A 144,179-nucleotide genomic window follows, 5' to 3' on the forward strand; every position below is an offset into this window, starting at 1 on the left:
ATTAAAAACCTTCTGCTCTGATCATCATCTATGGGATGTACACATGGCAGAATTCACATCTGCTTTGAACTAGAGTTGTCACAATGCTCTCCGAGTGGAGCCTGCTTTCCCTAAGTCTCGGATGTTGCTGTTGTATTGAATTTATCTGAGAAAATGTGCACCAGCAAAAACATTGTCAATGAATCAACTAATGCACAAAGTTGTTGTGCTTATTTCAATTCAGCATGCACAAGCTTTGCACAAACTTTGAGTGGACAAGTGTGCCAAGGATCAAAGCAGGCTAGGAAACAGAGGATTTAAACTGAAATACCCAGTATATCCTCCTTGAAGAAGATTGTGCTTCGTTATGTATCTCAAAAGATTCATAGAAATGACTCAGCCATTGAGAGAACAGGAAAAAGCTCTCCAATTAACCTACAAGAAGCCATATATTGAGGTGACCACACTAATCATAATCGAGATGGATAAAACTTATCCTCCATTCTGTGGATGTGGACACAGCTTTATCTCAGGCAAAAAAAAAAAAAATTGTTGTATTGGCGTAACCCGCCCGACCCTAAAAATCTGCCCGACCCCAAACTTTTCAACAAAAAAAATTAAGGAAATAACATCACTTTTACCGAGAGAGGGCGCAATACGAGTGTGTTTGTACAAGATGGCCGCTGCGCAATACACCGTGTCGGCGACCGGAAAATCAGGGACAAAGACTCTGTTCAACATTGTACGGAGAATCGATTTTTCTCTTCCACTCGGCGATATAGCCCAAGAGTTTGTTGATTCACTTAATTCTAATGTTAAGTACGTCGTTACATCGGTAAAAGTTGGGAAGGACGAGAGTGGTCCATTCAAGGATGTCCTCCTCTCCACGCAGAGCTCGGTCCTCGCAGACTTGAGGTACCGATACGTCACAAGCTGCTATGACGAAGTCACCGAGGAAGAGCCAGTTGCGGTCGCGCCTCCTCAAAACGCATTTGCCATCCTGATGGCTTCGCCAGCACGATCGGAGAAGCCCAGTCTTCCAAGCAAGAAAACCCGGAGTGCTGGTTTTGCCGGTGGACTGTCTGCGTACGACTGTCTGTACAATCAACTTCTAGATTTGTTTGAGAGCCAGAACTTGGCCTTCTCCACGCCAAACGAGGGAGAATATGTTGTGAAGGTAGGCTTTTGAGATTCTTTTTTTTTTTTCAGATTCAAGTTAAACCTGGACCTCTAGAATTCTGTCTACTCACAGAATGTTTTTAAATTTTTGTAAAAAAAAGAAAAACCAAAAAAAAAAAGCGCAAGCGGATTTGTGGCAGCTAGCCCATTGTTGATTCTAGATCCTTAAAGCCTCACTCTACATGGGCAGCAGCCTCTCCAGCAGTTCTCACAATGCAAGTGCCTGTGGACCAAATCGTTAGTGTTGCCGGCTAGTCAAATGGGACTTACATTTAGACAGTTCTACAATAAGTCTCTTCACTGGACTTGAGTGTTGGTAAGTACAGTCCTGGATACTGTGAAGCAGGAGGACGACAGAATGGAAGGTAAACCCTTTCAAAGGAGTTTACTGGTGATCTACCTTGGACAAACCATATTTGAAGATTTCATCCTGGAGAATAAAGTGAGGAACACTCTGTCTACATGACAGATCACAAAAGAAAAGAGGACAATTTTCTCTTCCTCAGAAGTTTGTCAGGGGAATATCATGGATCAATTATGAGTGTGTGTGATAGATTGATTGTGAGGAGTTAGGGATCATTTGGAAACGACAATTGAAAGTGGAGACGGAGAAATGTCCCTGGTTTGGTACCCCTCATTCCTGTCCATCATCCTTCAAAACCTTACAAGCTACTTCATTGCAGTTTCTAATTATGCTGTGTCAGATTTCCCCTGTAAAGATGACTTGCTTATGACTGCAAGAGTGGCCACTCCAAAGAAGAGGCTTGAAATGGCCTTTGCTTCAGTAAAATACCTTGTTCAATGATTCCACTTAATGGAAGATGGCCTGGAGCAGCTGGAGTTGGAGTTTGCAAACTACCAGAGTGATTCTATGATTGACATTGTACCAGAAGAAAGAGTAGACCTGAAGTCGTCAACAATCTCACAAAGGAAGGACCTATCTTCTGGTGAACTGAAGTACTGTTACCTGGCAAAAGTGATGCATCTTATTCTGCCCATTGCACAAAATAATGCTGCAGACGAGCGACTTTTCAGTATGATCAGAAACAATATGACTGAATGTAGACCCAGTCTATGGACCCCAACTCTTTCCGATCTCCTAACCCAGAAAATGGCAAGCCACACCAAAGGAGAGGCCTGCTTTCAAGTAAAGTTCAGTGACAAGGTTTTGGAAATGTGCAAAGCTGCAACCATGTCATTTGTCAAGTAGACAGCAAAATGGTGGAAAGACATACAAATTGAACATAAGATGTTGAGGAAGAGCAGACTGAGATGGTGTGGGCATGTGGCTAGGGCAGAAAAGACCCATTGACTTCAAGGAATAATAAATTTCCCCATTGATGGGATAAACCCACATGGGAGACCCCACAAGACCTGGGAAGTAACCATCACAGGAGAAAGAAAGGCATCTAATATCAGCCACATTGACAGACAGGATATCATTGAAGAGAGCTATTGAGGAAATGACCTATCCAACCCCACTAAGTGGAAAACAAATGGAAAAATGGAGTATTCCTAGTGGACATCTGCCTTGGTTTTCCTTTATGCCTACATATTACATGAACAGCATGACCTCAACAGATTACAGATCTTGTGAGGATAGAGACAGACTTTATATGGACGGATCATGGAATGCATTTCTGCATCTAAAGACTATGAAGAGGGTAAGATAAATTTTGCCACAACTTTCGTTTTTTCAGCAACTTGTATAGTCACTCTGTCCAGCAAATGTATCCACATAACACCTGTTTTGCTGTAGTTTCACTGGCTTACTGTTAACGATAGCATTGTCTTTAAAATTTTGTTGCTTGCTTTTCTATGTGTTCATTGCTCTTCCTCATAGGAAAACAGATTAACATGAAAATCTTTCAATCTGACATTTCCATCAACGACAGCGATGACGACGACAAGAAAGGCCGCATCTTATAAGCATAGTAAATCTCAGCTACTGGATAGCCCTACATACGACATGAAGGTTGTGATGAGCGACATGAATGTGTAAGATGTGGATAAATCGTGAATGGATAAGATCGATTGACAATGAGTGAAGAATCGAGAAGAAACAGCAGTTCAAGCGGGAAAGTAACGAGGGCAAATGTAATAGTTGTGTGTTGGGTCAGCCAAAATTAAAGTAAGAAATTGCTGGTTCAGTGTCACAAGGATGACATGGAAACTACTTCCCTGAGGAGATTGGCGACGTTTTGTGAAAGGAACCAGATGACATAGCTTTACATTTAACCCCAAAGGGCAAAAGGAAGAGAACATCTGGAAGTGGACAGATGAGCCAGAGCCGAGGAGTCTGGAGCACACTTGGGCGACTACAAGTGGCTAGCCCAGAACAGAACTGAGTGGAAGATCTTAATTGCTACCCTACATGCTACCCTATAAGTCAGGAGGCACATAATGCACAGTAGGTAAGTCTTTTTATACCAGTACATCATAAATGCCATGTGGTATGGGACAAATCTGACTGTATCATGCAAACATCATGTTCATGCAGTGTTGTAGCAACATTTTTTGAGATTCATAGTGCTGCATATGAAATTACTGATTTCTTTCATAACTTACGGATTTTGAGCCCTGAAATCACTGATTTCCTATTCTGCAAAGTTGGCAACTGTGGTTTAATACGAACCACAAGAGAAAAGTAGGAAAAGTAACACTTTATGGAATGAGTTTACTGTCAGCTTAAAGCTGCACTGCATGAGATGCAGGGGAATGGTCAAGTTGCTGCACACCTTGTAAAAGAGCTGCATCGAAAACTAGAAAATGAATGTTTGGCCAGTGACAAGTTCATCTCTTCTGAGAACGAGGTCTGCGGTCAGTTGACACGCCTTGTCCGTCTTTTCCATCTCTAGTGGCCCATTGACGGTCTGTAGGGGGAAGAGAAGGATCTGAGATGAGGATACAGGCAATTAAGACTACGACAGTCGACATCTTGTCACAAAACATACACAAAATGCAGCCAAGAGATATCAAATGAGCAGATTCAGTTTAGGTGTTAACCTGGATACTGTACACCTGTAAAAAGTGACTCTCAACTCTAACACTAGCATAGAATCACAATTGGTATATATTTGCTGTGTTTTTCTACTTTTTTGGTACATTTTGCATATATAAACTTTAAAAAACAGTATCTTGATGATGATGATGAAGATTTGGGCATGGAAGTGCAGATAGGTCAGTTAGGAGCTGTCGCATATAAATGCATACGGAAAGGGTTCCAAAGAGACTTTGCTATCAGTACAAAGTACTGTAAAACGAGGAACGTTCGCGTGCATTTTAATTTCGAGAATTTCGCAAGCCAAGATTCGCGAAATTAAAATGCACACGAAAGTTCTTGTCTACACTATATGCATTGAATGTTAGAGGCAACTCGCGAAAATTTCATACCATAAAAACAGCTGTCGGCTTCAATTCATGAAAATTTCATGCCACAAAAATATTATGTTTTATAGTATGAGTAAATTCGAGAAGACATCACAAAGTGACACTGCCAAGCATCATACACACCTTGCTTTCAATGACACAGTGCAGACAGACATCCTTTGCGCCTTCCTCTGCACCAAACTCCCTGACGCCTGTCATTATGCTGCTTGCTCCTGCCATGGGTTCATCCGTTACCATGGCAACATACAGCACGACGCATCCTCTGATGGGTGCAGAAGTCCTCCTCACCCTTTGTAGAGCTTCCCGGAGTTCTCCTGCACATTCCGCAAAGAAGGCATCAGTTACTTGATGCTGAAAGGAAGATGAAAAACTTACTTTTCAAGCAACAATTTCACTTAAAACTCCTGTTCTCTCAAACATTCTTTCTAAAATATTCTGATTCGAAAGTTTTATATAAAAAAATGTTTTTGACACGAAAAACTTTTAGTCAACATTGGATATTCCTGTCAGCTGTTTAAATGCAGTAGACAATTATGAATGCAACTACCATGGTAGTAACTACACATTTTGAATGATAACTGGCTTTTGCCATATAGCTGTCATTGTTGTGATTTATTAAGATTGGATCCCATCGAGATTATTGCGAACAGTTTATGAAAACTTAAGGTCCACTCTTACTGAGCACCGACTGAATTCTGCAAAGATATTTATTTGCAGTCAGTCTTTGCTGCACAGTAAATATGGGCAGTACTGTGTGCTAGTTGCTAGCTATGAGTTCTATGAGAGCTCTGTGTATTCCGCAGCACACAGTACACATGTACAGTATTAAAGGGATGGTATAGAACTAGTTGAGATGGTGATTCAGCTTTTAACTTTTTGTGAGATACACGTGTACTTAGAAACCACTTTATGAAATGTGAAAAGAGCATACCATTTGAACAGGAATTGAAAGTTTATTTGAGGAAAATCGGTTTTAAAATGGCTGAGATATCCAAAAACGAAGTAAACCAACTCACCTTGATGATAATGATGGCATTGGTATCATCTGGAAGGTTGGACAATGAGGGACATTTTAGCTTGAAATTTAGCCTCTTCCTTCTCAGCTTCTGCTCCAAGACGTCACTTATGCCCTTGGTACAAGAATCAGCCACCACCCCAACTTGAGACAGTCTTTCTGTAACATTATAGGATAAAAAAATTAATAAAATTGAAAAGGAATCAATGAATGCATGACTAAATCTTTCAACAAGTGAAACATCGGTCCAACACATCAATGGGAAGGATATTGGTAATTGCTAGGTTCAGGTACAAGTTGAAATGCTCTGCCCTGCTCCTGAAAATCTAACCTGAAGTGTTGGAAATTGATATCATGATGTCAATTTATTTTATATCAGAAAAGTCAAAGTACTTCAACACATTATAATCCACCTTATCCGCCTTAAATGAGATGACTTTAATCTGGTTCTGGTTCTATTTTTAAACACACAGTTGCTAAGTGAACCTTCTGCTGATAAATCAATTACTGGACATATGAATTCAGCACAACTTCTATTATTATCACTCATTTTATAAAGCTATCATACATTGGGTACAGAAAATCTTTTACATTAGTGTCAGTCAAATTCCATTCTATCAAACTGACCTTTACTTCACTTGTGCAAGGTTTCATTCACCCTTTCCCAAGTCAGCCTGTGAGAGGCAATCTGGTTGCTAATCTTGAGCTACCATATCTTTAAACTGTGAAACAATTCCACTCACCCCTAGCAAACTGTTCCGCTGCGTAAAAGTCCCTCCGGTAAGTAACCTGAAAAAACAGTAATGATGATTCTCATTTTATGCTTGAATATGCTTGAAAAGACACATTGCATACATTCCTTTTGTACTCATTATGCAAGGACTGAAATTAAAAAAGAAGACTAAGAAAGAATTTCAATGTCAGTAATAACAGGTTGTCCTCTTGGTACTGACATGTTCTACTACACCACTGAAATTTTATAGCACTTGTGAGATAACAATGCAACGAAACTTAACCAAAGGTATTGTGTATTATACCCAGAAAATGACATTTAAACATCACATCATTCTATTTTCTTGGGTCATCATTTTTCTACATTGAAACTGGCTAAATGAAACAAGTGCATGAAATCATTAAAAGTATGTTGACATACAACATTATCTACACTTAAAGGATACTGCTTCAATTCTGGGGATATAACTATTTGTAAATGTTGAGGAAGACAAGCCTATCTATCCGGTGGTCTAGTATCTGTGGTGATGTCACTAACCTTCCACACTTCATCTTCTGTTTCTAGCAACATGGCTCTGGTTCCTGCATACTCTTGGGCTAAATGGAGAACTTCTGTGCCATACTGAAGGTCATGATCACTTATCTAGCAATGGTAAAGTTTAAATTGTTACAATAATAAGGTGAGACAGATGAACAACAACAACAACAAAACCACATACACGCATAGAGATGGGAAACATACTATAATCACATATAGAGGTGTAGAAAAAGCACGAGAGGGTATGCCATGAAGAGAAGAAAGTAGAAAAGAAACTAAAAGACAAAACACATGAAAAAATAGGAATAAAATACAAGACAGGAACAACAATAACAAGCAGATGATAATACCTGAATTAAAAATCAGTAAAGTCACAAGTCATTTCCCCTTTTCTTTTCACCCATGGTTGACTAAAGTGATTTGATGTGATCAAGTATGTTCATGCTGTGATCATATATTAATGAATATAAGCAAAACTATATCTCATGTGTACAGTCACTGATCTTAAAAAATTAAAAATGAAAAGAAATTCCTTCTTGTTAGCTTGCCATTTTTCTGGAACTCAGCATGCTCTTTTCAATAAAAAAAATCTTACCCAAAGCTTTGAATTCTGTCACTGGCATCATAGATGATTTAGAAGAAAGCAATTTCAGGAACCCGTCAGAAAACAAACAGAACTATTTGTTTTTAATTACCTTTTCATAAGCTGTGACAAGGTTTGAAAAAGAAAATGCCTGTGGAGTGTGGCTGTTCCTGTGCTTGGACCTGACGAGGGAATAATCAAGAATGCCATCGGGTCTGGTGGCTAGCGTTGTCGACACCAATGGGCACACCACCCCAGAAGCCTGTAAAAGTATAGGAGATACACAGAGAATATTAGCTTTGATTTCATGTACAACCATTCATTTCCACCATTACACTTTGATTGCTTGCACAGAACACAGTAGAAATGTCACACTTCCTATGTGCTTTGACTGGATCAAAGTAGCAGGAGGACATGCTACAAATAGTGAGAAATCACAAAGCAAACTGAACCATTATAAATCATGCTTGAACAAGACACATCTTGCCTGCATAGAAGAGTTTTCAAAGCAAGAGATGAACATATCATAAAATGGAAACTGGTTTTACTATGTTCTGATATCAGCTACATTAGTACGCACATATCAAGGGTACTCCAATACCCACTTATCTGCTTGACTAAATATGAAGCAAATGCTTATATGACAACAACAATCAATCAATCAATCATGAATTCATGAAGGAAAGGCAGGTTTTGGCAGTTCTTGACATTCAAATAAAATGATTTCATATCTTGTCACACTGAATTCCTGACTGCAATCATAACAATTGCCTCTTCATATATTTTCCTTGAAAGAAAAGTTTCCAAAAAGTATCCTTGTTATGGGCTACAGAAGAAAAAAAAAGTGAAAAGAAAACAAACCAAAAGCAAACAATGAAACAGTTTCTCCAAATGTCCCCTGTAAGCTAAAGTTCATTTTACTGTAAATGATGAGACTTGCACAATGGTAAAACATGGTGCTCTGATTGCACATCAGAATGCAATATGCATACAAACCCCTTGCTTGTGAGCTGCTGCTGCTACATCTTTTAAAGTCTCCTCAGCGACAAATGGGCGGACAGCATCATGGACAATGACCGTCACGTCACTCTGATCAAATCCTCCACTGACCACTTTGTCTTGGACATACTCCACACAGTTCTTGATTGACAGGTGACGTGTATCGCCTCCAAGCACCAGACGAACATTGCTCAGGCAGTGATTATCTACAAGGTCTTGCACGTAGGCCAACCAGTCGCTGGACACTGCCACAACCACTGTGTCAATCCATGACCTAATACGACATGAAATTTTAAAAAGAAATAGGCACAAATAGTCTGTGAACACTAGTGCAAATGATGAGAATCAAGAAGCTTTATTCTCTCATGCTCACAATTTGAAAGACAAAATAGATATTCTGTCAAACCACTGTTTAAATGCACAACCTGGTACAGAATTAAAAGAATTTAAACTAAATGGAAACTAAATATTCTGTGACAAACAAGTTGTGTAGGTATTTGAAATTGAAGAAATTTCCTCATAATGAGACATTGTAAACTACACATCTGTTAAACTCAGAACAAAACTGACAGCTATGAAAGTTACTGAAAATGTCATACATATTATGAACATAATGTTTTATGAATTGGGACTTGTAAGACAATTTCATGAGTAGTCGAGTCTGTGATGGAGGACCACACTGATAGCTGATGGAATGAGAACTAACCTAGGAACCACTACCCTCCCCCCCCCCCCCCCCCCCCCCCCCCCGGAAATATTATGTATACAGAGCATTTGTGTTACACAGAAGCACTATATTTGTGAGCTGCACATTCTGCAAACATTACATGACTCATAAAATTCAAACAAAAACAAAAACAAAAACCTGCAAAAATATACAGTATGTATGTATGCAGTTCTCCTCACTATGCAAATCTTTAGGAATGCGTTTTCAAATAAAAATAAAAGTTGTCTTGGATATGGATGTGACATTTGATAACTCCCCAAGCAAGAGGAATCTGAGAAGCTATACCCATCAAGCAAATTACTTATTTTTGATCTTCTCTTGTGATCACTACAAGTGAAGAATTTTACACAAAAAGATGAAATGGTTATTTCACTTGGATTGTTCATTTCTACAGCCCTAAGGAATGCACTGTAATTGAGGTTTTTGTCCATTTCATGGATTTTATTGATAAAAGACCTCTTTACAGTAAAAAAAACAACAAACAAACAACTAATTCCCTCCCCATTACATGCAGCTTGATAACTGAAAATAGTCTTTCACTGGCAGTTATACTGTTGACACTATATTGCAATTTGCTCTGAGCTGATAATTTGATAATATTCATTTGGAAGAATTTTAATGCACTACAATGTACTGTGAATTCTTAGACTGCTGTGATGCTATGTGATTACAAACCTTTGGAAGCACTGCAATGTATGAAGAATAAGGGGATGACCTGCAATATGGCAAAACTGTTTAGGGATCTCCAATCCTGTCCGCTCCCCAGTGCCAGCAGCAGGAATGATGGCGAATACCAACCCCGTCATGTATAGCGTGAAGTTTTACCTGCAACAGCAATATCAACAAACGTCTTTGTTAGCTAAGAAGACTGTAAATACTGAATGACTTTCTTGAAAGTCTCATAATATGTCATTGTGGGATCAAAGTAAAGTATAGAGTCCTTCAATGATCTCTCAAGCTGCGATTCTCAGAATGCGAGTCCTGAAGTGATAGTGCAATCACATTAGTCTCACAGATGATACAAACTGTGGCGCTAGTGTACTTTCGCATCCATGCTGTAAATAATTCAGATATCTCGAATTATACTGAACTGAATTGCACAAAAATCACAGGATATACTTCATAGCTCATTTCCGATCACTCACATAAATTTGAACCAAAATTGGTTATAAGAAAATGTTAATATTGATGTCGACTTTCATGTCATTGCTCAAAACAAACTCGCTCTTTGTGAGAGATCGCAATGTTACGTATGCAGCCTGCGCCTGCACAATCTGAAACTGAAGTTAGCAATCTATGTAACGTATCTTTCAAGTAAAGTCATAACCAGGACTAAATATGGGAACAAAATATCAATGTGCAATGATTGTGGCAAGTTGAGAGAAATTGGTTGAGAAATGCATGTTTGTTTTTGTGTATGTGTCTGTCTGTCTGCACGTGGTCATCTGCAGACTACATTGTAGGAACTGCGTTTCTCACACAACTTCATTCGACTTGCCATAAATCATTTGTACATTGATTTTTTTTGCTCCCTGGTTACATGAAGAATTTGTTGCATATTAGACAGCTAAATTAAGCTTCAGATTGTGCAGGCAGCATATGCTGCATAGCCAGTGAAGAGTGAGTTGTTTTGAGCGACGACATGAAAGCAGACATCGAAACTCAACTGTAATGCATGAGGGACTGCATGTCTATAGCCCAGCAGCGGTGGTTGGTGCAGTACAAACAAGACACAATGCTATCATTCATCAAGTATATCCTGTAATTGTGTGCAATTGGGTTCTCAATATTTGAGATATTGACATGGATACGAAAAGTACTTTAGTGGCAAAACTATTTAGTGTTATTGTAAGACGATACCAACATTAGCTGAGGTGAGCCATGAAGCTTAAACTCGGTGACCAACATTAATATAATATGGACTGGCCTTGAGGGGATAAGACATTTATTGCCCGAACTAGAAATATATTGCCCGAGTCGAAGACGAGGGCAATACAATTCTACTAGTGAGGGCAATAAATGTTGTATCCCCCAAAAGTAGACAGTCCATATTATTATTATTACCCATATCTTCGAGCAGTTACTTAAATCAACACAATGTAAACTTCCCAATTTACGGTAACAAAATCCACTCGGCGCCAGGTTGAACCCTACACCACTGTGCACAATTCAGGTACTCATAGTTGCAGCGATCGTCCCCTTTTTTCATGCTAACGTATGGGAATTTGCCCTCTGTCGCGAAACTCGGGTATGCTGTGCGAGTAACAGCCAGCACACACAGTCAGACACACGCCTACTTTATAGGGTGTAGCGATTGTCTTCTAAATTAACGAGTTTGCCCTTCATCGCGAAAACCTCTCCGCGAGAAACTCTCACAACAGTAAATTTTTCATCACCGGGAGTTCAAGTGCCCGGATGCTAGCATTTTCGATATTTTCTCTTGGTGATTGACCGGAGTGTTTACGTGTTAAGTTAATGGCCAAACCCGGAAGAAGGAAAATATCCACTAATATTGCCCGCTGTGCCTGACGACCAACCAAAATAACAACTACAATTGCCCGGCAAAACTACCTCGGCATACTCGTGAAATAGGCCCCACCACTGCGTGTCCGTACTAATACTACGGCGGCTCGCCTGTTTATACTCGTGAATTCGGCCCCACCATGTGGCGTTCATCGGTAGATAAGCATGGCGGTGGGGCTTTCTTCCACAGTATAAAGCTCGTGAATGCGGCCCCACCAAACGGCGTTTACGCGAGATCGATACAGCGGTGTGGCCGATTTCCACAGCGTAGCATTTTTCGTCAACTTTTTAATCTCGGAAGAACTCCCTAACGTCCCTCGACTAATTCAATGGCCAATTTAACCATAAATACAACCTTACCTATCCTAAACCCTAACCCAACCTCACCCTAACCCTAACCCTAGGACCTACCCACCCTTGCTTGCTAACGCACGGGTGCACGCGCACTGCGTTGGGGCCTATTTAGTATTTCACGATTTTGCCACTACCTCATCATATGGGTAATAATTAACAATATTTCCCAATTGTAATTCGATCCTTCACTCGCTATTTCTCCAGTGGCAGTGACACATAACTGTTTTGTTGATCAGCATTTTCAGTGGTACGTTTGGTACTACTACAAAGTAGCAGTGCTAGTTCAGTACTTGAAGTAAAATTTTAGTGTGTAATTGATGGACTGCCTGACAGATCCCACAATTACAATTTTGCCAATTTTTCTACCACTACAGCAGTTGATATATTATAAGGATGTCGGTGTATAAGTTGCCCCATCGTATTCATGGTATTGATGTTATGATAAAGTTGTTGCCAGTTGCCACCTTGGAAAAAAAAAAAAAAAAAAAAAAAAAGAGTTTCTATGACATAGACAGTAAAATAAGTGAGACTCACTGAGAGTCAAGTGAAAGTTCAGCTAAAACCTACTTGACCAGTGGACTGCAAGCTGCACAGATGTCTTAATACTTTACGAGGCTGTCAACATTTATACACGTCGTAAAGCAGGCTAAACGAGCCCGAAGTTACAACAAGGTCTGATTCCGCTTGAACGCGTTGGATCCGATCTCCAGGACCTCCGGATCCTGCCCGTGCCGATGCCCTGTAGCTATACTGTGGCTGTTGTGTGTGTCGCTGTCGGGCGGGCCTTCTTGACATGAGACGGGACTCCCCCAATTCCCCCAAGCTCCGGCTCGCTGAGCTGCACGCACACGACAGAGCAAGACGTGCCTATGCATGCCGTGCTTATTAGTATTTTTCATAGCACATGAGAACATCACGCGAACGAGCCTGAATGATATATCGAAAATGGCGCCTTTCATGGCTGTTCTTTGAAGTGTCTCTTTCGACGAAAGGAGCTGGTAAATTTATTTTTTCTCGTCATATATCTGGTTTTTGTGATGGAATGTGTGTGTAATGTATCGATGAATAAGATATTGTGTAAGAACTTTAGCAGAATTTACCACTTTTCAATTATTCGTGGATAACTAGGTGTTTTTCCATCGTAAGAAGGTAGAGCTAGCTCGAGATAGCGAGTCTGTGATTTTGATATGATGGTGCACTGGGTAGTGCGTGTGCCTTTCCCCCGTGAAGGGCCGTGTGCGCGGTGCGTGTGTCGTTTTTCCTCCCATGTGTGTGTGTTGTGTGTGTGAATATGTGCCTTTTTTTGGGCCCTTGCCATGTAAACTATGTAACATGTTATGGTTGGACCTACTTCTCATCGACCGCCTAATGTTTATTTGCTTGATAAGAAGGCATTTAGCCATTATCGTGATATAGTCCCCACCTAGATCCCCACCAAAGTGCGCGTGCACCCGTGCGTTTTTAGGGTAGGTTTCTATAGGGTTAGGGTTTTATTTATTTTAGTACGGACACGCAGCGGTGGGGACTATATCACGATTATGCCGATAAGAATATTTAACACTGAAATTCACGTAAAAAAACTTGACCTATGTGATTGAGAAAATCCAGCACTATCAAATGCCGTTGTTCCCTTTTCGATTCGATTCAAGGTTTCAGTGCAAAAATATCGGCGTCGAACTTGCGTGGCCTCGTTTCAGCTCCCCACGGTAACGCTCCTCATTGAGATGGACCGCTGTTTTTGCATTGACAATGCACGCAAACCAAGTTGTATTGAACACCGTGTTGTACGGAGCTTTTTAGAAACTTCCATAGACATTACATTACGATTCGGTGAAAATATTCATTCGAAATTTTGTCCTTGATTAAAACCATTAATGAACCGTGAATTTTCGCGTCTTCCCACACCATCCTCATCAATCAACAGTCAAAGCCAATCCATTTTTATGTGCTTTGCGCGCAGTGAAGTACGTACTAAGCGTTCTGTGCGCCAATTAATACGCGGTCGGTTTAAAAAAGGGTGGTCGATAAATAGTGGGCTACCATATACCTAACTTAGTTAGGATCTACATGTACTTCCTAAAAGGAACCTAATGTCCCTCGACTGATTTAATCATAGAATTCTAAATACAACCCTAACCTAACCCTTAACCTAACCTCCTTGGCTTGGCCTTGCTTAGTCAAATTATTGTTTAATATTACGATTGTCTATGTTAACACTTTGAATAGTCGGATGCACGCGCACTACTATTTATAGGGCCAATTTTATGATTTTGCCGATCGTTACATTTCATTTGTCATTTTCGTTTGTGGGCATTTCTAATTCTACATCTGATTTGGCACTCCGTACCCCATGGTACCATTTGTAGCTTGGGATAGGCCTACGCCGTTGCGTATCACCGTCTCGTCTGGATCTGGATCTGGATCTGTTACTCTGAAAAGCTCAGGTTGAGCATAACTACAATAGATCTAACTAGACTCTATGTAGAATCTAACATTAGTTGTGCAATTGCTGTTGTCATGGCGGCTATTTTCTCATCATTAGCGCTGGCATAAATCGGTGTGGCAAAAATGTCCACACACGTGATCATTCATTCACTCAATGCAAGCACATTGACTGTTACTGAAAGAAACTGACACTGTCTTAGAATGGATAATAAATCAAATTTAATTTCCAATCTCATTCAAAGTCAACATAATAAAATCAGCACTTTAATACAATAACATGTAGACATATTAATTGTGAAGATTTACAACTGAGCATGTAAATGAGAAAAAAGTTATTATTACATGCACTACCGGGTAATTGTTGCATAATCACAAACAGAAAAATATTTTTGATCATAATAATACTAAAAATTATTTTTACACATTCTAAGGTAACCCAGGGTATAGCGCTGAAAAAAAAGTAATAATTCAACAAAATACAACGTAGTGAATTTTCATTTGGTACCCCAGGGTACCATTAAATTGCATCATTTGTGGGTTTAACACTTAGCACTCTTTTTTAGATGAAGCTTGCAAAAAGGGACTTGTTTTGAGCGAGGACATGAAATTTGACGTCAATATCAATGCTTCTTAATATCCGACTTGGTTATAGATTTATATGAGTTTTGGGAATGAGCTAGTAAGTATCCGACTTCCTGTGGTTTTAGTGCAATCTGAGTTCTCAGAGTTCAAGATATCAACATGGATATTAAAGTACACCAAGCATGTACATACCAATAAGCACTGAATTGCCTACCAGTACTGAAGTAGACCATCTAGATTACAATACTTTAAAACTCCTTTAGATAACTATGTCAGTTACTACCAATACATTTCAGTTCGGGAAACCCACTCACAAGGGGGGCCCCTCCTTATAAGTAACCCGTCCCCCTTATAAGTAACCCCGTCCCCCTTATAAGTAACCCCCGGGGCACCCCTTATAAGGAGTCTCCACGCTTTTTTGCAATGCAACGCGAAAATGAAAGGACTGCGGCAATTCGCTTGATTATGTCCATAAAGCTTCACAAGTTTCCTAGTTACTCACGAAATTTGAGCAAAATCGGTTTGAGGCATCATATCTAAAATCATGGATTTAAATGCAATGTCAAACGACCCATGCGAATGCTGAAATGCGAGCGATTACTGGCGTGAGTGTCGCCAGGCGCGGCGGCGCGGCAATGCTTGAGTGCAGACGTGGCGACTGAGTACATGTACTGAGTCGCCACGTCTGCACTCAAGCATTGCCGCGCCGCCGCGCCTGGCGACACTCGCGCCAGTAATCGCTCGCATTTCAGCATCCGCATGGGTCGTTTGACATCGCATTTAAATCCATGATTTTAGATATGATGCCTCAAACCGATTTTGCTCAAATTTCGTGAGTAACTAGGAAACTTGTGAAGCTTTATGGACATAATCAAGCGAATTGCCGCAGTCCTTTCATTTTCGCGTTGCATTGCGAAAAAGCGTGGAGACTCCTTATAAGGGGTGCCCCGGGGGTTACTTATAAGGGGGACGGGGTTACTTATAAGGGGGACGGGTTACTTATAAGGAGGGGCCCCCCTTGTGAGTGGGTTTCCCGAACTGATTTTGCCCATACATTGTACTTCTATAGTAGAAGTCTTACAACCTGAGTCTAGTTGTTACCATTCATTAAATGTCAGCCAAATAGTAATGAACTTTGGAAGAATCCATCAGACATTATGCTACAGTCTAGATTTTTATGGATTGTTTGAAAAACCCTCTCAAAAACCCAGGGAAATGCTGCTATGCTGCAATAAGTCATTTAGCTGCCAAGATCTCTTCTAGTTTAATACAGTATATCCCCCTGAGTGAATTGATTTAAAATATCTTATGTCAATCAACCAGGTGACTGTGAACTTTGTATGGAAGAAGGCATTACTCCCATTACAAGTGAAACTACAGTCTAGATTTTATAGATTATTCTACATCCTTTCACAAAAACCAGGGATGTGCTATACCTGGTTATAATTATGGCTATATACCTGCCAAAAGATCTATACTTTGGAAGAATATAGAAATGATGCTACGGTCCAGATTTTTCAAGGTTTTTTTTTTCCCCCTACATTCTTTCACAACCAGAGCTGTGATGTGATTCAAGCTGCCAAAATATCTTGCAGTTGTACATATCCCCCCGCAATTAGTTGATTTAATGTGGAGTATATTAGTACTTTAACAAGATTCGGCAAAATGTTTTTAGTTTGTCACCACTCCACAGTGTTATTTTGTAAACTTGGCTCATGATACTTTTGATAAAGTAGTGTCAAAGTTATTACTGTGAGTACTCTATTGGACCAATAACATCATGAAGATCATTCAAACCTTCCAAGATCTATCTTTTTTAATCATTGTCTTCTGATATCATATAACGTTCTGACTTACATGTATTATTTTTTACTTCGACCTCAGCCTGTGGGAAGTGTGGTCTCAAGGGGAAAAAAAATCACCATGTCACGCCCAAAGCAGTACGAACCAGGAGATAAAGTCTTTGCGAAGATGAAAGGATGGCCATTTTGGCCAGCAAGGGTAAGGAAATCAATATTTCTTTTTGCTATACTAAATGATACTGTTTAATCGATCAGGAAAGTACTTCACTTAACTCTTTCCGTAATTGTAAAAAGTAAAAAGTTACTTCACTGAGTATTCTATCATTTGACGATGCAAATCACTGTTACTTTTACAATATATTCTTCTTTTGTTTGCAGTTTTAATGTTCTTAAATGAATCTTTGTCGTATTTTATGATGGACACGTTTGATATTGAATATTAATGAATATGGATGATTAGGTTTAGAGACAAAGCAAAGAACATCATGTTCAAATATAGCTTTGCACATGGTGAGGCTGTCTTACACTAACTCAGGGACTCAGTACCATGTATAGTTAGTACTTGTGTTTATCTGTCTTTCTAATGCTACCTCATGTCTTTCTCTCTCACTCTCTCTGCATGTTAGGTGGATGATGTTCCTGAAGGAGGGGTGAAGCCACCTCCAAATAAATATCCCATCTTCTTCTTTGGCACACATGAAACGTAAGCATGGCTTATGTGTCCTTTCTTTCTGTTGTCGCCATTTGCGCTACCATGTACAATATGTTGCCAGTACAGTAATCATGTTTGTTCAAATGAGAAAAAGGCTGGAAAAAAGAATGAAAAAGATGTGTTTAATGTTGTACATGACTTCTAATATCTCAAAGAGTTCTCATGTATTTTTGTTTTTGTTTGTTTTTTTCTCTTCTTTTCTAGTGAGTCTTAACCATTAATATGTAAATAAGTTTCAGACTGCTAATCTGAAGTAAGAATTAAATATAAAAGTCATGTATCTTGTGATTGAACCACAGAATGCAATATGTTCATGAAGGTGTAGTGATACAGAGTAATTTGATTCAGCATTGAATGTGATGCGCCTTTTTTGTAAATTGAATGCCATACGGTGATGATAATGTCTATGTGATGATATACAGCTTAATTTGTCTTGTCTCATTTAAATTGTGCAGTGGCAGTGCAAGATAACTCAATAAAGTATTGTGCTGTTCTTTGATACAATATTTCAGGGCATTTATGGGTGTGAAAGACTTGTACCCATATGCACAATTCAAGGAGAAATATGGAAAAGCACACAGAAGATATGAGGCCTTCAACATTGGCTTGTGGGAGATCGAAAACAACCCCAATGTCAAGTTTCATGGAGTGGTAAGTATTAAAAGCTCAAAGGGAATTCTTACTTTGTTAAAATGAAAGAAAAATAGACAAAGTAATATCGTGATTATATTTCTATTAAGTAGTATGATTCCAAATTTTAAAAGAATCTGAGAGAAGATACAAATATCTCTTTATGTGTATGTGTGTGTATCCTGCTCAATAGAATGTTGCTAAAAGTAGCTAGAAACATTGATGATTTACTGTTGACATGAAACCACTCTCGGATACTAACAGCTGTTTCAGAGCAGATGGTGTGTTCATTACCAATGACAGTCTTGTCATATATCCTACAAAGGAGTGTCATGGGCTAGCATTTATATCTCAGTTTATGAGAAGAACAGTGTTCAGTTGATGAGAAAAAACAAGTGATAGTCTAAAGCCATAAATGAAACAAATTTGTTCACAGATGTGCCTGCTCCTCTGGAGTTAAATGAGCACACATGAAAATGTTTGGGTGCCAAGTAGTTGCTGTGCTAAAGATGGTTTTATGTGTTGATCATCCAGTATGGGGTTGCCTTTCTTCCACCAGCATCCCGGTTCTTCCACTGATGAGGAAACTGGAGGAAGTGCTGTGAAGACAGAAGAAGAGGTGGAGGAGGAGGAGGATGAAGGAGCTGAGATAGCTGAAAAGGAGCCAGACTCTGATGACTCGGACGGCGGGTTGGTGATCGATGAAGGAGGCAAGAAGCCGAAGAGCAAGGTGATTACAGACAAGACTGGCAGAACTTGTGGATTTTGTCATTCTTGATGGAATTTGCGAATTTCTGAACGTACATTTCTATTTGTTTAATTTGGTTTCTTTGTTTGGTCATTTGGGTGTCCGTAAAAGGATCTGAATGTTAGTTACTCCATTTCTTAGCTGTCATGTATTGAAATGAACGAAATATCCTCAGTGAAGTGAAATGCAGTCACAATAGCAATAAAAGCATTAACATATATTTTTGAGCTTGAAAAAAAACCACCAAGTCATAAACACTAAAAGTAAATAAATAAAATCTTTCTCTCTTTTTTTTTTGGGGGGGGAGGGGTTAAATGATGTTATTTGTCAACAAAATACCACAAGGAGATGGGTGTTCAGGGATAGTTTGCTAGGTGTTGTACTGTCTTTATTCTTTAGTAAGTCGGCACTCATCGTTTTATTTTATAATTATTACAGGAAAAGAAACCACCAAAGCCAAGAAAGAGGAAAGCCAGTGCAGAAAGTAGTAAGGTAAGTGCCAAATTATGTCAATTTATTGTCCGTGTGAAAAGTTGAATTTTGTAATGCCTGTTGCAACATTTTCTCTGCATCTGTTTTCAAATGCTTAGAAAAAAAAAAGTCAATATGGGCAGTAATTTCAGTTGTCTCTGGAACTTTCCTATTTTCGCAAGATTCCATTATACATTCATTTGTAAACATATTTGAAAAGTCTTATTTTTTTCACTAAATAAAACGAGCTTCGTAGATGTAAACCAAACCCTACAGTGTGATAACCACACACATTTTATCAGGTCAGTCCAGGATTTATTTTGATTTTGACTTGTGTAGAGTTGACTTTGCATTGTAACCATAGATTGAATTAAGAACGCATGCTCTACGTTGATGCAGTCAGTCAAAGCTGGAGGCTTTGATTTCTGCAGTATCTTATCAACAGTTATGGAAATTCTTGATTCGTGTGGTAATTTTGAATTGTATGAAGTGGATATCTAGCCAAGTGTAAAAATGTAGCACTTGATTGTGTATACCTCATTTCTTCTCACTTTTAGAACTACACTCAGCTTCTTCTTTTTTTTTCCTTCTAACCCTTTTGAAGTCCTCTTTAACATTGTTTTAGAGATGATGGTAAAGAAATACTGTGAACTCTATTTTCACACTGTTGTCCAGTTGTGTAACACATAGTTATTTCTTTCTGCCCAGCCCAAGTCAAAGCAGGGGAGACGTTCTTCAGGGGGGCCCCAGGTTCGAGGATCTGACGATGATGAGACCGACTATGATGCAACTCCAAGTGCTACAGAAAGCAGTGGGGAGGTATGGAAGCAGTGATGCCTACAGCCATGCAGGCAAATTCGGGAGACATTGTCGATACTTCCAGACCTAGTGTTCATGAAATATTTCATACTGTGATATGGCGAACCAGTCAGTTTCTGGTTTCTCTTTCCCAGAAATAACCACTTTCTCATGCAAAAAACCTACTATGAGTTTTTTTTTTTTAAATGAAAATGTGCTTAATGTTTTGCATCATACCCTTAAATCACAGCACTATATTTGTAGGAAAGTGGACTCCCATTATAATCAAGTCCTCGGGACTGACAGTTTTCTTTCGTTATATCAAAATTTCGTTGTGACTGAACAAATAAACAACTAGAAAAGCACTCTGAGAGCGCAGACCTCCGCCAAGAAGCTACTTTCCACCGATGATCTTGTTCTTCCATAGAGATCAGTGATTTCCACCCACTGAAAAATCGCCCGATTTCCCAATATAGAAGCCTTTGTTACGTCATAAACCCTCAGCTGCGCGGCGCACCTAACCCTAGCAGAAACTAGAGCATGCACTTAAGTGCGCGTATGAAAACCTCAAAAATGTGCAGCTTGAACTCCCAAGTTCATTGACCCTACCTGGCAAAATATTGAAAATCCTTCATAAAATCCATAACAATTTCTGGATCACTACCAAGATTTAGTCATCTGTTCCTTGTGTCATTCTCAACCTTTCCTGCAAGTTTCATACGAATCCGTGCACAACTTTTTGAGTTATTTTGCACACGGACAAACAAACAAACAAACAAACCAATGGTAATGAAAACATAACCTCCTCCCTTGGCGGAGGTAATAAAAATACATAGAGTGGATAATGTTGCGGCCTAAATTTTTACTTCATTGTAACCGGAATTTCATTATAACCGTGTTCGTTATAATGGGAGTGCACTGTAGCAGTATGTTCACTGCATTGCATTCAGACATAAATAATGGATTACTTTGCAGGAGTTTGCACCAGCGAAGAAAAAGGCTCGGCAGGGCAAAGGGAGCGGCTCTTCAAGCAAGGCCAGGCGCAAGTCCAAAGTCAGTGCCGATTCTGACGAGGAGATGGATGATGAGGATGATGACGATGCAAAGCCGGCCGTGGACTCGGAGGATGAGGAAGAAAAAGTTGTCAAGCCCAAGAAGACGAAGAAGACCCCGCCAAAAAAGCAAACACCGAAGGGTGAGTGACTCAAATGTATTTATATATCAAATTTCTCCTTCCTCTTGCTGTCTTATGAATGCAAAAAGTGTGGCAAGAAACTGAGTCTCGCATAGTCTCGCATATGTAAGATGAAAACTGCTGGAAAGGAAACTGAAGAGAGAGAAAAACTTACATGTTATCTTGCTATTAGTAATCCCCATATTTTATGCCTGAACACCAACATTGCTGATAACATTATGATTTTGTAGTTGCAAGTGTCTGTTGTTCCATCTAGTGTGTGCAATGAGATGAAGTAAGACAGCGGCAATCACGGAGATTAGAGTGTGTGTGTGTGTGTGTGTGTTGATGGTAGGGATCGAACAAATGACAGGAGTTACAATTGAATTTAAAATTGTATTTTTCATGCAACAACTGAAGAAATAATGAATGCTACTTGTAATGATGCATCATTACTGTATGACTGCACTGAATTGACAAGTGAAGTCTGGTAGAGCTAGGGGGTTGATGGTCCAAGTCAAGAATTTTTGTCTAAATGCTGATCTAAAAGATTCAAGCAAAATTTGGAATTGATACTGGAATTTGTTGTAATCACAATTATAATGTCATCGTTTTGTTTGCCTTTGCAGAGAAGAAAGCAAAACAGACACCCCGGTCCAGCACAAAGAAAGCAAAGGCTCAGAAACCCGTGGTGACTACACCCCTGTCTAGTGACAGTATATCAAGGTACGTCCATTCTTTTAATGTTATGCAACACCGAGGAGCATTCATTGTCATGAATACAGGTGTCTTACTCGTTTGTAAACTGTAAAAGCAGAAGTGAATTCCTTCAGTTGACTCTGCTCAGATGTAATGGCATCTGGCAGTCAGTGAAGTATGCTTTTACTTTTAGTAATGGCCAAACCAGTAATTTAGAGTAATTGAGTTTGTGTTTTTCCCTTACTATAAATAGAATGAATTGCAGCTCATTTCAGCAGAAAGGTTACAAAAGATGAATTACTGATTAGAGCTTCAGCTGAGATTCAGCTCACAGGCTAGGAGATTTGAAGGTTTAGGTTAAGGTTAGAAGGAAGGTCACACCCAACTAGAAATAACTCATGACGTACTTGCCACAGTTGGACCAAATACAACACAAGTATCACACTCAAAACCACTAGCCACTGGACAAGAAGTATAAATTCAGCATATGTACAGAGTGAAATGAGGGAAACATTATCTCACCAAGGGACGGGTAGGGATATTTGTGATGACAGTTCCAGTAAAAAAACAAAGCAAAAACAAAAACGAATAAACAAACAAACATTACCTTTTTAGTTTTTTTCTTTTCTTTAATGGCTGCTGCACTGTCATTTCTTCTAAAATAAAATGTTGATATTAAATTATTCAAATGATATAACACATGATTCTTACTGGCTTCTGGTGATTGCAGTGATGATGACTCTGATGTCCACATGTCCTGGAAGGAGAGAGATCAGGAGAAGAAGCGCAAAATGGAAGAGGCCCGCAGGAAACAGGAAGAGGAGCAAATCAAGCAGATGAGGGAGCGGGAGAGGGAAGAGGAGAAGAAGGAAAAGTTAGAAAAGGCCAAAAAGAAGAATGAGAAGAAGAGGAAAAAGAGGGAGTCTTCTGAACAGGAGGAGGCCAAGGCAGAGAAGCAGGAAGCTGAAGTAGGAGAGACAGAAGAACAGAATCAGGTGAAAGTGAAAGATGAGCATGTATCAAGTGATGAGGATGCAGCCAGAGAAGAGACACCAGAGAAAACTTCAAAACGAGAGAGGAGGAAGAGCGAGGTGAAGGAAGAAGACTCTGATGCCGCCGTCGACGACGACGACGACAAACAGGCCGTCGCCGAAGACGAGAAGGAGGACTCTAAGGCCGACAAGGCAAAGAGGAAGGAGGAGAAGGAGAAGGAGAAGGAACGAAAACGTCTCGAGAAGGAGAAGAGGAAACAGGAAGAGAAGGAGAAAAAGAAAGAGGAAAAGTTGAAGAAGAAGCAAGAGGAGAGGAGGAAGGAGTTAGAGATGAAAAAGAAACAGGAGGAGGAGGCAAGAAAGAAGAAGGAGGAAGCCAAGAGAAAGGCAGAAGAACGACAGAAACTTGAGGCCAAGAAAAAGCAAGAGGAAGAAAAAAGGAAAGAGGAAGAAGTGAGTAAAAAAAGTGATCACAGTTATGATTTGCAATTGATTTTATTTCACTTGTCAAATGTAGTGAAAATGTCTCTAAATTATGTTTAAAGTGTATGCTTGTTTAATGTTTTCAAAATAGGTGACAAACCTAAGTTGACCGTGCTGCCTAAATTCATGCATATTTTGTCATCAAAATTTGACCAATATGCAAGCTTTTTGATTTCCTGTTTAGCCAATACTCAATACTTGATTATGCAGTGTTTGTAATCAATTACAGAACATTTCTATCAAAAGTCAGTGTCATGAACGAGTATTATGGGAAGGTGTTTGAATGAATGCTTTATTACTGAGATTTCGAAAGAGGGACAGCTAAGTTGAATTCCTGTCTTGACTACTGAACACCCCCCCCCCCAATAAAAAACAACAAGTGAAATACAAATTTGCATATTGAATTCAAGAATATGGATCTTGAATGTTTGTCTCTGCAGAGGAGGAAAAAAGAGCTTGCTGCCCTTAAAGCGAAGGAACTGGCCAAGAAGAAAGCCAGAGAAGGGTAAGTGTGACATAAAATATGGTAATGTGATCATCTTACTGACTTGCCTAATCAAGCATTAGGCTAACTGGTAAATATGAATTTAGTAATCTGACCTGAAGGTCAATTGGGAGCTTGTGAATCTAGCAACAATCTTTTCCTTGTGAATACAGACTGTTTGCAATTTTATGAGGAAATATCTCTGTGTATAGCGACATGTTGGTAAATATCTCGTGTGTCCAACCATATTTAACATGCTTTCTTGCCCAAATGCGTAGAGCCTTCATCATTTTATTGACCAAGTGGTGCCAGTGTTGTGGGAAAAATATAAATGAAGTGTCAGATATCATTTGCATGTGACAATTTTTATAATGTGGAGATTTGTGTGATTCAGACTCGAGTGTAACTTTAACCCGTTGAGGACGAGTTGATTTTGCTATAACACACATTTCCCATAGACACCTGCTTGGGTATACTTGAGACTAGTCTTCAACGGGTTAACCCACTGTGACATGGTAAAGCTGGACTTAATGTTGATCTATGAGACTGAACTAGATACATATAGATGAGATCTTAGGTCAGTCAACATTCAGAACAATGGTCAGTGCTTACAGAATACTGCATGTTGTGTCAGTCTTGGCTCAGGTTGATTTAAAAAAAAAAGGAGTTTTGTGAGAAGCATTGTCAATATTAAAGTCTTACATCATCCAAAACTGGTGACATGAAACATATTCAGTAATCAGTCGTATTTGTCTTTTTCTTGTATTTCTAGAATGATGAAGGACAAAAGCAAAGGTGAGTCTCTTCTCATTCTGTCAGTTCTGTCTAGTACATATCTATTCTTTATCAATCTTCTTACTGACAGGATGATAAAGGCAAGATGTTTGCGTATATGTCCGATTGCCCTCAAACTGTTAAATGCCCGTACATTTGCTCTCATTATGTGATGGCTGAGAAACCTCTGAAATAGTTTGTATTAAGATGTTTGCAGTGATGGTTGAAGGTCTGATCTTTGTTGATTGCATGCAAACTCTGGAATTTTACTGTACTGTGATGGGTCATTTAAACTTAAAGATCTGTAAGTGGTGATTGCATGCCTACTGTTACTTCAATCAAATTTTGTAAAAGGAAGTGAACCTTCCCTTAGAATTACATTCTGTCTGCGCTTCAATAGTTTACTATGATAATGGAAATTTGCGCGCAAGCATTTTTTGGAGCTTGACTTTGGAAAGATGAATTTCGCAAACTGTTTATAATAATTGCGTAAGCACTTCAAACAGCTCACCACTGCCACAGTGGCTAATGCTTTTGGTAGCACAAACTACGTGACAATGTAACTTGTCTGCATTACGACAGCAATTTCACCCACGTTTCAGGACTAGCAAACATGAAGAAAATTACAGAGAACATGCAGTCATGCCCTTACAATATACCTCCTGTGAAATTAAAGTTATAGAATAACATTGTTTATAACAAGCAAAACATTTGAGCACTTTTATTTTCGCACTGAGATTTCTTCTTTTACAGTATATGAAACATTTAGTGGCATGTCAAACAAACATGTGGCCTGATTTTCTTTAACCTCATATCATTATCTAAATGAGAAACTAAAGTATAATTGAGTAAAGTAATTGAGAAACTGATAAAAGAGAAAGCAAGACTGTAGGAGTTTGTGTTCTTACGCTCCCAAATTTTGGTGGACATGAGTGAGCAAGCTGTCTCGTGACCTTTGATCCCTAACAGAAATTGCTGAGCAGATTGAGCGTCTCCATGTGGGCCTCAAGCAGTCACTTGCCTTGGATAACCCTGTGAGTTCATCGCCATAGATTATTTCTAATGTGAACGATGAAATGTAAGCAACATTTTGTTGTTGATAAAGTTACTGACTCTTCATGGCAAGAGAAATGTAAGAAATTCGAAAAAAAAGTAAAGCACAGCATTTGCTTATTTTGATTGAAGAATTATGAGGAATACATTCGTGTTATTGCTGGAGAAGTTGAAACTTGTTTGTCATGCAGTGTGAACATATTATTGGTATTTCTTTTCTTTTTTTTTTCATGTTGCTGATATGAGCATGAGAGAGGTAAAGTGATTGTGAAATCTGTTGTCAGCATGAACTGTTGTTATCTTGATTTTGAAAAAAAAAAAGTATTGTAACTCTATAATTGACCTTCAGTTTTATGCTAGTGGGAGACATGCAGGAGATGGTATGTGTGAATGTGATGGGTCATCTTTGTTTACTTGACAGGAGCCGGTCAAAAGCTTACAGATCATGACCAGCATAGATCAGATGATTGACAGCCTGACCCCAAGCTTCCTCAAGAAACATGTGGACTTTGTCCAGACCATCAAGAAGGTACTGAGTCTTCCACAGTAATAGTGACATGCATGTGTGAAGAGATTTATCTAATATCTTGTTGATCTCCATTAGTTCTGTATCTGACCTTACTCAAACAAATGGACATGTGTTAATCTCACTTTATTTTTTGTGGTGTTGTTTCAACAGTACCATCTATGGTGCTGAAGGGGGGTCGGTAGGCCTCTTTTGACCCTCAAATTGATCGTTGTGAGCAGAATTTTGATTGTACACTTGTGCTTTGACCCCCTCAAAAGGGAGTTGTGATCTGTCTGGGCTTTCACCAAGGAGATGTAGGATTCAGGCCCTGCTACGTAAGGTGTCCTTGAGTTTATTAAGACACTCATCCTCCCTACCCAGCTGTACAAATTTGAGTTACCAAGAGGAAACTAAACCATAATTGTGAATGAATATAGCACTTTTGTGCCATGAAGTGGCAGCCCAGCTGGAATGGTCCCTAGATGGGTGCAAGTTTGAATCCAGTGACAGGTGGTATGTTGTGAGCCGTATTAGCACAACAATGTTGTGAAAACTGAGAAATCAGCATGTTATTACTGCTGTTAGTATTGTGATCATTATAAGTTGTAATTTTATCATTGTTATTATTGTTACTACTGCTGTTGTTGTTATTGTTGTTACTCCCTGCCAAAGGTGCGAAAATACAAGTCCAATGACACAGTGCGGAAGAAGGCGGAGTACTTGTACAACAAACTCAAGCTGGTCTTCCTTATGCAAGATTCAGAGAGTGCTGCTCAGCTCAAGATGGAGATGGAAGCAGAGGACAAGAAGGCTGCGGAGCAACCTAAAATGGGTAAAAGGGACATTCTCACTGCTCATACAGGCCCCTGGTTTTGAGTAACAGTGATAGAACAAAGCCCAGTAGTGTTGTCTTTCTCTTCTCCCCACCCCCACTAAGTTAATCATTTTCCCTGTGGAGTACTGTTATAAAGATTTAAGTAGCCGCAAGTTTTACAAAGACTTAATAACACTGTCTTGCATTGTAAGGGATTTCATTGCTCCAACTGAACTTTATCAGAGAAGACTTCACTTATGTATGGTTCAAGATGACAGAGGAAACACACAAATAGACATTTTCTCTCACATTTAAAAGATTTATATGCCCTGTGTATGGACCATAGCTGTCACTGGGTGTGGTTCCTCTCTTCTCCACTTGAATTTTGTTTCTTCCCTTTCATTCCGGTAGAGGAAGTTGCATTGTGGGCTGAAGTATGAACCAAGAACGAGCTGTACGATTAAAGTAGCACTTGCTTGATATATAGAGACTAAGCCCTCATTATTTGCGAATGCAGAGACTCAGGCATTTTAGGTAATACTCATTAAAGCTTGTGTTCTCATGTTTCCTGCTCACATGCAGAAGACAAGGAGAACCGAGTGGATGAAAGTGCCAGTGTCGGGGTGACAACCGAGAAAGATGAGAAAGATCCATCACAGAAAGAGCAGGTGGATGGTCCTGCAGAACAAATTGTTGAGAAACAGGCGGAGAAGCCGGTAGAAAATGGTGAGAGGGACAGTCAAAAGGAAGCTGCTAAACAGGAGGATGAAGTGGGGAATCTCCTGGAAGCTGTTCAGAACTCGTTATCAGATACTGCTCTCACAGACAATAAAACTAATTCTGTTGATGTTGCCAAACAAGACAACCTGCAATCAGTAAAAGAGAATGTGCCAAGATTACAGGAGGATGTCCCACAAACTGATGATGGTGTTATTAAAGAGGATCAAGACATTCCAGATAAAGAGAATGTAGTCACTGAGAGAAGCCAGACACCGGAAGAGGGGAGCGGGTCACCGGAGGGCGGGCTCATGGGAGCGGACCTCTTTGCTGGGTCCAGTGTCACCAAGGATCTACTGAAACGAGCTGCAGAGGAAGGACTGATGAGGCTAGATGATGAGCCTAAAAGTGAGGAGCAGGAGGAGGAAGAGGAAGAAGACCAAGGGGAAGCAGATATGGCACTAGCCACTCCAGACAGTGATGGTGATAGTGTGGTGCTCAATAATCCTGAAGACGTCCACAAAAAGGAAGAACAATCTAAGGAGGAGGTGAAAGAAACAAAAGCAGCAACGCCAGAACCTGAAGAAGAAGAGGAGGAGGAGGAGGAAGAGGAGGAATCCAGGTTGGGTGAGGATTGGTTTGAACGGGCAAGGTCACTTCTACAGTCACGTCAAGGTTTTGAGGGAATTAAACAGAGTAGGCACAGGAAGGGTCCTCGCACCCCTCCCCCACCGCCAGAATCCTCATCCAGCAGCAGGCACAGCAGGCAGCCTCAGAGCTCAAGATGGGGTGGCTCACAATCGGAGTCCTCGTCGGCATCGTCCGGGCACAGAGTCTCCCAGTCTCACGCTCCAGTTCCCCAAGAGTATGGCCGAGCTCACAGGAGGGAGGCCAAGGATGCTTCAGTGGAGTATGGAAGGGCAGCTTGGAGGCCAAGGGAGAGCAGAGAAGTTCCCACAGAGTATGGACAGGCTTACAGAGGTGGCTTCAATATCATTCCACCTGAGTATGGGACAGCCACAGGACAAGGCCCCGAGGAGGATGAGGATGATGGCATCGATGATGATGATATACCTCCAGAGTACGGAAAGGCGTACCGTCAGCAGTCGTCAAGCCAGCCCAACCCTGCTCCTCCGGTCGGCCAGCGCATCCCCACATTGGGCTCCAGTGCCAATCTCCCCGCAGACATTCAGAGGATTCCGGTGCTGGGGTCCTCCTACCAACCTATGGGACAGCAGCAGCAGCCTCCAGGACCACCAGGAATGGCTCGGCCCATTGATGACATGGATATATCAGATGGAGAACAGGGAACTCACAGGTGAGTCTCAGATTTCATTTGGACTGTTCAGAAATTTCTCCGATGTGCTCTTTGCAGTTATCATGGATAGACTTCTTTCTCAGAAAAGTGTCAATACCTGTATTGTCTGCAGAAATATATAATCAGCTCTTAGCTAAGAAGGTACACATCTGCATAATAGTAAGATGTGCACTATGCTTCTAAATGATTAAATTGCTTTGCTTTTGTAACTTTCCAAGTATGTGTTCAGCTTTGTAGTTAGCAATTTGATTTTTTTTTCACATTTTATGGAATGAGCTCAAGTTTTTTATGTACGTGTAGTTGTAAACATACAGTCAACCTCGCTAACCTCGATGTCGGATAAGCCAAATATCACTTACCAGATTTTTCGTTTGGAGTTTCTGTGTGTTACGACTCGCATAGCTCGAAAAACTTATACAAAGTTTCGTTACCTCGGAGGGAAGTCTAATGTCCCAATCTTAATTAACTTATTGTTTTTCCCAGCGTGTTGCTCGAAGCGAAATGCAAACATCACTCAGCATCTCCCCCCAATTAAGCGCGCGTAGACAGCGAAGACATGTCATAAATCTTTCCACACTTGATTGTAAATATTTAGAGACCAGAACGATCGTGGGCCCAAAGCAATACACAGCTGGCAAGAAAAATCCCCCACACCTACCTACACACGTGCACGGTATGCACATAGCACCCATGCCAATGGAGTGCTTACAGAAGCACTGCGCTCTGCCCCATCAACTTCTTTTCTTTAACCACTGTGTTCTGATTTGTGATTGTTATAGTCATGCCATGGGCAGAGATTTCTCAACCGTCGTGGTGCACCTGCTTAGTTGTTGACAGTTATGCTGTCCAAACATCAATCTCCTGCATAGTGCTTTTTTAACTTTTTTGTTTCATGAGGTTTGTTTCATTATTATTCTCCGCCGAGAACATAAGCACTGAATACTCTTTTTGTGGTACATGATCTGGAAGTAGGCCAAGCATAACAAAGAATAGATATGATTTAACAACAGTTTATTCAGATAAATTTCGATGTTACAGAAGGATACGCTGTAAGATTTTTCAGGCAAATATCTGGAGTAACTTCTTCGCTGAGAAAGCCATCAAATTCCAGTTAGCATGATGATATTCTATATGCCATATTTAACTTGTAATAATGCAAAATTCAATGTATACTAAGAGCACTCAAGGAGGTACTACAGTAGTCAAGCTCGCTCAGTACCTCTTGGAACAATTGATACAAAGTTGCCCATCGACCCCACATGCCCCTAAATGAAAATAGACGTCCGCCGCGAATAGCAAGAATGTGAATTGCATAACTTCAATGTCCAAATTGTGAAGAAAACTGGGTACAAACTCCTGGCAATAGACCTCTCTGCCATTATCCTTCTGTAGGTCGAAGAGAGCAGCACGTCTATCACTTTCAAGCATGGCAACGAAGCGAAAATTGAACGTAAAATCGTATCAGGAAAAATACTCAATCCTCACTTTCATGGATGAAAATCCAACATGGAAGAAAAAAGATGTTGCGGCAAAGTTTAATGTGAAGACCAATACACTGTCGGGCGTGATAAAAAACCGCCACAAAATTGTGCAAGCAGTTGAAAATCCATGTGATGCACGGAAGGGCATCAAGAGAATGAGGCAGATGGCATTCGACAATGTGGATGCGGCTTTGATCACGTGGTTTCGGCAAAAGGAATCTCTGCCTGATCTCCGGCTAGATGGGGAGATGCTGCTTGAAAAAGCCAAATACTTTGCCAAAGAATTTGGTCACGAGACAGCTCCTTCACTGAGCTGGGTAAGTCGTTTCAAGAAACGATATGGAATAGGCTACATCAAAGAGGCTGGAGAATCTGCTGGGGTGGATGAAGAGCTTATCCAAGGCTGGAAAGATGGAAAGCTGACAGATATTCTGAGGCGTTATGACCCGAAGGATATCTACATTGCTGATGAAACTGGTTTATTTTGGCAGATGTTACCAGAGAAGTCGCTCCGTTTTCTTGGCACTACCTTCCATGGAGGTAAACAGCAGAATACACGTGTCACTGTTCTAGTGTGCGCTAATATGGATGGCAGCAACAAACTCCCCCTCTTTGTCGTCGGGAAGAGCAAGCGACCACCCGCATTTAAGAACGTGAAAAATCTGCCAGTTGCCTACAAAGCCAACAAGAAAGCCTGGATGACAGGGGCATTGTTTGAGGAATGGCTGAGGAAACTTGATGGCAAAATGGAAGGGAGAAAGATTGCTATGGTCATCAATAACTGTCCGGCTCATCCTCATATTAAGCTGGAGAACATTAAACTTGTGTTTCTGCCACCAAATACTACCAGCTTGACCCAGCCAGTGGATGGTGGTGTCATCAGAAATTTGAAACAACACTATCGGCACATCCTGGCATTCAGACGACTTGCAGCGGCAGATGGGGGAGTTCCCTTCAAATGGGACCTTCTTGACGCTATCATCGCTTTGAAGACGGCATGGAACAGGGTGTCCCAACAGACAATAGCTCATGTATACAGGAATGTGGGACTTGCTCTTCTGTGTGAGCAAGTAGAGGAAGATGGAGATCGCGGTGAAGAGGGAGGTGTTGATGATGCACAACAATTTCGCGGCATCTGGGAGAGGTTGGCCGACCTCTTCCCGCTACCTGCCATGGACGAATATGTAGACGTGGATGCAACTGACACAGGTGTCAATCTCTTAACGGATGACCAGATTGTTGAAATCACAGGAGTCAAAGAAGACGGCGAGAGCGATGACGAGAACAGTAATGGTGAAACCAGTAGCCAACAGGGGGAGGATTGTGTGCGCACACCACCTTCGATCAGTGAAGTGTGTCAAGCTCTCAACGTGATCAGGCAGTTTGACATCTTTCAGCAAACACCAGCTGAGCTGCAATTGCTTGTGGAGAATTATGAGTTGTATCTCATGAGTAATTATAAAAACCATCAGTGACACTTCGCTGTTAAGCATGTTTCCAACGAACTTCTAAATGTTTCATTCCTATTACTGAAGTTATCTAGGTACTGATCGTGCAAAACCTGTTCTGTTCTTAAAATCAAACAACTTTTTTTATGACTTCCCTTCCATTACTATACACTTTTCAGTGTTCTGACATATCAATTAAATACGACAGAAAAATATAAATCTGTAATGTTGGAGTTGAAAGTTTGTTTTCATTGTACAATCTGCTGTCTCATACTTAAAGTAAGGCATGGCTTTAGTGGTGACTTCATGAAAGAACAGACCATGCAAATGCCCAAACTTGTTTGAACGTACAACTCAATCTTTGGGTTTCATTGATTTCAGTTCTTGCCTGATAAGTGATCAATGATTATTGTCTCATACTTAAAGAAAGACATGGCTCTATATGTATGATAATTTGTAGTGGTGACTTTGTGAAACAACAGACCTATTAAGAATGTATGCAGATACCCAAAGTTGTTTGAACATACAACTCAACCTTTGGGTTTCATTGATTTCAGTTCTTACCTGATAAGTGATCAATGATTATTGTCTCATACTTAAAGTAAGGCATGGCTTCGCATGTGGTAATTTTAAGTGGTTATTCATGAAACAACAGACCTATGAAGAATATATGCAGATAACCAAAGTTGTTTGAACGTACAATTCAACCTTTGGGTTTCATTGATTTCAGTTCTTGCCTGACAAGTGATCAATGACTATTTGTCATAATACTGTACATTTATGATACAAAATTCTTCAACCTCACCCTACTTGTATGAACTTGAGAGCTAGGTATATGAATAGGCAGAGTACTGATTCTAATTAATGATGACCTCAAAACTATCAACCATTTTCAGTCCCGACTAATTTGAGGTATGCGAGGTTGACTGTATATTGCAATGATATGTCTTCCATGAATGCAACTGTGATGGAAATGGGACAGTGATATGTCTGGGTGTTGCTACACTCTTAAAGTAAACATGCCTTGAGGTGCATTTTCGATCACAATACATGTATATTACATTTTTGCTCTTTTGGAAATCAAGCATTAAGAAATTCAACAGTCCCTAGTACTTGATATTTGTTGGTTGAAAGTTGAGCTGTTCTTCATGTGTGCATGTGATATCTCAGGAGAACTAAGTCCATTGATAGAAAGTAGTAAAAACATGAGCACTGTATTTCAGCAAAATGAACGAATTGTCCCCCCTCCCCCCCCCCCAAAAAAAAAAAATGCATCTGGAATTGCTTTAAGTCATCAAATTTGCCAGCCTGTTCACCATTTCAGATATTTGATGGTGATATTGCTTGTATGTTACTCCTCATTTTCAGGTTTCAGAAATGATATTAACCTCAAATTGTCAGAACAAAATTCTGACAAACCTCATTCTCTCGTACAGTGGCACATCTTTCCTGAGAACATTCTGTGAGGCTCAATTCACAACTACATGAATTGTAGACTAGTGCCTTTGTGATTTTGCTCTTGTGAACATATATTTCCTTGTCTATAATGCATTTACGCAAAAATTTGACAGATGTTGGCATATTTTCTAAAATGACTGTCATCTACTGTAAAAGTGGAAATTTTCGCGGTGTTGAAATTTTCGCGCATTTCGCGCAATCAGAAACTAGCGCGAAAATAAAAGCATGCGAATATTTTTGCTTGCCATATGTTCCTGTGCGTGATGTCTTGATTCCGCGGAATTAAAAACACGCGAAACTCTTCTCACCCGGCCAAGCGCGAAAAATTAGTCGCGCGAAAATATTCACTTTTACAGTATGCCAGACATGTGCTATATTTGGGTTTGATTCTTCTACACACACAGAGCTAAAACCGATCAAGGTGACCAGGCCTTTAGTGACGACTGCATGGACCTCGACTCAGACTGAAGGAGGGTAGTCAGCCTCCCACAGACCATGATGGGATACTGTGTTTGTTGGAGCCCACTAACCGTCTTGGCTTTGTCAAGATTTGTGTCATCCGTAACCACATCATCTCAGTCTCAGTCACTTCTCTACTTCTCTCTAGCTCTCTAAGTCTCTCACGCTCCCAACTTTATTTTTCTGTGCCATTTCCTCCCCTTGCTGTCAGTACAGTTTGTGAGTACCTTACCAAAAGTATCCAAAGCTCAAGTAACGGACTAGTAACTACTCAGTAGTTATGCTGCAGATAATTTGGAATTGAATGGAATTGAATTTGCCACTTGCTCAATTTCCAGTGGAGATATTGCATTGAGTTGCAATGGGATTGTGTGATATTCACATTGTGTTCTTTGCCATGTTCAGTGATGGGTTCAAAATTTTATTGTGTCTCTCTGATTCTTGTTAATCACAAATTTCTTTCTAAAACAAACCTGGCATATCTTGAATAGTTAGTATGTCAATGCCCTGTAGAGGGGTCCATAAAGTTTCGAACTCTTTGTTTCAAAATCAAAGGTCTTGTTAGTCCATGCCTGTGATGGGGTTTCAACATATCAGGAACTTGCACACTGTTTACTGCAATATAATGTGGAGAATGTGTTGTGAGATTTAACCAGATTGCTTCAAGATGCCAAGTGAGCATTTTTTTTTTCTGTTTTAAACATTGTAGAGGGCTGTCATGAAGGAACATTGTGCTTTATGTTTATAATGCAATGATGTTAATGTACATGTTGCTTGGCTCCAAATGCGCTTCCAGAATTTGAGGGGGAAAATCACTGTGATTTGGTAGTGACAGGATTTCAGCTGTAAGTGGGTTTTTTGCAGAAAGCACAGAGACTTTAGAATGTTTATGTAGGCTATTCAGAGTGAATATATGGGAATGATATAGTGAACTGTTCTCACAAACACCCTATAAACCTTAGGACTATTTTTACAATATTTAAAAAAAGTTGAAAAATCTGAAAATTTGACGATATTATGAGATGGAAATTGCATTGTCATTGTAATACTTTGTAATATTGCTATCTTTGCTGTGTGGGAATGTATTCGCTGTATTCCTAAGTGACAAGACTGTACACAAAGCATTCAGAATTCTTTGTGCAGGAGGCTTGTGTGATTGGCACAGAATAAACGATACAAATTGAATTTATTTGGAGCAAATTTGCTAGAAAACTGTCTTGATTACTGAAATGTCTTGTGACAGGTAAGGTTCTGAAAAGCAAGTGTGTTGCCATTTGGCCTCAAAATGAGCAACTCTGCACGATACATTTCTTGTGGAGTATCAACTTGTCAAAACATCAGCCATTGTTAGATGTTGTTTCCGATATCATGACATGTCAGCATTTTTCAACAAACTGACTTCATGTCAAATAGTAGCCCAGCAAAGGCTTTGTAAAAGATTAGTATGTGTACAGCTATCTGTAATATGACATTTGTAGTGCCTAAACCAGCTGCATTTTCCTTATTGGGAATTGCATTTTGTTTTGTTTTTTTGCATCAACCCAACTGCCTAACCAGGAGATTGTTCTTGCATGGAGTTCATCTAATTGCAGCTCTACTAGAATTACATGTACATGTACAAACATCTACCTATTATGACACAAAATTGCCTATTCTTTTGATACATTTGCTTCTGATTCAAATGTCTTGCCTTTTAATGGAAAGAAGGTCCATGTCTTGTAGTAAACAGTCATAAATTGAGACTTCGTTTCTTGTTTTCTGTACAAACCAAGTGCACCATAACTACTAGATGGCAAAAATCTTATATGAAATTGGATTATCAGTGCTCACTTTTAAAATGTTAAAGTTAGGGAGCACTCCTGTGCAAATAAATCTAAAGCCTGATCAGATGTTGTTCAAACTACGGAGGAAAAAAAAAGTAAACAACATTCAAGCATCACTTTCTTGGCTCCATAGCAAAAGAGAAGACATGTAGCTTTTCACATCACGCATCTCACGCTGAAAGGGCAAAACAAGATCTCTTTAGAACCAAACTTTGATTGTTGAATTATGGATGCACGACAGAGGCACCTAACATATTGTATTTCACATATTTTGAAGGACGTGTCTGTAGTGACAATTCATCGTACACAGTAATTGATATATGGTCATTTTTCGTCACCATTACAAGATGATTTGACTTGGCACAACAGTCAAGGGTACATGGGGAAGCTTTTATGTAAGGCCAGTTCCTTTCAGATTGGAGCCGTTTTCTGGAACCTCTCCAGAGCTCAAGCCAGTCAAATGAAGCCCCCAAATTAATCAATTCTAGCAGTAAAAGGACAATTTGCACCCCTCCCCATCTCCTAATAATAATAATAATGATAATAATGTCTTCTTTATCTAGGGTAACCTCTTCAGTGTTGCCACTGAACTACATGAGCAGAATGACTGTTAAATGAAGAGATTGCAGTATAATGTATTAATAAGATCTGGCAAGATAGGACTAATTCCATTAATGAGTTACAGCCCAGTATCAACTCCAGACTCATGTGTCATGTACATTTGTACCAGGTATTATGTAACTCTTTCTTTTTACTTGTACTTCCAATACTCTGAATTCTCTGCTTGTTCATTTTGCACCCCATGTATATTTTCCTGGCAAAGATGCATCACATCATTTGTACAGAATACGATGTACCGTACCTTGACAGTGTAACGAAATACAAATGAATGTACATGAAACCAATCTACCTCGAGTGAAGTGGAGTGTTTGCACCTAGCAATCTTTTGTTTGCTGAGACAGGGCGCGAGAGAGTGAGGGAGATGAGAAAAAGTAGAGTACGGTTAGAATGACAGAAAACAAAATTGAAGATGATACAATGTAATGCAGGTCAGGAGACAATGTGGGAGACAGTGTACACATGTACTATGGAGAAATGTGTATGAGCGTTGTCAGCAGTAAAGCATGGTATGAATGGGATATAATGTACAGTAGTTTAAAACATTGAAACACAAATTGGTCTCCGTAGTGTCTAGTGTCTCTATATTGTAGTACTATAAGCATATATATATATATATATATACAATGTATATATATATATATATATATAAAATATGCATGTATATCATATACAGGGCTCGACGGCCCGATGGCCCAGGGCCACCAAAAATGAAAGTCGGGCTACCAAATTTCCCAAAAGGGCAAATTTGGTGGCCCGCCTCGGGCCACCAAAATTTTTTGAAAAGTATGTCAATAAATTCGTAACTTTTTTGCGCCGGAAATTAGCAGTTAAATTTGTTAAAAGGATGGATGAAAAGGACTGAATGAGTGCCTGAGAGTGAGTGTTGCAAGTTTGTTGAAGTTTATTTATGAGTAGATATGTCCAACTTCTAACTCTTACTATCATAAAACTTAAATATTTGACTCATTAAAAAAAAAGGACTTTTAATGTTTTTTATTGGTTTTTTATGGGACACCAAATTTTTCTCTCGGGCCACCAAAAATGTGAAATTCTGGATTTTGGTGGCCCCATCTGGCCTTCAAACATAAAAGTTAGTGTCGAGCCATGTCATATATAATATATAATATATAATACATTACATGTATATATATATATATATATATATTTGTGTGTGTGTGTGTATGCGTGTGTACAAAAGCATACAGGAGCACACTGGACATCCTTTGGAATACTGACATTTTTATTACATGTCAAGGAATTTATACACACTGTACATAAAAAGTTTGGACTTCGTTACTTTACAAACGATGCTTTTTCATAGAGCTGTTGCCCTCTTTCCTTGAGGGCAGGGGAAATTAAGCAAAACAATGGCCAATATTTGTAGCACAGATACAGCCTGTACTAAAAAGAAAATTATCCGTAGGAAGTCGGAAGTCAAGGTTACAAATTACATATTTATCTTTTTGTCTTTTTGAATATTCAGTTTGCTGTCAAGTAGTCACTCGTTTTACTTTATGAAGTCACTAAAGAAGAACCAATGGCAGTCTACTTTGTCTTATAATTTGACTCTATTGACAATTTCATACTCAAAATTCAAAAGCACATAAATCATGGCAAGAAACATTTTCAGAGAAGAAACCATAATCTAACGATGTTAAAGAATTCAAGATCTATTGCGAGTTACACAGGTAAGGAGATCAAGTCATTTATTACACACAGATTTAGCCTCCATAATACCAGAGCACTTTTCTGCACAATACATCATTCACACCCAGATTTTGATGAACAAGGACAATTTGACTGATCTATGTACATGATGGTTACATTGGGCCATTCTACAAACAAAAAATAATTGGTGGAAACTGATGCATGAGATGATATCAACACATTGCACACAGAGTAAGGTAGCAACATTATCCATTTCACTCACTTTGACTTTACATCAGCTAGAAAGGTGGCTGGGGACGGATTTTCTGCTTTAATCTCTAAAATGTCCATGACGGGATAGAAGGGTGGCAAAAGAGTTCACACCCTTTTTCATCTTTTGATGCATTTTCAACATGGCATATTAAAGTACTTGTATTTACACAAAACTGGCAAGGGTTTAACCGTTCTTTCGCATATTCCTAATCCCTGATTTCAGTATTTCCTTTATGGTTTATGTATCTCAAATTCTTTTTCTCAACAATAGTATATCAATAGTACAATAAATTTATTTGCCCTAATCACAAGTGTGATATTCCATATGGTGAAAAATCCATAAATGGTACAAAATGTACTAAATTAATGCAATGTAATGGGAGATTCTGTCTATTGGAAGAGCTTGCTCTACTCTTCATGTTGCAGAATGTGAATAAAAAAAACAACAACAACACACAAATTAAGTTAAACTAATTTATGACTTGTTCAGAAAACATATCTCATACTGAAAAAAAAAAACAAGAAAAAGAAATGGAATACTCAGTACCCTGTAATCTTACAAAATCATGTCAAATAACTTTACTGTTGCTCTAAGCGAAAAGAGCAGAATGAAGTGAAGAAGTATCAAATTTAGCAAATTCAGGTCTGATCAAGGCACATGTACATCAAAGTTTTCCAACCAGTGTATTGATATCTCGTGTAGTATTTCAGATAACCAAATGACAGAAGAAGAGAAAGTAAATATATAGTGCCTCTTTCATTATTTCTATTCCTTTGGATGCTAAGCCTGCATAGGTGGAAGAGGTATTGATGTAATTATTTTTACCAAGTGAAACATCAGGCAGACACAGGCAATTTGAATGCAAGAATCAGTGACGTCTTCCTGAAATGACTTCTCATACCATGTCAAGTACTGCTACACACTACCTTCATGCATTTTGCGGTGTTACACAGTTGGGCTCACCCAGCGCAAACTACAAATCATGGGCCCGTTGCATAAAACCTACCATTGAATTTCAATGGTAACTACCGTCAAAATTTGGCATCACAGCCAATCAGCATCAAGGATTGTACAATTTACCGCTAATTTGAAGACTTACAGCTAGAAGGGAGCGGTAAGTCCTGCGGTAAGGGTTTTATGCAACAGGGCCCATGTTTCAAACAATCACAAACTTTGAGTCTGCTCCCACTAGCTTGGTTCACTCTGGACCTGACTATTTGTCCTGCACATTTTGGGAATTTTGAGGTTGTATGGGGGATGACATCACAATATACAGACCTCCCAACTATTCTCAATTTGGAAGAAAGAATGTGAATTTTTTACATTTCCCAATTCTTGTTTCAATAAAAGTTTCCTATTTTTCTTAGTATGTTTACTACACACTCCTAGGGAACTGCTCTTTCTTTCCTACTTTTGAGCCAAATCATCCCTATTTTTTCAGTCAGAAAGGTTGAGAGGTCTGAATAGAGCAGAGGACAATTAGTATGATAACATGCACAATTGTTTGTTCTGTTCTTACAAGGAACCTTTTGGATCTATTAAACACAGCTATTTGAGACATAAAGATCCCCCCCCCCCCCCCCCCCCACCGGACCAAAAAAAAAAAGGTGATCACGACAAAATAGAAATTCGAATGTTTACCATCATTCAGAGACAAAATAAAAGCAAAGTGGAAGAAACAGAGCCTGCAAATAAAATTGTTGACACAGATTTTCAAATGAATGAATTATATTGGAAGCGTATTATATCCATATTGCATAATCAAAGCATTCAAAAACTGTAAATTAATACAAAAAGGAGAGAGCATTTTAAGCCATTTACATAATTGCTCTTGAGGTCATGCATTTCTGCTAGTTACATGAGTTGTGTACATGGTCACAAAACACTTTATGTGCTAGAGGGTATATAAAATACATATACATGACAATATACAGAAATACCCTTCTACATTAAATATCTACATTCACTTTTTCATGATTGCAATAATTGATGGATATATACATATATCATTTTTGGTAAATTAAGAAAAACATGAAAGTAATTATCATACATACAGCTGTTTCATTTTTTAAACCTGTATTTACATACATTTGCAATTACATATTAAAAAATCATGTCATCAGCCACTACAATGTGACTACAGATGCGACGACCTCTACCAACTATATCTCATGCTCCTCTTCTTCCATTATTACCTTCAGCTCATAAATGCCACTTCATCATTTAATAAGCTGACAAAAATGCATAAATAAAGTGAATGGCATACTTCTGTTGGACCAGCAGAGTGATCAGGTATTAATATGGCAGGCATAGACAATAGGGAGTGGCTTGGCAAGTATACAGGCTGATGAAGAAAAAAAGAAAGAAGATTGCATGAACACTGACTGCAAAAGAGTTATTTGGATAGAGAGCTTCCATCATATTTGATACATGAAATAAAGCTTGACATGTAGGCTAACCCTGCTTGATAACTCTACACTAAAGTCTGCGAACATAGCCGCCATGCTATGAATAATTTATATATTTAAAAATGTAGCTTTCTCATCTTCCACTATCAACTTTGACTCTTCAATTATTTCTTTTTCTCTCATGGAATTTCCTTGGACATCATTCCATTGTCAACTAGTCGTTGGTATTAAAAGAGTTTCGTAGAAATTCTATGACATCAGTAATCGCTGGACAACACTTTGGTTGAACATATTTCAATTTATTTCACGGAGCTTCCCTCATGTCGTACCAGGACTTGTGCACCTTTACAACTGGAAGAAAATTACACAGACACCCACTGAATTGATTTGCAATACTGCTTAACCCCCTGAGGAAGAGTCCCGAGTATACTCAGGCAGGTGTCTATGGGAAATGCGTGTTATATCAAAATCAGTCCATCTTCAACGGGTTAAAGGGCAGTCTAGATACCTCACAGCATTTACTTTCATGAATTTCCTCTCTGTTTTATAGTTTATGTGATCCTATTTCTTTTGTCTTGGTACTTGGCAAACTCTTCAAACAACAAACACAGAGCCTTGCTCATACAAATTCCATATCTGCATGATTATTATCTTTATCTCCAGTCCTGCCTTTACCTCATGTGATTGAGTGAAATTCTGCACTAGAAAGCCAGTTGACAGGTCAGAAAAACTACAGATGGCACACTCAGTCCCATTCATATGAAAATGTGTAAGCTGTACACCACATGTGACAAACTCTAGAATGCTGAGGTACTTGTATTGCAAAGTAAAGCAAGTATGGAAGACGGATATAATGATGTATGGGTAGATCATGGTGATCCCTAAAATGGTTTGCATGAATGCTCAAAGTTGATCACTGCATATTGTGTAGACTTGTGTCGTCAAAAGTTTACCATATGAAATCTCAAAGCTGTCAAGTGTAATCAATGCAATTCAAGTCTGAGTGAGTTTCTGCAGCACTTTGGTGCACTATCAAAAAAAACAAAAACAAAGATTATTAAAGCCTCTTCTATTGTGCTACTTACAGTCAACTCTTTTAACGACAGAGAAAAACTGAAGAAGCAACCTGTATGAGCTTCATCTCTCTGGAGTCAATCAAGTTTAATACCTTCTACTTCTCCACTCTAATGATGTGGGTATTTATAGCTAGAAAGCTACTGTAAAAGCTGTTACTTTCACGAGGGCTTGATTTTCACAAATTTCACGGTCACTATTGGGCCACACGAAAATATCACCACTTGCATGATCTTGATCGCATTAAATTTATGGACAGGCATTAGTTCACTTACAATAGTCTCGGTGTCAAATCGTGAAACCGACATCTTGTGAAAATGTCGGTCACCTCCTCATTCGCGAAAATATCTGCATGCAAAAACAACAGCTTTTGCAGCAGTAACAATTAGAACATGATCAAATTTCAGGCTAGCTCCTACAAAATATAGAATTGCAGTCACTTTATTTCTACCTAACAAAACTTCAGATTGCTAAAAGTGTAAACTTGTGAACAGAAAGAAGACCTTTGTTGGAATGTATTAAATTCCACTCCTGGAATGGCAGTAAATGAAAGAAATCATACAGGCATTTTTTTTTCCTTTTTAAATGAAAGAAATATTCACTTAACTAGCTCTACAATGATGGAGAATAGATGATAGATGCATGGAAGAAAAATTTCAAGCATCAACCATCCAAACCTATAGCATCACTGGTCTGTAAGAAAATAAATTCTTCAACCTACTTCACCAGATCCAAATAGGTCTATGTAAACTTTTCATGTGAAATTTAACACATGACTCGAGGTACGATGCTGTGAAGGATGCGCATCATCAATGCCTTGATTACATACAACTTGCATGATTTTAGTAACCAATGCTAACCCATGATGGGACTGGTGTATCCTTACGCCGGCCGAATCACGCCACAAACAGTGAACCGAGTGCTGGCAATCAGATATGCAGAATTGTTGTTCGATCTGCTCTGCTCCCTACAAATTCTGCAACATGAGACAAGGGTGTTCACCAACTTGCCAACAAAGAGTGGGGGCTTGTGTCGGGCATGATCCTCCGAGAAGCCGAGCTGGCAGATTCATTCTACTTCTACATCCATCTGCCTAACAGCTTTCCTGTGGAGTGCAGCGTCGATGCATTTGTGACCCTTGATCCCTTGACTCCACATCAGTAACTTCTCTGAATTATCAAAGTCCATTTGACTTTGTAGCTACAAAATATCAACTCTAGATCTCATGACTATTCTTTGTCTCTTCAATCAAGTGCTATTTTGAAAGAGCCGTCTTCAATGTTTTGTCCCAGCCTCAGATGTCTAAAAAAGATAACATTACGAGTCATTCCTTGTCCCTCGAAGGAGGAAACATCGCTCTCATGCTTTGACTGACACTTTAGCACGTTTACTGATCTCCACAAACTCATCTTCCTCTATTTGAGGACCATTCGGTAACGACCCCGAAAGACTGGCGGATGGTGTGGTGGCCATCGGCTGGGTGTGGTTAGCCAAGGGGCGAAGCTTACCCCTGGGTGCGTTGTCATATGTGTGCATGGTATCAGGTGATGTGGTCGAAATGGGCCGGGATTTGCTGATCCCATTGGCAGTGTCTGGCAAAGGTATTAACAAGGGTTCTGCAGAATATAGATCAGAAGCACAAACATACCATGTTATATTGGCATACTCACAGACTCAAGGATTTTTCAATTTGATCTGAAGGATTTGATGAATTAGATTCCATTTTCTTTCGTTGATCTCTCTTGCAGCAAAGGTTAATATGAGATTGTATGTAACAAACTGCCTGCTCCAGACTGATAAAAGTATAATTATGTTAGAAAGTGATTTATAATACACGTATATGTGGACTAAACAATGCAGTGTTGATAGCTGCAGACTGTTTTCCATCAATATCACTGCATGCCTGACAACATACAATTATCTTGACAACTGGTAATTAAACACTTCAAATAGCATACCTTGATACTTCCCCTCTGTGGGGCACAACACCAGTTACATACTTGAGCTTATTTTACTGTACATTCTTACCTTGAGGGGAGAATGCAGGAGTGTTTCTTGGTATACTGGAGTAGTTGTCAGGCGTCGGTGGGAGTGGTTCTGATGCCTTCCTGGCTTGGGCAAGCATTTCATCGATATCTGCATAGATGTTCTCTGATGATCCGCTCACACCTGAGTGCCTACTCAGGCTGGGGCTGCTGTTCTTGCCTTGCTTGAACACTGAACATGGAACAAAAAGCATGTCTGTTGTAACCATCACTGGCTTTTCAAGTGTGTATTCAAAGAAGGCAATGAGCTTGTTGAGGTGTGGAAGACACACAATATCTAACTTTCTTCTTTTTTGGGGGGTGGGGGGATAGCATGGACATAAAAGGAACTTATGTGTCATTTCTTGAGTATTAGGAAGATTCACTCTAGAATCTGTGCACATTTTTTTTAGTATTTAGTTTTTTTATTATCATATTTGAAATCTGTGTATTGTTTACAGAGAACAACTTTAATACACTAACCACCAGGAAAAAAAAAATTCAACATTAAAAATAATTTAGGTGGTCCAATCTGACAAATTATATCCAATAAAAACTAGACAGTCAAGAATCATGCAATAAAAATGGTTATTGATATAACATCAGTGTGTTGAGATACACAGCAGTAACCATGACAACAGGAAGTATAATGACACTGATAAAGCAGGACATTTTGCTAGAATATGTGAGACAAACAGAAGCTCAAGAACATAATCATTTGTTGTTTTTTTGTTCATCCCTACACAAAGATCCAGCCACATCATTATATATGCACATTCACTACACTGAAATAACTTTTTCCTTTTTTTGAAAGTATTGAAGATTTTATCAAAGATGGGAAGATTGAAGTGGAGAGAGAGAGAGATTAAATACCAGTATGTCCATTGGAAAACCTGCATTTCTTTCAAGATGGATATTTTAATTTGCAAAGAAGGGAAATGTTGGCTTGGTGTGGCCTGCTTGTGCTGCTATTTAACATTCTTATCTCTGTTTGGAAGCACTAATTCTACATCAGTTGACATCATTTAGTGTTCAAACTGCATACTATCAAAACACAATACCTGGTTAACAAAGGTATAAGTGCAAATTCATATCATTATCCGTGCATTGGCATTTATGACCACATAACACCGCACAATATTTTCCTTACACACAGGGTATAGAGGAAAAAAGTGCTTCAAGAGGGATCCAGCTGGAAAACACACATACTCACTTTTGGATTTACCCTGCTGCAGTTTATTGGGTTCTTTGCCGTCAAACTTGTTGACGTTAGTTCGCAGTGGAGGGATTGCCGGTGGTATACACTCGTAGGAGTTAGTGGCTTTTTCACTGTGCACATCTACTGGGGCAAGGGTTAAAAAAACAACATAGGGGCATTGGACGAAACATTTGCATATTTGGTTACATCTGGCAGAGGCTAGGTGTAATTGCATAAAACAAGATATATATATGGGATGCAGCACTGCACCACACAGAAACAATCCACAAGATGGATTTGGAGAGGGGACAACACAATGTCTACAAAACTAGCTTTACTGTGGGTAACCCCGTATAAGTCTTCGAGGTATCATGGGACTGCTACAAAGCCTACATATAATCTTCTCCCAAACAAGTGACTGTCACTTCTGATCTAATAGCTAATGTGTCACTAAGTGCAGCTGTTCAATTTCAGTTGACCTTTTCAAAGTGCTTGAGCTGCAAAAGGCAAAGTTTCTCTCTTCTGTTGGCGTCTACAATGTCATATTAAATGGGCTGTTATCATATGATGCATTCATGTTTGCTTCTTCAGTGAGTCAGAGACTCCAACCCAAAGCACCTTCTGATCTGGAGATCTGGAGATCTGGAGATTCTCCCGCCTGAAACCCCTAGCAAACGGGAGACTCCAAGTTGATATGTGCGAAGCGCGAAGTTCCTAGGTTTCTAGATGTTCTCTGGTGCTATCTAAGGCTTATTTTTTCAACATACGATAGCAATAAGTAAGAAATCCTTTCCATAACGGGAGACACAGAGCCAGGGCGGGAGAAATTAAATCATAAGCGGGAGAACGGGGGATTTTGCAAAAATGGGTTTTCGGCGGGAGATCCCCCGTCGAAAACGGGAGAGTTGGAGTCTCTGGTGAGTGAAATAGTATTCATCTGACAGCAATGATTCATTGCTTTGCAGTGTAATACTCTAAACCCACCCTTTAATTCAAAGGTGACCAGTGTCTTTGATATGCATTTTGCAATATGCTCTCATGTTTCTTCAAGTCTTCTATTGTCGCAAATGGCAATCAGGGATGAAATACAAATGAAAATGGTGCAAAAATTGTAACATTTTTGACAGATTTGGCTGCCACTGAACAACACAAAAATGAGCATCGTGGAAATGAGTGACAAGCTTTAAGTCTGAGTGAGAATTTGCATGTTTTGACAAAGAGTATAAATTGGTTTGCTCAGCATTACCCATGTTTAAAACAAACAAACAAATGAACAAAACTTTAAAAACCAGTGGTATGAGGGAAGCAGTATAGTAGCAATGTGAATACAACAGTTTGAATCTCTTGAATCAATCCTGTTATGACCCTACAAACATAGGCTCTACGGGTTAGCAAGAATGCCGAGATAGCCTCCAAAGTTGTCTGGCTTTTGATAATTGTGCGGTCGATTTCAATGGGAATAGAGGGAGAAAAAGAGACCACTGTACATCAAAAATGATTTCTTGAGAGAAACACTCCGGCCTCAAGCATATAATAATATGAACAAATGGAACTCAGTGGCTATATATTAAAATCCTTACTGGAAGTGCATGGTGTTTGCCCTGTGAAATCATTTCATGCAAAAGCTTGGACTGTGTATGTGTTGTGGGCAGTATCTGGATGATTCTACCGAACAGGATGAGGATGGTGATGTGTTCAAGCAAAAACAAAGAGCTGAATTTCGCTCAGAGAGATGTGGATGTATTGTATTTATGCACGACTATACAACACAAAGAGCATAATTTATACAAACACTGACAAGACAAGAGAATATTGTCAGAAAATCAGTTTAACTATTTTATGACATTCTGGATTAATGGCACATATTACATTCATCATATTATACCACCTTTTGAGATTATAAACTTTGTTTCACATTTCCCCCTTTTGTTAATATCCACTAAAGAGAACACACATCTTTCCTGTTAAGCAAAGCCAACTATTGTAAGAGCCCGTAAGGAGCACGGCGATACTTGTTACGGGACTCCTATCATAAATGTATCAGTACCTTTTTTCCTGATGCTGAGACCACTGTGATTCTTTCTTCTTCTTCTTTTTTTTTTCCAAGCATCAAGAGAAATATGTCATGAAATATTGCTGTAACTATGCGGATCAGAGTTTGTCAGACGGACAATTATCAATACAATGAGACCAGGATTTTATGATTACAAGAATGATTGATTATGAACCTACAGATATGATTTCTTGTAAGACACACATCAATGATATCAGTAATGACTTTAGACAACTAGTGAGAGTCCACGTTTGTCTCGTCTTGAGAAATTTTGTCCAAAGAGTGATCCCAAAATTGACCATGCTATTCAGATACCAGTCTATTTCTCCTATTTCACACACTACAGCTTTCCAGCACTACTAGTCATCAGTTTAAACTTTTGTTAGGCTTCACTATGCACTATGAACATGACAACAGGTTTGCAATCTGCTCACACGCTGTATGGTATTGCAGGTGAGTATATATATGCAAGTATGAGTGGGATCAAACCTGCGTGAAATGAAACATGAGCTGCAGGGTGAGGCAAGCTTTTTGGTTTTTGCAATCTGCTCAGCACATTTCTAAACTTGTATTTTTTTTTTTTTTACCATATACGGTTTCATCCCTCCCCGGGGGGAGGGACAGTGGAATTCTTGTTTCGTAATCGTTATCTGCAACCTCTGCTCCGCCTACAGTCATACAATCACAGGCATAAACAAATGAATATGTTCATGCATAAAGTATACAGTATGATTTGGAAACTGACACTGAAGCTTAAAGGGACTGTACAGTACTGGTTGAGGTGGGGATTCATGTTTTGAACATTCTTAAGTGAGATAATGAGAAACCGCTTATGAAATATGAAAGAGCTTGTAATTTTAAGAAGGATTCGACGTTTATTTGATGAAAATTGGTTTTCAAATGGCTGAGATATCCAAAAAAGTGATAATAATAAAAGGCGACATGCCACAACTTTATTAGGATCTCTTTGTTTTACCTTGTTTTTGGATATCTCAGCCATTTCAAAACCGATTTTCATCAAATAAACTTTTGATACCCCTTAGAATTGCATGCTCTTTGGCATCTCATAGAGTGGTTTCTGAATATCTCGCAAAACGTTAAAAGCTAAATCCTCACCTCGACCAGAACTGTACACACCCTTTAAATGTCATATCACTTTTACATCTATATGGTCACATCACAAAAATAATGAGAGCAACTGAAATTTTCTACTGCTATAACTATATAGAATATTTCTTCAAGATTAACAAGCTTCAAGTGACATGACAAGCAAGACACTATAATACGTCTTTGCTGAAAGATTAATGAGACAGAATTACTGACAGACTGACAGAGACGGACACTGCAGTCTTAAGATTAAACAAACTCTTGCAACATTCTTTGGAGAAACTAAACAGAAAGCATGTTGATAAAAAAGAATGTAGATTGGTGAGGGGAGAAACATATTGAGAAGGACCTATGGGACGGCTGAAGGAAAAGACATATAACTGGAAAAACAGACATCCAAGGATTTATGGCAAAAGAAAAATATAAAGATGTCAAGTTGGTGGAATGAAGGAGGGAAGACGGTCAAAGTAAAAAATCCACTCATTCAATGTTCACGATGATGTATGGAATATAATCAAACAGAACACGGAAAATTGCATTGAAATGTGACTGGCACCATTGCCGTGTCTAATTTGCATATGCAATTTTGACAGAAATTACTCTTAATGTCAAATTTGAATGACATTTTTTTTAAACTGTTGTTTGTTTGACATTACTGTTCTTGTTAAAGTCAACATGAACATTAGAAAGGACCTACATGAATGTGCATTTCTGTCTATATGAGAGGGGTAAGAAAGATAGAAAATGAAAGACACATAGATTGTGAGAGAAGCACTTACCCGTCATTTTACCCCCGACAGCTCCTCCCCCACACACCCCATCATCTTCAATGTTCTTGACTGGGGCCATGAAGAGCGGGTTGACGTTCTGCAGCTTGAGGTTGTTGGGGCTGCTAGACTTGGCCTTGGCTCCCCCCTTTGGCTTGGCCGCACCCAGGGGGGAATCCCTGGCTGGAGGCAGGTGGTGTGTATTGCTGTTTGATACCACAGTGGGTCCACCGTTCAGCATGTCGCCCCTTGAATACCTGATGATTGATGTTCAATAGATACTTCTTTTCAAGAATTGAAACTGTACTGCCAAGCTACATCACTTCTGTTTTAAGCGCATGCACAATAACTTATGAAAAATGTTACACTAAAGAGTTTATTAATGAGAAAGATATCTTCAGACCACTTTCCAATATGTTTGGTGTACATGACATGAGTATAAGACAAGACTGTATTGCTTACGATATTAATCACACTGGTTGAAGGGCTGTAGCTCATGTGGTACACCTCATAACTGAGATGCATAAAAAAATGCATAATTAAGTTGTATAAAAATAGAAATCATAACAGATAACAGAAAGAGGCAGACATTACACATGCCCTACATTCCAGCCCATTATCACACTACAGGTGGAAGTGCATATCATTCAACCAACACCAACCGCTCCTTGCACTGCATCCACTGTACACAAACACAGAGCAAGTCACTGGACCCCCCCCCCCCCCCACACACACACACACACACAAATGCATCCCTAATACTCACGAGACAGCGAAGCCGTAGTCGGGCTTGCCCTGGTATCTACGCCTCCAGAGGAAGACCAACATGAGGAGGATGACAAGGACGAAGATGATGATACCCATGATGATACCGATCATGGGGCCACCTGTCATCAAACTGGTCTGCTTGTTTTGGACACCAACTAGTAAAAAATGACAAAACATTCAAAAATATCAGTGGACTCTACACTTCATGAAAATACATCATCCCTAAACCACCCATCTATCTACCTATCTATATCACCATCTATGTATCTAAACATATACACATATATTTTCTACCTTCCATCTATCTTTACATATGTTTCTACCTACGTACCTACCTATTCATTTATTTTTTCATTTGTCTTTTTATTTATTTATTCATTCATTCATTTATTCATTTATTCATTTATGTATTCATTCATTCATTCATTCATTTATTTATTTATTTATCTATTTATTCATCTATTTATTTATTTATTTATTTCTCTTTCTATCTACCATTCATTCCTTATCTCTTGCTCTTTCTCTCTTACAGACACCTCACAATCACACAACACACATATCCTCTGCAATGCACAGCTATTTGCAATGTCACTTTACCATGCCATATTTTTGTATCATATTTATCTATTTATCTATAGCATCTCTGATAGGGCTTGCCTCTGATATTCAAATTCTTTGATATTGTTGGCCTTCTCATATATCCAAACTATGCTTAACTACGAAACATACACATGTTTTCTGTGTTATTACACTGCTTGCTACATCAGTTTCTATATATTGCAAATATCAATCGATCAATCAAATTGATCGATCAGGCCGACAGTGGGTTGGTCAGTCAAGTTTATGGGACTCACCAATTTTGCAGTTTCCGTTCAGGGTCCTGTCTGCACAAATACAGCCAAGCACCGAGTCACAGATGTAGTGGTCTGGGCATTCACATCTTTCCTTGCAGTTAATTCCATAGAAGCCAGGACCACAAACTGACAGGATAGAGAGAGAAATCACGATATTTAGTGTGTGAGAAAGGAGTGAATAGTTCTGAAATAAACCCACTTACCACCATGATGTTTGTCAACCAACAACCTAAGAGATTTGTTGGTTGTTACACTGATGTCAGTGCTATCTATGATTAAACACTATACCACATTATCATAGTTTTTCACTCTTCAATTTAAGGTGAAAGACAATGGAAGAATGGAAGAAAATAAACTACAGAATTCAATAAAAGACACTTTCTGATCTTCTACGACTCCCACTAATAAACTGACCCAAGTAAACATAACCAAATTAAAAAATGAGTGGGCAAACATTGTAAGGGTGAATGCATAAGGAAGACAATTTATACAGAGAACACTGACATACTGTACATGATCCTTATAATATCCACCTTTCCTATGAAATGACTTCTATTCAATAACTATATAATCATATCACCAAATTCAATGCCCACATAACTAAATCATCTTTTCCTTTTTCATCTTTATGGCATTGTGCACATTGTTTTTATTTTCTTCTTCTTTTTTATCTGAGCTATAAAAAAAAGCTACGAGAAAACGGAGGTCAAAGATCAGGAAGTCCAACCTTGAGCGCATGAGGGCCCATGAAATCCTGCCGGACAGAGACAATCACCCCTCACATGGTCACAAGAAGCTGTCCAGGGACAGGAGCAGGAGCTGTTACAGTAGTGACCATATCGACCATCTGGACATCCTGTTACAGTGGTCAAAGTGGACATGATAATATCATTGGATTTTTTATTTCAATATTTGAAAAGAATGATCATAATGTACATCTCTTGTTATATATAAATGTGTTGTTTTTTTTATAATAAATTCTAAAAAAGTGTAAAAAAATTGTTGATCTGCACTACATTTTGTCCTATTCAGCACCGGTGCTAACCCCAAAGGTCAACATAATATAGTATACAATTTTCATACACTTTAATAATATAGGCATCTTCTTAATTACTATGAAAAAGACATATTGACTATTTCAAAGGTTCTTTTTAAATAAAAGTTATTAGTATGTTTACTTCAAAACTGACACAAGTTGGTAGTGGGAGTTATATTTTGAGTTACACTTGATATATCTGCAGTTGAGAAGACTCGATATGTTTCCTTTGTAATGACTTCTACATTTGACAACAACTGATGTTACAGAAAGGTAAGTGAGGAGGGATTATGAAGTAGATAGGAGCTGGCTTCTTACTCGTCTCACACAGCTCCCCCATCCATCCAGGCTTACACCGACAATCTCCAGTCACTGGGTCACAGGTGGCTTCATTCTGACACTTGCAGTCAAACTGGCAGTTCATACCGTATGTCCCTGTAACACACACTTGGGTAGTGTGACAAAAATACACAAAACTTATCAAAACAGAACATATTCAAGGGTACATAAAGCATGACTGCATCTTGAACATGACAAACAAATGCCAAAATTCACAAAGGTAGTTTACATAAAATCCAGAGCTGAAGTTTAGTCCACAGACTTGCACAAGTCACAAATATGGATATCTTGCATGTACATTTAGCCTGTGTCACTTCATTGTTGGACCCCTACTTGCATAGACTAAGAGTCAAGACATTTACACAATCAAAATTTGTGTTTACAATCCAAGGACCGTATATAAGCTTCCTTCAAGAATTCCTGCCAATGTAATGTTCTGCTCACATCTGTTGAACATCATAATCTTTTTCGACACATGAAACCAAGAGTACTATACCACACACAGCCATTTTCTCTATATATAAACAGACAATTCTTACACGACAATGCACAGCTGATAAACTTACTTTTCTCACACTGGAGACCGCGGTATCCGGTGGCGCAATCGCATCTACCGGTCAGTGGATGACAGGATGCAGTGCCGTCTTCTGAGCATTTACACATCAGTCCACATCCCTCACCATACTGACCCTTTGGACAACCTGCAGAGCATCGAAAGTGGACACAACACAGCTTATCTTACAAGGGTTCATCAACTATAAACATGTGCACACTGATTAACACTGTAAGATTACTTTTGAAACATCTACTAATCTTCATTCTCCATCAATAACACAGCTACTGACCTGTCCAAGTTAGAATTCAGCGACATTGTCGAAAATTAACATTGTAAAAAATTAACACGGTCAAAAATTCAAAGTAGTACCATATTTCACATTTTTTCCCGCATTAAACGCAGGAATCAGACATCTGTAACAAGAATTGACAAAGCTTCTGACTCAAGAATTCAAAAGGTTTGGGGATTTGCAATTATAGAAAAAAGAGGTTACAGGAGAAGGTTCACACGCATTCAAACATGAAAATTGTCAAGTTGAGCAGAAGCTTTGGTTTAAAAAAAAAAAAAAAAAAGACGACTCATGCCATCTCTCTCTCTCTCGAGGGGGGAATATCTTGGATTCTTTAGGTTAAACATATATCATTGAAACATATCCAATATATCCAAGGCCTCATTGTACAGACAAAAAATGCCACATATTTCTTCTTCTTTTCTTCTAAAGTGGAAGATGAAGACAGAGCTCATGACCTTGCACTAATCAAACTTATTGTATTCCCTGATGATCTCGGTAGGTCACAAAATTTGGTATAGAGCTATGCTTACTCTCTGTGCACCTCGGCCCCCACCTTCCGATGGGACAGATACACTCTCCATCATACGGCTCACACTGGATGCCCTCCCCACAGTCACAGGTGAAGGCGCAGCCATAGCCATAGGTGCCGGCAGGACAGACTGGTGAGGGAAACAGGAATGGTACATCATATAATAGAGATGTTGAATATACCTACAGCTCATAGATACAGAACTGACACTTTTAGTACCATTGCCTTCACATGCCACTCTTTAAGTACATGATAGTCTTGTCTTTATCTGTGATTAGATTACATTGCATCACTTTGTTGTAAAATACATTAAGATTCTAAGACTGAGCAGACAGGAGTGGGGCCATTCAAAAGAAGTGAACCTTGCATACATCTAGGCTCACGAAAATATCAAGGGAAAACAAAGAAACTAATGTACATCAAACTGAAATGGCATTTCAGAAACAGCAACATCCATGTCTTCCTTAAAGAACATATCATCCCCTCCCTACATACAGTAAATGCCTCTCTAGCGATGAAATCAATCTCATAGAGCCATTGATGATAACTCTCATTTCTTGATGAAAACAAGATTAACACTCTTGGTACCACTGTCTCCAAGTACCATCATGCTTGTACATGATAATTCTGCCTACAGATGTGATGAGATTTGATGGGTTAACTGCGATGAAGTCATTCACACAGGAGTTGACAGTGGGCAAACTTACCCTGGCTGCAGTCACTACCCATCCAGCCAGCAAGGCATTCACACTGTCCAGTGACTGGATCACATGTTGAGTTCTTGCTACAGGAACAGCTCTGTAGGCAACCTGGTCCATAAGTACCTCTTGGACACACTGTAATGACACGATAAACATGACCACTATCCGCTAGAATAGATGTTTCAACACACACACACAAATGGCCACTATTACTTGGAATGGTCATCATAAGATAAATGACCATTACCAAATGGAATAGATTTTACAACACAAATGACAACTTTTTACTGAATGGTCATTATTAAAACACAAAACCACCATGGAACGGTGTCAATTCCCCCCCCCCCCAAGTTTTTGAAGCACCCGCATCATTCACATAAAAACTTCCTCCATGCTGATAAGAATGAAAGAATAATGCTTAAGTACTGAAAAACAAGACTGACACAAACTAGTAATATCTATCACAATATATCTATCTATCTACTTTTATCACAAAGAATCAATCAACTGCAGAGATAATATCAAGGCTCAATTTGCTTATTATATGTGTTCATTGGAAGTATACAAGAAACCATTAAGTTATGAACCAACCAAAACAGTAGGGTGAAACATAATGTTTAGTGGACCTCTCAATCCTTTTTTTTTTAATCAACTGAAGTATAACTTTGTATTTTTTGTGCCAGTATGTATGCATGTATCTTTATCTGTATCATTTATCCTTTGCAAAGTCGAATGTATACGCTTATGATATAATTCCTGATTTATTCTGTGTTATGTTTTGTTGGAAAAAGAAGAATGAAAAATAAGTGAATTGAATTGAATAGATGTCTGCATGAGGTTTCTAATCACTTCCATTACCTGTATCACAGTTAGCCCCTTGGTATCCAGGTGAACAGGTGCAGCTTCCATCTCTCGGATGACATGAACCGTTGCCAAGGTGACAGGAGTCGGGGCAGGTGAACTGGCAGAACTGGCCATAGGTACCCGCAGGACAAACTGATGTGGATGAGAACAAGACACAGAAGCTTGATATACTGTAAAAGTAAACATTTTCACGGTGTTGAAATTTTTGCACATTTCGCACAACCAGAAGCTAGTGTGAAAATAAAAGCACGCAAATATTTTTGCTTGCCATATGTCCAATAAGTTGCAATTTTGATTCCGCAGAATTAAAAGCACGCGAAACTCTTCTTATCCCGCCGAGCGCGAAAAATTAGTCGTGCGAAAATATCCACTATTTACAGCAGTTTGATCAGGTACACAGTGATGATCCCTGGCTTTTCAGAGTGATAAAATATTGCAATAGAAGATTTGAGCATTATGCAGGACAGAAACAAAAAAAGAAGTTAGGCACATGAGTACTAGCAAATCTGTAGCTCAATACTCATCATTATTACCAAGGAAGCTTTGCTGGAAATTGAATTTCATCAATTGAATGTTTTGTTTGTTTGTATTTTTGTTCATTTTTTTCCCTTTGTTTTGTTTTTTAATGTTTTGCTTTTTATCATCTTAAATCAGGGATATACATGATATTTGAGATTACAACTACAACTATAGATTGGTACTATTTTATCAAGACATAGGGCATCTCTGAATTCATAAGGATTTGGTAAATGTGAACTCTTTTGTATATCCAAGATTTGTTTCAAACAAACTGATCATCCACCTTAACAAGTGGAAACCACACTCTCAAGAACTTTGTGATGACATACCAGAAGTTTCATACACATAACTACTGATATTCTTTTTAATAATCAATTTCCTGTGAAAAGTTCAACTCATATCACAGAATATATCAAAGATGCAATAGTCCCAGTCATTTGAGCTGATGCTAATACCTACCTCCACACCAGCACACAGGAATTGGATTTCGCACTAATTAATGACACGCAGATTTCAAACCATTACCATACAAGAGTAATGTGGGCACCCAGTCATACCTTCTTGAATGTGTGGTAGTCGAGTTTACGACCACAACCTAATCCCATCCACCCTGCGTCCATGGTTTCACGCTCATTTTCAAGGGAGAACACATCATGAGAAAAAGGCACACAAGTAATCCCCACAATGATGTGTTCATACATGGCTGGTGTGTCACTGCTATAATTCCATTCATTATCAATGATTAAGGAATCCTATCCCTTGCCCCTAACTCAACCCCCCCCCCCTCCCACCCCAATTTGAAACTTCAGCAATTGGCTACATGTTGAAAATCTTTAAGAAAACATTCATATGATAAAATAGTTTGTACCACTCTAATTCAGTTACCTAGGCATCCATGCTATCATCGTATTTGGCATGGGGGTGGGGAGGGGACTGAATTCCACAAATAACTTAAGAGAGACACTAACTAAATATTCTACAAATATGTCACGTTTTGTTTTGAAGTTAGTATACATACCACATAGAGAATAATTATCACTGAACTCTTAGCACTGATGAGTAATTTGCAAATGAATCTTTCCCCGTGATCGTCTGAGTGTGAATCTTAAAGTGGCACAGTGGTCAATAAAATGGTAGATTGATACTTGATACTGCAACAAATCACAGTAGGTATTAAGTATCTACTTAGACTAGGAAAACACAAATCATGATAAGTATTAGATATCTACTTACAACAGGAACAAAATCCTAGCAACAGCAAATGTACATGACTAGAAAAATATATAAATATTTGGCACATGATGTCACACATATCACACTTTTATGGCTTGGGGCTGCTTCTTTTTTTCATTATAATAATAACTAGTTGTTGTTAGTTCTTTTTTTTGTAAGAAAGAGAAAACAAATTCATTTGGTCCTTTTTTTTCAACACTTTGTGCAACTTTAATGGCATTACCTAGTTTCACCTAATCTTTCCTCAATATGAGATATGAATTGATAAACAGAGGTGCCAATTTAATGCTGAAAACGATAATATAGGCAGAAAAAAAACCCTTCCCCCCCCAAAAAAAAAAAAAACAAACAAACAAACACTTGATGGTTTAACACAAATATCCAAAATGAACATTAGAGTGATGACAACCATAGGCAGATTTTACAGTGAGGAAAGATTGAAGTCACACCTAATTCACAGAATTCTCCAATGAAACCAGGTGGGCAGAGGCAGGAGCCATCGGTCGGGTGGCAGGTGCCTTCATTCTCACAGGTACAGGTCAAGGAGCAGTTAGCTGACCAGTAGCCGTCCGGACACAGGCTGGAGCACAGGACACCTGATGGACACAAGAAGGAACAAATGAATCATTGCATGAATGAATGAATGTCTACAGAAAGTGAATGCAACACATACTGACAGACTAACTACAGTGTACTTGAAAAAGCTGTTGAATGAAGTAAGGAAATAGACGAAGAAATGGATGAATGTATTATAAAATCAGACAAATGAATAATGAAAAAATTCATAACCTTTACATAAGTCAGAAAAAAGAAATAAAGTGCAGTAACTAACTACACCTGCATAATACATCACTTCTTCTAGCACTGACTGACTGTACAGCCCTGCTAATAGACTGATATATTATCAATGATTTTCACTCCTCACTACAGGGCACATGGGACAACACTCTCACCTGTATAGTTTCCTGTGCACTGACAGCTACCATCCACATTGGAGCACGTCGTCGAGTGCTCGCAGTAGTCACATCGATTCAGACAACCAGTGCCGAATTGCTTGGGCTGAAATGATAGAGACAAACAAATTTTCAGTGCAAAGAAGACTCCTCACACTGTATTACTTCACAATACTTCAAAAGCTGTTATTTTCATGTACAGATAATTTTGCAAATGAGGAGGTCACAGACATTTGTGCAAGATTTTGATTTCGCTATTTGAAACTGAGGCTATCATAAGTGCACTATTACCCTAGTGTATGATGACATTTTCATGTGTTGTTAAATTCGCGGTTCAACATTGATTTGTGAAATTCACTTTAATTCACTTCAATTCAAACCCTAACTAAAACAGCCTAGAATTGTATATAATACAGGTACATTATTTTTAGGAAAGCTCCAATACACACAGCAAACTACAGTGTATTTCTTTATGAAGAAGCAGGTAAACACAAGCATATTTGCTACAAGAAATACTAAAATGAGGGCATGTGTGAATACTTTCTTTTCTACAATTCAGAAAGTAGTGGCAATGAACAGATTTATTGCTACCACACCATTCAAAGAAAAAAAAAATCATTTAAGAAGTGAAATTCAATATCTTTGTCCGTTAAAAAAAAATGAATCAGTGAAGATGATGTGAAAGCACACAGGAAATACGTGTTTAGAAGTGCAGTGCATTAATTGACCAATTTCATCGCCAACTTCTCAAGGCTATATTTACTGCCTTCCTGTTTCATCCGTAGAGAGAGAGAGTCAGCTACCTTCTCTACAGGATCCAGCGTATTTCCTCTTGCATAACCAGTGAAAAAAAATCAGCATTTCCAATTCATTCCTGCCAGTTTCAGTCCCTGGCACAATGCCAAGAAGAGAAACCACAACCTTCATTCAGAAGTCCCTGCGGCAGGCCGGACACCAGCAATGCTAGAACAAACACAGATGGTTGTAGTGGCAGTCGTCTAGAACTTACTGCCTGTTTGTTTTGGTTGGCCATGTATGAAATATCAATAAATGCACACCTTGCTCAAAAGCCTCCCCCACGGCAGCATATTTCCCTATTCTTTAGGCTCCATCATAACACAAAATGCTCATCCCTAGATACACAAAGCTTTTTGCCCTTTCTGAACAGAGTTGTGACAGTGTGGATTATCTGACAGAGAAGGACTCTAGCAAGCAAGGAATGGATGAAGCCATTTCATGATTACCGGTAAAGAGTACTAATCCAAATGTTGGGGGAGCTGTGGCTTGATTATTCACTGATCTTTTTGACTTTCAGCAGTTCCCACTAAATCACGAACAGATCTCTTTTGTAGATTTTGGTAAGGAAACACCTGACCTACTTCTAGCACTTAAAAATTTTGGCATCATCAAACTTTGGGGAAAAACCACCTAAAATATGTGGACTATGTAAAAAAAAAAGTGCATCCCTTTCAAAATACTCTTGCCCTTTGTTTCTCCAGATTATTGAATTTCAGACTAGTCACCACAAGTTTGACACGACTGGCTAAAATCACTAACTGTGGCTGATATCATCAAAAACAATGTTCCTCAAGAGCAGTCATAACTTGACAGGCATTGAAAATATGACTTTACAAAATGATTCACATCCAAATCCTCAATATCAGTCCACTTCACATATTTGGAATTACACTTCAGGATGAAGACGCAAACTCTCAGGCATGAATATTCCCAACTGAATTAGTAAAAGGAAAAAATGAAGGTCATGCAATAGAGACAAATATTTCCCCCACCGGTGCCAGTGGGAGCAGTCTCTTGTTCAGCGAGGGTTCCTCTTTGCTAAGGTTGAGGGATATTTTAATGTTTTTGAGGCTGTGGGGGGAAGACTTCTGGAGGTTCTCCCGATCGCAAAATTAGTCCCATGTGTGATGTGCAGACATGTGAGCAGTGCTCATTGCCAGTACCTGGGGCCAGGGCCAGGGAAGTCCCAGGTACCTGGGAGAAATCTCCGGCTAATTCTCACTCACAGTGTGGCACACCACCACTACAGGATCACGGCATACTCCTGAGCCTCTATCAAACAGCGTTTCACACCGGCGATGCGATATTTCTAGCAGAAACAACCTTGATAACCCATCACAAAACTTTCTGCTACACTTCCAATTTGTTACTGGCACACTGCACTGGCTCAGGGCAAATCTTGGCTCGAATGTCACATTATGATTTCTTAATTTGCTTTCTTTTATCTGCTGCACGAATGAAACTGATCATTAGCCCCCAAATCTGAATTAAAATAGCTTGATGCCGATCTATTTTCAGGTACAAACCTTGATGATGTGAAAGGGGAATGTCTCCAAGGTACTCATCGGTAAGTAAATAATCTAACATCTAAACAAAACTTCCTAGCGCTTGACAAGTAGAATATGTATTCGCCCTTGTGAAGATATACCGGTGCATGTTAATGTGTAGAAGGTTGAATCATGTGAGCAAAACTACCTTAACATGAGAAGAGAATCCTTGTATCACTAACACATTAGAGAAAAAGAGACACTCTAATTCCAGGCTACTACAAACTGCAATCTTTGGGATCATATTTTGTTCTACCAAAGCAAACTGAAAAACTATGAAAATTTAATTTTTTATCCACTCTTCTGTTAACAATGATACCAGAGTACTTGAAGCCCTCTTTGGCTTTTAAACGCAGTTCATCATGTAAATCAAACGAGGTTGATAGCATGTACTTTTAGGTTGCCAAAGGGTGACTTAACTGCACAATAGTTTCAGTACATTATGGCACAGTTTTTAACATCATCTGCTTTCTGTTTTACTGAATATAAAAGTCAGATATAACTGCTCCATGACCTAAATCTTTCTTTATCAGTTGAATATATGAATTGGCATGGTACTCACATCACAAGCTATGAGACAGGAAGGCCGGAGCCAGCCAGGGGTGCATTCACACACCCCTGTCACAGGGTCACATGTTGCCCCATTGCCACACTCACAGGTGTTGCTGCACCCCTCGCCATAGGTCCCAGACTCACAGGGGTGGCTACACTGCACCCCTTGCCAACCTGGAAGAAGAAAAAGAGAACAAATCAAACTTAAACAACCAAAAAATCTATCGCACATTACCCATAGCAGGTCAGAAGGGCACTAGCTCCAGACCAAATACAGCATGAATGTCTTTCTACAGCTCTAAGGTGATGATACAATGCATACCTTGATTGTCCTGTCCTTTTCAGGATAGGGGAAACTGAGGAAGTTCTTATATTTGGCATGTCAAACTAACAAGGGATGCTAACATGCAGATTGTAGAAATGAGGATTGGTCATATCTACTAAGACAGAGGATAAATTTACTGTGATACATGAATAAACATCAATACAAAGTCTGTAGGAGAATGACCATTTAAAACCGTGACCCATTGAAGAGTAGTTCCGAGTATACTCGAGCAGGTGTCTATTGGAAATGCGTGTTACAACAAAATCAGTTTGTCCTCAACGGGTTAAGTGGAAACCCTCCAATTTCGAAACATAATGAAGGAAATACGCAAGTACTAAAAGAAACAAATACAATTTTCATCGCTCTTTCAAAACTGAAATCTTACATTGCATAAAAGTCCTTTACCCCTTTCATTTTCACTTTTATGAGGATACAGATCTTCAGATTAGTAGGACAGCTTTCATTCAAAGCTATGAAAGGCTCCTCCTAGTGTAACCTGATACTTTTCGGGGCCCTGAAGGCTAACAATACCATTCACTCTGTCATCTAAGCATCAAATTGATATAAATCTTGGCAAGCACATGACCATGGACAGTATACCATCTCATTCTCAGTGAATACTGAGGAAGTCTGACCTGAAATGTGATACCTGTGTTCCTGTCACTGAATGCCAGTTAAAACAGAAATTTCATGGCATTCATGAAGGGCTTGCCGAATAGAGCTAGACTAGTTTCATGATTGTGCAATGCAAGTCATAGATGGGGAAGAAGATTGTTAGAACCGGAATCATTTCAGATGCATCTCTCATCTTGGGAACAGGTGGATGTCATAACACCTTTGAGAGTTTCCTTTCTGAAATATCCTTTCTAACAAGATTCCCCGCATCTTCTGTTGAATGATTATTTCTCAAATGTGGATACACCGCAATCAATTTCATACAGTCTCCCAAATTGACGACAAGTTAAAGAAGCGCCCGCAAACATCGACGATAAAATGAATCGTCGCATAACTAGTCAATACCAAGCCTAAGGAGCAATCGGTGTGAAACACGGCAAACAGTTCAACCTTTTCAAGCTGACAGCGCATGTTGCCAATTTCATGCGCAAGTTTACGGGATTAAGGCATAAGCAGTGATATCCTCTAGTGATCGACCCTTCCCACTTCTTGCAGCAAACGATTCCCCAGTGTAAGGTTTCTGGCATGACAAAAAAAAAAAAGGAGGAGAACTGGGTAAATTTCCCCCTCCCCCAATCAGACATGTGACTCTTTATCCCGATATGTTGGGTGCTGATGAGCCTGAGAGATTGGCTTCATGCCCCCTCTTTACCCTTTACCCTTCTCATGCCACTGCTGGCGCTGAGGTGGACACTGATTCTCAAATGAGTCATGTTTGAATCAACACTCCCACTCGCTTCAAATAACTACCATTAGAATTGAGCCTCCTTCAACACTCAGGCAAGCCTGTCAAATGTTGATCCCTTCTAATCTGCCCTATCTTGATGTCCTCTCCCCCTTCACTCTTCTTCTTCTTTTCTCTCTACATTTATGTCAAATCTTTAAAAAACGCACACTTTGATTGCTTACTTCTTGTTGTTTTTTTCTTGCAAAAGGGAAACATCTTAATGGGATTCTTCCTCACACTGTCTTTTCTACATCTTGTACATTTGCATGTTGCATTACGTCAATGATGTAACATGCCTAAACTAGATTATTAGATAAGGGATTGACTAAAGCTGAAAAAAAAAAAAAAAACCAAAACAAAACATACGTGCCTGATTATGGGGTGATAGTACAGTGTTAGAAAAGTTTTTAAAGAGCACTGAAATTTCAATATTTGTCTCATATCTTATGTAAAACTGAATTATCTCAGGTAGCAAGTGATCACTGTGGTGGCCAGACCAAAACATGTGGAAATACAAATACACATGCACATATATCCACATGAAAATTGTATGACCCCCTATTTGATTCTGTTTTTGCTTTCTTTCTCTCATCAAGTTTATAAGTATCAACACAATGTTTAAGAAACAGGGACCCAATTTGTACAAAACTGTCCAAATGCTTTTGTTTGTTTCGGAATTTCTGGGACTTGCACAGTTTACTTTTCATGTACAAAAATGAATGCAAGATGCTTGACATGTTGGTTTTTGCAAGAGGTTTTCCCAAGACTAATGCCGACTTTAAATTTGACGTCACCATCATTCTAATCTTGCATAGTTTGCTCCTAATTCTTGCTTCCAGTGACAACACAGCTCAAGTATCTTTCTACTAGCAGGTGTTACAGCATGATACCGGTTTTAGCACTCGTGACAGACAGAAGCCTGGAGCTATGGCAGGTAGCACAATTAAATGTTCCTGAGGTCGTCGGGCTTGATCGCTAACCCCGCGAGTCTCGCGCCGATCTACCCCCCCAGACTGATCAATTACCAGCTGTCATCACCTGCAGCCCTCTCGGCAACCAGGGGAGGAGAGGGGGAGGGGTCACGGGGGAAGGGGAGGGGCTATGGCATCCTGGCAGACTGCATGTTAAACATGGCTTCAGGTATGGAGCTACTGTCAGAGGAACAAACATGGACCCAAGACGACACTACCCTTAGCGGCACACTTAGCGGAAGAGTGGGGCTGATTGGCGGGATTAATGACAGGAGTGTAACCGCAGGCACTTAAGAATTAATAGACACTCAGTGAAGTCCTCTGCAGGTCAGTGGAAGAACCTGTTACATATGACCGTGAGCGGACTGCTATATATCACTTCAGCAGCTAACGTGGTTGTACACAGAGCCACAGAGAACTCGGACAGGTCTGCCCAATTAGGGAAGGACTTGAGACTTGTTACTAAAGCTTCCTTCATTTGTTAATTGATGATCTAAAGCGATATTCCACACCACGTCCAAGTAGGCTTTAATAACCACAATAAAACCAGATGATCAGAATGCTACAGGTTATCAAAACAGCTAGACCTACATAACCAGAATGCTACAGAATACTACAGTTTCATATGTTTTGAATAAAGCCTGATATTAGCCAAAAAATGGATTGTACCTTGAATCTTCATTAAATATTCCCTCGTTGACATGAAACCAGTAAGATTTTGATTTGATTAGATTTGATTTGATTTATTCTCTGACTGGCATTTCTTTAATAGTACATCAATTCTCAGCAATGTCATTAGCACTACATGGTAATTTCCACACAGATTAAGTTGCATGGATCCTCTTGCGTTAAATCATTAATCGTGTGATAACCTTCCAACATTGACTACTAGGACAGAGATATAGTTATCAGCATGTGTCAAAATCGGATGGAAAAACAATAAATTTTAAAATGCATTAACTTTCTTTACCTTATGTCTGATTGTCATAAATTGTCTTCAATTCTCTTCATGTTAGTTTACTCTATTTATACAGCGTGGAATTGCACTTTAAATAATGAAATTGGCAACCTTTAAATATCCGTTTGGGACAACAGGAACAGATTCTTTGTCAAGAACACACTACTTGCCTATGGCAATCTGCCATGATAAATTAGTTGGTATTGTTTGGGGGAATTTTTTTAATTTGATGCTATTTTAATCTATTTGAGTCCGTAACATACATGAAGACAGATAACCTGGCACTCAACCGCTGAGGGGTCAAACAAAACACAGGAAATAGCTGGGAAAGTAAGTAGGATGAGCTCGGTTCAATGTTTGCTGGTGAGGAAATGGTGGGAATACAAACCAAAAATATCACAGAAAAGTAAAATAAAAAAAAACAAAACACACACACACACAATAAACTTGAATCATCTGAACAGGCACACACATTTGGCACAATTCCCGTTCAAACATTCATGGACCCCTGGATAGTGTAAAAGATCTGTTTCAAATACTTTCCAGCAAAAAATAACATCTGACTAAATTCTGGCCAATGCTGTCATTGATACATAAATTGCGTTTAACCTGTGTTCTGTACTGATTGTTGGCAAGAGAAGTATCTATTCGGATCTGCTCACAGGAAAGCTCACACAAAGAGGTCAAAAAATCATTGGAATGGAAGCAGTAACACAAATGCAACAGCACCACAAGATTTTGAGCAATGTGACACAAAATACCCTGGAACACGCACAAGGGAATGATGATACTGCTACTGCTACATAGGAAATGAGACAGATGATGAAGGAGACAGGGCCAGAGAAGCTAATACAAATTAATCACACACGTATGGGTATGCTTGCCTTTACATTCGTACACATAGTCACAAAACTGGCTAGGGACAGACACAAAAGGCAAACACACACAAAACAACAAATAAAAAATGTTAGAAGCATTCACTGAGAAAGCACTTTTGCTGTTTGATGGTTACAATGCATCATGCTTACCTGGTGCGCACAGACACTGGCCGTCAATGGGATGACAGGTGGCTCCATTTTCACAGTTACACGTTGCCTGGCAACCGTGGCCATAGCTACCAACAGGACATGTCTCATTACATCTGATGAGAGAAGTGAGAAGGGGAATAGTAATAAGGAGAAACTTAGAATTTTTTGTGTCTCTTTTCCAAGTCTGAAGATAGAGGGGGTGGGTGATGGGAGGGGGTGGGTGGTGATGGGGGTGGGTGGTGAGGTAGGGGTCAGGAGGGGCGGATGGTCTCAGAGAAAAAAGGAAATGTGGGAAGGGGGTTCACACAGGAACTGCTGGGTAAATATCAAAACAAAGTTTCAACGTTGTCTGAGGAAACTAAATCATCTAAACTGAGTATCTGCAAGCCCAAAATGAGCACGAATGAAAAATAAAAACTTGTATTGAGGAGTAACAATGAAGTGCCATCAATTCTTTTGCACACATATCAAGAACATAATATGTTTTTCATGCATTTATGTGATGACTCTAAACCAACCAAAGATGTGATTTTCATAAATAGTGGTTTCCTCTCTAATTTGAAGGGGAGAAAAGATTGATCAGTTTTCATTCCCCTTACATGGCATACGAATAAAGTAACTCTTTGACAAAAAGATCAATTTTCACATTAAGCAATTTTTTAATGGTGAGGGATGTAAAAGGGAATGGCAAAAATTTCACTACTTAAATACATATCTACATAATTCATAATGATAAATTTGTACATAAACGGAAATTTGCGGGGGAAGGAAATGGTTTGATGAAAGCTATTAAGTGGGCGGGCAGGAAAGCATTTGGACGAGTCTACGAGGTGTTGTTACACTAAAATGCGAGTGGTCTGACCAAACACAGGTTTCAGTCTCTCATACTACGATCACTGTCCTCTTGAGTGACATTCAAGGTCACCTGGGTCGTGTCTGTCCACTTATCTCTCTGGTATCAATTGCTTTTTGACTAAATTACCTGGTACATACATCATACACAGCACACCACTGGAAAAAAATTAAAAAACAACACTTCTACTATCTACCCCTGAAATATCAATTTGGTAATCATTTATTTTCAAAATTCAAATAAAACATATATGCAAATTCAACATCATAAGTTACTTTTGTACTTGTACATCATTGATTTCTTGTTTTCTGTAAACATACACATATACACACACACACACACACATTGCTTTGAATAAAAAAAAAAAACCAAACAATTTTTGAACATCTCAACATCATCAGCTAAATTTTATGCCCTTGCTTTCTTGTTTTCTTCAAAGGAGAGGTTTACACTCCAAAACTGAATCATAAGTATTGCAATAGCCATGGTTCTTGAGGAGTTACTGCAAGAAATGATGTTAAAGCTTACATTCTCCCCTGCCAGCCAGGGGCACAAGTGCAGCTGCCATCCGCCGAGTCGCAATGAGCACCGTTTTGACACTCACAAACCTGGTAACATCCGTTGCCATAGGAACCGACGGGGCAGGTAAAATCACAGTCATGACCGACATATCCAGGCTTACACATACACTGACCAGATATAGGGTGACAACTGAAGGTTAACAAGAGAGTGATGGGAAAAAGGATTAGAAAAGGATTTAAAATGCAGTAAATAACTAAAAGAGAGCACATAGTAGTCACAACTACAAGTGTATCTACTAATAAATCGAAATCACCAGTCAAACCTCTGTAAGCTTTACATATTGAAAAGTCAATGTAAGTATTGAGTTTAGAATGGTAGTTCAAGTAAAAGAAACTTGAAAATAGAAACCACTGTCACAGAAGTACATTCATTTATGAGTCACTTTTTTTGATTGACTGACATTTTGGTTAAGATAAGTCTTGTATCATTACAGACTTCTACAGACTATAGTCATCTGAAAGTGTAATAGCACAGCTTGTTTAACATCTGATTTCTCTCTTTGCTCATTACAAAATTTAAATCTTTTATCAAAACACATCAATAAAAAAACAGGAATTTCATGAAAGTAGTTCCAAAAGACTCAAAGCCATTATTCATCTGATGTGGTGTCGTTCTATATTGCATAAACAAAAGCACTTGTTATGAATTACATTTTGAGCTCTTTTTTAATTCTAAAAGCTTATAAATGAACAAGGAATTTTAAACTAGACACAAATATGTTTACTGGAGTGTGTATTTACCTCTTTGTATTTTCTGTGTTACAGGTGCAAAGTCTGGAGCAATTGTTTCCAAATTTCCATGCAGGACATACTGTGAATCAACAAAAAAAGTCAAAAAGAATAAAGAAGTATAAAGCACAAGGGTCAAACAGGTACAAACAACAACACCAGCCTCTTCATAAGTTTGTTTGTTTCTGTTTTCTTGTTTGTTTGTTGTTTTTTGGGGGTCTGATTGTCCAGACATGTTCTTTGATGAGAGAATTAAACCAGCTCAAATACAGTGATTGTTGCCATTCAATATGACACTCCAAATTCCAAATTAGAACTTCACTAATCACCAACTATAATAATTAAAACTACTCTTAATCTACACTAATTACCAAATATTGAAATAACTAATATGAAAATATGTTTAATTGCTGCTGCTATCACATAAAGACTTTCAATTTCTCACTAATAAAAAATTTGGTTTGAATCATGAATTATCTATTGCCCATTCACATAATATTATGACTTCAATCTTATCAATTGAAAGTACAATCAAGTACAACAATTTGCATATCCTTGGACCAATCATTAATTAGAACGTGTTGAATTTGATGGAAATGTCTCTTAGCAGGGCTCTTGACATGTAGGTCTTTCATCTCTCAGTACCTGGTGTCATCCCTTTACATCCACTTCGGCACAATGAATGAAATATGATGAGCTCCTTGCAAATTCAAGAGTGTAATAATCATGGATAGCATCCTGACAGCATTTGATTACTCACAACACATCTTCTATAGTGCAGCCGGATGGGAATTGTAGCCTTACATTGATTGTTTATAATCATAAATAGGGACAAACTGTGTCAAAAGTGGATAATGGCTATCCTTGATAATTATTTCAGGCAAACAGCACATTTGAGACACATTCATCACTTACTAATTTTACCTTTAAGGCTCCCTCTGCAACATAAACTCTTTCCTTTTAAATCAAATTGAAGACTTTTCATGTCATTTGAGAATATCCTCTATAAATTTCCTATCACAGGATAAACACTATATCAGATAAAGCAAATAATACTTCCTTCAATTGTTCTGTAAAACTTGACCTATAAACATAATCTCCAAATATTTACATCTTTATGTCAGACTCTACTCTATGGGAATGGTCTCAAATATAGCTCTTTCTAGCATTACAATTTCTAGTTTTAGTAATCGCTGCCATTAATGAATAACTAAATTGCATCAATGTTCAATAAAATATGTGAAGAAAGTGAATGGATGCTATAATTTTTCTTGTAAAGATCACAATATCCGGATGGTGCTATTTCTGGTCATGAATTATGGCTATGAAAAAAAATAGCAACTACAATAACAAAGTAAAAATTTTACAGCTTTCTTGTTTACTTCCTTGAGGATATGTTATAATGCAAGCAAAAGGAATAAATGACAAAGTTTTGCATTTCTCACCACTTTCTGCACAAAATTGTCCCAGAAATCCTTCAGTGCAACTGAAAATGAGGGAAAAAAAGACAAAGAGAAGTTGGTACCACTCTGTCAATATGAAAAAAAAAAGAGGAAAAATTATGGATCATTACAGAACAGGATATTCCAAGGTTTGGCATGCCTCTGGGCTACACTAGTGAAAAATCTGCCCATTAAGAAGTAATGCATAATGCTGCAGTACTCCACACATTTACACCACAGGTGAAAATTGTGGAAATTGTGGGAAAGAGCTCACCAAATTCCATGCTCTTGTCAAATCTTCTGTTATTCAAGCCTGCAGACATGTAATTATGTACCAGGTTAGAAATAAAGGAGAGAGGGAGAAGGATCTGCTATGTGTTCCATTAAAGTGATTGACAAAACTTCAAACAATCCATGAGCCAATCTGCACTAATGCACCGAGAGTGACACCAGCACAATTGCTGGATATCGCAAACTAACCGAACTCGTATCTGTCTGGAGCACTCTCCAATCACACCATGAGTCAAGCAGTGACGCAACAACCTGTGAAGGTTTGATAACGTCACATACACAATACATACTTGTGACTACTGCCACCTAGCCCACAAAGTAGCATACTTCAAGCGTTGGCGAGTAACATGATAGACTTAATTCCCTCTCCTCACAAAAAAAAAAAAGATGCGTCATTTCATTCCAAATTAAACCTCCATTGGTTTTGATTCTTTGTACCTACTTGTATGTTAATTGTCATAAATATTGAAATATCTTATTCATGTAAACTTCCATGCATTATTATAAACTAGAGACTGCTACTATGATGATTAGCCAATTTTAACATTCATTTCCATAGTCAAATTTTCTCACTTCAATTCTGTAAAAAATGAGCCATATTTGTATCCTATTGTACCAATGTTTATATGTCATGTCATACAGAGCAAAGTGATTTGATTCTAGATTGTTTCAAACCTTTGTGATGCGGTGTGTATTTCCCAAATCATAGGGATCAATTAAGCCTAGCATTTGTATCACTCCCTTCTAAATCATAAATGTGATGATCAATCACGTTAGAATTGACAATGATGATACTGATGATGATGATGATGATGATGATGACAATGATGACGATGATGACAGTATTGATGATAATAATATTAATAGTAAAAGTAGAAATACTACTAATAATAATAACCATGAAATTGTAACTATTCTGCATGCTTCAAGGTAAGCAGTGACGATGATGGCATTGGCAATGACAATGAAAATAGTAATAGTAGTAGTCATAAAAATAATACTGAGAATAACAAAGGAGCAATCATAATCATAGTTACGACAATAAAATTATACTGGTAGCAATGAAAATGTCTTTATAGCAAAGGTAAAAGAGGAACAATAATAAACATATTAGTAACTGTTTGTGCTTGCAGATTAGCACTGAATAATAATGATAAAGATGATGGTACTACTAACGATGACTAGAAAAGGACATTAGTGTGTCTAGAAATGCAGGGAGTGACTTCCTATGACCCATATAGCTCTAGTGGCATTGAATTTCTCTCCCCCTTCCCCCCCCCCCCCAAAAAAAAAAAAAATCATCTTCACGATAGTGCTGCATTTGCTCTGCCAGCTCACGGAGTCTACCTAGCCTGCTAAATCATTCAGAGAGTGTCTTCTGATCTGGGATGGGGTGTCGCTGGGATGGGGTGGGGCCAAGACAACCACTTCCCCTTGACGATGGACTCTGTGTGATTTAAATGCCAATCTTTGCATCCACGTAGACGGGGAGACTGAGAGCGTGGAGAGAGGAGAAAGTGACGACTTGAGGTATAGAGGGGAGAGAGAGAACGAGCGAGAGAAGAGGAGAGAGAGTGGAAAGGGATGGAGAGATAGAAGAAAGAGGATGAGGTGGGGTAGACAGAGACAGTGAGAGAAAGAGGGGGAGGGATGGAGGAAGAGTAGGCCTCGCTCTGTTTTTATTCTCGTGGACCGAATACGATGGTGAGGAAGCCTCTGAGTTTATCATCCCAATATGAATATAGATAGCATCAATTTAGTAATAAGCGTGCCCATGGTCACATTGAACCCATCTTGTGTCTTTGGCAGAGGTATGAGACGAGACAAGACGGGCATACACTGGATAGTTTAGCGTTGTCTGTTTGTCTCTCTCCATCTCTCTTTTGACTTCGACACACCACACACGTCGCTCTCAAATATGCCACAACAGATCGCTTGTAGACATGCATTTCCTCCGCTCCTGAATCACACACGTTTTCAGCCAGGACGGCTCAGCTCTGCGCTTTATTGCCGTATGAAGTTACACGAGGGGGGAGAGCATGACGAAAACCAACTGATTGTCATTTTATGTCTTCCCTGCAAAAGACAGCGCGCTTTTAAGTCTATTATCACAGCAGACTAAGGTCAACTGCACTGAAGAATAGGGAGAAATGGAAAAGGAAAAATTCCTTTCATCACTTATCCTTCCTGGCAGTATCTAGAGCCAAGATGAGCCAGGAAAACAGCAAACCAACGAGTAAGACTTTGTCAGCATGCATTCAGTAGTCTTGCCCATTTGACTCTCATTTCCTCATCCAGATTATGGCTGACCTTTACTATTTTCTTACCATCTGTTTTACTGTTTCACAGCTTGATGGGAGAAATTGGTTGTAACTTTGTGGCAAGGCAGTTGAAGTTATTTTGTCTGTTTTGAAGAGGTTACAGCTGCGCAAGTTCACTGTAGTTCCAGCCTTTGTATGAGATCTTCCTGCATTATATTGATACACTACTACACACTTTATCTTTATATGATCGCATACACACAAATTCTTATTCCTCTTATTGTATAAGCATCTCATTGTATGTTTACTGTCTTGTGACAAAAGTTATTCCTTTACGAGAAAAGAGAAACAACATCATCAAATATTGAAATTGAGTTCTCTTTTGTTTTGTTTTGTTTTGTTTTGATATACCAGCAATGCATTTTGAAAAATGCTGTATCTGGCAGCATAAATTGATATTGAGGAATGGGGAGATATAATTGACAACTACAACGTATGTAGCCTAGGAATACTGAAAATGAAATTGACGTCATGTTCAGACCACAATGAAAGAGGAGCATATGACAAGTGACTCTGCCATCAAATGGCAAAGGCAGTCATTTTGAAGTCTCCATAGGTGACAAGTGATACACACAATTCAAATAGTCACTGCCTTTCCAATGTTGACCAAAGTTCTTTCTCCTCGATTTGCCACTTTAGTTGAAGCTACGTACAACCGAAAGTCCCCCGTCGTCCCCCCCCCCCCCCCCCCCCCCCATTGACTGTCACTGAAGGGTCTGTGAGTGAGGCTGGCTTAGTGCTGGTGGTGAAGCATGCCTGATCTACCCCCAGCAACGATCCGTCTCCCTTAATCACAGGTGCATTAATAATGCAAAGCTTCTGCGGCAAAGGCATGAACAACAGCTCTTTTACTCTTCCTATTTCAAACAATCTACCTCCATGGATGGCCATAGTAAGGATAGTTTAAGGTATGCCAGCAGAAACTTCAGTCAACTAGCCAACATGAATAATGTAATCATTTACATAAAACTCCAAATTTTGCAATAAGGATATGGCATTACTTGCATATATCAGCAACAAATTTTGAAGATATTATGTTTTTACCTTCAAAAAAGTCACATGAAAGAGTCTTTGTAATAATACTTTATGAACTATATTGACAATGAATTAGTCCTAATGTTGATTTAATGTGATCTCATCAACACATTTTTGACATAATGTACTCAATTGGAATGCAATTTACATATACACCCAAATATTACAAATTCTTTAAATTTCTAAATCTTTACTCACTGGTTATTATGTCCCCTACAGTACCTAATGGGGAAGCAAACTTGTGTTCCAAATGATTGGCATGTAATGCATCATCTACCACAAAATTTCCTTGTATGCAGTATGGTCTACAATTCATTTTGACTTTGCTGATCATGGAACATGAGGGGGGGGGGGGGGGGGGTTTGTGTTGAGATGTGACAGTCTATGTGTAAAGACACAAAATATTCACCAGACATGATAGGGGAGTACAACATCAGAATGTTGAGCATGTTACTATGTGTTTAGTTCCAGTGGGTAGTTCAGAAATTGCTGTAGCTATTCGTGTACCTTCATGCGAGAAATAATGCTACTCCGTACGGAGATGGATAAGGATATGACGCAATTAAGAACAAGTAGGGGCCTACCCATTTAAAAAAAAAAAAAAAAAAAAAAAATTGTTGAGAGCAGAATCTAGTCATAAGAAATCCACTCTGTATTTTTGTCTATGTTTGTCTGTGTGCTTATGTCGGTGTCTGTTTGCAGTTTGCATTTGACGACATGGTACAATCAACAAATTAGTGACAAGGGAGTCTTTGATATTCCACTATAAGAAAAATGTAGATTCCAAAAACAGAGGAAGATATATAAAAGAAATATGTACAGAGACACACAGAAAGAGAGAGAGATAGAGATAGAGATAGAGATAGACACTCATGAATCAAATGAGTTACATCTGCTGAGTGTATAAGAAAAAAATAGGGAATCTTTTTTATGTGTTACAAAAAAAAGAAGAAGACATCTTTGGAAAATTTCTGACAGATGACAGCACCCAAACAAGGAGCATCAATGCTCCTGACAACACTGAAGTCAGAATACAGTCTGTTCCCATGTTTGATGAGCCCTGAACACAAAGCCATCTGATTACATTCACAGATGACACTTATTTGCTGGCCTATGACTACGTCAATACTCCGACACTGATTAAAGAAGGCCATTATGTCTCCATCGACAATCAAGGTCAAGCCTTCTGGGTGTACATCAACATTCTGTTTGGCTGAAATCACAGACTAGTCTATTCCCAAGGCCTCATGCTGTTGTTAGCATTGACAGACACGAGAGGAGGAGCTTCAGAACCGAAGTTGAGCACGTCAGTGCCACAACTTTCTTTGAGATCCACGATTGTGATAATCATTATTCATGACTGTGAGAAAGTCTAACACCAGCACAACTTGTACTGAGTGATTCCGTCACTGACTAACTCAGTTGGTCACTTTGACTACTGAAATTCCTGGATCCACCCATCAGCCATCACTGGCATCAGTACAAAGTGGGGGTGCTTGGGCTTCTTCTCCAATGGCACTTTGCTGACTATTTCCAATTTTTGCGACCCTACACTGGTAGCGAAATTCACTAGGGCCTACTTCAAGTGCATAAATTATGAAATTTGGACTGATCGCTTGCTGGGTCTTGGCTCTCTATAGGGCTTTCTACACTTGTAAATTTTTGCTTAGTCCCGTACCAACAGTGGGGCTAAGAGGGGGGGGGGGGGGGGGCCTTAGCCCCACCATTGGTACGGGCCTATCCTTAGCCCACTTTCTGTTTACACTCGTTTTTGCCAAAGTGGGCTAGCCCCACCGATAGTCCGGTACTATCTGGCCCTGCAAAATAGCAGGGTTAGCACCGCAATTGCGGTGCCAAGCAAGTGAGTGTAAACAGAACGAAAAAATTATCCTGGGCTAAGCGACAGAGACGAAGTCTGACCCTCACTGACCAATCAGAAACGAGGTAATCAAGTGCTGCCGGTGCGTGCGTGTACGTGTACAGTACACAGCGTAATCATGAATATTCATGTGGTTTGGAAAGTCCGGGGCTAAGAAATACGAGTGTCAAAAGGTCAGTTTTCTCCTTAGCCCCACACAAGAGATAGTACGGGACTAATTGGCGAGTGTAAAAAGCTGAAAAAATTGGTACGGGACTAACGATAGTCCTGGGTCAGAGAAAGTCCGGGGTTAAGAAACACAAGTGTAAAAAGGGCTTAAGATGGCTTGACTAGTGCTTTCTAATGACCCTCTGCTTGTTCCTCTTGCAATCACTACAACGGGAGGGTCTTTGACAAAGGCTAATCACAAACTGGAATGGGAAACCACAAGACCTGTTTTACATTCAACATTTCTCCAGACATATTTGTGGTGGTGAAATCATGTCAATCACTTCACCATGCTATTCATGAGTTTCACACGACTCAGTCATTTTGCTGTGACTACATTTCTTCTTCCTGAATACGCGGAATCGTATCCATCTTTCTGAAGTATGAGTGCTGTGACTTCAAACAATAGCCAAAGTCCTGAGGATGTCTTACATATTTCCATTTTATAAACATTTTTTTTTGTATGCCCACAGGTGATTTGTGTCACCTACTTATTCCTTTTTAATTTTATTATCATCACAGGCATGACATGCACATTGTAGTACATAGTTCACTCTACATGAGCAATATTTTTACATAAAAATAGAACACACATACTGAGATTTTTACAAAAACATCACTTTAATGTAGTCTTTTAAGTTCCTGATAGAGAGTATACTGAATTAAAAGCAAAATTTCAGGGCAGCATCACTCTTTTTCGATAATGCCTGTGGATATTTGCTGCATGTACACATCTACGTGATAAAGAAAGGGGAGAGGTTTTGGTAGTGTTCTCTTTTGACTGACCGGGGTAGCCCTGGGGGTGTTTCACAAAGCTGTTCTTAAAGTTACGAACGACATAAGAACAACTGGAACACGTTCTGATGTGCTATACTTATCAAAATTTCAATAATACAGCACAAGATTTGATCACCAGTCGTTCTTAAGTTGTTCGTAACTTTAAGAACAGCTTTGTGAAACACCCCCTTGGTATGATGACCACACAATCTTCAAATAGATGTCATTATGAAAACCTGAATAATAAGGCATTCTGTGACTCATGATTCACCTGGGGTGACTGTTAAGGGTCCAATACACAAAGAGGTTTCTAGGCTCTGCATCACTTGGCCTGCTTCACTACATGTGCCCCCAGCCTGTACATATAATGAAGTAGGCTCTTTCTAATGCGTGGGTTGTGACTCTTGGGCTCACAGACCTGGATCTGAAATCCTACATGTACAGGAATGAGGGGAGGACTTGCAAAGGTGTCATCACTAAACCCTTCAAGAATTGTTGAAATATAACACGCCATCCGACATTCAAGTGAGACTAAATTAGAGTTTGAAAAAAACCTTCATCTATTTTGGGCATTTTATTTTGGCAAGGGTAGCATGTACATAGGAATGCCAGTGCATGTGAGCTGGGTTGCAGCAGACATTAGTGTATCCTTTCAGTTTGAGTGCAACTAATCATCCCATGGACCTCCCATGACCTACGATGTGTTTATCTCCTTGAAAAAGGAGAGGAAAATGTCATCATTATTCTATATCTAAGCACCGTAAAGGGTCATGAAATATTTCAAGGATAATCAAAGGTTGGTTCCTATTTGGAAAGGATGCTATAAATCATAACAAACTCTGGTGCCCATGAATCTTTACAACGTTCAAAAATTTCCTCAATCAGTTTGCACTAATGCTGATGTTTGTGAACGTTCACTTTCACAGCGGTCACATCATATGACACAGGAGAAATATTTGGGGATATTAGATTCTCATTCAAATTGCTGTTAGATAGACAACCCCCATCCCCAAAAGAAAAAAAAATACATGAATGTCTGTGTGTACTTACCTGCAGCTGCCATCAATGTGTGAACATCTGGCTCCGTTTTGACACTGACATGTCTGCCCACAGTTGATGCCATAAGTACCCACAGGACACTGGAGCTCACAACGGTCCCCTTTGAAGCCCTCCGGACACAGACAAGTCCCGTTCGACGCGTCACACCGGGCCCCATTAAAGCACATGCAACGCTGCCGGCAGCCCTGGCCGAAACGACCCGATGGGCAGGGCACAGCACATACCTCTCCCTGTATTCAGGAAGGAAGTTTAAAAAATCAAAATGGTATATGCAAAATATCTTTTGAGAGCAAGCTTCAGGCAGTCATCTCTTCAGCAAGATTATTATGAATTCAGTCAAACTGGTTGACTTAGGCAATCAAAATAGTTTTGGGCTGCAAAAAAAAAACCAAACAAACAAAAACAGAAACAAATGTGACAGTCAAACTAACTCACCATTTTGTGTACTGAAATAAGAAAAGAAGAGTTATGGACGATGATGACCATATCTGTCAACTGCACACTAGATGACTTAATCATTCATCTTCTGGCTATCTCTGCTGACTTGGAAATCTAGCGGCTACTCTGTCATTAATCAAGACTGATATCCACTCACCTTCCATCCAGGCTTACAGGTGCACTCTCCGGTTGCCGGGTCACACACCCCGTTGTTCTGGCACTGACAGGCGCTAGCGCAATTAGCTCCGTGAGTTCCCTCTGGACACTGGTCGTGACACCTGATAAACAAGGAAGGAAAGATTCATGATGGGCCCACTCTCTTTGCAAAATATTGCAACATTAAAAGAACTGTATAGTTTGAGCTTTCCATTCCTGCTGGAATGAAAAATTGTGAATTTGTGGCACTGAAGAATTACTGCAACACCACAATGGGCATGCAAGATTGTTACTGCCTTCTGCTGCATGCAAAATAAAATTCAGAGCTGTTAGCTGCACATTTTGTGTCACTAAAGAGTGGAATCCAAACAAGTAGTGGATATCACATGAAAAATATAATCTTATTTCCATGGTGAGATTTTTCATTACAAATCATCACAACATTTATTCAATGGTGGGAAAATCGCATGCCTGTCTGTGATATTCACCATAATATTTTGGGCTGTTTTGGCACCATTGCCTTACAATTACCACTGAAGCATTACAATTTTGCTTGCGTTTCTAATGACTTCTCACCGCTAATGTGACTGGCCCTGAGAATAAGTATTTTCATCCTTTCAAGACTCAGTTCTCCAGCTACCATAACTATTACACATGATAATCTAGCCCTTGACTTCAATGGGGTTAAGAGGAACACCCAGAAGATAATAAGAACTTTCATACTGCACAGGACAATGTATAGAAGGAAGTGAGTCTTAAGCATTACTGATACAAATCTCATTTGATAGATGGATTGCAATAGAGAATACAGATTAACAACCTATGAATACCATGCACTATGATTTCAGAAAGTAGGCCCCTATTCCCCAGCTATGCAACACATTAAATGTTGAAATATTCAAATCTTACTCAAGTCCTGTTTATAGCATTATCACATGAACATACGTCTGCTGTATAGTAGATGCTCAGATTCATTACAGAGTTGTGTGTGCCACAAATTAAGTGTTGCAAATCTGAAGATATGCTGAACCCACCGAAGAGACAACGTTTCATTTAGAACTGCTCACAAAATTGTTGCCGCATACAAAGTGTGAATCAATCTACAATGTACCAAGGATCACGGGTACAATGTATCCGAAGTGGAGTAAATGGTGAAAAAGCAAAGCTCTTTACGAATCTGAGACCTCTGCGTAATTAGTAAAATGGAAGAGTGCATATGGTCGCAGCTGAAGATCAGTGATAGAAGTAGCTCAACAATGAAAGACTCAATTGTGTCCCCTACAGGAGGACCAGTAACCATCTTTCATCCAAATGCAAAGTTGTGGGGGAAATTAAAATCTACTCTGAGCTAAAAGCAGCCAAGAAAGTATCCTGCTATTTCAGCATACCCTATGAATATTTCCTTTAATATAACTCTCAGCAGCAACCACAAAATATCATGTGCATATTTTCTATCCCTTTAATCAAATTTTCATCAAGCAGCCGGCCAGATATAAATAATCACTCCAAACTGAGCAGAGTTCCACCCACAGGAATGATGACATGATCAAACAGCCATGGCAGGTGGTGTCAGGCAGATTAAACTTAGTGCACATCACTGTGACACTCTAGGAGATAGATTGGAATGCTTTCTTGTTATGTCATCCCCAAGCTCTCACCTCCACACACTCAAATAAAAAAACTCACCACTCTGACATATCTGAAATTCATGTCGCATTAATAATCATCCGCATGATCACAAAGTATTAATCAGACTTCCCAAAATGAGCTTGTAATAAATGATACATTTTTTTTCCAGTGAACAAATAGACTATGACTGTAGCTTGATTCAGGATTGCCATCAGTTAAAACTAAAAGCTAGCCTCTTCTTGACAGCCTAAAATGAATGCAAACAAGTTGTGGAAAATGCTGAAAAAGTAATGTGTTGCAACACACTCTGAGAAAGATCCAAACAAAAGACCTGAAAACTGAGATGCTGTCATAATGTTAAAGTCACACACGGCCGGGTCACAAAACGGATTTGATCTGGGTGAAAATTAGCCGGATTACACCTCCTCAGACGAGAAGAAGAGTGTGATTGAAAACTGCAGATCACTTACAGAGGCTATTGCCTTCCTCATCATTATGCCACACCATAACATATCAAAAATGAAACAAGAAAAATTTTTATCATTGAAGTAATTTTGTTTGACTGATACAGGAAAAGGCAATACGATCAGAAGCAAGATATGAGTAACTTTCAGAGGGTAACTGACCAGCTGGTTTTGACTTTCTATCACCTCACTGAAAGTTCGATAAAAGAAAACAAGATACTCTCTCTCCACTTGTCTTCCTCCCCAAGAACTTGAGGGAACTTAATTTCTCACCTTGGATGCACAGAGTGCGATGGTAAAATGAAAGTCTACTCACCCATTGCCTATCCCCCCCCCCCCCCCCTTACCATTTCAACAAAAAGAGCCACTTAACAATCACATGATGGTGGAAACCCCAGGGTAGGACCAATTTTGGACCGGGGCGGATGATATAATCTGTCAGGATGGCCGGTCTGCTGCACAATGACAGGAAACTTTCATGTCAGAGGAAAAAACAGTTTTTGGGATTCCCTACCAAAAGCTGGAACATGATCTCAGATTCCCACCCCCACCCCCTTTCACTATTCTTTATCTACCTCCCTATCTATCTATCTACCTCCATATCTATCTATCTATTTATCTATCTATCTATATCCAGCTATCGATATGTCCCTCTGCAATCACATAGTCATCTACCTTATCGATACATATCTACTAAATCTAACTATCCATATATTTATATACCTACAATGTATTGTATCTTGTTGCCTATCTATTTGTCTACTTTGTATTGATATATCTACTTGGTATGTCTCTGAAAATGTATAAATCAATCTATTGCTATATCTATTCATCTATCTATATGTCTATTTTGTTTACCAATGTGCATCTATACATGTATGTTATCTATCTACATATTCATCCCGTTTATTAATCCATATGTCTTGTTTTCAATTTTGATAAATTCATCCTCTCTTTCTGTGCACCTCCCCCACCCCCTCCTCTCCCCCCCCCCCCCCCCCCCACCCACACCTACCTGCATTGCATTGCAGGTTGCACTAGGGAAAAGGATAAATCAGATAAAAGGGAAGATTTGATAAATCACAGCTGACAGCTTTCACATCTCTCGAGACAATAGACCTGACTGTATAGAGGGGGAATAATCAACCACCACGCAGGGCACTTTCTTTTTTTACAGCTTGCTTGAAGTTCAAGCTGGTAAATCATTAGGCTCTCACGATTTATTACACACTGCTGGCTCGCTTTGGACATCTCTACACTGTGACTGCACCAAACATTTATAGCTGAAGAATATTTGGCACAGAGTTGCAGGAAAGGCTCAAAATCTCATCAGCATTCACAGTGTAGGCTTACCCTGAGGGGAATTTGCAACATGATTTCTAGACCGTTAAAAGGAACCAGCATCCCTTGTGTATGTGGGCTTTAAAGGATAAGTCCACCTTCATATACATAAGGATTGAGAGAATGCAGCAATATCAGTAGAACACATCAGTGAAAGTTTGAGGAAAATTGGACAATCCGTTCAAAAGTTACGAATATTTTACGTATCTGCGCAGTCACTGCTGGAAGAGAAGACTACTACAGTATATGATGTCACATGCGTACAACTATATAAGGAAAATAAAAAGAGAATTTCACAAAACTTTACTTTTTGAATAAAGTGCACATTTCTTCGACTTGCAACTGACGTATGTTAAGGGTAATATTATTCCCCCTGCCTTCTGAAAGAGAGGAGTCGAGTGTTCTTTTGTTATGCGAGAAAAATGGAAATATGTTGAATTTTCTTTATTCTTTCTTTATATCGTTGTACTCACGTGACATCACAAGTTATAGTAGTCTTTTCATCCAGCCGTGACGGAGCAGAAACTTCAAAAATGCATAACTTTTTAACGGATTGTCAGATTTTGCTCAAACTCTCACTGATGTATTCTACTAATATTGCTGCATTCACTCAACCTACATGTCTATGAAGGTGAACTTGTCCTTTAATGAGTCTTCAGACAGACAGATTAGATAGAAAAAAGCTTAAATAAGATCTTTAAAAGAAAAGAAAAAAGATAGGGAACAATTATGTTTAACATATTTTGGCCAATTGGAGATATCAAACACAAAACACATACAAAGTTTAGGCATTGAGAACATGTCACTGACTCACACTACACAAGTGTGTACAAAAAAATACCATTCTTTTATTTGATCAATCATAGCCCCCTGACCATTCACAAGAAGCAATCGCTGCCAACACATTTTAACTCTAAAACAATCTAATGTGAGGGATATGGATATTTTCTTTGTGAATTAATGTAAAAACAGAAGGTATTTAGTGAAGATTTGTGTCCAAGTGAGTGGTAACCTTGTGAGGTCTCTACATGATTTCCTAAGGAATCTTGATTGCACATCAATATTGATGCTTTTTTTGGAAATACATGTGAATCTTTAAAATGCATAACTTTCCTATTTTTTCTTTTTATTTGAAAGAGTTTCTTGTGTTCTGTTTGCGTAATTCTACTTGATTCATTAAAGTCAACAACGTACTAGTACTCTAAAGATACAATGACTTTGACTTTGTCAAAAGTCAAGAATGCTCGGTGTTACTTTTTTACCCTACTATGAAACTCAACCTAAAACCTACACTCCATTTTCTAGCATATTGCAATCGCAAAGAAAAAAATCCTTGAACTTCTATAAACTTGCTTAGTCACAACTAAAACATACTTTGGTCTCTACTTCTCGTTTCACAGGCTTTGATTTGATGAACCAGCAATACACCATGAATTGAAAAATGTAATAATGAAACAGTTTCTAACACTCCTATTTACCTTTGGGTGAACCACTTGGAAATCATTGGCAGATTTCTGAAATGTGGGTGGGTGGGACTACAATGTACTTCCCAAGGTATGCATTGTACTCTTCATGAGAAGTGAAGTGGATATTTGTGAATCAGTTGTGACTCTATTACGGATGTTGCTTCCATTTTGAGTAGATTTGCCTCACAAAGGCATGAAGATACTCAACATCATTTGCTGGTCTCACTGGGCATTGAATCTTTTGAGACCTTTTGATTATCTGATAAATATGCTATCACGTAGGCTGAAAGAAGGCAAAGTTTATACACACTTTTTCTATTCATTACTAACAAATAGATTACTCTTCAGCTGGAAATATAATAATGATGCCGTACAAAACAGTTACTTTTACATATTGTGAATGAAAGAAGCAAGGACAGAATGGTATCAAGGAGAAGACGAAATATTCCAAAGGCATTTTTATTTCTCCTTGGCAAACTACTTGACGCTTTGGCCTGCAATTTTAGACATAGATGTCATTTTGATACAAAATAATGAAATTATCCAAATAGTATCCAAATTGTGACTACTATAAAGTCAGGGCCACCATAACAAACTGTTCAAGTACAAATTCCATCTTCTTGCAGCATCTCTTTTTTTAACACTTAATTTTGCCAACATTATTGACATTTGACCAATAATTGCAAGAACTAACAGAATGATCAAAATATCTGAACACTCTATAGTAAAGCTGGTATCCCACAGAGAGCTATACACAAATTTGCACCATGAAAAAAGTGTAAAATATTCTACATTTCCAGAATTGGTTGAGCTCGCACTGTTCTCGAAAAGAGTTCATCCACTCCTGCTTGTATGATGTAATTGATAATGGAAGGTCATCTTGCCTTGACTGAAGTACCTAATTACTTTCCCATACTTCTTCCTCATCTGTCCTTTTCTTTGCCTTTTTTTCAAAGAAAAGTTTCAAAAACCGCCTATGTTCCGGGTTTTGTTAGTTGAAAGGAAATAAACACTTCTCTCTCAGGAATCATCTGGAAAATGCATGTACCAGAGTGTGACACTCAAAAGCGCATGAATCACACACAAGATACTACATTATATGTGGTTACTCACCAAATTCACAAGACAGAAAATGTGGTTTAACAGTACTCCCTTTACTACCACTGAACACAACAATATCTATGAAACCTCAGGCTCTTGTTAATTGATCTCACATTGTAGATACAGCATTGAAGTGGATTGCATGTTTCTGCTTCACTCATACAACTTATTGCTCAATGACTGAATATCGATCTGAAGTGATGTGTGGTATAGATTGAAAGTTCAATAAAAGTTCAATGTTTGAATTCAAACATATACATGTATACAATGTACTTTCTGAAGAATTGGAGAGCATCCATGTGGAAAGAGGGTAAGATAAAATAACATGTATCATATCAGTTTCAAGAAGTTATATGCCACAATCAAAAGCAGTCTATTCAAATTTACGAAGATAGAACAGTTGAATCATTAGTTCTGTAAACACTGGATTCTGATGATATATTGCAGATTTGTGAGCAATTAAATTGATGAAAAGGTAATTGTTCATATTCTTTATGAAAGTTGCTTTCCTTGCTGAAATCACAAAAATGTAAAACTATGATATATACTGTACTTGACCTGATGTAGTTATTTCACAACATTTAATCAATATTCTAATCTACACACATCACCTTTGAAGCAAAAATGAAAAGCATCCCCGGACAAACCTATACCTCTACATGTACATCAAAAGAATATCATATTGGTTTCAAAATAGTTAGATCTGTAATTTGGGTCATCCTTCTCATTATAGCATGAGGAAGAATTTCAAAGCTTTCAATATCTAAACTTTAAATAAATTCCACTTCTTTAAACTCCTGCTCCCTCATCAAATGTATCTTCACTTGTCTGTGATATTCTTTTGCTCTTTATAGCTTTCTAGGGCTGGACAAATTAGGCACTTTACAAAAATCACACCTAATCCTCTGAAATTTTATGACCCATTTCAGAGTAGTTCCTTGAAACGCGATGTTAATTGAGGCATTATAATTGCAGCTATATCAAAGTGTCTCTGTGTGTGTTGGGGATGGAAAGGATATAACTTAGCACTTCCCACTTTCGTGGGTATACCTTTGTGAAATTCGGTGTTTTGAAAAATTCTGCACATTACCAGATTTCAATGCTGCCAGTCCAAGTCCAATATTCAAGAGAGACTTGTAAATGATCACCGTTTGTTCATCTTTGGCAATGATTTATAATCTCTCACATTAATTTTTTTTTTAGGTTATATTATTCTGTACACAATACTACAAAGGCAAAGCTCCCCATGATTTTTCTTCCAGTCTTATCACATGCCCCATCCGTGACATGTTTACATTCATGAGTAGCGGTAAATGTTAACTTGATGAGTCACTGGATCAAAACAATGAACCTTTGAGCCATGAATCGAGGGTTATAATCAATGCCTGCTACTCGTTGTGACGTAGATACAGGTCAGTGTCATCTCCCTCATGCAGTCCTTGAATTATCACTTTAACTTGAGAGGTTGCATTATCAACACCTAGCACATGAGTTTGTGGTGTTGGGTTGTATATCATGTAGTAAATAATCTCCACAATTTGGAAGAATATTATTTTTGTTGGGGAAGAATGGAGACAGTGAATAAATATCTTGACCAGAAACTTACAGGTGTTTATCTTTCTATCATTCAATTATTTTGAAAGCAAAGATTTTTTTCTTTATTTCACTAAAGCGTAAGCATGTGCATTAAAAAAAAAATGCAGACTGGACTCAAGACTACAAATGTAGATGCAAAATAATAGATAATATTCACAACTGAGTGACACATGCTTTAAAAACCAAATAAACAACAAGTAAAGGGTGCTGGAGCAAACCTTGAACCTACACTTTATGATGGCATGGCCATCAGCCTTTCACTGGTATCAAGACTGCTTCACCTCCTTACTGAACTCCCTGTCTTGAGCCTTTGTGGATCAGTGGTGTAAACCACAGACTCTCAATCATAAAGTTCCTGGTTCAAATCCCCTGAGAGCAGCAGTGATGCACCTGAGCAATGTACTTTATGCTCACTGCCCAGTCCTCTTTATCCTCATGTACTGCTTAGTCCATAAGAGTGGACTTAAAGTCATTAGCCTCATGGTAGCTTGCTCACTTAAGCATTTACATTTGTACATGCTTCCTTTGTGAACACGTAAAGATAAGTCAAAACACACACACATACAGATTAGATATTAGAGTGTCAGCCACATAATTTTGGCAATAAACCTTCTGTTTTACTTTTGATATATCAAGCAATCATATTAAACTTTATCATTCCTACCAGCAACCTATTTGTATTCAATGCCAATTGTTCTGTAAGGACAAGTTCACCTTTATAGACATTTGGGTTGAGTGAATGCAGCAATATTGGTACACACCAGTGAGAGTTTGAGGAAAATCGGACATTCCGTTCAAAAGTTATGATTTTTCGAAGTTTCTGCTCAGTCATGACTGGATGAGAAGACTACTATACTACAATATAAAGAAAGAATAAAGAAAATTCAACATATTTCCATTTTTCTCGCATAACAAAACACTTGACTTCTCTCTTTCAGAAGGCAGGGAGAATAATATTACCCCTAAAATACGTCAGTAACAAGTAGAAGAAATTTGCACATTATTCAAAAAGTAAAGTTTTGTGAAATTCTCCTTTATTTTCCTTATCTCATTGTACGCATGTGACAACATACACTGCAGTAGTCTTCTTATCCAGCAGTGGCTGCACAGATACTTTAAAAATTCATAACTTTTGAACGGATTGTGCGATTTTCCCCACACTTTCACTGATGTGTTCTACCAATATTGTTGCCTTCACTCAATCCATGTGTATATGAAGGTGGACTTGTCCTTTAAGACAATGGTCCCAAGAGGGGTATATTCAATACACAGTACATTTTTCGGTCTCATCTTCCCTAGATCTACCAAGATTATTAATGATATTACGGGAAATTGATATACGTGACACATAATGTGTATACTAAAAAGTTTCTCAATAATAGCAGCCTCAGGCATAGTACATGAAAATATTTAATGTCAGGTTATGTCTGAACAAAAGCTTGTATGGTGATGTTTTTCTTCTTTTTTCTTTTCTGGCCGTCTTAAGATTCTATTTGGAAAGTGACTTGAACTTCACAGACAACAGATCAATTCCTCTCTATGATTTTTGCCCATCATGATAGTACAAAATGTCATTGGAAATCTCCAAAAAAGAAGAATTTTTATCAGAAATTAGGTGTCCAATAGTGGTTCAATCCTGGGATACAAACATACCATCATCATTATTCTAACCATTACTGAACGTTGCTATTTCCTGGTGTGCTATTTGCGGTGTTTGATGCATCAAACCGTTTGTTAATGGTTGCAAATTTGTGTGCTGAAACCCTGCACAGTTCTATCCCGCTACCTCCCCCCCCCCCCCTTCTCTCTTTCTCTAGGCCTGGACAAGACCTTTTGGATGGCAGGGTGAGAGTATTTTTGGGAATAACTGGGATATTTTAGGAGAGATGAAGTGGTGAGTCAAAGGAAGTCAAAATTCCTGGCATGGTCATCGCCCAGATCTGTCTGGAGGAATATATTGGACTGATCAATCTAATTTGTGTGTGTGTCTATGTGTGCGTATGTGTGAGTGTGTGTCTGTCAGTCTGTCTGTCTGTCTGCATGTCTGTATCTGTCTGTGAATGTCTGTCTGTGAGAGTGTCAGTGTGTCAAAGTGTCTGCATATGTGTCTGTAACAATGTGAGCGCGTGGAAGTGTGCATGCTTGTACCAATGTATTACCAACACACAGGGAAATGCACAGAACTTGATACCACTGAGTGGCTACCCATATTATAGACTTTTCATGTACTGTATACGCCGAATATTTAGCGAGGTTTTTATTTTCGCGAATTTCGCGAGTCGGGTGCTATTCGCGAAATTAAAAACACGCTAAAATATTGACTCTGATCCTGATGTGGATGTGACATACACGTGTACATTTCTCCATTCAGTGGCCGGTGCAGGACTCCACGATCGCGAATTTAACCACTCGCGCAATCGTCGGGAATTCCCGATTCGCGAAAATTTAGACTCGCGAAATATATGGCGTATACAGTATTGAACATGGAAATACCCACTTCCTAAAAAAAAAAGAAAAAGGAAAACTGATTGTAAAGTGCTAGCCATTAATGTATTCCTGTACACACTGATGTATTTAGTGAACATAATTATATCCTGCAGAATCAGTATTTCTCACGGCATTGTGAGTTATAATTGTTGAGAATTCAGCAAAGTTACATGGATAATGGAGATTGATTTAATATCTTGTCTGACCTTCTATCTAAATACTTTGACAGGAAATCAGGCAGTTAGAGTAATCACAGGATTTAGTTGCATGGACATCGTTTGTCTTGCCCAGAAACACACACACATGCATGCATGCATACACACAAACACACAAATCTGAGATTATGTAGACAATTTTCGTAGCACTTCCTTGCATCTCTGATACACTGAAAAACTATCACTTGTGCCATGAACAGGGCCTCCAACATTTCCACACCAAAATCAGGTAGAGTCAAAAGAAATATTGGGAAGAAATTTGTGTATTACATGCATCTTACCCTGCTGAAGACAGACTGAATTTCCTATAACACGCATTTCCCATTCACCCCAGCCCGAAAATTCTCGAGGCTAGTCTTCAACAGGTTAATAAGGTAAAAAAACTTCCTAAATCAGGGAGACTTTGATATTTTCTTGTCACGTCATGAAAGGTAGCCTCCTGCAGAACCACAGACACCTGGCAGGTCTGCATTAACCCGTTGAAGACTAGTCCCGGGTATACTCAGCAGGTGTCTATATGAAATGCGTGTTGTAGCAAAATCAGCCTACCCTCAATATTGGGTTAATTTGTATATTTCAGTGAACTTTACCAAGACTAGATTATCCAAAAGACCCAACAGATCGATCAACATCAGTTTACTCTTGTTGAATTCCCACAACATCCAGTCAAATTTACAGTTAACTGTTGGGTTGGATGTTAATATCAATACCCAATTTTGCACACATGACATACATACAGTGATATGATACACCCAATCCACAAGACATTGTTTTGTGTTGCTTATTGTTATATGTCTCTTTAAAACCTTTCCTTCAAGATTTTCAACTTGAGGAATATATCATCTGTAAGCCTGAAAGAGGTATTAATGGTAAATAACTTACAGGGGAGGTCTGAAGCCAGGGGGGCAGGAACACGCCCCTGTCCGAGGATCACAGGTTCCTCCGTTCTCACACTGGCATGTGAGAAGACATCCCGGTCCATAGGTGTTGGCAGGGCAAGGATCTGTACACGTCGGACCTGTCATATGCATCAAGAGAATTGGGGAGAAAAAGAAATGCATAGAGGCATTAAGTGCAAATTTGCAGTGTTTCACAGATTAAAATATACATGTTTGTAGAAGCAGCATCAGTAAACTCCACATAAAATGTTGCTATGGCGGCACTTCAGCTATTCAACCTGTAGTTAGTAGTTTTCTGCAATGTTCCCATTAAATCATACCAAACTAAAGTCTCTTGTACATGTATACTTTAAGTCTGATATCATGAAATACTCCAATAAGTTAAACACTTCCATTAAATGAAGCTGCTAAGCCTGAACAAGTTTATATTGCATGAAGAGACAGATTCACAAGATGTTTATGGTAATTTGTGGGAGAGAGGGATTTCTATTGTATTTGAATGATTTAATACCATTCAAGTGCCAATTAGAAAAGAGAGAGAAATAGAGGAGAAACCTCAGGATGACTTGAAAGAGTGTTAACCCTCTCTGTAGCTTGGACTTTTAAGACAGTGAGTACAATGCTATGAGGTTTTCTGTACCAATCAGCACTTACAGCACACAAAGAATTGACTCAGCCATACCACAAGGATCAAATCGATTTACACACCACGTTTTGATGGTCTACTTCTTCAGACCCACATCATACTTTACCAACATGATTCACAATCAAGCTTAAGTGTATAAGATGATCCTGTCCACACAAGACACTCATGGTAAAAATGACATGGGACTATTGGAAGGTTGACATACACAGGCCTATATATCGCAGGGAAAATTTAGTGGCCCATTAAATGCAGGTGGCCATTCTACACACAGATATCTACCATTACATGACAGATTTGACTCATTCTGCTGTTACACTTGCAGAGCTAGAGCATCACTATTGTACTTTGAAATTACAAGTCTGATGGCATCCTTCTATTAGAGTCAAAAGTCATGATTTTCCTCTATTCTATCTAAATATAGCAGTCTGGCTGTGAATTCATTTTTCGTCTTCACTTGATGACAACTTCACAATCAAACGAGGGTACAAAGGAAGCAGTTTTATTATGTCTCCAGCGACAACCATGTCTACCCTCCAGGTCATTATTGTCTGCATGTGGGATATCATGGCTCACACTCCTATTCTATTTGCTTCATGTCTGTGGCCCCACAGTGGGCATCCTTACATAAGGTGATCTAATTCAGTGATGAGTAATATACAGAGCCTACTGAGAGCACCATTCCCACACCACAGCATGCATTACGTGCACATTCATTCTCTACAGCCTTGTACATGGTCCATTAGTCAGGGATGTATTCTGTCTGATAACCTTTAATTGAACGGCCCATTAGCTTTCTCGTTGTCGTTAATACTATAAAGCACTAACTTCAAACACAATGACATCATTACTGAAGTGACGTAATTGTTCAAGGAAATTTGATGAAATGCACTAACATAGTGTACATTTGTTAATCAAGTACAGGATATAGGGACCTTGCTAGTTCATTTCATATATTTTCTGCAAACTGAAACGATGTAATCATTCATGGAAATTTGATGAATTATACTAACATGGTGTATGTTAATTAAGTAGGACATAGGGACCTTGCTAGTTCATTTCACATATTTTCTGTCAATACCAATGTATGTATTCAGCAAAGATGAACCTCAAAACCATGGAAAATACCATTGCACTTTGAACAATACTATAAAACCAATAATAAGTGAATATGTAACATTTCTAGATAGACAGATAGTAAAAGGGCTAGACAGAAAGACATATCTAGAGAGACAGATAGATAGATAACAAAACAGATGGATATATCCACAAATATAATTTGGAAGAAAAAATTAGGGTGATATCTCTGTTGGCGGCTATAAAATAACTCTATCACCCAGGTATTCATTATCTTCAAGGCATTATGTGAAAAACATGACTTTAAGGGAAAAAAACAGATTTAGGAAATTGTAAGAGGAAAGGTGTTTCCTTTGACACTCGACAAAGCCTGCATCGTATCTTAACTTCCACGTACAGAAAAAAAAAAAGTTTGCAGTGAAGTGCCGCCGTAAAGAGGAAGGACGGAAGATGCTGCTTCCCAGCCACTCGTCACTTTCACTATGATCCCACTGCTTTGAATGTCAACAAATCAATGTTTGACTTACTTAATAGCACATACAAAACTTTACACAAAAAAAGACTGAACCTATTTAAAAGTAAAGATTCTGAAAGGAAGCTTCTCTGCCAAAGTATTTCTTCAGCATATGGCTTACATCATAAGAATCAAGTACCGGTAGTTAAAGAGGATGGTTCCGTACTGGGTGGAATGGGGGGGGGGGGGGGGGGAGGGACTTACGGGAGAGAAGAAACTAGCAGGATAGAGACTGTAAATCAAAATGCAAAATTCACTATTCTTACACATGTTAATATGTGCATTTTTCCCTTGTTTGTTTTCAAGCATTACATACAGCATGTACATAAATTTTGAAGGAGGGGTTTTTAGGCCTCTGGTGCATACCCATTCCTAGCAGAGAACAACAAACCAATCACAATATTTTAACATCCTGAGTGTGACAAACTAAAATGGGTCACGAAAACTTGATAGTCTGACGAACTTTTTTGCGACTACAATGATGAAGTCACGGGTAAAACCAAGTGATAAATTTGTTTGTTAACATGCAAGAAAGCTATCACTTTCAATGATTAATTGCCATCCCTGTCTAAAATAGGGGAAATACCTAGTACATACAGACATTTGCCTTGAAACAATCATGACAATACACAAAAGATAAGATTAACAATGACATGATACACATATATTACCAATGTCATCAATCATTTCAGAGAATGTGCCAATAGATTTTTGGTTCACGCATCAGTCTACGTTTCACTTTTCACATCCCTTTTTCCTCTGAGGAAAGCAAAAACAAATATAGTGTAAGCTTTCCCACAAGTTGTTCTTTCTTTCATATCTGAGGTAATCAAGTACAAACATTGAACATAACTTAACCATTAAGTTTCCAGCAATTGATATCCTGCATGGAAGAGTTACACTTTCATTCATATTTGATTTCCCAGTTACATTTAACAGATTTAGATCACAGATCTTAAAAGCACCTTTCATTTTGCAACTGTTCATGCAGTTCTGCTAGAATTTTGTTTGATTTGAAAACTTGGAAAGTACCTACTACTACTGAGCACTGCTGGTACCAAGAACTAAACTCAGTACGGTCAGAAGTTAATTGTTGAATTAGTCAGACTGAGAGGCAAACTGCGAGCAAGAAAGCTAATAAAGTACTATCAACATTGGGTCACACAATGTCAGTGTTCAGTATCTGCCTGCCTCCTTGTTGTTCCTGCTAGGTTGTGGTAAATGTTTGACCTCAATGCTGTGCATACATACCTGAGAATCCAGCGGTGCAGGCACAGCTCCCTGTAACCGGGTCACATGATGCGCCGTGAGAACATGTACAGTTCTGGAGACAGTTGCTACCCCATTTCTGGGAAGGACAATCTGAAGGAAGAGAAACAAACAAACAAACAAACAAACAACAACAACAATGAGAGTAGATATCTTAACATTCTAAAATGTTCAAAAACCCAATATGACTAAATGATGAATTGCAGTAACATTGGTCCACAATTGTACTAATGGTTTACAGTACCGATAAGATCAGACGAAATCAGATAAATCACAGAAAATCAAATGAAAACAGATAAACTGGCATCCTTTATCGCAGTGTTATCTGTGGTGTGCGCTATTATCAAGGATAATAAAGATAGACAGAGAATGCACCTCAACCCAGGGTTCATCCATGCTCATTCAACTCCAGGACCTACATTTGGTCCACTATAGGTTTGATCTTAGAACAGGCAACATCACGAAGTTGTTACTATAAAACTTGGCCCTGACTCAAATTCAAGGAAACTACTCCCTTGACACAGTTATTAGAGCATGGAGCACAAAATACCTGAACTGTATCCACATTCATACATTGTGATATGATAGTAATAATAACATTCTGTTAAGCATGAAATGCCCTAGAAAACAAGATGAATCAATCAAATCTGTATGCAGTCAATTGTTAAAAATACCGAGAGATCAATCTTGAAAATTTACAACTGCCCATGTGACATATAAGAGAATTTCCACCTTTGTCTGGACCACAAGATAAGAAAAGTGATATGATTGTCACAGCAACATCCTTAACCGATTCATCTCATAAAAACCTCTTACATGCTGGAGTCTACAAACATTAAACCTGCATTCATGTAAACAGTAGACAAATTCAGACCTGGTGCTGGAGTACCCATTACTATACTATATTGTACATGGCACCTATTTCAAGCATTATTTAGAGTACTAAAAGTTTATAGGAAGGTTAAAATCATTCAACAGGCTCTTTAATACAAACTTGAAATATGGGACAAAATCATTAAAGACTACCTTCCATTTTTGATATATGCACAACTTACATGAAACTGCTAGTAGAAAATCATCTGGCCCTGTCACAAATATTTAGGTGAGTGTGTGGAATGCCACTTTGAAAGTTTTAAAAACACTTGGCATGATGCCTTTTTGCATCAAACTTTTAACTGCATATTTGATATAATAGTTTCAAAATATGTATTAATGTATCATTGTTAGATTCAAATCCTACATCCTAATAGCATTGCTTTTTAGTAGGTTCCTCATATTTACACATCATTTTATTACATGTCCTTATACATTTGTGAAATTATGTCTAAAATTGAATGTTGTGTTATACATATTTTACTCCGAAATCAAATGGAATATGAAACCTGAATATGGAATGTGGAATATGGAACTTGAATTAAAAAAAATAAATGAAAAAAAAAATCATCTTAAAATCATTCAACTTTACAGGAAAGTTCAAATCATTTAACAGGTTCTTACAAACTTTAAACTTGAGACAGAACCACTGAAAAATAATATAATAATAATATAATACACAATTTAGATGAAACTGCACATAAAAATATTCATAACCATACAAAGAGACTCCTACTGAAAGTATTGGAAATTTTTCTCGAAAAGTGAAGTCATTTCACTTTCCAGGAAAGTTAAAGTTATGTAACACGCTCTTAAAACTTAAATAGGCTCTACCAGTATTTACAGGTGTAATGAGAGCTGATCTGTCTTAGTTCACTAAATGATATTTACGAATCAAGTTCACTATCCTAGCTTTTCATCATTTGTACCCTCACTTTCTTGTCACACACAACTTTTATGGGATGACGCACAATGAAACTTTCTACGTAATAGGCCTATACCCTTATAAGTTATACATCTGTATGCATTATCCATTGTAAATTATATTGATTCATCCTCTATATTGCTGTTGGTACTCCTGTATCTTTTAGAGCTAGCTCACTGTCTCTTTATTAATTCCTGACATACTTCCTTCAACAAGGAAATCATGGATACCAGGATAGGTGGTGGTGTTGAGTGCAATATTTCAAAACCTGTGACCTTTCATATTTCATATCCCAACAAACAACTGTTATACCATAGTCTAAGTGCCTGCTTCAAGCGTCATCACATCTCATTGGCTACAGTTCTCTTCCACTTTGTGTTACGAGTCCTAATATTCTGATCATTAATTCTACAGCGTATATTCAACAAGTTTCAAAGCCTAAAGAAGTAAATGATTGAAACTGAGCATTGACAACAATTGTTATCATGCTCAATGTGTCATGAATATTGCACCCTGAACATTAATCAAACACTGACATGGTTTATACAAATAGTCACCGTATCCTACCCTTCACTGAGTATGGCCCACCACTTGAAGCAGAATAACAAACAGATGTTAAGGTAGTCATTACTTGAGTGAAATGTCAGTGCTAAATTTACCTTCACTGATTCATCTGTCTACTCCCCCCCCCCCCCCCCCCCCCCAAATTGCCACATTACATTCTAGTCCGGTTTGAATTCGACGATGTGATCTGTACCCAGGTCAGTTATGCGGTCACTCCACTGGCCAGTCTTGTTTTCCTGTACCTCATTTGAGTCTAATTCCATGGCTGAGCCATGACAGTACAGTACCAGCACACAAACACATTAAAAACAACAACAACAACAACAGATTGGACACCACTATAACAAAATCACATTGTATGCAATAATGTGCAAAACTTAAATTTTCCCAGAAGAAATTAGATCTTGTATTAGTTACAACAAATAAACTACTGCGATGGTCTGCAGTTCAGTATTTTTGCTGTTCAGTATTGTTGCTATCAAAGAGGATTTTTTTTGAAACCTCAAGTAGATGAAAATCTAATTGTATGATCGTTGTCTTGACCACATAGAGACAGCTGTCTGCAGCATTGATACAAATCTCTGAAAATCCCCAATTGTCAAAGAATGATTACCAGTTCATGACTGTTGTTAAATATCTTTCTTTTTTTTCAGACAGACATTGATAAAAAAACACACACACAAAATGGTTTTGTTAACCACATCAGTACCAAAAAGTTAACAAGCCACTGACAGTGTATGGAAACATGTCATCAGGGTAAAAGCTACAGTGAAAGTGTCAACAAGTTAGTAATGGGACTTCTGACAAGTAGTCCCAGACACTATGCATATCTGTCTCTAACCAGATTTTAGTTCACAAACAGTGACAGTTTATTAGAAATTCAGCAAAAGATAAACTACTCTCATACAACAATTCAATCCCTCCCCCCTTTAAGCTCATGCAACAACTGTATGACCAACCATACAATATGAGAAGTATACTATACTGTTCAACTGACTGCCATAAATGTGGTTCACATATTGACAAATTTATCTCATGACACATTACTTAATTTGGCCTCATTTTGCCTCATTTTGGCTCATTGCTAGAATGACCCAAAGTAGTAAATCCATCAACAGAGGCACTGTATGAATATGACACATGATGCAGACTTGTATACAGTCACTGGTTATTTGATATGGATTGTAGTAACACTGGTAGGGAGCAAGGGCATGCTATAGCAGTCAGCTACTTTCCCTGAGGCTTGTTTAGAGTTTATAGAAACCCTCCACACAGGAAAAGCAAATTGTCCATATTTGCAACATCAGCCTTGATCACACAACTCATTAAAAAATGAGATTAAAATAGTTTCACAACTAAACTTATAATCAATTTACTTGAACATTGTTTCAGCCTTTCAAAATGTGGTGCTCAAATACCATCACACTTATTCAAGAAATGCATACAATTAAATTTTAATTACAGTAACAAATGCAAAAACTAATAGACACAATTCTACAGTGACTTGATCAAAGCAGCTATGTATAAACTTTATAAACTAACATACTACTCAAGGACATTCAAGACTCTCATGAATTTCTTTCAAAAACATGTCTGCTTTTACAAGTCACCTGCTATTGCAAAAACTCTGTAAAAGCTATATATGCATGCTTGACCCAAAATATGGATAGAAATGAAATGATAATAAGACAAATGTATTCATGTTCAAAACAATGTACAACTCAAATTCAATATTACAGTTTTAAAGGTATTGAGAATTAAGTTCCATTCAAAGAATTTTTATTCCACATATTTGTGAGGAAAACAAATCTGAAATTGAGTGACCTTAGATTTAGATACATTTGTTCAATACTAATATTTCACATTTCAAAAGTTTCTGTAAAACAATTTCCATGACCTCTTAATGACTTTTGCTTCTTTTACAATTTGATGTTCCAAGATCTCTATCTAAATCTCTCTATCTCTCTATCTCTTTCTCACTCTCTAACAGTGACATACATGTTCTGCCAAGTAAGAAGGAAGGTGGAGATATTTGTGTATTATGGTAACACAACATTTGCTCCTGTGACAATTGCTCCGGTCTTATTTTCTCCAAGGAGTTCGGGTCCGTTTGTAATAACGGTTTTAGGTTTAGTTTAATATGAAGACTAGGATTAAGGTTGAAGTTACAATGGTATGTTTGTGGGTAGAATTTATGTTTGGCTTAGCATGCAGATATTTCAAAGGGGCAACAGCTGCAGAAGCAATGTCATGGAACTATGTATTGCAGGGTTCATAATGTGCCCCAAAACTATGCTACAATACATTGGAGATAATTCAACAACGAACCAACGAGTATGGAGCTACTGCTTTAATGCCATGGGATTTTTTTTTAATCAGTTCCAACTCATCTTCTGTCTTCCCTGTCTCTCTGAAACCTCTTCCTTTCACTTTCTTTGTCTTTCCCATACCACAACAAAATGCTCCCGAAATGAATCATCCTGAAACAAGGATCATTGGTGGACAGATACGACAAACTGAATATCAAAAAGATCCAACGTGCAAAGTATTTTTTTTTCCTCTAATACAGCTATTATCATTTCTGTCATTCATTCTTGCCCCTTCATTCTTGCCTTTTCATTTTCATTCTACTCTTTTCTGAATGCTTTCCTTGATATAAACACTACACTGATATCAAAGCATCTTAGACACATTGCGAATCAAGCAGATTAAATTATAAACAAACATGAATTTGTTTACATCACTCATGCATCTATTGTCCATTCTAAAACTGTGTTACAAGTTTACCTTTGACCCTCACTCTGGTGGGGGGTGGGGGGGGGGGGGGCATGCAACGGCGAAGTTTCACCCGCACTCCTTTCCGTAATCCCAGAACAAACTCAATTTACTTGTGAAAGTTTGCCAGGCTGGGAAACCATGACTCATATTTTCAACATTCGACCTCCAACACAGAACTCCACAACCTTCATGTCGTGATCATGACCTCTGACCTTTCAATCCCATTGTCAAACTCCATCTCTATTATGTGCTTTCCCACTTATAGGAATCTAGACGCTGGAGTGCTCTGAAAAGCATGTTTCTCTACAGTCACACAATAATGTACTTACTGCTCTCGCATGTTTCCCCTCTGTAGCCTGCCTCACAAGTGCAGACGTCTGGTGCTGTACAGGTCCCATGTACACAGGGATTTGTGCAGATGGCTGCCAAGAAAACAGGCACAAACACAACATTTACCTACATTGCCTCAACTTGACTTTGCTTGGAATGGTTGTTGGGGACGGTGTCAAACACAATTTATCACAAGTCGGGACACCATTTCCTGCACAGCACCTCTATACAAGACCGCATGCATGCATGTACTATTGACGATTTACACAGCAACATATCAGTGTTTATACTGATGAAATTGAAAAGAAATATCAATGAATGTATTGAAAGTATTCACAGGATGAAGGTAAGGAACAAAAGCAATCACTTCAAGATAAAGATTGCAAGGAATTGCATGTCTAGTACTACATACTGCATATAATATACCCTTGCAGTCTAATCTAGTGTCATTTTTATCATGAAAAGTGAGTTACAGCTTAACTTTACAAAGCAGCAAACTGGCGCTATAATTAACACACTGGTTTGTGTGTGACCCCTGACAGAATGAATCACAAAGTCTGATCTATGCTTCTAGTGACAAATTGCACACAGAGATTGCGGAGGGCCTCAACTTATCAGGCAAGGCATCTATTCCTGCATCATCCTTTCCTATTCAAAACGTTCAGTGACAAAAAGACAGAATTGTGATACAATACTGCTTTTACTTTAGACGGTTACAGTACCTCCTGCTTGTGTATCCACATGCAAAATGACAACTAAACTCCATGTACATTCTTTGGCTAATTGTAATCATATAAACATAGTTTATAGACAAATATGTGGGTATACTGTTCTTGATGTAGTTTCACTTTCAATGGACAATGAAATGAATGTAATGTCCTTGATTAAAAAAAAAACAAAAAAAACTCATTATTATTGAAACATCATCAACGGAAGCTTGAATACAAGCTATGGTATTTGTGACTACTTGTGTTACAACCGCAATGGTGTTTTAATACACTATGACAGTCTTCAAATGTTTTCATAGTTGATGTTATCAATAATGTGGTCTTGCTTCAGACTTCATCTGAAGAATGAAACTTTCCACAAGATCCACTAAAGCATGGGCCACGTATTACTTACGTATACACATCCTCTCTCTCTGGTGGTAGCCATCACAGCACAACTTCAATTTTCGGTACCGCGTTCTCATTTCTTGCCGATAGCTGGTACGATACCGGGTTCTGACAATGACAAGTGTGAATAGGAAAACAATGAAAGTTGCCCCATGAGAAAATTACCAAAAGGTTCATGTGCAGATACGTACAATTTGTACTTCACTGGCAAGTAGCCAGCCTAAACACTGATACTTCATGCATTTGTCAGCAACCTGAAACAAGATATGATGTTAGCCCCCCCCCCCCCCCCCCCATCATTCAGACTAGAGGCTAAAAATAAGGTTTTTGATGTAGACTTTAAAGGGACGGTACAGTATTGGTGGAGATGAGAATTGGGCTTTTAACTTTTTGCGAGATACAAAGAAAACACTTATGAAATAGTACAGAGCATACCAATTTAAGAGGAATTCAAAGTTTATTTGAAGAAAATCGGGTTTTGAATGACTGAAACATCCAAAAACAAAGTAAAACAAAGCGATCGTAATAAATTGTGGGTCCCACACTTATTAGAATCGCTCTGCTTTGGATATCTGAGCCATTTCAAAACCAATTTTCATCAAATAAATGTTGAATTCCTCATGAAATTACATGCTCTTTCATATTTCATAAGAAGTTTCTCATTATCTCACCAAAAAATGTTAGAAACCTAAAATTAGGTCTCAACCAAAACTCTACCATCCCTTTAATATGTCATGGTGTTACACTGGTAACAAAGATCCTCATTACCAAAACTGATTATATACTGGCCATGTTGCATCAGACTCAAAGGACAAGTCTGCTATTGTCAAGACCAGTCAAATCTTATCCACACTGTTATAAAAGAGGTGATTTATCACAACCTATAGGTAATAGTACAGTGATCAAGTTTTAATGATTATAATGACAATAGTGGCTACTTGTATAGCCCACAAGTCCACATTTTGGTGCTCATGGCGCTTCAAGAAATGAAAAGATAGTACACAGTAGTAGTAGTAGTAGTAGTAGTAGTAGTAGTAGTAGTAGTAGTAGTAGTAGTAGTAGTAATAGTAGTAGTAGAAGTAGTAATAGATGATTATAGTAGCAGAAGTAGTAGTAGTAGTAGTGGTTGTGGCACATGAGAGAATTTCCACCTTTTTGTATGGACCACAAGATGAAAAAAATTGCATGATTCTCACAGTAGCATCCTTAACCAATCCATCTCATGAATGGCAAACTATTGTAAGCTGGAGTCCTCAAAATTCAAACTTGTGTTCATTGTAGACAGACACTGGTGCCAGAATACCCATTACCTTACTACATGGTACCTACTCAAAGTGTTATTAAAAGTGCGAACAATTTTTCTGCAGAAGTTGAAATAATTTAACAGGCTCTTTAATACAAACTTGACAAATGAGACAGAACCATTGGAAACTACTTTCCATCACTTAAAAAAAAAATTATGTGAAACTGTAGTGTAATTAATTTGTGGACAATGGGACATTCAGTTAAACATTAATTACTACACTGTACACATGTACTTAGCATTTTATCACTATCAATGAATACCCTCATCAATGCCCCTTTTCCACAATACCTATTGTAGTAATTAATTGTTAATCTCTGAAATCAATCGCCAGCCAAATCCTTTGTACAATATCTGCCATATCAACTGAAAAAGTATTGATTGCTTTGGTTAGCAATTGATTCTAACCTGACAAGAGAAATTGTAAGTCACATTCACGATTCTCAGTGTTAGGTGACAGTAACAAAACTACACCAACAAATAAGTATTAAAGATACCTGTAACTTCAGAATAAAGGTATTTAACAGTTTATCAGTGCATCAAATCCTGGGGGAATTTTGATGAATAAAAAAAAATATCTCGTCATCATTACATAGGCACACATCACTGCATATCTTACTGGACAAACATTTGATGAAACTGATTAAATTCAATACATCTGCACTAAATCACAGAGAAATTTACAAACATAGATCTGTCAAATGAGGAGTTGGTCATAAATGTAAAATTGAGAGGTTTTTTAATATTTTGCAACTGAAACAGGCATTTTTACCGATGTTCGAACAAAACAAGGATCATGTGACAGCGATTTTTAATTCTACCCTGTAAGAACCACTGATCTCTATACAGGAAATGTCTGGATACCTCACTGCCTATGCATGCCATACAAACAAGTGAAGCCGCCCATCGCCAGCCATGTCACCGAGCACACTCTTAAATATGGAAATGCATGCATTTTCCAGCAGAGATTGTCACCAAAATCATGTGATAATGTGAGCTCAATACAACATGTATGGTGATGTGTATGGCCATGATATCCAGATACTCCCAAAAGAGATCAGTGGTAAAAACACTAACAATGAATAGTAAAAATCATACTTGAATAATGCAGCATCAAACCAGAAAATTCACAATTCTGGGACTCGATAGGTTAAAATTACTTGAATTAAAAATAAAAAAAGAAATACAGCATTAGTCCAGAGACATATTTGATGGAATCTTAACCTGTCTTTGAAATACTTGGGTGGCAAGAAGTCATGCAATCTGTTTTTAAATTAAATGGGTTTCCCATCATCTGGGATTTGTACAGTATCATTAAAAAGAAAATAATGATAATAATAACTGTGGCAAGCATGAGATACAAGGATTGGAAAACAACTTTACCAGGAGCACACATTGGGACTAAGTAGTGTTATAATACATGTATGTCATTAGTTCACAAAGCACTACATGATCCCTTTAAGTTTTGGAGCACTTCCCTCATGATACTCACACATACCTCTCAGCATCTGTATTAAATTGGCAGCAATAATATCTATTGTTGTCTTACAACGTTGTGTTCTTAAATATAGCTGTGCTCGTTAATGTGTCAAAATCTATTGATGTCATTATTGAGATCTCATTTTAGAGCAAACACAATTGTAAGACATTCAAAAAGAAGATTTATTGACTTGGTTATAAATATAATACTGTGTTTTAAAGTATGAATGAGCTTACTCATTTTTTTTTCCACAACTTGAATATCACCATAAAAAGAAAAACATCAAAAGCAAACAAAACACAAGACAGTATACATGTAACAAATGATATGATATGTGATTTGTGAGAGGCATCACAAACATTAATTTCTTCTCAGGATTCAGTTGTGATTAAAGTTTATAGATCATATCAACAGAAACATGAAACATTTATTCATCTATATCAAATTGAACTGCATGCAGTATAACAGCGGTCATTTGATATGCAGAGTCACAATAATTATAACAGCGGAGAAAATTGGCAATGATGTTTAAAGCACCTTTCCTCTAAACCCATTGAAGACAATTCCCGGGTATACTCAGGTAGGTGTCTATGGGAAATGTGTGTTAATATAGCAAAATGAGCTCATCCTCAACAGGTTAAGCTAGGTTAATATAGTATTCATGCATGGATTCTGATTGTCCCGTACCTATGGGATAGGAATGAAACAGGTGGCGTAATCTCACCTTCTTCTTGTGCATTTGAACCAGTTGGTGATGTCAGTGCACTTTGTGTAGTAGATCTGGTCATAGGGCTCACTGTAGGTGACCTTCACAGACTGGAAATAGCTGTAAAATTGAAAAGATTACGATTGGACTTCACAACATCTCCTTTTCAACAAAAAAAAGAAACACAAAAATGTGACTTGTATTTAAGATAGTACCTACTTATGCCTACTTGTGCCTACAACAATTTTATCATCAGTGATATTGAAAGACAAAAAAAGCAAATACAACAAATACAACAGAAATGACCCTAATGAGGTACACATGATTTTGACATGTCTTGATTTGACATTGATGGCAGAAACTTCTGCATGCTTACCAAAATCATGACCAAAATCATATACTGTACTGTGTATAATTGTACATACATGCTTGTAGGTGAGGCATCAACTGAGTGGATGCAGGGTATTTTCTTCCTTTCTATTAAATACATAATACACGTACACGTACACATAAGTGCTCCTTTATCCCACACATTTTCCCTGAACTGTCTCCAAAATCTGAACAACCGTTTAAGCAACAAGCAGAGAGGGAGTGAATTGCTGCGACAGATAAGAAAATGAAGAAGGGGGAGTATTAAAGGAGAGACAAAGAAAAGACATAGTTACATGTTCAGCATCTTATCTGACCTTAATCTTTTATTTTCATCACATTCTGGTGCCTCCCACACCTTCCTTCCTTCCTCTCTTACCCCTTTCCACTGAAAATAGACACTTTGCATGTCGTCACACAGTAGTTTACCCTGCCCTCTTTCAATGTTAGGCCTAAAGACAGTCGGATCAAGTTGATGAAACACTATCCGAGGTGAAGGGGAGCACATAATCCACCAAGTCACTGAGACATCACACCAAACCAGTAGGTGGGTTCCCTTTTTGTGCGTGTTAGCCTAGTTTTCTGCCCACATACAGAAGTGACTTGTCATACATGTAATATACTGTACAAAAATGGTCCTTTCTAGAGGCCATTAAAGCAGGCCGGCTCCCATTTCTCACTGAAATCATTTCCAAGATGATCGAGTCAGACCAATGTTCCTCATTCTGAGTTTGTTATAGCCAGGGAAAAGTTCTGGGAGACCTTCAAAAATGTTGCAAGACTTGGATTTCCATTCATGCTCATACTTTGTATGATAATTGAAAATACCATACACTATCACGAGTGTAAGATTCCTACAGATGTGAACATGGTAAAAAAGGAAATCATCTGTGCAATTAAACCCTGTGTAAACAGTATGATTAGCCACTTATGCAGAAATGATATACTAGTACGCCATAGAAGCAACTGAACTTTTCTCTCTCCTTTTCACTCTCGTATCTCCCCCCCCCCCCCTTCTCTTTCACTCTAACTCCCCTATGAGTGTATGCCTGGCATATAACTATGCAGTGTACGTCAATTTCCTGGAGGTTTTTCGTCAGCTGCACACACTGATAAAATGTCAAGTGCATCAAAACAGAAATGCTCCTGTTCCTGTGATATTTCATACTACGTTCCCGTCTCTCATGTTCCATGACACCATAAAATAAACATGCACAGACTGTTAACTGTGATCGCATCAATTGTTGAATCTATGTGTGCACTACGGTGATGTTTGCAGCCGGTTGCCATGCCTATTAAATTTATAACCTGATTCCACTGGTGAGCAGGTATATGACGATCTATCTGTACAATATAATGGATGGGAAATATAAAATAACGCTTTTATAAACTTCAAGAATGTCAAAAGTACAATGTACATCAAAAAGTTGTAGCTGTGTAGCGAAATATAATCAATGATGTCTCTCTAAAAAGTTGACAGGTGATTTCTTGGCAGCATCTATGCATTTAAAATTGTGCAGTAACTACAGCTGTACTTACACAATTTTATTGTGATCCCAACTACGATCACGTATTCAACTATAACTGCAGAATTATATCCTACACAAGATTGCATATATACATTGTATATTCATGAATGTTTTAAACAATGTGTGCATCATGACTAATTTGAACAAGCCATTGTTTGTGAGTCCATTGTTCATACACAGATTGGTGAATCAGACTAACAATTTTGGTTTGTGATAAATTTCTCTTTGACAATCAAAACAGGGCTATTCTAGAAGTGCTATATATTCCTTCTGGCATTCAAGTTCATGTTTACAGGGAGTCAAGGTTTCCTTTTTGATTCTATGCCAAATGAAAGGAATTTTAGTAAAGATTTTCATGCAGTGTAATGTGAGACTCGTGAGGCGATGACCTAAAAATCCCAAAATGTAGCCTGTGGGTGCAACGAATATCACTGCTTTAAAAAGACATTTTAAACTTTTAAGTTCCACACTTAGTTAATTAGATTTCATTTCAAATTTTGATGAAACACGCTGGACTTGTTTACCATTTTTGTTCTATTTTACAGCACTCATTAAAACAAGCTTTAATAGACATATTCAGGAAATGCACTTTGCAGAAAATGCAGCAAAATCAGCTTAAATATCATGAATTGAATATGAAGCACCTGAAATCAAGGATAAGACTGAAAGAAGGACAATGACTGCTTTTAAATTTATGGCAAAGCAAAACATACTATTCCACCTGTTAACCACTAATTGAATCACTAATCAGTATCATAAATCTTCTTGCAATGTCATCCTACCGTTATAAATGAAGAAGTAGATCTAATCTGGCAATCTTTCCCTGGAGGAAAAGTGGATAATTTGCAAGTCATCTTGTGATACAAAATCTACAACAAACTCTGAAGCAGGTTTGCACATACATTGTACATACGGTGTAAAACATACATACAAACTTTCGACTTCATTTCCTATCTTAAGCATATTGCAAGTTTAAGGATAATGCAGGGTATTGTATACTTAATGTCTAATTGATGCAATAATGGTACAGTTGCTGTAACATATCAACTTCATTATTTCTGGGGGTAAGTACAAGAGACCCGCGGGTCTAGCGCTCACCTGAGTATCGCAAGTTCACCTTTCACGCAGTCACTAATCTAAATTATTCACAGCTCTACCAAAATTTGACGAGGCATTCTCAAGTGGAAGATGAAAATGTACAATAAGGGCCCAATTTTTTCAAGATTCCTTAATTTGGGGGAATTGGGGCCCCCTGGGGCCCTCTGGGTGGGGCATGGTGCCCAGTTTGATAAATTGAGATCCTGACCACCTAGGGATGCTACCTGCCAAGTTTGACAAAAATCCATCATGAGGTTTTCAGGAAGAAGATGAAAATGTACAATTCAGGCCTCCATTTGGACCCTTCCAACCACCCCCCCCCCCACCCCCAAGAGGGGCACCCCTGGATCTCCTATGAACAAACTTGAAACTACAGTCATTACTGTACTCACTCATAGTATTATCTCAGCTCTATAACTTCTGATTCTAGAGAAGATTTTTAAAGATTCCTTCATTTGGGGGGTTTGGGCCCCCTGGGGGCCCCCTGGGCAGGGCATGGTGCCCATTTTAACAAATTGAGATCCTAACCCCCTAGGGATGCTACCTGCCAAGTTTGGTGAAAATGGGTCATGGGGTTCTCAAGAAGAAGATAAAAATGTACAATTTAGACCCCATTAGGACCCCTCCTCACCCCCACCCCCCCCCCCCCCCCCCTCTGGGTCCAAAGGGGGGCACCCCTGATTCTGCCATGAACAAACTTGAAACTACAGTCATCAATGTGCTAACTCATAGTATTAACCTAGCTCTATCACTTCTGGTTCTAGAGAAGAAGATTTTTGCGGATTCCTTAATTTTGGGGGGTTTGGGCCCCCTGGGGGCCCCCTGGGTGGGTCATGGTGCCCATTTTAACAAATGGAGTTCCTAACCCCCTAGGGATGCTACCTGCCAAGTTTGGTGAAAATGGGTCATGGAGTTCTCAAGAAGAAGATGAAAATGTACAATTTAGGCCCCATTAGAACCCTTCCCCACCCCCCTCCCCTGGGTCCCAAGGGGGGCACCCCTGATTCTGCCATGAACAAACTTGAAACTACAGTCATCAATGTACTAACTCATATTATTAACTTAGCTCTATCACTTCTGGTTCTAGAGAAGAAGATTTTTACAGATTCCTTAATTTTGGGGGGTTTGGGCCCCCCTGGGGGCCCCCTGGGTGGGGCATGGTGCCCATTTTAACAAATTGAGTTCCTCACCCCCTAGGGATGCTACCTGCCAAGTTTGATGAAAATCGGTCTTGGGGTTTTCAAGAAGAAGATGAAAATGTAAAAAGTTTACGCACGACGCACGACGCACGACGGACGACGGACGACGGACGACGGACGACGGACGACGCACGACGCACGACGCACGACGCACGACGGACGCCGGACGAAGGGCGATCGCAATAGCTCACTTGAGCCTTTGGCTCAGGTGAGCTAACAAGTACAGACCACTTTCACAGAAAGTCTCTGGTACTTGCATTGTACACAGCTACCGTACAGAACAAAGAGTATGCATTAAATCACTTTGAGAAAAGTTACGAGTATTAAATGAGATAATTGCAGCATTCTTTTGGGCAACTACGTGTACATTTCTTGTACATGTAAAATTTTGAAAGGTTCCATCTTCAGTTGTCTAACAAGGTGACTCTATCATTTCCCTTCTCTAATGGGAGGTCAAGTTAGTTGTAATTCCACTTTTTATTTGGTCTCTCATTCGAAATCCACTTTCCACTTTTCGACACTATTTGGTGCCAAAAAGGAGAGTGCGGTGAGAATGTTTAAAAGTCAAGAACTCAACCATAGACAGTTTTCAATGGCACCCCAGGACATTACACTGTTAATCCTGTCATTCACGACAGGAAAGAAGTGGGACAGCCTGGCGCTGGTGTAAAGTAGAGAGGACATCAGCTTCCATGAAGACATTTACTATGCCCTTAAACCCAATAGGATATCTCTAAATATCCCTCTCCAGCTCAGTTAACCCCCCTTCTCCCTCCCTCTCACCTCCCCCCCCCCCCAACACATAAACATGCCACAAATATGTATAACCATACAAATACACACATATTGCACATACACACATGTACTGTACAAACCATCCATGGAGCTCCATGGTGAACACTCTTTCATATAATTTCTGGACAGCCTACATTGTATATGGGTCAATATTACCATTAGCTCACGTTAGAAAATAGCGATGATGACAGAGTGGTCAAAATTCTGGCCACCTTGGCAGAGTAATAAGCTTTACAAGAAACAGAAATGACGAAGTACTAGTGCACTATTTTGCCAATTACATGTAAGTGAAGACTGTACATTGCACATTAATATTGGGCACTACAAAAAGTAATTTTTCTCACCCAAAAATTTCTTTGCACTCTATTGGTGTTTTTTTTTTCATTTCAATATTAAAACAAAATTCTGATACAACAAAGTGATTTTAATAATTGATCAACTCTTCATATATTTTATGAAATATTTTGATTTATGTACAATGTAATTGGATTTCAACATGTCTCTCTCTGGGGAATTCATTTTTGTTCAGGTATGAGATCCATATTCGTAAACCACCATTCTTTCCTATGACTTGTTGGAAGGCTTACCTGTCAGTCCTTGTACAGACATGGCTACCAGGGACATCCAGTGACAGGTTGGCACTGCCCGTCCAGATGCAAAGAGCAGCAAGGGTCAAGAGGACAGCATACCATCTCCACACAGCCTCGTCCAACATCTTGACCAGATAGTATAATGGCAACGTATGTCAAGGTGCCGGCTACTTCCAATGGATAATCACCTGTGAAGGGGGCAAGAATGAAGAATACAAGTTCAACAATTTGTGCCTCAGAGATTCACAGGTGTGCATGGTATAACGCAGACAGTTTGTTCAGAAGGTCCTCTGCACTATGGGTGATCAATATTTGCACAAACTGGGTCACTGATATATCAATTTTGCAGGTCATGAACAGATAAAGATTTTGTTTGCGTTGAGGCTTTTCCAATTGAGCCTAAACACACAGTGTTTGATAGTCCATCAATTCAGTCCCTTTTCATGGGTCACTCTAGTAAACCCACACATTCTTGATCACCCTTGATCAGCGTGATATCATTCAGTCCCTTTTCAAGGGTCACTGTAGTAAACCCGGACACATTCTTGGTCATCCTTGACCAGCCTGATGTTCACAAGGTTCACATTGGGGAAAGGCTAAACCATGATTAATCTGTTAGTAGCTCCATGATCAATCTTCTTCTTCTTGTTTACAATGAACATTCTGTTATAACATTCTGTTATCACTATCATCACTATACATTACATCTTCATCAGATATCAATGCTACATGTACAATCATTTACATTACACACAATCAGAATCAATACTACCATTATCAAAAGAATATCATCTTATCCATTTTAGCTGGGGAGAAAATATGTGAATCTAAAAGATGATTACTAAGTATTGTTGTTGGTTTTTTTTTTTTTCTAAGTTAATTCTTAATTGTAGCCAGCATGGAAACATACAGTATTACCAGGGAGGTGGGACCCCAGCTCCCTGGTATTATACTACACAGGCAGGTGTACAATGCAAATCAATCAAACCTGCAGGCAAAGTAATGCTATTGAGAACATGGCTATCGTCCTTACCCAAGAGAGAAAAAAAGAAAGTAAAATCTTTCTCAGACAACCTCGCACTACATGTATAAGACAGAAACACCATTCTCCTTTTATCTTTCTGCACTTCAAAGATGAAATAACTTTGAATTCATAACGTGAAGTTACAAATGCTGTTAAAATCATAATGTGTATACTTCCATCTGAATGTACATCCAGACATTGTATTGTCTATTTTATGTGTCACAGCTATACCCTGTACACATTACACAAAACTGTAAATACGGTCTGTAAGCTGATTTGCAATTCAGCACCCCATTAATACAATTGTAATGCACATTATCATATATGGGAACAAAATTGAGTCCTGATGTTAAGACTAGGGCCCAAATGCTAATCTTCTACCGCAGCTAAATTCTATTTGAGGTTCCTTCATCGATCATATTACTGTTATTTGATATCTTCAACAAATCTGAGAAACATCAATACAGGGTATTCTTGATAATTTCTGCCGGTCCCTCTCACACCCCATGTCCTTCCATTATTAATGGCAGCTGCGTACTGTATTTTTCTTCATAACTCATTCTGTATCATAGTTCAGTGACTTTCCTTTTTATATGTGGTAAAGTAATGCACTGCAGGAAGTAAAATGGAAAAGTCACCACTGAAGATGAGTAACAACAATAGCTTATAACTCACATTTCAGCATTTAATCAGTTCCATGTCATCAAAATGCACATGACCATAATTTTCTGTAGATTCCTAAAACAATGAAATAAAATGCCCTCTCAAAAGCAAACAAATTAAAAGCAAACTCACTTGTTGACTTATTGCACTTACGTAATAAGATGCAGCGATGATTTTCCTTGAAAACATTCCTTTACGAAGGAGGTATAATAGTAGTAATGATACCCTGATTCTATATTACAAATGAAGCAATTTATGCTGTTTCCTGTACAGCTTCAACACCCAGAAACTACTTTTTCTCTCATCAATCAATTAAAAACACACATCTGCATCACATATTTGTCAATTACCACAAAGTATTTATCAATGGATGCAATGAGCTATATCTTTCATTACAACTGTATTACCATATTAGATAAAACTACAATATCAGTGTGAAATTCTCACAGAATACTACCTCCTGTTTCCTCATTGGGTGTACTGACAAAGGAGTTGGCTGAACATTACCATTCATAAATCAAAGACAAGCATCATTGGAAAGAATGTGATAAATCTGCTATAAAATTAATGGTGCATGACAGCACTGCAGTTCGCTGACATTTTTAGGCAATTTGAAAGAGGAATTAGGTTCATTGTGTTAGTTCCTTGTTTACAGTTGAATATTTGGTACTACAATGTCATAGAAATAATTGAATTAGAATGTTTTCACATTCTTATGTGCACTGTCCAATAAAAGGATGATAATATCAAGCTTCATTAAGTTTGTCTCTATTGCCAGCCAGTAGGTATGAATAAAAAGTGGCTTTTCAATATAACAAGAATGTCATGAATGAGCGCCATCAAGTTTTGGGAGAAGCTGACAAATTTTGCTTTGCTGTAGTTGTCAAGGAATTATAAATGTTATCCTCATCTGTTTTGAGTGAACTTGATATACAATAAAGGGGAACTAAGCATATGGTTGAGACGGGGGATTCAGACTTTCACTTTCTACAAGATATAATTAGAAACTGCAAAACAGTATACACTTCTAAGAAAAATAAAAAAAAATCAGAAGTTTATTTGCGGAAAAATGGATTTGAAATGACTGAGATATATATCCAAAACAAAGTACTATAAAAACAGTTGTCCTACAAATAAAAGGTGGGTTCCACCTCTTATTAGGACTGCACTTTCATTTTTAGATATCTCAGCCATTTCAGAATTGAATTTTATCAAATAAACTTTCAATTTCTCTTAAAAATTGTATGTTCTTTTATATTTCATATACAACATGTAAATTGCTTTAATTAATTATCTTGCAAAAAGTTAAAATCTGAATTCCCATCTCAACCAAAATTGTGACATTTTTATGACCCTTCAACTTTAAAGCCCTGTTTCTCAAGAGTAGCATATTCCTCATCCCATCATTCATTTCACTTTGGTTTATAAATAGGAACATCAATTAAGATGAGTTTGTTATATACTCAAGTGTATATAAACCATTTTTAAGCAGAGAATCTCCTGTTTCAGAACTTGACCTTCACTAATTATTCAAAAGCATTGTATTTGGTGTGACTCTTTTGTGATGCAAGGTCACATATATGTAAATAGAGCATTTTGATATATTCACAGCTTACAGTCCTTGTATGATAATAAAAATATCAGCACAAGCACAACAATGAACATGATGTAGCAGTACAGTATCAATGTTTCCCCTGTATTTCACTACTGTTTCGATGTACATGCAAAAGGTACAGATACACCATCCATATCCACCCATAAAATCATGTTTCACTCGAGGGAAATAAAAAATATGTAATATTCACAGGAAGTGAATGAGGATATGAAGTAGGCTAATAGATCTAAGTCTAACTCTAAGTGTGTTTTGGTCAGTGATAAAACCAGTACCGGTATCAGGGACAGGGGCCGGGTGGGGATTCACAAAAGCGGTATTGGCTAAGGTCAATTTTCTCCGGATGGTTCATGAGGAAGTCTTTCCGTTTGTACGATCATCCGGGTGGAAAGTTTTGGATTGCTGCAGCAGCAAGTCCTTGTGGCTTCTGAACCATTCAAGCAAAACTAAAGGCAAGAGCGTTGTCTTGTATAATGAAACCAAAAGGAGGCAAAACAATGAAGTCAGTGTTCTATTAAACAATTAAGTTACCCCTATCAATCTATTGTATCTGTCACAAACTACATATGCATGATTTTGTAGGGATCCTATATGAACAAAATCTAAAGTAATTTTTTTTTTAAGTGTTAGTTCAACTCACCGTTTATACTCTAACGTTTAATATGTCCACAAGAGGTAGCTATCACTGCAATATGAACAACGTATGATCGGGTATACACTGTGCCGTCTGTGCATGTCACTCTTCTTAAAAATAAGGCAAAAATACTAGTAAACTCCTCGACTCCGGTAATGTTAGACTGAAGTGCTCGATCGCGACAGCCAGCCAAAACAATCCAAGCACCGTGAACTGACTGGAAGATTGAGATTTTCAGACGAGTTGTTTTTCTAACAGCAATCCACCAAATGATAAGAAAAGATCCATCCAAATTCGTTAATTAAAATTATTTGTAATCTTCCACGAACTCGTCAAACCATCAGGAATTTCACTTGATGCTGCATTCGAAGATCACTACGCACTTGCTTGATGACTCAGGCGAATGAATTCTTGCTAGTAGAATCGCGTTTTGTCTCCCTCCGTATTCTCACAGCCTCTACTCACTGGATGACACTCCCCACTCACCGGCTTCACCGACTGTGTTATGCATGCACAGCAGTGCACCCCGGCCCTTCTGATTTGGCGATGCCGACGCACTGGAATACTGCCAATCGTGACAAAAACAGAAAATTACGACCGGTAGGGAAATAGTAACCCGGGTTACACGGCGCTAAATACGTCCCATCACATATAACTCGAGAGTTAGTTTCGAAGTTGACACTTTCAGATAGTCCATTAAAAAGAGGAATGTCTGTTCTTTCGTCGCCGGTCAGGTCATCTGTGATACTACATAGTAAGCACGTTGTTATGTTTATCTTCTGTGTGTGTATTGTACAAACGTATTTCGGGCGGGGGCTCTGTTGGCTCGATTCCCCCGTTGTTGACACCACACCACCACACACCATAACAGTCGGAGCGGAGCTTCCGATCACGCCATCTCTCGAGTGGGGAGTCGCACTCAAACCACACACACACACACACACGCAGGGCTTCGTCCAGTGTTATGAATGAGGGTGCGGTCATGCATAACGCCCGCGCGATTTTTCTCCGTATTCGCCTGGTCTGCTTTGAAGACCCAACCTTCCCAAGATTTTACTCTTTGCAGGATGAGTAATCAAGCCATTTGCATCGAACGACTGAAAAGGTCTAGTGACGTAGAATCGTCAAACCTCACGGATATTGTAAACAGATTTTCCGCTATGGTATGTTGAGGTCGACTTTCATGAATCAAACAGGAACAGGGAAAATATTCGTGAAAGTCACACCAGACATACTAAAGGGTGTGTACAGTTCTGGTCGAGGTGAAGATATAGCTTTTAACGTTTTGCGAGATATTCAGAAACCACTCTAGGAGATGTCAAAGAGCATGCAGTTCTAAGGGGTATCAAAAGTTTATTTGATGAAAATCGGTTTTGAAATGGCTGAGATATCCAAAAACAAGGTGAAACAAAGAGATCCTAATAAAAGGTGTGGCAGCAGTCCCCAGGTTGCTGCCATGGCAACAGTTACTCTCCCTGGCGGTATTGTTAGATGCGCGTATTGCCCTAGAATACGCTAGGCGGTATGCTTTGATTATTGTATGCGCGCAGGCGCTTCCCTTTGATCTTGTAATGGTAACCAAATAGTAGAATGATTTTATACGCTCAGATCAGTTTCACGTCTGTATAGCTACTACAAAAAAAACATCGAAGGTACATTCAGCAACGAAATCTTTAAAGGAAAAGGAATAAAAGTCAACGAACCATAAACAAGCTGCTTATATTATGTGATATAATGTTCACCAAAGAGGTAAGCAATTTAAATATGATTGTATTAAGTCTTATAACACAATTTATATGTGATTCTTATGATTATAGTATTTTATATGTTTGTACATAGAGGTTAAGATTTAACAATGAATATATTGTGAAGAGTGATCGAATTAGTATTGATGTTACTCTTTAGCAAATGTGAGATTGAAAGCACTGTGATCTATAGATGTATATAATTTTAGTGATTATTGTATAAATGCATAATTTTAGTGTGAAACATTCATTAGACATATATGAATGACAAAGCAATTTTATTGTAATTTGTGAAACTGAATTAGATCTTATTGTATATTTTACTTATACAATTTTCTTTACAGTTTCACGGGTACGACCGTTGAGAATAAATATCTGACCGATTCCAACTACGTCCCGTTTGTCAACTGGTAATTTATCGCATGGGCAGCTACAGTGAAACTCTTTGAACATCGTTCCTGTTCAACGACAAGTCGATGATCGTCATACCAATCTGATGAGCCATTCGATGTCAACCAGCGCATTCGTCCCATCGGCGTTCACCACATCGTAAAGTCGGGTGCAACGCAGGGAATTAGGCAACTGATTGACGGCTTGAATTCGTGGTAGAGGTCTTCGAACAAGTGTCATCGGAACTGAACTTGAACTTTGAACTTCGATACATGAATGCTGATACTTCCAGTGCTGATATAGACTATAAGACAGCTCAGCCCATCATCGATTCCTCATCCGTGACTTCTGTAACAGTCTCCTGGTTGTGGATACATCGTGATCGTGCGGTATTGATATTGTAATCTCGTACAAGCTGTATTAGATATTAAAGTACAGTTTATTTCGCTCTGTAGGAAGAGAACTAGAGCAAGAAAGGAGTGCGTGATATAAATCATATGTAACTAGACTATATAGCTTTGTAAGGACAGTGAATGTGATTGAGCTATATAATTTGAACTAGATATAGAGCTATATATATAGACTTACTCGAATTCAGAAGTGAATATCGCGTATTAACTATATCCTTAGTGTTATACACGTGATATACTATCTGGACAGAATGTGATGTGTATTTACTCTTCGTAAAGAAAAATTGTATTCGCTATAGTACAATATTTCAAATCTGTGTTACGAAAGAAAACATTTTCTTTCTCTTTGCCTAGAAATGAAGCGAAGTAAGTGAAAATTAGACACTGTTGACATGGTTGATGTATAATAACGATCTCATAGAACTGTTGACGTTAATGCAAAGAGTGTGTTATTTGTCAATATGGAAGAGTATCAAAGTAATACTACCGATGGTCTTGAAGATAACGTAAATACAAGCACTAAGAAAGAAACAATCGATAGCATGTCTGCCAAAAATGTGCGGCGTTCTACCCGTACAAAGAAACTTACAGAAAAGGCTAGACAGAACAAAGTAGAAGAGTTAGAAGAACAATTCTATTCAGAACATTTTGACATTCTAACAGTCTTGAAGGACTCTGAGAAAATGCTGTCCTCAGTTTCCGTAAACTGCGATGACCTGTCAGAAAGAAAATCTGACATCTCTGCTAGATTCGGTTCACTGCAACAAGTAGCAGATGAGCTAGAAGAAGTTCTAGGGGAAAGGGATGAAGAGATAGCTAAGAATTTAGACAAGCTCTCCCCAATTGTTGTTGATATGATTTCGAAAATCGTAACCACTGTTTCTAAGAAGCAATTCGATACTAAGGAACCATCTATCACAAGGAAGTCGACTGGTTCCAAGATCTCGAAAGCATCTACAATCTCGTCGAAGAGGTTGGTTGTTGCAGCTGAGACTGCAGCTCTGCAAGAGAAACTTGCTGCACAAAAGCGTCAGAACGAACGTCGGAAGGAGTTAGAGCGTCTTGAGTTGGAAGAAGATGCTCGTAGGAAGGAAGCTTCTTTTAAGATGGCGCAATTACGCAGAGAACTCGAGGAAGAACGTCTAGAAGGTCAACTGAAGGCACAAGAGGCAATGATGAGAGTGTATGAAGAGGACGATACTGCATCCTCCATCACAGTGAGATCATCTAAGCAGCTGGTTGGATCATCTCAGAAGGAAAAAAGTGCAACAATCGTGAAAGAAATGTCACGGGAGAAAAGCATTCCTAGAGCTGATGATCATCCACTCCCTTCAAACCAGAAGTCGTCGAAGACAGAGGCCCTAAATCCTGAGTCACCAGTCTTCTATCCAGCTTCCTATCGCTCAGATGCCAAGGAAAGTGATGCTCTTACCGAGGCGCTTGCTCGAGCAATGACGCTTACCAGACTGCCTATTCCTGAGCCTCCTGTATTCATGGGTGATCCTCTACAGTACCCTGACTGGCTGTCAGCCTTCACAACTTTAATCGAATGTCGAGGAATCCCAGCTGGTGAAAGAATTCACTACCTCAGAAGATACCTTGGAGGATCTGCTAGAGATGCTGTCAGTGGCTTCTTCTTGCTGAGGTCAGAGAATGCCTTCGATCAGGCCAAGGCGGTGCTTGAGAAACGCTTTGGTAACCCCTTCACGATTTCAGAAGCCTTTCGATCTAAACTTGATGCATGGCCAAGAATCGCCAATAAGGACCACAACGGTCTCCAAAATCTCTCAGACTTCCTGCGACAATGTCTGGTGGCCTCTTCAGAAATCAAAGACTTGCAGATCTTGAACGACATGCGAGAGATTGGCAAGATTTGCACGAAACTTCCTGACTACATCGTACACAGGTGGAATCGCACAGTAGCGACGCTCAAGAAGAGCAGTGGACGATATCCATCCTTTGAAGAATTTGTCTTGTTTCTGACAGAGGAAGCTGACATCGCAAACGATCCTTACGTGACGTATGAGACTGCAAAGACTGGAAAAGACCGAAACCAACACGTCAGTCAGACACAGGAAGTAAACAAGAAGCCTGCAAATCGGCAGCAAAGGATGACTTATTCGACAGCTAGCAAGCCAAATGTGGCCAAGAAAAGCTGCATCTTCTGCGAAAGACAGAACCATGGCTTAGAAGAATGCCGGGAATTCAGTAGGAAACCAGTGGAGCAGAAAAGAGAGTTTGTGAAGAAGGAAGGACTGTGCTATGGGTGTCTTAGCAAAGGCCATATGTCGAAGCAATGTCCAAAGAGGAGTGAATGCAAAATATGCAGTAAGCGTCATCCAACCTGTATGCACGACGACACATTCAAACAGTCAACTGCAGCAGGAAAACGAGAAAACAAGGAAGAACAAGAAACGCAGTCTACCAAGGCCAAGGAGACTCCCAAAGAAAAAGAAGCAAATTGCCACAAAGCCATATCAGGTACAGACGCTTCTCTCACATCAATGGTTCTGCCGGTATACCTGTCAAGTCTGGACAGTCCCGAGAAAGAGATACTGGTCTACGCTCTGTTAGACACAATGTCAGACACAACCTTCATTGCAGATGGTGTTGGAGAAGAACTGCAGGTACCATCACATGCTGCTACATTGAGGTTGACAACTATGACAGACAACTGTACGAATATTCCATGTAGGAGATATGAGAACCTTGTAGTTCGTGGTTTCAAGTCGGCCGAAAAGATACCACTTCCTGCTGCATACTCCAGGAACTCAATTCCACTTGATGAAGCTCACATCCCTACACCAGAGACAGCACTCCAGTGGCCTCACCTAAACAGTCTCGCAGACCAACTCGCACCAAAGCAAGACTGCCCTGTAGGTCTGCTCATTGGATACAATTGCGCTCGAGCTCTCGCCCCAAAGAACTGTATCTCTGGAAAGAATGATGAGCCCTTCGCAGTAGAAACAGAATTAGGATGGAGCATTGTTGGTGGCTCTCAGACGTACTCTACAGACAACTTTGATGCATTCGGGCAATCATATCGTACTGTCAGCATGAAGGTAGAAGCTCCTATTTTGACTGACAGTCAATCAGACGTGAAGTATGTCTACAAGACACAGCTAAAAGATGTCACGACTGCAGACTTCCTTCAGATGATGGAAAAGGACTTTCATGAAATCGAAGGAACAGATGTAATGTCTCAGGATGACAAGAAATTTCTGCAGATCGTCAGAGATGGAATCAACCAAAGGGATGATGGATACTATGAAATGCCCCTCCCCTTCAAGAATGGTGAACCCACTCTACCAAACAATCGACAAGCTGCCATGAGTCGACTCAAGGGATTGAAGAGTCAGTTCCAGAAACGACCTCAGTACAAAGAACACTACATGACATTCATGAACGAAATTCTTCAGCGAGGTGATGCAGAAAAGGTTCCTGCGGAAGAATTGTCAGTTGAGAACAAGTGGTACATACCACATCATGGGGTATATCACCCAAAGAAGCCGAACAAAGTGAGAGTCGTTTTCGACTGCAGTGCTCGTTACCAAGGAACCAGTCTAAACGATCATCTCCTACAGGGCCCCGACCTCATCAACCCTCTGATTGGAGTCCTGTGTAGATTTCGCCAAGGACCCATTGCTTTCACGTGCGATGTGGAAAAGATGTACCATCAGTTCCGCGTCATGAGACAGCATCAGAACTACCTTCGTTTCTTGTGGTGGGAAGATGGAGATCTTTCCAAGACTCCAGTGGACTATCGAATGAAGGTCCATCTCTTCGGCGCCACTTCCTCCCCAGGATGTGCCAACTTTGGACTAAAGCAAATCGCGAAGGACCATAAGGAGCTCAGCATGGAAGCTGCTGACTTTCTTACAAGAAACTTCTACGTCGATGACGGTCTAAAGTGTGAATCTTCTGAAGCAGAAGCCATTGACCTCATTCAGAAGACAGTGAGCATGTGTGCCAAAGGTAACTTGCGTTTGCACAAGTTTGTTAGCAACAGTCCAGAAGTCACAAGCAGTATCCCTGAGTCTGAACGTGCTGCTGTTGCCAAGACTAGTCTTGAACTCGGCCAGCAAGACGCTACGCCCATTGAACGAGCACTCGGCCTACACTGGTGCATCGACTCTGATGAGTTCTGTTTCAGACTTACCCTCAAAGACCGTCCCTTGACAAGACGTGGGATTCTTGCAACAGTTGCCTCCGTCTACGATCCTCTCGGTTTGATTGCACCCTTGGTTCTAGTTGGGAGACAGATTCTCCAGGAGATGTGTAGAAGCAAGATGGACTGGGATCATCCTGTTCCTGACGAGCTCCGTCCACGATGGGAAAAGTGGAGACAGGAGATGTTGAAACTCGACAAAGTGAAAATCCCCCGTTGCTTCCAACCACAAGACTTTGGAACTCCCAAGGAAGTTCAGCTGCACCACTTCTCAGATGCATCATTGACAGGATATGGTCAGTGTTCCTACGTGCGTCTAAAGAATGAAAGCGGTCGCGTCCATTGCTCCTTGGTTATGGCAAAGGCACGAGTATGTCCTCTAAAGCCAACAACGATCCCAAGACTAGAACTCCAAGCAGCTACTTGTTCAGTGAAAATTGCCAATATCCTGGACAATGAACTCGATTATAGTTCTGCCACACACCACTTCTGGACCGACTCACAAGTTGTTCTTGGCTACATACACAATGAGACAAAGCGCTTCCACATGTACGTTGCCAATCGCGTCGAACGCATCCGTCAGACCTCGCGTCCAGAACAATGGAACTATGTAGCCAGTGCAGAAAATCCTGCAGATCATGCATCTAGAGGATTGACGACAGAAGAAATGCTGGCATCAAACTGGCTCACAGGACCCAAGTTTCTTTGGGAGAATGAGATTCCTCCTCAAGATGTTACTGCAGAAGTCTCTCCGGATGATGTTGAAGTGAAATCTGCCACTGTTCACGCAACACAAGCAAAGACTTTCACGTCCTTCGAAGAAAGGCTGACTCGGTTCTCCAGCCTTGAAAATGCACTGAAAGCAGTGGCAGTAATAGTAAAGTGCTCTTACAGGAAAAGGGGTCTGAGCATTGACGAAGTAGAAGCCAAACAAGTAGCAGAGAGGAATCTCATCTGCGCAATCCAGAAGGAAGCCTTTCGTGAAGAAAGAAAGCAACTCGACAAATCAGATTCCCTAGCCACTTCGAAGTCCAACTCACTGAGACAGCTTGACCCGTTCCTAGATGACCACGATCTGCTACGGGTGGGAGGTCGGTTGAAGAAGGCAGAAATGATGTATGGTGAAAAACATCCTGTCATCCTACCAAAGGATAGCCACCTCTCTAAACTTGTCGCCTTACACTACCATCGAAGAACGGCACATCAAGGAAGGAATCTAACCATCAATGCTATTCGCTCTGGTGGTTATTGGATCACTGGTTGCAGACGCATTGTCTCTTCTCTTATCAGCAAGTGTGTTCACTGCATCAGATTCCGAGGCAAGCCAAGAGGACAGATGAAAGCCAATCTACCACAAGACAGAGTAGAACCTTCACCTCCTTTCACATACTGTGGACTCGACTGTTTTGGTCCCTTCACCATCAAGGAAGGGAGAAAGGAGTTGAAGCGATATGGACTCATTCTTACCTGCATGTCAATGAGGGCTGTACACATAGAAGTGCTAGATGACATGTCTACTGACGCATTCCTCAATAGTTTGAGATGTTTCATTGCAATCCGAGGAAACGTTCGCCTCATTCGTTGTGACCAAGGATCAAATTTCATGGGTGCAAAGCACGAACTAAAAAAGGGCCTTTCTGAACTGGATGAAAATCAAATAGCTACCCAGTTACTGAAGATCAACTGTGAGTTCAGGATGAACCCGCCGGCTTCGAGCCATATGGGAGGAGTCTGGGAGCGGCAAATCAGGAATGTCAGGAACGTCCTGAATGGTATACTTGATCCGTCGGGCACTCTACTCTCAACTTCTTCTCTGCGAACGTTCCTGTATGAAGCGATGGCAATCATCAACAGTAGACCTCTGACCGTCGAAGATCTGGAGTGTCCAGACGGCCCACTCCCATTGACTCCCAATCATGTCCTGACAATGAAATCAGGTCTCGTATTACCCCCTCCAGGACAATTCGTGAAAGAAGATCTCTATCTCCGAAAGAGGTGGAGGCGTGTCCAACACTTAGTCAACCTCTTTTGGGCACGCTGGAAGAAAGAGTATCTTCACACCCTACAAGCAAGAAAGACTTCGTCACAGCCACAGCCAAACATTGAAGCAAACGACATTGTCATCTTGCAAAACGAGAGTCTCTGCAGAACGGACTGGAGAATTGCCAAGGTCATTGAGACCATCTCCAGTGATGATGGTTTGGTTCGAAGAGCGACTCTCCTCATGGCAACTCCAGATCTAGACGAGCAAGGCAAACCACTCCACAAAAGAAGTGTAATCGAACGACCTGTTCACAAACTGATCGTTCTCATCAAAAGCTCAGAATAGTTACTGACTATGTTATATTTTTTGAAGGTTTTCACAGTACTTTGCTGTGGCATATTGATTATTATTGTGATATACTTCGCTATTGGTTTGGTATCAAACCTTTGTTTACACAAAATTAAATGTATAATAAAGTGATTAATGTGAAATAAAATCATAGATGATTTTGGGTGGGAGTGTGGCAGCAGTCCCCAGGTTGCTGCCATGGCAACAGTTACTCTCCCTGGCGGTATTGTTAGATGCGCGTATTGCCCTAGAATACGCTAGGCGGTATGCTTTGATTATTGTATGCGCGCAGGCGCTTCCCTTTGATCTTGTAATGGTAACCAAATAGTAGAATGATTTTATACGCTCAGATCAGTTTCACGTCTGTATAGCTACTACAAAAAAAACATCGAAGGTACATTCAGCAACGAAATCTTTAAAGGAAAAGGAATAAAAGTCAACGAACCATAAACAAGCTGCTTATATTATGTGATATAATGTTCACCAAAGAGGTAAGCAATTTAAATATGATTGTATTAAGTCTTATAACACAATTTATATGTGATTCTTATGATTATAGTATTTTATATGTTTGTACATAGAGGTTAAGATTTAACAATGAATATATTGTGAAGAGTGATCGAATTAGTATTGATGTTACTCTTTAGCAAATGTGAGATTGAAAGCACTGTGATCTATAGATGTATATAATTTTAGTGATTATTGTATAAATGCATAATTTTAGTGTGAAACATTCATTAGACATATATGAATGACAAAGCAATTTTATTGTAATTTGTGAAACTGAATTAGATCTTATTGTATATTTTACTTATACAATTTTCTTTACAGTTTCACGGGTACGACCGTTGAGAATAAATATCTGACCGATTCCAACTACGTCCCGTTTGTCAACTGGTAATTTATCGCATGGGCAGCTACAAAAGGCGTGGCCTATGTAGTCTTTTATCATTATCACTTTTTTGGGGGGATATCTCAGCCATTTGAAAACCAATTTTCATCAAATAAACGTCGAATCCTTCTTAAGATTACATGCTCTTTCATATTTCATAAGAGGTTTCTCATTATCTCACTTAGAAATGTAAAAAACATGAATTCCCACCTCAACCAGTACTGCACAGCCAGCCCCTTTAAAGTGAATAATATAGTTCCTGTTTTCATATTTTCTCGTGAACAATGTCCATGTAACAGTCGCTTCACAATAATTTCCGCCATACGCATACGGCCTTGTGTACAATTTATTCACAAAGTTTGATTTTTTTAAATGTTTACGTGAATATTGATTTCTTTTTTAAAATACACTGGGAAATAGAATATAACTCAGGTAAATCTATAGGGGATAGACAGATATGATATGGTCTATATTTGCCTTGGACCGATTATGCTATCATGGTGTAGATTAACAGTGGACATAGGCCTTAAGAGGCAAGTTGAAGAATCCATTGAGATTGATGAATATGCCTATAACTGACTGGAGTAATGGAGCGGTGTATCTCCCGATATAAACGGATAAGAAAGTTACAGATGAATAATCTTACTTGAATATCAATCTTTGTGCGATAGAGGAATGAAAAGTCTATAGTGACAGACAGACATGTTCCGTTAGAAAAGAGAGCTCAGTCTTTTTACATTGGCGATTTTGTTTAATATTCTTCCTGTGGATATTGGTGCTTTCAAGGTAGAACTGAATCAAATTATCCCATAATATCTCAGTGTACAAAAAGTTACTTTACTTTTGTAAAAAGAGATCACGATGCAATATTACATGTTGAAACTAAAATTGTTTTGCTCTCTTAGACCTCATTAGAGCGTGTGGTTTTGTGGTGGGGGGGGGGGTCTGGCAGTCTGTGGGGAATGTTAACGAAGATGCTCTAAGAAACTATACTTTTTAAGTGTCTTATTACAGCCAATAATATCTTCATTGCATTATATTCTCAGTGATGGTAATAAATATGATGCTGTCAGTGATGTGTAATTCGATATAAATAGATTCATGCAGTGATATATGGATATTTTATATGCATGTGTTTCCTTTTTTATTTTTGAAGGTTTTATCTGTTTTGGTAGGGTTTCAGGGCAATAATATTTCTGTTGTCATACACGGGACCAAGCATTCATATTCTCTGGTGCCGGAAATTCAACAGACTTTGACATTTTTTTATTCATACAAAACCTATACATTGTTTCTTGTTGTTTCGTTTTCGTTTTGTCCTTATGTGCACGCGCTTTACTTCGGACAGAAAAAAAAAATGATTTTACTATAACCATGGAGCTACTAACAGTAGCTCCATGCTATAACACAGAGGTTTCCATAGCTGTTGGAGCTATAAAGGGTGTCAGTGTATACTATCACAATCATACTTGTCTACGAGTGTTATATACATCATGCAACAATATATAGCTTGTGGTATATCTAGGAAAACTATCAACGTGTGTGGTTGTTTTCTTACATGATTTATTGTAATCATTTCGGCCGCGGAAACAATAATCGTAAATGCATGGTCCAATTCAGTGAAATGAAGAGTGTGCACGTTGAAACACTTGATTCAGTTATATAGGGTATGACATCAAGTTAACAATAATTGTGACGTAATGATACCACAGTTACAGTTCGCTATTCCGAATTAGGTTCGTTATTCCGAAGGTTAACATCTGGAGTTTCGTCGATCCGAATGGTATTTTTAAAAAGAAAGAAAAGAAAAGAAAAAACTTCATTATTACTTAGGTTTGTTTTATAGGACGTTCTTTTATTTCATTTTGGATTAACGAACCTTCGGTATATAACAAACATCACCCGTACAATATAGACAATTGTTACTTTATATAGCACTCATTATTTTAGGGGGAAACACGCTTTTACCTTGATGACATCATGGCACCACTGAAATCTTCTCGACCAACAATGATCCTTCAATCAGTATATTGTTGTTTCACATTCTATCGAAGGGTATGATAAAGATTATGTCAAACATGATCTTTCCGCATAATATTGATTTTGTGTGTAGTTATTACTGGCTGTTTTTTAGTAACCTCGTGCGGTTTGTGTCCTCTGCGTTGTGACTGAAAGGCAGAATGAAAACTTAAATGAGATCTGCCTTTGAATTTAAACAGCAGTAACATTTAAAGGACTGCAATTTCTATGGGTTTTGCCGATCATAAATCTGAACTGTAATAACTAGCCGTATATTTGCAAATTGTTCAGTCGCAAGCATGCAATGTGTTAGCCTTTAAGAGTGGGGTGACATCAGATGACTGGATTACACAAAACTGTCGTTGGAAAAAAAAGATTGTAATTATTATACAGGGAACATGCGATGTACTGAGGTACATGTGTGTCTGGAGAACTTCCCATGGAGAACTATGAGATACAAGACTTATGTTATTAAAAAAGAGGCATCGACGCGCCATTGACGTCATCCAAAAAGATTTGGCAGTGCCCCACCTCCAACCCGCAACACCACCCCATCCCACCTCCCAAAAGAAAAAATATCAACAGCCAAAATACGCTCATTACTCCATACAAGAGAGAAAGAGAGAATGCATGTCGTTCTACAGAAACATATAAATACATAAACAAAATTAGTGCCCGCGTGGGTGTGGCACGTGCGTGTGTGTATATGGGGGGGGGGGGGGAAAGCCGGGGGGGGGGGGGTAGAAAACTTGAAAATGATCTCTAAAATACTTCTGAGGTCTAGAGATGTACTTGGCACTCAAAATTCTTGTATGAATAGTAATTAAAATGGTTAAAGAGGTTGAGGCGAAGTTGTAGGCCTATGTGTACATCCTATCACAAAACATTTCTTTTCCAATCCAGATACGTCATAATGATTTTCCCCAAATTTGGAATGCCTCAAGTTTTTGATATCTTTATCATGACGAACTATAAACAGGATGGATGAAACTATGTTTGTTTTTGTCAGGCCCACCTCAGTGCTCTTCGATGAACAATCTCATAACTACAGTATTTTTTTTTAATGAATCTATAGTGATGTAAGAAACTGAGAGTTACAAAGAAAACGATCTAACAGTTCAATATCTTAAAACAAGGCATCGACACACACAAAAAAAGATCAATCAACAAATGCATTGAAACTAATATAGAAAGATTGTACTTGGCGGAGAAATCACTAGTCATGATGGGATATGGAAACTTTGAAAAAAAAAACAGACTACATGTACATGTACTACAATAGTAATACCAATGAGGTCCTGGGCGAGCACCTCCTTGGTACAGTAGTACAATGTGTATGTACTGCATGTCGCAGCAAACATGAGACAACAATCAACGTAGAGGGCGTTAAGCTACTTTGACATCAGCGTGGATTTACACCCAAGAGGTTGCCCCTGCGAGAAATGCTCCGGTCTCTTTTTCTCCAAGGACTTAGGGTAAGGGTTATGATAGGGTTTTAGGTTTAGTCTGATGTGAGGATTAGGATTGGGGTTATGTTCGTGGGTAGAATTTACGTTTGGCTTAGCGTGCAGATACTGTATTTCATGAGAGCTATTGTCGCAGGAGCACGTTGTCATGGAACCGTGGACATTGTACATGTACAAAGTTCTGGGTGTCTGTATCATTTGGAGAACATGCAAGACTTGCAAATTAATTGTACTATCTACTGGATGGAGACTGCTTCTTGTTGTTTTAATCATTTTGTAATCCAAAGAATGCCTGGCAGGAATTAAAATTTTCACCTAAGTTTTCTTTGTATTGTCAAAATCACACAAGTCAAAAAATCGCCTAGGTCAATGAAAAATTATAGTCTAATGGTATTTCTCAAGGTGATTTCTCAGCTACATCAAACATTAGTCACATTTTTTTTTTTTCACTGTGCTTTTTATTTTTCTTGTCAATATCTTCACATATTCTTAAGAGTGCAATCAAGTCAAGAGTAATTTTTATAAGACAGCAATACAAAACATTTGCACTGAAAGAAATCTTGTATGACTTCTCCGAGGAATGATTTATGAATGACTGCTGTCAACAAAATGTTTCTCAAGATTCAGGAGAAACAACTCACAGCAAAAAGTCCCATAAAGTTTGCATTTCACTCTGATGATTCCAGTGTCCAAACATCTGACCCTTGCGATAGATTTTTCTTCAGTCCATGTCATCAAGAAGCTGGTTGAGTTGGGCCTTCAAGAGTCTCATTCCTGCTGCTGCAGAAAATATCTAGTGCTTTTAGAAGTGGGATGTTTTCTCCCGATGTAAACAAAGCAGTGATCCCTATTCCCAGCCATCATCGGCAAACACATCTCGTTGCCTGGCGCTGTATCTCCTCTTGAAGTCGTCATCGAAGAGCTCAAGGTCATGTTCGTCTCTGATCACACCCTACGAGTGGGAGCAAAGAAATAGATGTAAGAGATGACAAGGATTAAATGGTATCTTATTCAAATAACAACAATGACAACGACAACAACAACAACAACCAAAACAACAACAACACCAAAGAAACAGGACAAGCAATGCTTTACTAAGCAATCCTAAAGACTAGGTGGTGACCACAGTTTGGGCAAAATGTAACCTAAGCACATTCTGCAAAAGAAATTATGCTAATTTATGGAGACACAGACAAAATACACAATCACAAACAAATAAACAAACCCAGAAGAATAGCTCTATGATAACTGCTGGGGATATGATACAATACACAAATTTACCACAGCTTTTTGAGGGATTGATAAAGCAAAAGACAAAACAACCAAAATAGATGCAATACTTAACAGAGCAAGACTCCTTTCCTATGTACAGCTGTCAGTTATTTGTCTCACATTCAACAGAAATACACATGGTTCTCTCCAAACATGGAAACTACTCTGAAGCTGACAACAAACTTTTCCTCACTTTTTTGCACGTTATGCAATTTGTCCCAATAATTGTCTCTTTCAGAAAGCTTCAATACCCATCTCACATCAACTTCTGTATACATCATGACACCTATGAACTTTCCATGCAACTATTCATGAGAATAAGAGTTAGAGGCCACATACATTAAATCTCCTTACATTAAGCCCATTTAGGAACTGATGACAAGATAATATTGACAGCTTGTATATCAAACAATAGCCTCTTCAAAATATTGGAGATCAGCATAGGACCAATAAAGTCCATGTTAAAGTAAATCTATAGTTTGATATTGTTCAATAGATAATGCAAAAAATAAATACAGGTTTCTCAACCGAATTTTCATCTCTTCGTAATAACGCAAACCATTTAGCCCTGTGTCGTGACTGCCTCCTTCTTTAGTTGTAATGTGCAGGGACAACCCATTCCCTGCACATCCTCAAACAAAGAGCCACACTTTTTAGTGGCACTAAGAATAAGACATTCTCAAAGTCGACACTTCATGCATGCTTTTGATATGATAAACACCAGTTCATAAACTCTATGGCACAAGGGGTTAAAGAGGCATTCCAGACGATTTCCAAAATTTCACATCATGGAGTACATACATGGACAGTTCTATGTATAGATATGTGGAATTTATTGTGGTCCTTGAGCAGAGAACAGTGTTGATGACATAGGAACCTCACATATTCAGAAATGCAGCAGTGTAATTCAATTACAATACCACTTGCTTAACAATTTCACCTGTGTAGAATCTGTGCATGCCTTCGTCTTTTGTTCTACTTCCTTGAGCCCCAATTCATGCATTCTTATGGTGAGGTTGCCAAGTCATCGTCCTTGTTCATTGCAATTTGTTATAAATTTTGAAAACATTCTTTCTTATTCCTCATCCTAATCACTAAGAATTCTGAAACTCTGTACTCAGTGTAACTAATTCATAGTTGTTCAAAATGTAAAAGTCTGAAAAATCATCTGGAGGTCTCCTTTAAGCGAACGGTGACCCCAAAGCCCAAAATGTTGCTGCTCACCTTGGGTAGGTATCCCAGGAGCTTGGAGGCGTGTTCCTTCAGCAGCCTCTGCCTCTCCTCCTCGATGATCTGCATGCGGAGGCGCTCCAGGTTCTCCGCCTCCTCCCGCTCCGCCCTCTCACGCTCCTTGTCCGCTGCAAACTGGGCCCGGCGGGCCTGGAGGAGCTCCTCCACTTTGCGCTTGTGCTCCAGCTGCTTCATGCGACGGCGCTGGGCATTCATCTGCTCGATGCGGTCATCCTCTTCGAATTTGGCCAGCATCTGGTAGAAAAAAAGATACAGAGAGAGAGATTAGTGACAAGCCGTAAACACAGGCGGAGTGGCACACTGAAGACACAGCCCTTTGGGAACCTAGCCACTTCTAGAGGATTGGAAGTGAGTCCTGATTTCTTCCCATATGTCATCTCATTCTTCATGACCATATCTATCAAACAGAGGAAATATATTCCCATATCTTCCTATGACACATTGGCACATGGTACATTGGTTAACCAACTCAGTATAAATCACCCACATGATTCAAAATTTATCATCCGTAGGGGGCTCAGATTACATCACTCACATGTCCATTGCTTGAATATCCCATTTCAGTTTGATGCAACTCTGTACAAGTGCATACAGTCCCACAGATGAACATCTTACCACATTAAAACATGACTATGCATATTAGATAACTTCAAAATACAATCCTCATAAACTGATTGATTAATTGCGGCCAATTTAGGCCATTTCTTCGGCAAAATGAAACACAAAAACATATAATAGTGCCGTTTACAATGAGAGCCAGGCAGCCTAGAAAGCATCTTCTGCTTGTATTAGGTTGCCTACTCAGGAAAAAACCATACTATATAATTCCGTGTGAAGTCAAGTAGAATCATAGTATCGACAAATTACATTAATCTTAAATGGGGGGGGGGGGGGGAAGGGGCTTATCAAAATAAGCCATGACGACTGACAGAAGATGGCCACACCCACCTGTCTCTTGAACTCCTCCTCCTCTGCCAGTTCGGCCTGCCTCCTCATCTCCTTCAGCCTGAGCTGCTCCGAGTAGGTCTTCTGGAGCTCCAGGCGCTGGCGGATCTGGCGCTCGATCTCGGCCATCTCCCGCTGGCGCTGGGTCTCCTCCTGCTCCTCCAGGTAGAGCTCCTGCCTGACACGCTCCATCTCCTCCTCCATGGCACGCTTCCTGGCAATCTCCTCGCTCAGCTGCACAGTGAACAAGATTGCAATGACACTCAACATTACTGCTTACCATAACACAAGGCAGTATTGCATAAATCACATCAATAACTGTATAAGCTGCTATTTTTTCACGAGGTTATATCCCGATGGAATCCCATTTTCTTTGCTCATTTTTCCACTAATACGAAGTAAAAGGTTATAATTTTCATTAATTTTGCAAAAACACATAAAAATGCCGCTATTAGCTGGGGTAACCACAGGCTCAGTGTCAATCTGGGAAAACAACATCTCGCGAAAATGTCCAGAACTCCTCATTTTGTGAAAATATCTGTACGCAAAAATAAGAGGTTATACAGTATACTGTATGTTCACAAGCAGTATATTGTAAACAAGCAATTACAGCTGCAAGCTTTTCAAGCTGAAATGTTGGAGTGAACTGTACAACTACTTCTACAATAATACAGTATTTGCATTCACTTTGCTCAGATATAGATTACATAGATTTAAATTACCAAAACTGAACATTACTTTTGCTTGACACAATTCTACGTATTTATAAGTAATTCTACCAATAAAGTTCAACTACACTGGTTAGTTTAGTCAGGAGTTGAACCATGTCAAAGGAAAGAAGAAACATGTAGAAATTTACGTCATACATTTCAAAGACTAAAACAAGCTGGGTAGTTGAAGTCAGGAGTAAAACCCTGTCCGAAATAAAGAAGAAATGAGCAACTATCACTTACATTCTCCTGGACTTTGGCCTTGGCTTCCTCTTGCACTCGTCTGTTTTCCATGCGCTCCTCCTCCCGCTGCTGCTGCATGCTGGCAAACTGCAGAATTCTCATGTTCTCTTCCTCCATCTTCTGTCGCTCCAAGTCCTTCCACTTCTGGCGGGCTTGGGAGTCCTCCTTGATGTAGCGCTTGGTGGCCTGCTGCTTCTCCAGGTAAATCTCCCTCTCTCTGTCGTATGGGAACGAATGTACATCAATCTTCATTATGTAACACAACATAAAAGGCAGGTAACTCTGGGATGATTAACTTTTGCTGTTAAAGGTAAGTCTTTGTTAAGTTTTCATCTAAATAGTAACGGAATCACAAATACAATTACAATAGAAACTGCATTCAGGCATATCAAAGAGGGTTCGGATCTTGCATATGTAGTATAATTCCACTTGAAAAATAATAATAATTGCATGTACGGTATGTGCATGACCCCTTTTCATAAAACTACACAATTCAAAATGAATATTATTGCTTTTAATGGAAGCTTTATATAAGTGAACACAGACATACATGTAACTCTGGAGGGTGTCATATCTATATCTTTCACAGATCAACAGCCAGAGTCACCATAATTTCACAAGCCCTACATAAAAATAAAAATGCAAATCAAATCACTATTCTATCTCCGAAAAAAAGACAAAAAAAACTGAATCATTCTGAGAGAAAAGATCTTTCATACTCCTCACCTCTCATCTTCCTCGTGGATCTTGCGCACAATCTCGTCGATCATGAGCTTCTCCTTGAGGAACTCTTCGTAGTCCTCCAGCTTGCGCCTCTCCTGTTCTTCCAGCTGCTTCTCAAGCTCCTGTTGGTATCGCACACTCTCCTGGTAGCGCTCCTTCAGCTTGCGCTGCTCCTCCATCTCGGCCCTGGCCGACTCGTCCTTCATGCGGCGTGCAATCTCTGCATCACGGGCCTGATGAAGCAAGTACGATAAACCACAGGTAACCACTGGTAATCACATTAATCTCTGTCGTGGGACCTTCCGTAGTAGGGCACAAGAACCTTCTCCATAAATGTCCCGATTGATTAAAAGTTACAAAAATTACCTCATGAAGATTCTAACAATTCAAATCAAGAACTCCCTCTGCTATTTCTAAGTATACCTCTCTTTATACCTATTCATGAAGCATGTACTGAGGTGACAAAACAAAAAATCTAAGGCCTCATAATAACATAATTGTCATAGGAAGACAAATTTAAAGTCCAGTATAGTGAGGTATAACATTTTATCACTTTATAACAGTATGATATGCAAACTGCACATGGCATAAAGTGCATCAATAAAAAATGAAGGAATCAGATGCACTGTGGGTAATAAAACGGAATCAGTATAATATACGACAAGCAACCTTTAAGACAGGCTGTATGAAAGTGAATAAAGACAAGAGCGGAAAGGAAGGAGGAAATGACCACATAATGGTGAAAGAGGATTATGGAAAGTCAAAGCTCTGCTCACCGTTTTCTCGTACTTGCTGGCCTCCTTCTCTGCAATCTGTGCCGCCCGCTCCCTGCTCATGTAGGCCGCACGCAGTTGGGCCTCCAGCTCGCGCAGCTCCAAGCTGTTCTCGCGGATCTGCTGTCTGACTTTTTCGTCCCTCAGCGTGGCCAGCTTGAGCTGCTGCAGTTGATTGGCCATGCGCTCCTCCTGCTCCATCTGCTGCTCCTTCTGGATTCTCTCTTGCTGAGCCTGGGTAATTCAACAGCAATTTAATATAGTAAAGCAACTTGAAGCAGGGTTTTGGTACTGTTTTCGTCATACTTAACAAGGCACTTCCTACGTACAAGACATGTATCACTTTCAACGATCACTGGTAAAAACAAACAAAAAGAAATGTATTTCTAAATGAATACACAAATATCCAACACAATCAATTTTTGAAATTGTTCATCTGTACATGATTGAATTTTGACATCTCTACACATATAATAGTAAAATACATTATATCTCCATCTCCGTGAGTCTTTTACTACAACTAATTGCCTTAAAGAAAACATTACTCTTTTTATCAGACTGCTTATATCCACATTGTTACTTTTAAAAGCAAACCAGTCCTTCTATGAAATTAAACAAATTTATTTGATGAAATTTATTCTAAACAAGCAAACTTGTAACCACACTTGAATGTATGTCCACTTGGCAAGTTCATATCTGCAGTGACTCAATTGCCCTCTGATTAATTTGATGTATTAACTATCATATACCCTTCTTCACTGCCAAGTGTCTGGCAAAGCATCACATACAGTGCAATTTATGGAAATTTAGCTGCAAAAAACTGTGAAGCTGTAACTCTGCCCAGTTTGCAGGAACTACCAGCAGTCTGTATCACTCCTGAGTTGTGTTCAGTGAGGCTGGTGAACTTTTGCTTATAATCATTTCAAGCCTGTCTCTGTACCTTGGTGATGGACTCAGCCATGACCCTCTCCTGCTCCTCTTGTTGGAGGCGGCGAATGAAGCGCTTGTTCTCCACCCGCTCCTCACTGGCCATGTTAGCCTCCAGAACCTTCTCCTTGGACAGCCGCTTGAGGTGGTCTTCCCGAACATCCTCCTTGTGCCGTGCCTGCACCATCATGCGCTCCTGGCTGGCATGCGTCAAGTTCTGTCTTCGTACAGTTGTCTGCAGGACAAAGCAGAGTTAGATGGAGACACTAGTATAGTGCTAGTAGTTACCCGTATGTATCTGCTAGTTACTAGTAGTAGACCCTAGAATCTTTTAACCTGTTCGATACTGAATTCTGAAACCCCCATAGACTTAGTACACAGGCCACCAGGTTCCCGTATCGAACGGGTAAACAATAAGAAGCAAGAGTCGTATAGAGCTCTAACACTTAGTTAGATAGAATCTCTTAGAACATACTACATAGATTCTGGTAAACTGAGGAGGGACTTACCTTTGTGATAGACTGCATAGATATCTAGCCCTACCAAGATTTGAATAGAAAGAAGAGTTTGCATGAGTGTAGTAGGTGGGGCTTTCAATCAATTTCTTTTCCTTTACCTTTACCGAAGATACTGGAAGATTGTTGTGTAGCAACAGTCAAGCTTCCAGGTCTATCCTCATCTATCATCAGCCCACTTATTGATGGGTGGTTTCTTGTCCAGTTCAAAAGAAGGCTTTTGATATTATCAATGACGAGTGCTCCTGCCAGAAGTTCTGGCACCGACTGGCAAGAGGCTTTAGCTTAACTTGACATTTCTGTCTTATAAGTTGTGACTTTGAAGTTCAAATAACCGACATTGTTGTGGGCGATGTTGATATCTAGACCTCGGTCTAGATCTAACGTCAATTACTATTAAGTCGCCACTACCTTAAAGTAGCCAGACATTCACATCGCAAGTAACCCGCGCCGCGATCGGAGATTAGCTTGGGCGACGGATTTTTATCACTCTCAAAATGCATTCGTAAATCACCTTTTTCCTCTGTAAAAACAAAAAAATGTAATTCATTTTATGTATTTTACCATATATCTAACAGGTGACAAAACCATTTTTAATGGGGGGATGTTTTTGATTTAGAATGGATTTCAGGTGGCAGATTAATAGTTTTACAAACGCGATGGTGCACAATGCATCCTACATTGAAATGTGTGTATTAACACACACGCTAATGATATGTGGTGCACTATTGGCAGCGAACTAATTCAGTGCCTATCGTTAGTTCGCCAACCCGGAAGTGCATAGGAAATACACACAAGTGGCGACTATACTGTAATTGACGTTAGATTCTATTCAACCAAGTAATAATCATCCTTATCTTCTTCAGTTTTCTTTGACCGAAAAATCGGTCTGTATCTGTCCGTCGGGGAATGTTCCGCGGAGACTGCGTCTGGCTTCGCGGATCCCCTCCGTCTACGGAGGACAGCGTCCTCCGGACAGACGGATCTTTCTTTCTGTCTAACGTTACAGTTTATGATGGGATAGGGTTCTACTTGAAAATACTCTCCAGTACACAGAACATCTAACATTCTACTACTAGACTAGACAGTCTAGATATAGTCATTCTACCATGCCAACATCAAATTGATATGCACTTGACTGAGCTGAGTGGGGCGTCATAAATAAACATTTCACTGCAAAATTACAATTTAACGTTAAAGGACAAGTTCACCTTCATAAACATAAGGATTGAGAAAATGCAACAATATTAGTAGAACACATCAGTGAAAGTTTGAGGAAAATTGGACAATCGATGCAAAAGTTATGAATTTTTAAAATTTTTGTGTTGGAACCGCTGGATGAGGAGACTACTACAGCTTGTGAGTCATATGCGTACAACAGTATAAAGAAAATGTAAAAGAAAATTCAACATATTTTCACTTTTTTCGCATAATAAAAGAGCACTTGACTTGCCTCTTTCTAAAGGCAGGGGGAATAATATTACCCATAACATTTGTCGGTAACACGTCAGGGGAATGTGTACTTTTTTCAAAAGATGGAATTTTGTGAAATTCTCTTTATAATTTCCTTATATTGTTGTACCAGTACGCATGTGACATCTAAGTTATTCATACACTGCAGTAGTCTTCTCATCCAGCGGGTACTGCACAAAAACTTCAAAAATTCATAACTTTTGAACAGATTGTCTGATTTTCCTCAAACTTTCAATGATGTGTTCTACTAATATTGCTACATTCTCTCAATCCTTATCTTTATGAAGGTGAACTTGTCCTTTAATGATTCTCGTCAGCTGGATGCACGCAGGTCGCAGGCTTGTTACATTTCACACGCGATGACCATATTCTTACCATTTTCTGCTAATTGCTTCCGATCCGATTCTGAATGTAGTAAGACGAGACAGCCTCCTAATTTAGCTTTTGTCTTTGAATTTAATACACACTGCTGTTTCTATCAACTGGCCGCCAGTCAGTTTGAGACTGGGCTGATGAGAGTCACACAAGGAACGTTCCACGTAACACGGCTGCGCTTCCGCAACACCTGCAGAGAAGTGGTGGTAGCTCCTCCAGAAGATTTCTCTCTGCTGATAAGTTTTCCGATAAATTGCAGTTTAATTTCTGGTTTCCCACGATTGAAAGTTCCAGCTGCTTATGTCGAGGACTCCACAATACTATAGACCAGATAGAAAAGTCTGCTTCTTTTCCGGTGACAACCTAGCCAGCATGTCTGCAAGAGTTGTATTTACAGTAGCGCTGCCGGTATGCCATGTATTTCATGCAATTTCGCTGCGTAAGTTTCATCACAATGTCATACACACAGTACACGGCACACATTGGAAGCCATACGGTATGCACGTACTGTGCTGAACTGTGCGGGAGCCCTGCATCTTGTTATGTGTCGTCAAGACAGCAGCAACGTGATTTTGCACGCATGAATCTCGCGGTAAACGAGATTTGTTGAGGACTACCTTCGAGACAAGACAACGTCCCTATTATACACATATAGCGTCTGCGTGGCTGCATGATCACAAGTTGTAGTTATCCGATATTGTTTATATTTTTCTCCTGATTCCGCTGTCTTTTTCATGAAAACCTCTTTGATCAATCATAATAATTGCGGGTTTTTTTCCAATCATTTTATTGCATACTATGTAGTTGCCTCAGTCTATTTCAGTGGTTTGGGAAGCTGCACCTAAATTCATCTGTTCTTCTCCCCTTCTTTCTCCCTGTCCTTCTCCCTCCCCCCTCTCTCTCTCTCTCTTCCCCTCTTTCTCTCTCTCTCCTTGTTTCTCAATCTTAGGATACCGAAATAACTCTTTATTAAAATTATGTTCTTCCTCTTCGGTTTATTTTGGGGCGGGAGGAGATATTTGACATAGTGATATACATAGACCTATATCACAATATATACTTACATGTATATCTCCCCCTTTCTTTTTCCTTCCCCCACTGATCTTCCCATCAGTTAAACATCTGCCTTTTAAGATGTATTGCGTTTTGATTCCTTGATAAGGAACAAAATAAAGTAAGACTTTATCAGTATCACGACATTTTACACAAAGAGGAATGAAAAAAAAAATAAAGGGCGCTTTATCTTTGCCCTATAAGTTTGCAAATTACATGAAGTTTTCAATTCTTAACAAACTCACAAATATCATCCCTTTCAATAGTTTTGAATCGATCATTTCCTTTTCTGATTCAACTTTCAACTTTCAACTTTATTTTCACCTCCATCAAAATGAACAAAGAAATTATGTACATTGCATATACACGGGATATTTGTGATACAGAACAAAATTTGAAAAGGTACATAAGATAATTATGAAAATGAAAAGTAGATGCGATTACATCTTTGTTAAATACATAAAGCGTATAATACAAGTCAACTAAGGATGAGGATGGAAGTGGAGGGTCCCACTAAGAAGCAAAGCTTGTACGATATGGGACCCTCGGAAAATACACAAAACATCAATATAAAACACAATAAACGAACCGATGTCAACTGACATCGAAATGATTGGGAAGAGGAAAAAGATAGAAAAGGAAAGGAAAAAAAAAGAGGAAAAAAAGAGAGGAAAAAAAAGGAGAAAAAAGAGGGAACTACAGCATGTGCCATCGTGGACCCAAGCAATCTGGATTTCATAATGTATAATAAGTGATGAAATACAAGCTGGATTGAATGTAATACAAAACATTTTTTATACGTAGTTATGTTGGTAAGAATGCATGAGAAAAAAAAACATAGTTATATTTAGAACACAGACAGGGACATACTTAGGAGGACTTATGTAAAAAAGAATGATGACTTGACTGAGATGATAAAGGGAAACTAACTCTGTTGGATGTTGTAAAATTTCAATAAAAATATGATTTTGATTTATTCTTGAAGGAATTCAGAGATTGAGCTGTTGTAATGTTACTGGGAAGTGAATTCCAGTACTTTGGCCCGTCGTAAATAAATGTGTTTTGAGCCAACAAAGTTCTCAGAAATGGCAAATGGAAATCATTTGATCGCCGTGTTGGATAATTATGAACGGACTGATTTCTTTGAAACATTGTTTCAAATATATTTGGGAGAGTATTTTTATTATAATTATACATAAATTGTCCTAGATTAAACAAATACAAATCATTAATTTTCAATATTTTATGCTCATAAAATAGTGGGTCAGTATGGGACAAAAATGCAGTATGACATATAACACGGAGTGATTTCTTTTGCAATAAAAGTAATTTATCTAAGAATGTTTTATATGTATTTCCCCACGCGAGAATACCGTAACTTAAATATGAATATAATACGAGCAGGGACGACAGGGACGACAAAGGAAAACTGCTGAGGAAAACTGCTGAGACCGTCATGCTTGTCAAGCTATATGCCGGATGGCAATCACCTGGATTTGTTTGTTTGTTCTGGCATGATACGATGGTATATATTGAAAACGCCCCGTCATCACACTTGCTGTATTCAGAATGAAGGCTCATTGTTTACATTTTTTTTTATTATCGTAGTCTATATTAGATTATGCAATTGGAATGATTCCATGGCTATGTATGCTAAGAATTCCTCACCACCATTAGTTGTCTGTTCTGCACATTTCAATGATCTATCTTTGAATCGTCCTTCCTCTCTCCAATCCAGTCTTCTTCCTTTTATTGACCTTCCGTCCCGTTCTTCTATAATTTGTATTTGTAATGGTCTTGTTCTTACCAATTATAGCTGTGTCTACTAGTTCATGTACCTCATACAAAGTCTCTAGACCATGCATGGGGGGGGGGGGGGTGATACCCGATCCACACCCCACCCCCATGTCTCCTTATCGTTGATGCCATTATTCACAACTATAATGTATCCATCATCATGAACAAACAGCACAGCTATACAAAAGATGTGAATATATCAGAAATAAAGATATAAATTATTATCTTGCCATTCCTCTTTATAAAAACAAACAAACAAAAGTTTGACAACAGTCATCTTCAAACTCTGACGAAGGTGCTGTATAGTTCAAAATGACCCATTGATCTCCTCATAAAGGATGGTATACCTTTACAAACATGGATATACAGTATACGCATTATCATTATATAAAATAATTTATATAATATAACATGGTATATAATACATTATTATATACCATGTTTGTATTATAAACATGGCTCGACTCTAACTATTTTTTTTTTCTGGTAACCCATTCTCACTATAGGCACTAAAGTCATTTAATTTGAAATGTTGGTAGCTTGATGAAGACGTGTATTAATGCCAAGTAAAAGGAAACATAACAATCTATTTTTACTTTTAGTTGGCCGATTATAGGCAGGGCTCGACACTAACGGTGGCCCGGTGGCCCGGGGCCACCAAAAATGAAAGTCGGGCCACCAAATTTAAAAAAAGGGCAAATTTGGTGGCCCGCCTCGGGCCACCAAAATATTTTGAAAAGTATGTCAATAAATTCATAACTTTTTGCGCCGGAAATTAGCAGTTAAATTTGTTCAAAGGATGGATAAAAAGGACTGAATGAATGCCTGAGAGTGAGTGTTGCAAGTTTGTTGAAGTTTATTTATGAGTAGATATGTCCAACTTCTGATTCTTACTATCATAAATCTTAAATATTTGACTCATTATAAAAAAAAAGGACTTTTAATGTTTTTTATTGTTGTTTTTTCGGGACACCAAATTTTTCTCTCGGGCCACCAAAAACTTGCAATTTAGGATTTTGGTGGCCCCATCGGGCCACCAAACAAAAAAGTTAGTGTCGAGCCATGTTATAGGCCATCAAAAGTTCAGTTATCTTTGAACTCGAAATTGCTGTATAGTTCAATGACCCATTGATCTCCTCTTTCTAGGAAAGACTGGTATATGTCAATAAAGTGATTAGTGCAATCAACTTGTAATGAATCATACCCTCATCTCTCCAGCGGTGAGGTAGCTGAAGATCATAATGGTACATTTAGGTTGGAGATATTGCTCTAGAATTGTGGTAGAAAGTCAAACAGAATATGGAACATAATAAAGAGAGGGAAAAAGTGATAAGGTTATGGATTTCTAAGTGCAATGCTACTCCTTATATTGAAATTAGACTTCCTGGCTATAATACCAGAGGATAACCGTGCAAGCAAACATAAAAAAAAAAAAAAAAAAAAACTTAGTCAAAATCAAATCGATAAGAAATAATTCGATAATGTTATGTTTTCAACAGTTAGATTGGTGACAATTTAATCTCAATACAAATTTTAGGTGAAGATGTTGTCAAGTCCAGTTAACCGGCAAATACCTGTACATATGCATTATATCATATATGTTATACATGTTTGTATATGTAAACTGTGCTCGACTTTTTTTTTTCTGGTGCACATGGCCCGTTCTCTTCATGGGCAGTAAAGTCATTTAATTTGAAATGTTGGTAGCCTGCTATGAAGAAGACGTGTATAGTGGTGCCAAATGAAAGGAAACGCTATCTATATTTTGACTTTTAGTTGCCCGATTAAGCCATCAAAAAGTGGCCTGCATGGTTTGTATGCCCTGGACCATCGGGCCACCGGGCCACAGAGAACCCCGAGTCCTATATAGTGTACATCGGGAGGGAAAGAAACTAATGTAGAGAAGAGGTGAAAGAATGATTTACATTTTAGCACATTATCTAAATGTATACAACATTCACTATACAATGCCAACATCACCGTCTTGTGTGTGTGTACATGTGTGTGTGTGTGTGTGTGTGTGTGTGTGTGTGTGTGTTTGTGTGTGTGTGTTTGTGTGTGTGTGTTTGTGTGTATGTGTGTGTGTGTGTGTGTGTGTGTGTGTGTGTGTGTGTTTGTGTGTGTGTGTTTCGGGGTTTTTGTTTTTTTTGACGCACGTGACTATACTGGACCACGAATCCACATACTCCGCCATGTTTCTGGCCATTTTTCCTGTGTGACCTCTACACAGACCTACTCCCATACCTCTTATCCTCTATATAGCTATTTTTTTTTTTTTGTCAGTTTGTATTAGGTGAAGTTCCATTGCCTCATACCCTGCAAAAATATGCTGATTTTTATGGTTCTAAATTTCCATACGGTTTAATTCATTCACATGTTTTGGCTCGTCATAAAACTTCTCCGCGGTTAACCTGATCTGTCCAGGAAATGCTATTCATTTTTTTTTCTTGCCCCTTCTCAGATCATGAATGCAATGCAAGACCAGCATATTCTCGTATTGTTCATCAGATTATTCTCTATATATATTTTATTTTTCTCTATAGTACAGTAATATGATCTCTCTTTTCCCTTCAGGGAACTTTCATTATACCTGACGATCTATCTTCTCTTGTCTGGGTAGTTACAGTCATAAAATGAATGGAAAATATATAATAAGAAGACCACATTTGCAGCAACTTCACATTCTCCGTTTCATGATGTTACAACATCACATGTAAAAAGCTATATGCGTTTTATCTCTTGACTGGATTTTTTTATTTTCGTTTCAATAATTTTCTCCCAGTTATAGTATGGTATTAATAGATATCTGGGGACCGTTTCATGAAAGTTGTCAGCGCTGACAAATTGTCAGTCTCTGACAATCACCATGGTAACAGTCAGTGACCAGAGCTTCTCAGCCAATCAAATCCACAGATTTTGCTGAAATTGTCAGAGACTGACAACTTGTCAGCGCTGACTAAATTGATGAAACACCCCCTACTTCATAATTCCCCTATCTGATTTTATCCTGTGACCTGAGGCTGAACAGGCTTGTTTTTACGTACTATAGGCCCCATCTATCTCTCGTACTATGACCAACGCCCAACTCTAAACAGACCTTTGTGTTTATACTGAGACAGACTGGTACAATCCGATTAACTTTCAGCCAATCTATATGCTTTGCATGATTTTGGTATTTCAGAAATGTATGTTTTCTGTGCTATTTTCGTGAAAAATGTGTACATAAATCAAATTTAGATTTAAAAGTTGAAATGCATGACTCGGATGAGAGAATCTGTCTTCCTCGAGTGATGTAATCTCTTTCCTAACTATACTCAATTGAATGCCATTTGCGATTCATATAATAGTGCCCATTGCTAAAAAAAAATCCCCCAAAACAATGCTCATTATCACTCATTGAACAATGAAAATTTGATTGATTAAACGCGCAAAATATACAGATAGATTATGGAAATGGAAGTATTACATTTTGAGCTGTTTGTTTGCTTGGGCTGTGTGTGTGTGTGTGTGTGTGTGTGTGTGTGTGTGTGTGTGTGTATGTGTGTGTTTTCCTGCAAACTCTGATATCGTCATAATCACATTTCAAATAAGATGACAATGCTAATGAATTTGATAATAATGATACTACAGCTACTGCTACTACTACTATCAAATACTTATACATACTATATTATTGTTATTGTAATGATTATAATAATACTGAATATAATAATTATTATATACTTGTACTGCGCCATCGATCTATATATTGATGTGTGACCTATACTGGGGCGCAGAGGGGCACAACGATATACGCTAGTGCGAATTACTTGTGTACATTAATAGAGTGGAAAGGAAATGGAGAGATAGAAATATATCCAGCCAATATGTTACCTATAACAAGTGGTATCTGGTCTGTATACATCATAAATATATAGCTTCTCAGCCAGAACTTTCCCCTCTATTATGAAGACACCATTACCACAAGTTCATTTGTTTCTTTAAGGTACGTCAAAACAAAAAACATACTGCGAGACAGTGGGAGATGCATGAAGATAATTATTTCATCATCTCCTAAAAATTGAACATATAACTTTGGTCACTGCGAGCAAGGGTCTTTGAAGAAAAACAAAGCTTAGATCAGAAATTTTTAATACCTTTTTTTTTTCTTTTGGCGGGGGGGGGGGGGGGGGAGATGAAAATTTCACTTTTCCATCTGTTTAATGTATATTTGTTAATCGAAGTCAACTTTAATTGCACTTTTACTATGCCCGGACTTTAATCAGCATTTCTTGGCGTGCTTGCTTTCACATAGATAAGCCCTGCTTAAATGGGATGCGATACGCGGTCAAAGTAAGAACAAAAAAAAAAATCGAATAAAAAAAGCAGTAAACAAACTAAGCATGTACCCGCTCTGGCCAGCCATAAAATATAATGCAAAGTCATTCACAGTTTCACATCAAAACCCCTTCCTCCGTGAACTCGTCAGTACAATTCAGCCTATAACGGGCTTTGTGCGGGCAGAATACGGTTGTTTTACGAAGTAAAGTTTGTATCTCAAAGATAACGGTACCTGCATAAAGTTGATTTGGTTGAATCGCTAAGTGCACGATCATGGCAGAATAAAACTGACTGAACCGCCGTCGAGTAAGTCTCTTTCTGGGTTACTCCACGTGTTTCCGGATAAGCACGTTGCTCTTTCTCATCTTCAAGGAGTGAAAAGCCCGGCTGCATGCGGGAGAGCTTCCAGCAGCATTGCTGTTGCGTTCTAACTGGGGCTGGAGACTGGGTCCATGGCATGCTACGATTGGCAGCATGACGTCAGTTTTTCATCCACAAATGTGATGATTAGAGGCGCTGATTACTTTCCACGAGTGTATGGTCTAATAGTGGAGCTAGAACAAATATGACTGTTGTGGCAGCAGTGAAAGCAACGTCTTTGTGTGGTAAGCGATCGGTTATTTTCTAACCCAATATTACCGCTAAGACTTAGTAATACAAGCACAGCATCATTAAGTATACCGGTATAATTTTATGTCGAATGACAATGTATGATTTTCATATTCATTCCTTGTTCACAATGATTCTGAAAGCCTGTTCAGTGATGGATCTTGTCTAAATAAATAAGAAATATTATTTCTCAAACTCAGTATAAGCAATGACAATAAGCGAGTCTGCATTATTATACTTCAAAATAATTTTCCTGGCAGTACAGATTTAATTACATGAAGTGGTCCTATTGAGGGAGCAAAATAAAGCGACCGAGCGAGGGATTGGGGTAGGGGTCTGAGCACTGATCTCCCCTCTAGAGGGGAGATCAGTGGGTCGGAGAAGGAGGGTGATGTACGCCCCCCTCTGAGGGTAAGGGGAATTTTGATAAAATCAAGTTTACAGTTGAATTGTAGGTACAACTTTTAAAACCCCGCGAGGGTGCAGTGTTCTTGTATAAGCATTCAAAATTAGTTTCTTAACTTCTCAAGGGGACCTCAAATCTTTAGAGAATGTTTTCATGTCATGTGTGTGAGTGTGCGTGCGTCTGTGTGTGTATGTGTGTGATTGTGTACCTTGTGACGTCATCCCTTCCCCTTTTACTGGTATGTATATAGGCCTACTTTATCTTACTATCTCTGCTGATGAGAATGATGATAATCCGTGATATTAACAGTGATGATGAGAATGACAATGACAATGATAGCAAATGACTTGACAAAAAATAATGTGACAAACCGTGGATGTGGTCCATTTTTCCTTTCTGACAATAGTTCGTGGGGTGTATGACCTTGTATCTGTGTGATACATGTATAGTATCTGATTCATGTACCTTGATTTGTGTAAGTCGCGTATTATGTTCCATGTATTTCAGTGATGTCCCGCATGTAAAACTGTAGGGCACCTTTGGAAAGCAGTTTTGTACAACAGAATAGGCCAACCCTGCAATATGATAGAGAAAACAAACAAATAAATGAATAAATAATTGAATAAAATCATGAACAAATAGATAAATAAAGATACCCCAAGATGTGAACTCAAACCATAAGGGTTAAAGAATAAGCTAACGTATTCCTTCAACAGAAGTCAATGTTAATTTATTATAGTTGTTTATTCTTTCAATGTAGATTTCTGCTGCTGTCTATTATATTATGGTGATGTTATTATGCCGGGTTATAGCCTCCACACCTATACGAATCACTCTTAGATTGATATTCATAGGGAGGTATCTCTTCTACCTCCCCGCATGGGGTGCTGTTCGTTATTCCGAAGGTTCGCTATTCCGAAGGTTCGTTGTTCCGAAGGGTCGTTAATCCGAAACACGCAAATTCCCTATACCTAGAGGTTCGTTAATCCGAAAATGAAAAAGGGTTCGTTAATCCGAAAATTTGTGGCGTTATTCCGAAGGTTCGTTATTCCGAAGATCGGTTAATCCGAAAATGAAATTCGAAACAATGAACCTTCGGAATAACGAATCTTAGGAATAAAGAGCATTCGGAATAACGGACCTTCAGAATAACGAGCTGTAACCCCTGCATGGTAGGCGCAGGGAGGTGGGAAAAGATACCCCAGCGCTGACAGTGACCTGTTCATACAGCTTTACCAAGGTAGATGCAGAAAGCGCGCAAACAAAATTACTCTGTAAAGTATGAGCACACCTAGCACAATTCAAACACAAAACCTTATAACTATGTTAAACACTAAAAGTATTATCCATCCTAATTTTGTGCTTAAACATCCATATCTTTATGAATGAACAAGATTGACAGTTAACTTGAGTTACTTTCAATGGGAGCGAATCCATCTAAAATGGTGCTTAAACCGAATCCATCTAAAAACTAAAACCGAAACTATAGTTTGAATAGTACAAATACATTTCAATATGAGCCTATATATTTCTGATGTGTTTAAGCACATCGTTACTATACGAGAGTAATATATATAGGTGATGTCATCTTTCGAAAATTCAGTGCTAGGGTTGTCCAGAGCGGAGACCGTCAGAGTGTAATATGTCCTTGTTTGTTAATCATAATGATAAATAATTGCTGTGCCTTGTCTTTTGTGATTGCCTCTGTCTACTTTCCTTTTATTTAGTTAGAAGTAATATGAGTAAAAATAAGCTTATGCTCAATTCACGCACGAAGACCACAGTCTTGACAATGATAAGCAAACTTGGGAATTCAGGTGGTTCGTCGTCAATGACGCAAGATCCAAATATTATGGCGACTTACGTAACTTCGACATGTTACACTGTTCAAACATCGTAATCATCAGATCATGTTACCCCACAAGCCATGCCGATAAGTACAATGTGAAATGAGATCACATCCGCTCGTCTCTGGTATCAGTGCTTGCTGTGCGTAAAGATGTTCATAATCCCCGCTAT

At 38.9% G+C, this 144,179-nt stretch overlaps 5 protein-coding genes across 5 annotated transcripts; 2 read left to right on the forward strand and 3 right to left on the reverse strand.

The window, feature by feature from the left end:
* Positions 1 to 3,910: 3,910 nt before the first annotated feature.
* LOC139744388 (D-ribitol-5-phosphate cytidylyltransferase-like) lies at positions 3,911 to 12,731 on the reverse strand. The gene is made up of 9 exons (XM_071654830.1): positions 12,587 to 12,731; positions 9,818 to 9,967; positions 8,413 to 8,689; positions 7,529 to 7,678; positions 6,834 to 6,938; positions 6,307 to 6,352; positions 5,565 to 5,722; positions 4,672 to 4,899; positions 3,911 to 4,031 (listed from the first exon to the last, which is right to left on the reverse strand). The coding sequence occupies exons 2-9, from the start codon at positions 9,946 to 9,948 to the stop codon at positions 3,921 to 3,923; spliced, it is 1,206 nt and encodes a 401-aa protein (XP_071510931.1). The 5' UTR covers positions 9,949 to 9,967; positions 12,587 to 12,731; the 3' UTR covers positions 3,911 to 3,920.
* A 4,238-nt stretch (positions 12,732 to 16,969) lies between these two features.
* On the forward strand, positions 16,970 to 36,493 carry LOC139744389 (uncharacterized). Its single transcript, XM_071654831.1, has 16 exons — positions 16,970 to 17,047; positions 17,475 to 17,551; positions 18,073 to 18,211; positions 18,750 to 18,920; positions 19,377 to 19,430; positions 20,118 to 20,228; positions 21,183 to 21,402; positions 22,011 to 22,107; positions 22,811 to 23,525; positions 23,996 to 24,060; positions 24,812 to 24,834; positions 25,783 to 25,847; positions 26,288 to 26,395; positions 27,047 to 27,206; positions 27,771 to 29,223; positions 34,015 to 36,493. The coding sequence occupies exons 1-16, from the start codon at positions 16,970 to 16,972 to the stop codon at positions 34,076 to 34,078; spliced, it is 3,600 nt and encodes a 1,199-aa protein (XP_071510932.1). The 3' UTR covers positions 34,079 to 36,493.
* On the forward strand, positions 30,713 to 32,179 carry LOC139744386 (tigger transposable element-derived protein 4-like). The gene has a single exon (XM_071654827.1). The coding sequence runs from the start codon at positions 30,713 to 30,715 to the stop codon at positions 32,177 to 32,179; it is 1,467 nt and encodes a 488-aa protein (XP_071510928.1).
* A 5,267-nt stretch (positions 36,494 to 41,760) lies between the features above and the next one.
* On the reverse strand, positions 41,761 to 112,191 carry LOC139744401 (uncharacterized). Its single transcript, XM_071654842.1, has 28 exons — positions 111,353 to 112,191; positions 107,411 to 107,601; positions 101,852 to 101,953; positions 98,352 to 98,452; positions 97,229 to 97,321; positions 91,742 to 91,852; positions 88,240 to 88,375; positions 77,060 to 77,180; positions 76,456 to 76,694; positions 68,899 to 68,939; positions 67,466 to 67,535; positions 66,672 to 66,854; positions 65,291 to 65,403; positions 60,617 to 60,780; positions 57,710 to 57,815; positions 57,206 to 57,352; positions 54,999 to 55,136; positions 54,147 to 54,275; positions 53,441 to 53,569; positions 52,629 to 52,763; positions 52,042 to 52,170; positions 51,415 to 51,543; positions 50,688 to 50,813; positions 49,832 to 49,988; positions 49,078 to 49,322; positions 45,154 to 45,279; positions 43,945 to 44,133; positions 41,761 to 43,532 (listed from the first exon to the last, which is right to left on the reverse strand). Exons 2-28 carry the CDS (start codon positions 107,536 to 107,538, stop codon positions 43,276 to 43,278), a joined length of 3,744 nt encoding a protein of 1,247 aa, XP_071510943.1. The 5' UTR covers positions 107,539 to 107,601; positions 111,353 to 112,191; the 3' UTR covers positions 41,761 to 43,275.
* Positions 112,192 to 125,352: 13,161 nt separating this feature from the next.
* LOC139744390 (meiosis-specific nuclear structural protein 1-like) lies at positions 125,353 to 134,293 on the reverse strand. Its single transcript, XM_071654832.1, has 8 exons — positions 133,976 to 134,293; positions 131,626 to 131,847; positions 130,689 to 130,919; positions 129,916 to 130,145; positions 129,190 to 129,406; positions 128,240 to 128,470; positions 127,265 to 127,525; positions 125,353 to 125,720 (listed from the first exon to the last, which is right to left on the reverse strand). Exons 1-8 carry the CDS (start codon positions 133,976 to 133,978, stop codon positions 125,616 to 125,618), a joined length of 1,500 nt encoding a protein of 499 aa, XP_071510933.1. The 5' UTR covers positions 133,979 to 134,293; the 3' UTR covers positions 125,353 to 125,615.
* Positions 134,294 to 144,179: the final 9,886 nt, after the last annotated feature.

The sequence above is a fragment of the Diadema antillarum genome, unplaced genomic scaffold, assembly GCF_040938485.1.
Source record: "Diadema antillarum isolate AM-2024a unplaced genomic scaffold, OU_Dant_1.0 seq00001166_RagTag, whole genome shotgun sequence".
NCBI lineage: Eukaryota > Metazoa > Echinodermata > Echinoidea > Diadematoida > Diadematidae > Diadema > Diadema antillarum.

Coding starts and splice junctions, on each gene's coding strand:
- LOC139744389 (XM_071654831.1), top strand. CDS start 16,970: ATGTCACGCCCAAAGCAGTACGAACCAGGAGATAAAGTCTTTGCGAAG. Junction 18,921..19,376: donor GCAAGAAGCCGAAGAGCAAG/GTGATTACAGAC, acceptor TAATTATTACAG/GAAAAGAAACCACCAAAGCC. Junction 23,526..23,995: donor AAAAAAGGAAAGAGGAAGAA/GTGAGTAAAAAA, acceptor TTGTCTCTGCAG/AGGAGGAAAAAAGAGCTTGC.
- LOC139744386 (XM_071654827.1), top strand. CDS start 30,713: ATGGATGAAAATCCAACATGGAAGAAAAAAGATGTTGCGGCAAAGTTT.
- LOC139744401 (XM_071654842.1), bottom strand. CDS start 107,538: ATGTTGGACGAGGCTGTGTGGAGATGGTATGCTGTCCTCTTGACCCTT. Junction 97,322..98,351: donor GAGAGAGAGGATGTGTATAC/GTAAGTAATACG, acceptor TTTTCTTGGCAG/CCATCTGCACAAATCCCTGT. Junction 51,544..52,041: donor GGGGGAGCTGTGTGAGACGA/GTAAGAAGCCAG, acceptor CCACTGTAACAG/GATGTCCAGATGGTCGATAT.
- LOC139744390 (XM_071654832.1), bottom strand. Junction 130,920..131,625: donor TGGCTGAGTCCATCACCAAG/GTACAGAGACAG, acceptor TGAATTACCCAG/GCTCAGCAAGAGAGAATCCA. Junction 127,526..128,239: donor AGGAGGAGTTCAAGAGACAG/GTGGGTGTGGCC, acceptor TTTTTCTACCAG/ATGCTGGCCAAATTCGAAGA.
- LOC139744388 (XM_071654830.1), bottom strand. CDS start 9,948: ATGACGGGGTTGGTATTCGCCATCATTCCTGCTGCTGGCACTGGGGAG. Junction 8,690..9,817: donor ACATTGCAGTGCTTCCAAAG/GTTTGTAATCAC, acceptor ATGTCGTATTAG/GTCATGGATTGACACAGTGG. Junction 5,723..6,306: donor AGCGGAACAGTTTGCTAGGG/GTGAGTGGAATT, acceptor ATAATGTTACAG/AAAGACTGTCTCAAGTTGGG.